Source organism: Diadema antillarum, unplaced genomic scaffold, assembly GCF_040938485.1.
Source record: "Diadema antillarum isolate AM-2024a unplaced genomic scaffold, OU_Dant_1.0 seq00000053_RagTag, whole genome shotgun sequence".
Lineage (NCBI taxonomy): Eukaryota > Metazoa > Echinodermata > Echinoidea > Diadematoida > Diadematidae > Diadema > Diadema antillarum.
The window spans coordinates 966,212-1,110,390 of NW_027271161.1; the positions used below are offsets into that span (position 1 = coordinate 966,212).

Consider the following 144,179-nt stretch of genomic DNA (forward strand, 5'->3'; position numbering starts at 1 on the left):
TTTAATCGACCCTTTCCTCCCTCAGTCCCCCCATCAGTTTTGTGTGTGTGTGTGTGTGTGTGTGTGTGTGATTTTCCAAATGTTGATTCCATCAAATGCGCGTAGACGAGATATCTCAATTACAACCTTAAAAAGGCAAAAGCTCAATCGGAAGGGAAGGGTGGGGATAACACTCGCCCACGCCTTCTCCCTGCTCGCCCGCCCCTCCCCCCCCCCCCCTTCCGCCATGCATAGAAGTAGACTGTGGCTATACCCAGATCGCTTTATTTCAATTCTAAAAACGCAAAAGCTCCGCGAGCGGGAGGAGGAATCTCCCTTCCCCTAAGCTCTATACCTCACTAGACTTTATACATACAGTGTACACACAGATGGTGCACATTCGGAATAAGAGCTAAATTCCGTGATTTTATCACTTCGATGGAAAGGTATTGCACCAAAAATTTGCAACAGATCGCTGAATTTCAGGTCTGAAAATGCAAAATCACCTTCGTGTGGGAGGGGATATTCCCCTATCTACACCCTCGTGTGCATGCTTTTTCTGTTTGACTGCTGAACAGACAGTGTTCATGATATTCAGGGTAAGAATTAATACAAGAAGATTATTCAAATGATACCATTTTATAGGCAAATTGTTCAATAATAATCTACACTAAAATATACTGCAACTTTAAACAAGTGGAACTGTTTCAACTCGTTAAAACACGCAAAAACATGCATCAAATTGCACCATTTGCAACATCAAAATGCAAAAAGTTCTCACCGTGGGAGGGGGGACACCCCCTCCCACACCCTCCCCTCCCACACCCTCCCCTCCCCCTTCGCTCTCTCCGCTCTCTCGGGTTCAGTCACGTTCATGATATTCAGTGAAAAGGATTAATACAAGAAGTGTATTTGAATGATAGCATTTTATAGGCAAATTGTTCAATGATAATCTACATCAAAATATACTGCTACCCTAACCAAGTGGGACTGTTTCACGTCGATAAAACGCGCAAAAACATGCATCAAATTGCACCATTTGCAACATCAAAATGCAAAAAGTTCTCACCGTGGGAGGGGGGACACCCCCTCCCCTCCCCCCTCGCTCGCTCCGCTCGCTCGGGTTCAGTCGTGTTCATGATATTCAGTGAAAAGAATTAATACAAGAAGTGTATTTAAATTATACCATTAAATAGGCAAATTGTTCAATGATAATCTACATCAAAATATACTGCAACCTTAAACAAGTGGGACTGTTTCAACTCGTTAAAACACGCAAAAAAAAAATGCCTCAAATTGCACCATTTGCAACATCAAAATGCAAAAAGTTCTCACCGTGGGAGGGGGGACACCCCCTCCCATACCCTCCCCTCCCCCTTCACTCGCTCCGCTCGCTCGGGTTCAGTCGCGTTCATGATATTCAGTGAAAAGAATTTATACAAGAAGTGTATTTAACTTACACCATTTTATAGGCAAATTGTTCAATAATAATCTACACTAAAATATACTGCTACTTTAAACAAGTGGGACTGTTTCACGTCGATAAAACGCGCAAAAACATGCATCTAATTGCACCATTTGCAACATCAAAATGCAAAAAGTTCTTACCATGGGAGGGGGACATCCCCTCCCACACCCTCCCCTCCCCCTTCGCTCTCTCCGCTCTCTCGGGTTCTGAGTCACGTTCATAATATTCAGTGAAAAGGATTAATACAAGAAGTGTATTTGAATGATAGCATTTTATAGGCAAATTGTTCAATGATAATCTACATCAAAATATACTGCTACCTTAACCAAGTGGGACTGTTTCACGTCGATAAAACGCGCAAAAACATGCATCAAATTGCACCATTTGCAACATCAAAATGCAAAAAGTTCTCACCGTGGGAGGGGGGACACCCCCTCCCCTCCCCCCTCGCTCGCTCCGCTCGCTCGGGTTCAGTCGTGTTCATGATATTCAGTGAAAAGAATTAATACAAGAAGTGTATTTAAATTATACCATTAAATAGGCAAATTGTTCAATGATAATCTACATCAAAATATACTGCAACCTTAAACAAGTGAGACTGTTTCAACTCGTTAAAACGCGCAAAAACATGCATCTAATTGCACCATTTGCAACATCAAAATGCAAAAAGTTCTTACCGTGGGAGGGGGACACCCCCTCCCACACCCTCCCCTCCCCCCTCGCTCGCTCCGCTCGATCGGGTTCAGTCGTGTTCATGATATTCAGTGAAAAGAATTAATACAAGAAGTGTACAATGTATTTAAATTATACCATTAAATAGGCAAATTGTTCAATGATAATCTACATCAAAATATACTGCAACCTTAAACAAGTGGGACTGTTTCAACTCGTTAAAACACGCAAAAAAATGCATCAAATTGCACCATTTGCAACATCAAAATGCAAAAAGTTCTTACCGTGGGAGGGGGGACACCCCCTCCCACACCCTCCCCTCCCCCTTCACTCGCTCCGCTCGCTCGGGTTCAGTCGCGTTCATGATATTCAGTGAAAAGAATTTATACAAGAAGTGTATTTAACTTACACCATTTTATAGGCAAATTGTTCAATAATAATCTACACTAAAATATACTGCTACCTTAAACAAGTGGGACTGTTTCACGTCGATAAAACGCGCAAAAACATGCATCTAATTGCACCATTTGCAACATCAAAATGCAAAAAGTTCTTACCATGGGAGGGGGACACCCCCTCCCACACCCTCCCTCCCCCCTCGCTCGCTCCGCTCGCTCGGGTTCAGTCGCGTTCATGATATTCAGTGAAAAGAAGTAATACAAGAAGTGTATCTAAATTATACCGTATTATAGGCAAATTGTTCAATGATAATCTACATCAAAATATACTGCAACCTTAAACAAGTGGGACTGTTTCACGTCGATAAAACGCGCAAAAACATGCATCAAATTGCACCATTTACAACATCAAAATGCAAGAAGTTCTTACCGTGAGAGGGGGGAACCCCCCCCCCACACCCTCCCACCCCCTCCCCCCCCCCCTCGCTCGCTCCGCTCGCTCGGGCTCGGTCGCTTCGCTCCCTCGCAGACTAACCGCCCCCCCCCCCCCCAAGATCAAATCCTGGCTACGCCGGTGCGTATTTTTTGAAGTCCATGTCGGAAATGAATATAAAGTAGCTGTACTTCCCAGATAAGGCCTACTATGTCTCCTTTGCGTTATGCCCTTACTGTGCACGATCTGACAAATACGCAGCTATTTGTCTTCGCTGGAATGATAGTTAAGCGACCAAAGTTCGTGACACGACATTTGCTCCTGTGACAATTGCCCCGGCCTTATTTTCTCCAAAGACTCAGGATTTGGGAAAGGATTGTGGGTAGAGTTTATGTTTGGCTTCTACAGCAAGCAGATATTACACTTTCATGAAAGTAGTTGTCGCAAGAGCAAACGTTACGGAACCACTAAAGTTATGGTTAAAGATACCAACACGTACGCTACCCCGATTATGACCTACAGCCGTGATGATCTCCATTTCAAAACCGTAATCTGAGTTGTGCAAAGACTACCACGTGTTGGCACTTGAGTCCTCCCGCTTTAATAGGAGCAGACACATTTTTTTTTTATAAAGTTCAAGATGTGACCATGCATCACAAAATTAAACAAAAAATCGCACAAATTGATTGTACGTGAGGACTCAAGAAAGGTAAAATGGGTCAAACTAGTCAATTTTGAGTTTTCCATATTTTCTGAAAGAGCTATTCTTCTTCTACATTCGTCTTGAGTTTGGGATCATGAATTGAATGGGAAAGTGGGTTTTCAGTATAGTTTTTTTTAAACAACCCCTTTTCTTGTAGAGTATTGTGATTAGGTTTTTCTTAGAGGCCCCTTTCATTTCTTGAAAATCCTTTCCACCTTCCTCACTTTCAACTCTAATAACTTTAGAAAGGATGATGCTACTGCTGTGGAAGTTTAGATTTATTATGGTCAGAATGTGGTAATAGACCATGCTCAATCTTAGCTTGATGTGATTATCCCTTGATTGTTGATGCTACAGTGATTAACATAATGTTTTTGTCCCATTCATGGCACAGGTATTACGGCTTAGGGAAGATTAAGCACTTGAATAGACCCTATTCTTCAGAGTATCTTTTCTCAGTTCACACTTTCCAGAATGTGTGCTTTCTTTCCAACATTTATATAGGTTAGGGGAATCCATTTGAATTGAGTTATACATCATTTTAAAGCTCAGAGGCTGATCTTTCAAAATCTGCCTTTAAATAAAAATCCATGTCTGGCGACTTTTTGTTTGTTTTGTGGTGCAGGGTCAAAAATTATCAAAATCAAATAACAATGGAGTCAGAATGGTCAAAGAAAATGTCAAGGTGCAATGCTGCAGTCTGTGACAACTATGTGCATCTCCATTCTTACATTTGTAAGAACTACAATTGGGCTATTCATGCGGTCGAGCAAAAATTTAAACTTTGCTCTGGTGGAATTTGGGTACAGCATGGTATATGTTGAGTTTTCATCAAATCTTAATCAAAAGTAACCAAAATTTCAAGATTTTTTTAAAATATGAAATGTGTAATTTCAATTTGCACAGTTTGTTTTTAAAGACCACGATGTAAAACAAAAGCGCAACAGTATTACAGACTGTGATTTACATATTTCGTTCAACAAAAAATGAAAATTCTAAATTTGTTTTTCATAAGGTGTGTGGGGGGGGGGGGACGAGTTGTAGTTGCCCATACGATACCTTCATAAGTCCCATTTCTAAGTAGACTACTGTAGAACAGCCAAGCAATATGAACCATCTGAATCGTCCTTCCAAGGGATTTCCAGCCATGTTCTGGAGAATTATAAAGTAAAAATAATCATGATGGTATGAGAAACGTATTTCGGTTGCATCAATTGTACAATGTAAAGCAATAGCCAGTGACGAGTTATGCGCTGTTAGTCAAACTGGCCAAGTTACCAGCGTTGCAAAGGAAAACCCATTTACACGACATCATGCACGATTCCATCGGCCATCTCAGCACGTAAATGGTGTTTGAGCTCTTTAATCGTTTTAAAACCCTCTGCTTTGTAACTACCCAAACAACCAAAAAATAGAACAGCAAAAACAATGAATAAAGACGATACTTTACCCGATATTGTGTGAGTGAACGTCGACGAGCAGTCTGCGGAGAATGACTTTTTGTTGCTGAACGTGAATGCGAACCCCAGGAAGCACTCATACACTTTCAGGGAAATTTGTCAGAGCTACGTATCGAAAACTTTCATCGGTTGGCGAAAGTTGAATCACAACGCAAAATAAAGTGAGGCTTCGACCAAGTTTCTATGCCTTTGCAAGAAAAAAGTTTTGTTGCCTTGATACAATTTGTCTGGTCCGTCCAATAAGCACGGTTCCATGCAGACACATAGCCCTATTGATGTTCTTCTTCATAGCGTAGACCTGGCATTACCTGGTATTGAATCGCTTCATGGAGTAGAGGAAGGACTTTCAACAAAAAAAACACACTCTCGACACCACAAACAATACACCGAGGACAATCCATCGTTCAGTGTGTCTCCATGGATCTATTTTGTAGTAGATCCATGGTATCATGTGTAGTTGTGCATGAGACATTGCCTCCAGACGCCCTTACAAATTTTCCGAAACGTAACATTTTCATGACAATGCAATGTCCTTAACGGAACGGTTGGGGAGGGGGGGGGGGGGTGGGGCGGCAGCCCCTAACGTCTTTGGCTCGTCGGAAAAAAAAAGAATGTGTATAAGATATCGGGGTAAAAAAGTCACAACACCCATCAGCTCAAAAATTCCTCACCAATAGGTCCTCAGATTCTTCCCGTCTAAGGGGGGTGGGGGGGGGGGGGGGGGGTGAGAGGGGGTATTATAGACTGTACAAAAATTAATACACTGTACAAACGTCAGGAAATGTGCAACCATAGAAAGAGTAGTTCCATGGTACAACATTGCTGTTCAATTTTTCACAGGACTATATACAAACGGAAATCATTTACTTCAACAGTATATCGTACCATATGTATTGATGGAAGTTAAAGGAATTGTATAGTTTTAGTCGAGACCTAATGTCAGGCTTATAAAATATTTTGGTGAGATAATGAGAAACCGCTATGAAATATGAAAGAGCATGTATGCTTTAAAGAAGGATTCAACATCAATTTGATGAAAATTGGTCTTTGAATAAAAAATGTATACAATATTGTCTTTTGATTACAAAAAAAACAAACTAGAACATAAACGTTAATGGACATATATCATATACTTTTAATAAAGGTGGTCGCAAGGAAATAACAGAAATCCGATTGAACCTATAAAAAAGCTAACTTTTTCAACTGTACAGATCCCCAAATTCATAGGTGTGAAATTATACTTAGAACGAATATGTATATCTTGATTATACTTTATATTACACAGTATGTGCATCAACTGAAATTATTCCAATATCAAAATCGATATCATAGAATGAACTAATAGACCACATATTGTTTCGACCAGTCTGTTCAAGTCTGTTACACATTTGGTGATGTCTGAAAAAAAACAACCCACCAATACTACATTTTTTACGTCATAACGTTACTCAGTAATCAGTGCGTATGAACAAAGTAATACAAGTGTATTTTGAAAGGTGTATGATAGAACCATTGAATTATTACAATGTGGAATCAGTCAAGACTTATATGGGAGGCAAACATCAGCTGCCACACCCTCAGAAGGTAGTACACGATAGGAAAGGTTGATAAACATGAAGAATAGAGAATTTTAATCTGAGAGTCAACCATTCATTAGGTAACTTAGCGCTGAGAATAAATGCAAGAGACTGGGAATACCAAAAGAAAGTTGTTGAATGCTTTGCAGCGTATATCCACTATGTAATAGCTGATTTAGTTTTTTTGAAGGTGAATAAGAATAAGGAAGAAGTTATTTCTTAAGGGAGACCAGTCCAGTATCTGGTTCCATTAAACATAATAGTTTTCTTTGCAAAGATGGTACGAGTATGGAAAAGGCGATAAGCGTCACTCAGTCGAGTGGGATAACAATGAATGATTTTGACTTTGAACAGTTTTATTAAAATCATGACTGGCAACCAAAGGCTGAATTGCACATGTTTACAATGAGAACCATAAGAAAAAAAATATTACAGTACTCTGAACAAACAATTATATAAAGAAATGATAACAACAAACTAATCTAACTTCTTGGCTAAGCTAAAAAGAAAAAAAAAACTAAACAGTAAGTACTAGTTCACAACAATGCTTTTCAATTTCATTACAAGCATTATGTTAGTTACAATGTGCCAATCGTAGGTCAAACACTGAGTAAACCATTCCAATCCATGGTAGCACACTGCTTGACGCTTGGGGGGTGGGGGACCGTTACAATTACAAGACATAATTGAAGCTTTAGAAAAGTAAAATTCACACACCCACATAATCACAGCGGTCATAATTATGTGCCAAATTTCAAACGAAATACTTAAAAACTGAATGAGCTGGCTCTAGCCACAGTTTGTATGTTTGTTTTTTTCAATAAAATGTCATCACCACGGCAGCCAATTGGACAGGGACGAAACATATCTTTTGCATATATAAAAACTATATGGATCACAAATACTAAATCTCAAATCAAAAACTAAAATAACCATGGGAGTTAGCTCAATCCGCAGTTTTTTGTATGATTTTTATCATAAAAATGCGGTTACCATGACAACTCAGTGTTCGAAATTTAAAATGATGAAATCTACCCATCTATTCATTTCGGTCATTAATGCCAAATATCCAGTTAATTACTAAAAAACTAATGAGGTCTGCAAAATTCACAGTATTTCTGTGTGCTTTTTATTGGAAATATGCTGTTAACATGGTAATGCATGCATTAATCAACGATAGGAAATAAGTACCTACAAGAAACATGCCCTTGACCTTTGGTGTGTGCGCCCAATATGCAGTTTCTGCCGAACATGTGAAAAAACAAAAACCAAGCAGGTGGTAATTCATTGGTTGATAGTTTATACATGAAAGTTCCAAGATTTCATTTCATTCCATTTTCATTTATCAAGTTTCCACACAAATCATAGTGTTACATTTACAACATCCATCCATGACAATGTAAAGTAACACATAAATCGTAAGCTCAGCATATACAAATAACATTTAAACATGACTCAAAATCAATCGAAATCATTCTCCAGAGCATTACATTCATGACGGATAAATGAAATTGTGTGTGGTGGGAACCTACATAGAAGCAGATGCTTGTGAGAGCAGGTCCCAAGAGAGAAAGTCGAATACAGCTGGGGTGGTATTCTGAACACCGTTTTATCTCTGTTGTAACTTGTGTTGTAACTTGTGTTGTAAGTCTGTGAGTTATAACACCGTTAAAACAGTTGTAAATCGGTATTCTGAAAACTGTTTTAACGGTGTTGTAAGTCATGATAACCACGCCCATCGCAATAATCATATCCAATAAGAAATATTGTTAGAAGTAGCATCTAAGACATTTCAACCAATAAGATTGCTCCCTTGGGCAAATACCACCCCAGGCTGTTACACTCACGACACACACTCTGCACACACACAAGTACACCCGGACAAGCATGCGTGCACACACACTCACACGCAACATTGTAATAAACATATGAAAAATTGTAATAAACATAAAAATATTAAACGTACAGAAATTTGTAAAACATTAAAATAAAAAAAAATATGAACGTTATCTTTTCTTTTTTCTTTCATTTCATTTCACTTCATTTCCATCAGACAGTGGCGTAACTACGGGGGGCACGCTGGTAAAAAAAAAAAAAAAAAAGAAAAAGAAAAAGAAAAAAAAAACCCTTACCAAAATGGTAATTCAAAGGTTAGTTATCTGCTTTTGAAATCGACATGAAAGGGTGATCAAGAAATAAGATATATTTCTAAGATTTCTTTTAACCATAAAGAGGTATATAGTGTTAAACATTGTTCAAAAAGCCCGGAGCAGACAAAAGATTGTGATTCAGCGTGATTCCTGGTTGGCATTCTGAATATAAGCAGGATTTAAGCAGTGTACTCAGTACATCCGAACGGCAAAAAAAGTCGCTGCAATGTTGCGCAATGTGATGTAGAATGTACACCTTTGTACCTTACGCTTCGTTATATATATATCAAAGCTAGATCATTGATTTTGCAGTGTTGCTTTACATTCTAGTCTATACTGAAATGCCTAGCATTGCCAATAATAAGACTTGACCCGGGCTATTTCCTAACTTTTCCATGAATATAAAACACACACACACACATACACAAACAATGTAGGGGATGCTCTAAAGTGCAGATTTTGGACATCCTTCCCCCGCTTGATCACTTCGACGACCCCTCACTGGTCATACCTCCCCCAATAATGAACACCCTTGACTAACAGTGGCGGATCGGGGGGGGGGGGGGGCGCACCGGGCGCCCCCCCCTTAATTCCAATGCGAAAAATATAGCTGCAAACTTCAGTTTTTGGACTGTAAAATGTCAAAATTTTCAAGCTCGCTCGTTCCGCTCGCTCGCATTTAATCGCTATGCCATTCCCCTGATATTGCTGCCAGCAATTGCCTGCAGTTGAGCCCGGTGCGCACCCCCTTAATTTCCAAGCGAAAAAGTATAGCTACAAACGGCAGTTTGGGGACTTTAAAATGTCAAAATTTTCAAGCTCGCTCGCATTTAATCGTTATGCTATTCTCCTGATGTTGCTGCCAGTAATTGCCGGCAGTTGCACCCGGTGCGCCCCTCCCCCTTAATTTCCAAAGCGAAAAGAATACAAACAATCTGATATAGCTATAAACGACAGCTTTGGGACTGCAAATGTCAAAATTTTCAAGCTCGCTCGCTCGCGTTTAATCTTTATGCTATTCTCCTGATGTTACTGCCAGTAATTGCCAGCAGTTGCGCCCGGTGCGCCCCCTTAATTTCCAAAGCGAAAAATATAGCTACAAACGGCAGTTTTGGGACCTTAGAATGTCAAAATTTTCAAGCTCGCTCGCATTTAATCGTTATGCCATTCTCCTGATGTTGCTGCCAGTAATTGCCAGCAGTTGCGCCCGGTGCGCCCCCTTAATTTCCAAAGCGAAAAATATAGCTACAAACGGCAGTTTTGGGACCTTAGAATGTCAAAATTTTCAAGCTCGCTCGCATCCCTTACGAAAAAGTCCTGCGGTACCACAGGACAGTACCACAGGAAAGTACCACAGGACAGTACCACAGGAATTGTCCTGTGGTATTTTGGGACGTACCACAGGGCAGTACCACAGGAAAGTACCACAGGACCGGTACCACAGAACAGTACCACAGAACAGTACCACAGGACAGTACCACAGGAATTCCTGTGGTATTTTGGGACGTACCACAGGGCAGTACCACAGGGCAGTACCACAGGAACTGTCCTGTGGTATTTTTGGACAGTACTTTATACCACAGGACAGTACCACAGGTCGATCATTACCACACAGTATGCACAGGGCAGTACCACACAGCATTACCATGGTACCACAGGAGAGTACCACACAGGATAGATCGAAAAAAAAATCTGGGAGAATTTTAGCCACATATCAAGGCATATTCCTGATAGGTGAGTGATGGATTTCAGGACAGACATGACCCTACTTAATAACCTGTCCTACTCCTAAACCTCAAACGAGAGTCTAATGGCCAAGTGCCATTCTAGTCCTATAATAGCTAGATCTATATAGTCATATCCTATTCCTAGGTAGCCACAGAGCTACCAAGTCTCAAGCATTCTGCGTGAGACTTAAGCATTTAGGATCTGTCTCACGATCTCACGCATGGCACCCATTTTTCTCACGCATCTGGTGAAGTCTGCAATTTGGGCTAAAGATAAGGAACATAGCTCAAAGGATTAAAGAGATAGTTGCAATTGAAGGTATATTCCCCTTTTGCCTTTCAAAATTAGTAAAAAATAGTCACTTAAGTATGCACCAGATCGCATCATTAAGAGCTAATAATGTAAAAAAGCGCCCTACCATGGGAGGGGGACATCCCCCTCGTTTGCTTGCGCATGCGCGCGAGCGCCGAGACGCCGAGTCGTAAAAATCTCACTCATAAAAGTTTTTTGAACTTGGCATCTCTGTAGCCATCGATCGTATCAGTACATATATATGGCCGTGTATCCGTAAACCATTAAGGCATGGCTACTAACTAGATTATACTTTATTATCAAGATATGAAATTACACTTTCCTAACAATATCTATGATATTTATTGGGAATAACATAACATAATTAGACAATCTTTCATAAAGTTCAAAGTAAGTCCCATCATTAATACTTTGACTTTTTAAGTCATCTATGTATTTTCTAAAATCTAGAGTGCTTTTTATGAATATTCATGAGCTATGTAAAAATTTGTACCACAGGAGTACCACAGGAGTACCACAGGAGTACCACAGAAGTCCTTATGAAATTTTTCATGCTTTACCTCAGCACTTTCACTAAATAGGTAATACTGTAGGAGTATAGGACAGGTTAAGTAATGGCAAATCAATTGCTATAATTCACAGCAGAACTCATCTATCAATTAATTGAGGAATATTAATATGTGCTCTTTGTTTATATTTTTGTTATTTCAGTTGGCTCTGCCTTACAATTTTCCTGTGTGGTACTCCTGTATGGTACTGCTGTTTGATATTCTCCTGATGTGATAGTCCTCTGGTATAAAAAGAATATCCTTTGGCATTTTTCTGTGGTACTTCCTATTTAGTAGACCAGCCAAACCTCAAAAAAGGCTCTAGATAAGGATTCGACGGCATTTTTTGTTAATGCTCCGTTCTCATACTGAAAGTTTTGCAAAAATACCAAGGAATAGCGTACGGCCGGATGTCAAGCGCATTTTTGCCGAAAAATGTCATTTTTTGCACAAAATTCAGAAGCATGTCAAAAATCACGATTTTTATTTTTTGCTTGCATTCAATTCATATTCAAAAGATCATGAGTTTCGATTGTCCCTTTTAATGAAATTGCAATTCAAATGTGTTTCCTTAGCATTCTAAAAAGTCATTTTGTACAGCCATATATGGGGCTCTCAAATGTTTGGGTGTTGTTTTCTCGAAATAATATTCACAGATTAATTAACATTCTGCAAAGTTTGTTTTTCCAAGCTAATTAGATGATCTTCCAAAAGTAATTTAGTGTTTCATAAAACTACAAATGCTTCTTTAATTGAATGTGTCAATATTATTTCTAGTTTTCTTGAAGAAATTTTTACTTTTAATCAAAACTCTGAACATGACGCAGGAACTCAGAAAATGCATTTTCGAGCATTTTCCAGCAGCCCCGCGCTGCTTGTGTGCGCGCGAATACTTAATACGTGTGCGTACGTCTACGTCTGCATGCGCAATAAGTCATAGAGATATTATTAGTATACATCTCTATGGCAATAAGTAAACTCTCTCGATCTCGCGCGAGAGCTAGAGCTGCATGTTTCGGTCGTTGAGTTGGAAACGTGGTGACTGAAAAAGGGACTATTTCCTTCGAATGTAAGTAGATTAGTAAATGAATACATAGTTCTTTATTGCACTGCATAACAATTAGATATACAACTTTGATCTTAGACTTGGCAAATATCAAGGTTCAAGCGCTAGTAGAATCTAACGTTAGGCCGATGTCTTATGTCTTTCGCACCGATCCCGTGGGCATGCCTACCAAGCCCCGGGCCGCCACCCGACCGTGCCGGCGGTGCTTGTTAGTGGAACACCGATTATTCCGTAAAGCACGTCTTGACACGGTGCGAAAAGAGGCCTACATTAGGTCTACGTCTAGATTTAACTGTTAGCCTGTGTCTTGTTCGTTCGATCTAGATTTCTAATCTATGGCCTCATCACATGCACTTAGACTGAATCCTCGTCTAACGTTAGGTCTAATCTATCTAACGGTTACACTCTCTTTTACTGTTAGACATTCCAGCGAGGGGTTACTGTCCTGTACGAGATGTAGAGTGTTAGATGTACGGCTACGCCTGTTAGTGTTGAATATGCCAAAACAATATTCAATCGGGCTAGGCCCTAATCACAATGAACTTAACACCTAACGTTTGCACATTAGCACAATAGCAGTTGTATAACGTAGACAATACAGGCCCACTACTAGTAACGTTAGATGTATTTGTAGGGCTAGAGCCAGGTCCAGGGCAAGGAGCTGTAGTCTATACAGAAGGTGTAGATGTTATTATACTAACGTTTAGATTCTAATCAAATACTAGACCTATATAAAATCTGGGGGGGGGGGGGGGTCTGAAGTATGATAAGAAATAGCTGCCGTCTAAGTAGAATTAGGATCTATTCTAACCTTAGTCAAGATCTGGGCCACTGATTCTACCTAACGTTAGAGGTTTCTAGTAACCTAGATATCTAGGCAGTTTTGTTGTAAAGACCCAGCTAACAAGGCCTAGCTAGACCTAAGTTTAGACATCTAGAGGTTCCAAAATCTGTCTATAAGATAGGCTAACTTTGATCTAAATGTTCACATTAGATCTAACATTTCTATCTTGATCTAACAGAATCTCCTAACATTAGCTCTAACTTTAGCACTATACTAGTCTCTAGAGTAGAGGTCTAAGGTTGACTCCACTCTTTATGGTACCGTAGACCTACATGGGTTTAGAAAAAGAGTCTAGGATTTAGGCCTAGGTGTTTTTTTATATGTATAAAAGCGAGTCTACAACCAAGTGATCTTGCCATTCGAATATGCCTGAAAGAGAGAGAGAGAGAGGGAGAGAGAGAAAGTGTTCAGTCCTGACTGCCAAACTCTCCTAATCTGTGAATCATTTACATGTACTCTTCTAGTTTACAAATAGATCTAGTCAAAAAGGAACTGTTCAGAAATGTCTTTACTCATAAGTACCAACTTCTTTTCTTAATGTCTCATAGAATATAAAGGTTCATTTGAAAAAATGTAAATATTACATTTTCAATGGATCGTTTATACCGACTCACTAAAACCTAAATATCTTTCTTCTTCTTTTTTTAACTTTTCAAAAAGCTAAAAAAAAAATCACATCTCAATAAAAGAGATTTATAGTTATAATTGATTTGCATGGGGAATAAAGAAAATCATGTCAATGCCAAGATGCCTTTTCAAAACAGTTAGATTTCAAATTGATTTTTTTTTTTTGTTCACTGTTAGCTTATAATGCTCTGCTTTAAAGATGAAAAAAAAAATTATTTGAGTCATGTTGATTTCTGTTTTCAGCTAGATGTACCAACAAGTGGACAGACTGAGTCTTGTCTTCAAACTTCGCCAGAGAGAGACATATCCTGACTTGCCAAAATCTAAAATCTACTTGCAACAAAGTGCAGAACAACCAGAAGGTAAGAAACGGTAAATGTCTGAAATATATTATAACGGTCTAATTTGAAATATCTTTTAAATACTAAGTTACTAAGTGTTTGATTATCAAATGTATCGGTTAAGTGCCCAGTTGAAAATAATGCCAAATCTAAATACAATGAGTATTAAATATTCCTATTCCATTTGAATAAATTGTAACAAGCATGTTTTCACTTTGACAGTTGCATCACAATACAATGTACAAGTACTTTGCAAACAAAGAGAGGAGAAGAATCTTATATCTCCATTTATATACAAAGGGGAGCAAATCTATGATCAAATGTGTATTCTTGTTTTCTTGTAAATTCATTGCATGTTTTTTTTTTTGTAGAGGATCATGTGAAAGAACGGTATTCTATCTACTGAAGAGGAGATAGTGTAAAAATCAACATAAATGTAATCAAGTAAGATATTGTATGTAATGAAATATTTCTCAGCCAAGTCAGTTGGAAATAGTGGTGGCACAAGTGTTTAATGTGTGCACAGATGAAAATACGTCTGTAGTCTCAAATCAATTTTAAACTTTCCATTAAATGGGTACAAATCTTGCGTCGTGAACTCCTCCCACAGTTTTTGATCAGTTTTTATGAAATTAGGTACAGATGTTCGTCTGAATATGTTAATGTGCAAGACACATATTTCCGCAGTGGCAAAAAGTGCGTTGCCATGGTAACGGCATGTTATTGGTAAAATATAGGGCAAAATGCTTCATGGCAAAACTGCTTCATCAGTGTTCTTCCAATTCTCATGGAATTCATATTGAATGTTTGTCTTAGGATATAGGTCAGCATGACACATTTCTTGACAGTGACAAAAAGTATGTTGCCATGGTAACAGCTCACATATTATGAGCCAAAATGATGGAAAATTTTGTGTTGCAAACTACTTCCTCAGTTTTTGCCCAATTTCCATGAAACTTGGTACAGATGTGTGCCTTTGGTTGTAGATGTGCAAGACGCATTTTTTGACAGTACCCGAAAGTACGTTGCCATGGTAATGGCATATTAATGGCAGAAGATCAAGGAAAGATCTTGCGGATTTAATTACTTCCTCAGTTTTTTGACCAAAGCTTATGAAATGTGGCACACACCTTGATCTTGGTGGGAAGATGTGGAAGACATAGTTTTCGGACGTGTCGGAAGCTGCGTTGCCATGGTAACGGCATATAAATGGTAGAAGATCAAGGAAAGATCTTGCGGATTGAACTACTTCCTCTGTATTCGACTGAAGCTCATGAAATGTGGCACACACATTGGTCTTGGTGGGAAGATGTGCAAGACATATTTTTTTGGACGTGTCGGAAGTTGCATTGCCATGGTAACGGCATATTAATGGTGGAAGATCAAGGAAAGATCTTGTGGATTGAACTACTTCCTCAGTTTTTGACAAAAGCTTATGAAATGTGGCACACACAATAGTCTTGGTGGGAAGATGTGCAAGACATATTTTTCGGACGTGTCGGAAGCTGCGTTGCCATGGTAACGGCATTTAAATGGCAGAAGATCAAGGAAAGATCATTCCTTGGGTAAGACTGTCGTCACGGGGCGGGGGTATTAATCACCTTAAGTGATATTTCTAGTTATTATTTTGCTATAAGTATGATGTAAGGGTAATATGCTGTGATGTATTGTTCTTTATTTTTATCAAGGTGTCAGCAACAAATGGACATGCTGAGTTTGAGATCACATCCACTAGAGTGAGGGGGAGATAGAAAGATGTCTTGACTGCGATATAAATGCCCTTTCCAGCTCACAAGTAAGTGTCAACGATTTGAAATTAGAAATATTATCTCATGAATACAAACCGATTTGTGCTAGGAAATCATATCCTAATCCACATACAAATGAGAGCATGATACAATCTAATATTTGTGTACAGGAATTACAGGTGTCAAGATGACTTCCATCCTATATAATTCATTTTCAGTAAGATATGGCTTTAGAGCATCAAAGATGATAATAACAACGACATGATTAATGTGTAACATGTAATACAAATTAGTGTTGACAGTTACCTGAAGATCCAAAATCTCATACTAAGGGATTCATGAGATCGTGATGATTAATTCTAATTCATGATGAATGTGTTTGATTTTTGTTGCAGTATAAGTATCCTGTTTCACTCATAAAAATGATAACTTATTTAAGTTTTTGTTAATTATATTTTCGACCAGAATTAGCACAAAGTGGACAAAATGGACCCTGCAAACCACAGCCAACTACGGACAAGAGAGAAAAAGAAAGAGACAGATGTCCTGACTACCAACTTCTAATCTTTGCATCCTGTACTCTCTTTCGAAAGGAAATACGGGAGGTAAGCAATGATACATGTAAAATGTAAACCCCAAATAGGTTGGAATATTTTGTTAAGCCTTTGACATTTTTACCAAATTTTTGACTGTCGATCGTTCATTGGGCAAAAAATTAACGCATGTTTTGCTAAATGAGTGCAGTACTGCATATGCATGTAGTCAATCACTCTAACAACCAAGATTCACATGAATTATCGCCGATTATTATTATTTTTTTTTTGGAGCCTCTGTCAAAGATGGTTGCAGGAGTCTTTATGTTGTTGCAGTCATCCATTCACCTGCACATCTGTCCCATTCTCATCTCGCAATAACTTAACATTTGCTCAGCAGATCATCTTCAAATTTGGTTTTATACAGAAGAGATGATTACCTGGGCCATGTAGCATTTTAGTTTCTGTTTTGATTTTGCTGCTGATTGTAAATTACATGGAAACCCTGATTTCTATTGACTGTAGAGTATTGCTACCATGGTATTGTATTTACCTTTGGATGGCAAAGTTATCATAACCTCTAAGCAATTTGACTTTGATTAGTTATGAGGGTATTGATGTGAAAGGTCATGGGGTTATTATATGCACGAAAGTGTTGAATGTATCCAGTTGCAGTATAAGGCAAGCACTACCTTGAAATTCTTCTGAATGGAATGAAAAGCTTAATGGAAAGAATTGGATGTTTGGATCATGAAAGTTTCCTACATTTTATATTTCATTGCGTACTCACGGTTAAATTGCTACAATTAGGATCTACTGTATAAAATATACTTTACCGTTTTAAGGAAGCACTACATATAGAGGAAATCAAGTAACCGTATATCTTTAGCGTATATGTCACTGTGTCTTCACCAAAGATTAAAATGCCCATGTCACTTTCCTCATCAAGTAAAGACAGATACTAGTACACCATTCTTTTTTTTCTCTCTCTCTCTCCAGAAACAACCCTGCCAGGCTATCCGGTCCGCATCCAGATTCCGTATGAAGGATGTCATTAGAACCTGAACTTACAAGTATGGAATGCATCTATCTAACATTCTCAAGTGTGATAACAATGTGCTTTCAGGACTATTATAGAAGTTGAATATATATATATATGAAAGACATGTGTATATATTAGGAATTTCTACTAATCCAGATTAAATACTTCTTTTCTAATCTTTTTTTGTTTTGTTTTCTTTAGTGATGAAGTAAAACAAGGTCTGATATCAAAATGTGCACAACACTACTTGGCAAACAGAATTTACAATATGATTTGATATAGATCTACTTCCAATTTTGATTGCAGCATTAAAGGGATGAGGGATGGTCTACTTTTGGTTGAGATGGGGACTGAGATGGAAATTTTGTGAAATAATGAGAACCCTGTTATGAAATATTAAAGAGTAAGCAATACCAAGAGGAATTCCAAATGTATTTGTTAAAAATTGGTTTTGAAAAGGCTGAGATGTACAAAAACAAAGAGGTCCTAAAAAAAGGTGGCACCCACTTTTAATGATTATCATTCTGTGTCACTTTTTAAAAAAATTCTTGGCGTTTCAAAACCAACAACTTTAATCAAACAAACTTAAATTACTCTAAGAATTTGATGCTCTTTCACATTTCATAAGTTGTTTTTAATTTGCTTGCAAAAAGTTAAAGTCTGAAATTCCGTCTCAACCAAAACTATACCATGCCTTTGAGACTCACAGTTATAAGCCGCATACTAGTAGTTCATGGAAATTGATCCTATTATTTCCTTTGACGCCGAAACGCCAACATGTTAATCCTGTCAGATTGGAATGTCTTTTGTTTGTTTTTTTTTTTTTTTGTTTTTTTTGTTTGTTTGTTTTTTTTTTTGGGGGGGGGGGGGGGTCAACAAAAGGGAAGTGAACTTTGCCTTTCTTCATCAGATGGAGGAAAATATATGAGATGTTGGTCAGAAAAAAAAAAGAAAACTACACGTTGATGTGCCTAAAAAGAGAAAACTTCACAAAGGAACAGTTGGTGAATCTGAAGGGAAATAGCACAGAGCATGTTTTTTCTGGTTTAAGTTATAAAAGACATAAGTAAAAGGTTCCAATCCAAACACCAAGTACAAGAAGTAGTGAAAAGAATATGATCTGGTGAAGATGTATGTTTTGCCAGTTTTGTTTTTTTTTCACATGTGCCATAATTGTCATGATGTTGGTAATACTGTAATATATGTTAGCTATTCAGGACCCCAGTAATGTATTCTGGTACTAATTGGAATAAGGGAAAGTATTAGAGGCAAGCCTCACCCACGCATTTTGGAGAGGTGATTTCTTTTTTTCTTCACTGAGAGAGAAATACTCAGTACAGATATCTTATCACACTGGTCTGCAGAACACAAAAATAATATCAGACTAAAAGTACAATTTAAAGAATTTGGCAGTCACCATTCTAATTAAGTTGTACAGTGACGAAAGTTCAATGCAACAGCGTACAGTCATAATTAGCTAGGACATGTAACCACAAACTGTGAAAAGACAGAGATATTGAAATATTGCCTAAAGAGAAAATTTTGATTTTCTAACTGGTGTAACGTTTGTGAAGGTGGACACAAAGTATATGTCACATTAAAAAAAAATGAGTTTATCAATGCACTTAATGAAGTCAGCACAATTTGTATTGTTGATTTTCAAAGTCTTTGGATGTATGTCACAGAGATTTATTCATGATAAAAATTTTCACTGAGGACTCATTTTTTTTTAATGCTTTTAATCATTTAAGAAGATTGCTTTCTGATGGAATTTTTGTTATTGTTTTTAAATGTCCACAAATCGAGACTGAGGTTCTTTACCTTTCAAAACGAAATTATACTGTTGAAGACAAATAATTATTTATATTTTGCAGGATTCAAGCATGTTCTTACTATGTATGGTATTTTTATCAGCATTTTGGTTACCAGCAACATAGATGTCAAGTGCTGCTATTCTCGTAAATGTACGCTAATGGCAAATCATTATTTTAAAAAGAGAAATTGCCTCGTTTACTGTTTACTTTATTTCATTGTGTGTTGATATAGTCCGTGAAAGCTGTTTGAGACGGTGGTTGCGGGCGTGTGCACATTGTGTAGTACGTTTTGTTGGTTGACTGGGAATTTAGAGTGTTGGTGATAACTGAAATTATTATTTTTTTTTTCACAAAGATGTGATGATATAGAACAAGAAAAACAATTTGTTTCATGTCTGCTCCAAGGACATAGAACTTGGCCAAGGATAAATATAATCTGCACTATAGACTCGATGATTTAACCGACTTAATGATGGGAAGGGGAAATGAGGCTGTTATTGCATTGTACGCATTTCAATTCTACTTCCTTTTTACTTTTTGTTTTCTTTTTTGAGGGTGATATTTACCTTACTTTTTCACACAAATATCTGGGATACATATATAATATTCTTATGTCGCCGAATAAGTGTGCGTTCCAAACAACGTTCATGTAAACAATCAATCATCATAAAAGAAACATTTAGTAAGTCTTCTGCGGGAGGACAGATCAAAATAAAATGCAAACACCTCGCCTTAGAACATTGCAAGAGTAAAAGTGATTTTGTGCCTATCCCTAACAGGGCTGCGTTTCAGGGCCTGAGAATGCAAACTATATAGCAGTGTATTGATAACCATGAATTCCCAAGCATTCTCGGGGGAAGGGGTGAGTATGCAGGATGGGAGATTTGGTATCGTAATTTTTCCCAGTAAAACGTGATTTGTTATCACGGTTTCCATGACAACCATTTCCAAACATAGTAAACAATTTATATCTAACTCTTAGGTTTTATTGTTAAACATAAATTAGTTAGATTGATACGTTTTTCACACACACACAAAAAAAAAACATGTTTCAACACTTGTACGTTTTACACTCGTGAATATTTGAAATTTTCAGGGAGTGACCTAATAATGATCAGTTGCCATGGTAACACTACTGACCACCCCTCTTTATATTTTTGTTGTTGTTGCAAATAAGCACATTTCAGTCATATCAAGGTGCCACAAAGGGTTTTTGCAGTCAGCTATCCAACCTGTCCATTGACTTCGCCGATTATGTAAGGTAAATACCTACACGCACTATACCATATACAATATATATGGGCCTACGCTATACATCGGATTTTTCATTCAAAATGCGCGTCCAGTAAAAATACATCGTCCCATTTAGGATAACATAAAAGTGAAACGAGTTATTTTTCGCCTTATCTAATAATTTCTTTGCTGCATAAGATATCAGAACATATATTATATTTCGAAAAAATAAAAACTTTTGAATAGATTGATTTAGGTAGTTTAAAAAAACTTTGAAATATTGGTAGATTTTACAAAGTACAATTTTGAGTAAATAACGGTTCTATGTTTCATTGCGCCATATATGTGCGTGTAATATTCTACATTCAAATGTATATTAGTCAGGTTATAAACTTGAAATGGAAGATAACACATTTCTAGTTTGAAATCAACCATTACTTATTTCGATAAAAAAATCAAAATCGTGATTTTTGACATTCTTTCAAATTGTGTGCTAAAAAAGGCATTTTTCGGCAAAAACGCGCTTGACATCCGGCCGTACGCTAAACTTCAGTATTTTTGCAAGACTTTCGGCTGGGAAACTTAGCATTAACAAATTTTGCCGTCCAAAGTTTAAAAAATCGTCTTGGCTGGCCTACTAATATGTGTGGTATTGTTGTGTGGTATTGCTATGGGGCACGACTGTGTGATATTACGCATTTAATTTGCTGTGTGGTACTTCTGTGTGGAACAGTACCATATGATCTTCCTGTGGGATTTTGGGACACATACCACAGGAATATCACAGGATTAGTTCCTGTGGTACTGTCCTGTGGTAATGTCCCAAAATACCACAGGACAGTTCCTGTGGTAATGTCCTGTGGTACTGTCCTGTGGTACGTCCCAAAATACCACAGGACAGTTCCTGTGGTACTCTCCTGTGGTATACGTCGAAAATTACCACAGAAATTCCTATCGTACTGTCCTGTGGTACGTCCCAAAATACCACCGGACAAGTCGTGTGGTACTGTCCTGTGGTACTATATTGTGGTACTTTCCTGTGGTACTACCCTGTGGTACGTCCCAAAATACCACAGGACAAGTCGTGTGGTACTGTCCTGTGGTACTATCCTGTGGTACTGCCCTGTGGTACTGTCCTGTGGTACGTCCCAAAACACCACAGGACAATTCCTGTGGTACTATCCTGTGGTACTTTCCTGTGGTACTGTCCTGTGGTACGTCCCAAAATACCACAGGACAAGTCGTGTGGTACTGTCCTGTGGTACTTTCCTGTGGTACGGTCCTGTGGTACGTCCCAAAATACCACAGGACAATTCCTGTGGTACAGTCCCGTAGTATGTCCCAAAATACCACAGGACAAGTTGAGTGGTACTGTCCTGTGGTACTATCCTGTGGTACTTTCCTGTGGTACTGTCCTGTGGTACTGCCCTGTGGTACTGTCCTGTGGTACGTCCTAAAATACCACAGAACAAGTCATGTGGTACTGTCCTGTGGTACTTTCCTGTGGTACTTTCCTGTTGTACTCTCCTGTGGTACGTACCAAAATACCACAGGACAATTCATGTGATACTGTCCTGTGGTACACGTCCCAAAATACCGCAGGACAGCTCCTGTGTTACTGTCCTGTGGTACGTCTCAAAATACCACAGGACAATTCGTGTGGTACTGTCTTGTGGTACTGTCCTTTGGTACCTTCCTGTGGTAATGTCCTGTGGCACTGCCCTGTGGTAACATCCCAGAGTACCACACGAGCCTGTGACACAGTACCACACAGTTCCTGTGTTAACATATATTTGTGTGGTACATTGTATGGTACCGACCAGTACCACAGGGAGTACCACATGAGCCCGTAAAACAGTACCACACAGTTCCTGTGGTAACATTTATTTATGTGGTACATTGTGTGGTACTGACAAGTAGTACACGGAGTACCCTACAAGCCTGTGGTACGGTACCACACAGTTCCTGTGGTAACATTACAAGTGTGTGGTACATTGTGTGGTACCGACAAGTACCACAGGGAGTACCACGGGACTTTTTTGTTAGGGATTTAATATTTATGCTATTCTCCTGATGTTGCTGCCAGTAATTGCCAGCAGTTGCACCCGGTGCGCCCCCTTAATTTCCAAAGCGAAAAAATAGAGCTACAAACGGCAGTTTTTGGACTGTAAAATGTCAAAATTTTCTCGCTCGCTCGCATTTAATCTTTATGCTATTCTCCTGATGTTGCTGCCAGTAATTGCCAGCAGTTGCGCCCGGTGCGCCCCCTTAATTTCCAAAGCGAAGAAATACAGCTACAAACGGCAGTTTCTTGGACTGTAAAATGTCAAAATTTTCAAGCTCGCTCGCATTTAATCGTTATATCCATTCTCCTGATGTTACTGCCAGTAATTGCCAGCAATTGCGCCCGATGCGCCCCCCCCCCCCTTCCAAAACGAAAAAAAAAAAAAATATAGCTACGAAATGCAGTTTGGGGACTGTAAAATGTCAAAATTTTGAAGCTTGCTCGCTTCGCTCGCTCGCATTTCATCGTTATGCCATTCTCCTGATGGTGCTGCCAGTAACTGACAGCTGTTGCGCCCGGTGCGTCCCCCCCCCCCTCCTTAATTACCAAAGCGAAAAAAATATAGCTATATATATACAAACGGCAGTTTTGGGACCTTAGAATGTCAAAATTTTCAAGAATGTCAAAATTTTCAAGCTCGCTCGCATTTAATCGTTATATCCATTTTCCTGATGTTGCTGCCAGTAATTGCCAGCAGTTGCGCCCTGTGTGCCCCCCCCCCTCAATTTCCAATTTGGGGACCTTAGAATGTCAAGATTTTCAAGCTCGCTCGCATTTAATCTTTATACTATTCTCCTGATGTTGCTGCCAATAATTGCCAGCAGTTGCACCCGGTGCGCCCCCCTTAATTTCCAAAGCGAAAAAATATAGCTACAAACGGCACTTTTTGGACTGTAAAATGTCAAAATTTTGAAGCTCGTTCGCATCTAAGCTTTATGCTATTCTCCTGATGTTGCTGCCAGTAATTGCCAGCAGTTGCGCCCGATGCGCCCCCTTAAATTCCAAAGCGAAGAAATGCAGCTACAAACGGCAGTTTTTTGGACTGTAAAATGTCAAAATTTTCAAGCTCACTCGCTTCGGTCGCTCGCATTTAATCGTTATGCCATTCTCCTGATGTTGCTGCCAGTAATTGCCAGCAGTTGCGCCCGATGCGCCCCCCTTAATTTCCAAAACGAAAAAAAAAAAATATATAGCTACGAAATGCAGTTTGGGGACTGTAAAATGTCAAAATTTTGAAGCTCGCTCGCTTCGCTCGCTCGCTCGCATTTCATCGTTATGCCATTTTCCTGATGGTGCTGCCAGTAACTGACAGCTGTTGCGCTTGGTGCGTCCCCCCTTAATTACCAAAGCGAAAAAATATAGCTATATAATATATACAAACGGCAGTTTGGGGACTTTAAAATGTCAAAATTTTCAAGCTCGCTCGTTCGCATTTAATGGTTATGCCATTCTCCTGATGTTGCTGCTAGTAATTGCCAGCAGTTGCGCCCGGTGCGCCCCCCTCCTCAATTCCCAAAGCGAAAAGATATAGCTACAAACGGCAGTTTGGGGTGTTTGAGATATCAAAATTTTCAAGCTCACTCGCTTCGCTCTCTCGCATCTAATCGTTATGCCATTCTCCTGATGTTGCTGCTAGTAATTGCCAGCAGTTGCGCCCAGTGCGCCCCCCTCCTCAATTTCCAAAGCGAAAAGATATAGTTACAAACGGCAGTTTGGGGTGTTTGAAATGTTAGAATTTTCAAGCTCGCTCGCTTCGCTTACTCACATTTTAATTTAATTGTTATGCAATTCTCCTGATGTAACTGCCAGTAATTTGTCGTTTCACACCGTCATTCCATAATCCATGTAATAAGGAAAACTTACAATAGGCGTTTTCACATCAGCCCGATGTTTCGAAATAGCGCGCTATTTTCTGACGTGGGAAATTAAAAAAATATCTCGAGCTTGGATTTTTATCGGGCTGATGTGAAAACGCCTATTGTTGCTCAATGACTGCGCTGTGGAATGTATCACATTCCGTTATGTAATGTAGTCGCCATTAAGGGTGGGATTTCACGGAGCACGCGAACGATTTGCGAAGGATGCGAATGACAAAATCCAACATTCGGAAAAGTTTTTCTCCAAATGTGTTCCGACAATGAAGCCGGAAACTATTCTTGCGCAATTTGTGCGAAGTTCCCCCACGACGTATGTGAAATTGTCGTGTGTATCATTGCTAAAGTACAGCATGTAACGTACACGAAGAACACGCGACGGAAATGCGAACAACGAAACATTTTCATTAATCATGGGAGAAAATGTAGCAAGGAGAGGTGGAAGCAAGAAAAAAAAAATCAACTCAAAACAGCTTTCTTGAGTTAAATTTTTTTTCTTTCCTGTATTTCTCCTTTCTTTTTCTCTCATTTCTCTATCGTGTGTTTGCCTACATTTTTCCCCCTAGGACGTATCTCCACTAGTAAAGCATTTGATCTTTTTTTTTTTTGCAGTTCCTCCAACACATAATCTCTATAGTTCAAATGAAATTTACATACTTAAGATTGATTTTAAGTGTATTCTGCGATTTTTTTTTGTATATCAAATATTCTTTCTCTTTGCTAGTCTTTAATTTCTTTTGTTACTATAGTTGTTAATAATTGTTTGATGTTTAGATGTATGCTACGATTTTTATTTGTATAAAACGTACAGGGCATACATCCCCCAAACATGCGCTAAACGTTCGCGAGAATGTCTCAAAAGGTACGCGAACAGTTTGCGATTACGTAGTAAAATGATCGGAAAAACTTCGCAGATTTCGCGTAAGGGTGGGATTTCACGGAGCACGCGAACGATTTGCGAAGGACGCGAATGACAAAATCCAACATTCGGAAAAGTTTTTCTCCGAATGTTTTCCGACAGTGAAGCCGAAAACTATTCTTGCGCAATTTGTGCGAAGTTTCCACGACGTATGTGCGAATGTCGTGTGTATCATTGCTAAAGTACAGCATGTTACGTACACGAAGAACACGCGACGGAAATGCGAACAACGAAAATTTTTCAATAATCATGGGAGAAAATGTACCCAAGGAGAGGTGGAAGCTGTCTTGAGTTGAATATTTTTCTTTCCTCTATTTCTCCTTTCTTTTTCTTTCATTTTTTTATTGTGTGCTTGCCTATATTTTTTTCCTAGGACGTATCTCCACAAGTAAAGCATATGATTTTTTTTTTTTTGCAGTTCCTCCAACACATAATCCTATACTTCAAATGAAATTTTACATACTTTAGATTAATTCTAACTGTATTCTGCGATTTTTTTTTTGTAAAACAAACATTTCTTTCTCTTTGCTAGTCTTTAATTTCTTTTGTTACTATAGTTGTTAATAATTGTTTGATGTTTAGGTGTATGCTACGATTTTTATTTGTATAGAAAAGTATAGGTCATACATCCCCCAAACGTGCGCTAAACGTTCGCGAGAATGTCTCAAAAGGTACGCGAACAGTTTGCGATTACGTCGTAAAATGATCGGAAAAACTTCGCAAATTTCGCGTAACATACGCGAGACATTCTCCAAAGTTTCGGAGTCTGTTTGGGGTTTCACGAACATTTTGCGAACATCGCGCGTGTCCTGCGAAGGTCTTGCGCATATGACGAGGCTTTAAAGACACTTTCGAGAACACTTCACGAGCAAATCACGACCAAGTGTGCGGAAAAGGTTCGCAGAAAATTTCAAACTTTTTTGAAATTCTCGCCGAAGTAAAAACGACATTCGCGAACAATTGACGACGCTTCCGAACCCTCACGTTTGTTTTGCGATCTTTTGCAGACTAAAATGCGAATGCTGGATTTTGCCATTCGCGTCATTCGCAAATCGTTCGCGTGCTCCGTGAAATCCCACCCTTAGTTTGCAGACTGACAGCGCGCGCACACACACATACGCACGCACGCACAAGTATACACATCCTCAAAATTACTTTTCCACGAGGTGCCCCCCCCCCCCCCATGTCTTGACCCACGGTACGCCACTGTCGCTGTAGCGTATCACACACAACCAAACACTCATGCAAACCTTTAGAACATAAAGCTTGGTAACTGACCTTTTCACATGCAGAGGAACACAGCAATGGCTTAATATGCAGTCCACACATGCCAACATTATTTACATGCATATTGTTCGCATTGAGTTCTTCAAGAGAACCAGAAATCTTGCTGGTTAATCCTCAAGTTCATGCTTTGTTGAACATGGCTTTTATTAAATCATAATAGCCATGTTCATACGTATATGGGTCTGATCCAAAAATAGTGTTCACTTGGACTAAATTTTCATATTGACACTTGTATTTCATGTTATATATCATATAAAAGCTGAGAATCTGCAGTTTTCAGAAAAATACGTTTCTAATATATTTGACGTTAGACTTTCCCGTAAATTACCGATAAAACATGAAAAGCGCCCTCTTTGCGCGACGGGACGGACTTTACTTTTTCAAAGAATTTGCACAAAATCTACATAAGTAGGGGAAACATCAATTCTTGTCATAGAGTACCCTTCCTAGGAGCAATTCATATCTGGTATTCATTTTTCTCATTATAGTTGAATTTGGGGTCAAAATCTTCATTTTTTTTCTTGAAAAAACATGTTTTTCAGTACTTTGACACAAAATTATTATTTTTTCTGTATGATAGACTTGAGTTTGATCACTCATATTCCATAATGTATCAATGAATTAGTGGGGCTCTATATCCATGACACTAAATTAGATAATTCTCTATTCATAAGAAAATTATAATTGTCCAACATAATGTCCGTCCCGTCGCGCGACGGGACGGACATAATGGTGGGCGCATAATGGTGGGCGCAACGGGACGGACTGCACATGTAAACAATGGTAGGTGCGACGGGACGGAATTTTTATACCATAATAGGCTAAAAAAAGAGTGTCCCTAACTTGAACAGAATAAAAAGACTACAATGTAATTGGCAAACTTTTGAAAAGAGTAACCATTGTATGTGGTCAAGGGGTTTTATGGATCCTTCATCTTCCCTTCAGTTCTTAAATTATTATATGTACACTGTATCTCTACCCCCATCCCATGATCTGATTGACTAGTGAGGTTGACCAATTGAAGTTAAAGAGATGGTATAGTTTTGGTCTGACTTGTATGTCAGAAGTGTCTAAGAATTGAAAGAGGTTTATGTTTCAATTCTTAGACACTTCTGACATACAAGTTTAAAAATACAATTTATACCAAAAAAAAAAAAAAGAAGAAATGTCAACAATATTACAGCAACTCAAAAAAGAGGTGAAGTTTTAAAACTGAAAAACTACAGCATGGTTGTCAAAAACTGTGATCCTAATATATGATGCTCAAGCCCTTGTGGATGGAAATTGAAAAAAAAAAAAACCCAGCATCTGGATACTAAGATTATCACAAAATTACTTCCCCAAAATGATTTGCCACTACTCTGAGTGGTGTTGTTGCTGCTGAAAACTTGTATCTCCATAGACTTTATAGCATAGTCAGTCAAATCGTGGAGGTAGAATCAAAGGTTGTGAAAATGACGTGCAACGTAATGAGTCTCATTTTCACTCATAAAAATATATATATATGTTCCTGGGAAAAGTATAATCGAGGATTACTATACCATAAGTGCAAGGATTTTTGTGTAATGAAAATCTGTAATGAAAAACTATAATAGTGATAACTGCTACTGAAATTTTCCAACATTTCTCCAGTAGTTTAAATCTTGGTACTCTACACTAAAATGTTATAAAACTGTGTTAACCACAGGTTTGAACACATTTTGATGAAAATTAGTCAGTGTTGAAAATTTCCCATTCGTATTGTACATATATTGTAGTGCATATCGTTTCGTCCCGTTGCATTATGGGATGGAATTCAACACCTTTTGAGGAAATTACTGAAAAACTATAATATATTAGATCTGTATGTTAGCTCTTTTGTTGAAGTAATGTAGGGAATGGTAGCAAACAATGCCACATAGCATGACAAGTCTTGCTCATCAACGCTGATACAATCCTCCTTTGAATTTTGTTTTAAAAAAGAACAGTGATTTTTTTAATTCCGTCCCGTCACGGCAGTAAAATTTGTTGTTTCCATGAAAACAAAACAATTGTCTGCCTTGTTTATAGTGCACTTTCATGCTTTCGTGTAAGCTTGATACATATGGCTGCTATCATGCTAACATTATTTTTTTTTTATTTTGTGAGCAAAAAAATTCTCCTAAAATGCGTCTCATCACTGTCCCTTGATTTTTTGGATCAGACTCAGAGGCACATTTTTGTTTTTCTCGCTGGAAATTGGAAAAAAAAATGGAAGAGAATATGAAGAGTATCCACAGTTGCCAAGATTGTCATTAAAGACAGCCTTTGCATTGGTGATCAAATCTTGGTGGAAAGATTCAATCTTTGGGCAAATGAAATGCCATTGCAACATTATCATTCATGAAAAGTAATTTTCCTCGAGAAAGAAAATCAAGGATTACCGTACCAAAAGTGTAAGAATTCTTGTAAAATGAGAATTTTTGGACTTATGAAAATAATTGTTAATCAAATTTTTCAGCACTAATTAGTAGTTTGAATCTTGGTGTGCTTATTCTACACTAAGATGTTATAAAACTGTGTTTTCCAAAGTTTAAATACATTTTTATGAAAATTAGCTGATTCTCTAGAATTTCCCATTCGTTTGTACATGGTTCATTTTTGTCCGTCCCGTCGCGCGACGGGACGGACTTCAACAGCATTTGAGAAAATTACCTAAAAAATAAAATCTAGAATTAGATCTAGATGGTTCTCTATTTGTGCAAATAATGTTTGGAACATTGACAAACAAACACCACATGACATGGTCTGTATTGCTCATTAACTTTGAATTAATTCTCCTTTGAATTTTCTTCACAAAAACAAGTGATTTTTTCAGTCCGTCCCGTCGCGCTAATAAAATTTGTTGTTGCTATGGAAACAAAACAGATGCTGATCTTGTCCATAGTGCAGTGTGATGTCTTCATGTAAGCTTAACACATTTGTAGTAATAAATGACTGCTAACACTTAAACTTTTATTGTTTTAAATAAAAAACCCATTCAAATTCCGTCCCGTCGCGCTCCCTTGATTTTTGGATCAGACCCATTTCTAGTCGGAGTAAGAATTCATGGCTCGGCAATTAAAATTCAAATAAATGCATATCTTGCCACGACCCTTGTGTCCACACGACGGTCGTGGGAAGAAACTCCGACCAATTTATGTGCGAGGGTCGGTGTAACTTCCGGAAGTGGCAGCGCCGCGCTCGTCGACCATGCGATTGTTTTTTACCAGTGGCATTTGTATTCTCCATTCTTGTTGATGGAAATTTTGGTAAGAGCGGCAGCTTCTTCGTCGCGATCGATTAGGTTAGAATTGCACTACACGCGCGCGTGTACTCGCAAAATGTCAACATTGCGATTTTGACCCAGGAAGTTTTACCTAGGTCGTAAGTATGTAAGTTCATAGATACTCCGAGGGCTTGTCCGCACGGGCAATTTACTCCTACCGGCTAGTCGTGGTAGCGAGATACTCCTGAGAAAACTCAGGAGTATCTCGTTCGGAGGAAGAGGTCGTGGTAAGTTTCTCCGATCGGAGGAAGTTACCACGACCTTGTTCAGACAGGCACTACTCCGACCTATCCTCCGAAGTTACTCCGACCAAGCTTCCTCCGACCCTTCCTCCGAAGTTACTCCGACCAAAACTGCCTCCGTCTGAACGCAGCTTTTGTTTTGCGAGCTTATGCATTATGTCGCTTTGCAAACGAGTGCAGTGCCTAATGAGAGAGGGAAGCAAAGAAAAAAAATGTACAGGTGTGCACAGTGCATGAGATATTTCCACACTGACTTAATTCAGAACTGGCTTATCGGCCACACAATAATGATACACAGGTATGCAGCCGGGTGCACGCATGGTCGCCGACAGAAATTCCTTTCCTTACGAGCTAAATTTCACATCTGTAAACAATTTCCCTAGACACACTTGCTAAAATTAAAAAAAAAAACAAAATGAAATATTCTATAAGATACACGAAAGTATTTCATATCTAGGTAAACCAGCTTAGAATTTCACTCCAGTCCTGAAATTTGCAGGGTTAATTTTCTCCTCGAACTGTCGAAATCCGCGTAGAGGCCTTTACAAAATAAAGCACACACACAAATGTAAGTGTTTTTCTGAATCTACGCCTCAGCAAACAATGTCGTCCCCGAAATCAAAAAGAAGAAAAAAAAAAAAGGCGCTGTCAATCCTCATAATTAAGGCGTTTGTTGCAAAAGAATTTCCCACATCAGCCACATTTATAAATAGTTTTAAACTTGCAGTTTTGAACTTCTAAGGTGTGTTTTTTTTTTTTATCCCCCTTCCCCCATTCATCGCAGTGTACTAGTATTCAGCAGGTGAAGAGATGGTTCTGGGGTCATCACACTTTAGTACAGTATAGTTATTAACAGGTGCGAGACCACCTGACAGGAACGCCCTCAGCCGATCAAACCGCGTCATTCAACGACTCTTGCGCTCACACCCATAAATATTTCCCCATAGGGATGTGTGTTAGAAATCAAATTTCAAAAAATTCTGTAAAATAGCTTGGAGAAATGAGGTGTTTCAGCTTCACTAACCTGGATAAGTGAGATACGCCCTTTCATCCGTCAAATTTTCAGGGTGGGTTCTTCAGCTCAAATTCTGTCCAGGGGTCCACAAAGCCAAACTACGAGTTCTTGTCACTCAAAAAATCACTTATTTTCCGTACGCGTACCCAATGAAATATAGTCCCCTCAAATTCCATCAGAAAAACTTTCACCTTCCAACCAAAATGCAGTTTGTAGAGGAATTCATACTCAATATTTACAGCTATTCAGTTTTTTGCCAAAATACATCATTGATTTTTAATCAATTTTTTCTTCATTTATTTTGGTCTATTTGTGAAGGGGTCTGGGACATTCTATTGTATTTACGGGTGTGAGCCCTCTTGCTGTCTTCCCATCACTGACCTCTACTTCAGTGCTTCCCATAGTTTAGCGGGCGACGTATTTTTTAGACTATATCAGTCCTTAATTGCCAGTCAATAGAGGGCGCGACGGTGTGGATGCACAGAACTAGAGTTCTGTGTGTGGATGTCTAGTTAGTCGACTAGACTTCGACACCGTCGCGCCCTCTATTGACTGGCAATCAAGGACTGATTCAGGCTAAAAATACGTCGCCCGCTAGACTATGCCTCCCACTGCATGATATCTTGAGAGCATTTTATTGGTTGCTGCAGGAGCACTCACTCCAGATCTGAAAGCTCCGGACCTCTCTAGCTCACAAGAGTCCTCCAGGAGACAGTGGGTCGGAAATCTGCTCTGAAAGTTGGCTTCGGTCGAACGATTGGCGAACATGAAATTTGACGACATCTTATCGACTGTCGGCGAGTTCGGTCGGTATCAGATCATTATCTTCTTACTCGTGTGTGTGATTACCATACCCAACGCTTTCCACAGCATTGGTATCGTGTTCATAGGCGGAGCAGCCGATCACTGGTGCGCGGTGAGTTCAAGAGGCAACGTGTACTTGACCTAACATTTTACCGACAGGGGTTCTGTTGATTGATTGATTGATTGATTGATTGATTTCACATATTTTGTAAGGGTTGCTTGCTCAGCAAGGTCTGGTTTTCAGCAATTCCCTTTTTAAAACAACACATAAAATGTACGATACAGAACATTAAGAATACGCAAAATTGCATGAATAATATTTCACATTTAGCTGTAAAATGTTACAGAATATATAAATCATTAAACAATAATCAAAACTGAATACAACAATTCAATGGACATTACCAGACATCGTAAATGAACTGTAAGATCATCAATATATATAAATATTTATGTAACTGCAATGAAATAACACAATTTCAATTCAATTAAAAAACAACTGAAATTACAGATCTGCCAATGCTATGGTAGTGTACTGAAGAGTTATGATTATGTAGATGCTTGTATTATATGTTTGTGTATGTGTGTGTGTGTGTGTGTATGTGTGCGTTGCATGTGTGTGTATGTGTGTGTGTGTGTTTGTGTGTGTTTGTGTGTGTATGTGTGTGTGTATGCAGGTTTGTAATTACGATGAATGTTTGAGTATATAGGTGCATTGCGCGGCAAGAGCTTAAAAGAAGGCAACATTACATGACAAGTACAAAATAAATGCAACGTAAAGGACATGGCTGTGGCGAGATGTTACACTGAGCTGGGGTACGCACAGTTTTTAGCTTGACATTACAGTAGAGATGTAACACGACCCAACTCACTCTTAAATATTGAAAGCGAATTTGCATTTCGACATTCATCAGGAAGAGAGTTCCATAGTTCTCCTCCGATATTGATGAAAGTTTTTTTGAGAGAAATTTGTTTTACACATAGGCTTCCTTGATAATTTTCTGTTTGAATTGCGAGTTATCCGCAAAGATACATTGTCGTTAAAGCAAAACCTTTCACACAATATTGATGGAGCATTGCTATTCACACGTACATTTGTACATCATGTAAAGGCCGTGTCACACCAGCCTTGCGTGCGACTTGCAAAGAACAATTTTGACTACCCGGAGGTCCCCGTAGATATCCGCACATGACAGTACCTAGCATGTATCTCAAAAGTAGTCGCCCGGAGGTGCGCACGCATATTTTTTTACCCGCAACCGTGTTTAGGCCCTGTCACACCTTTCCGGGCAAGCTACTCGGGCTTGTTACGTGTAGGGATTTTCTAGCATACCGGACATTCCTGAGGGCGGAAAAGGATTTGTGCGAGTCAGCGCATGTGTCTTACTTGCTGGACGCGTTATACTTGCGAGTACACTGTGTGACCTTTGTACCAGTCGCGTGGGGGCTGACAACTTAGTGAAGGAATTCCTCTAATGGAATGGCTGAAATCTCACAGAATTTCATTATCTTGGCTGCATACGGGACTGCGAAGTACCTGCGTGGGAATTGCCTGGGAAGTACAGCCGCTAAGGGTCTCCTACTGGCGTTCTGCGTGGACCTCTACGGGCATTCCCGCGACCCACCCGGAACAAGTTTTGGTCATGCTCAAAACTTGGCTGCGGTTAAATCGGACTTGCGTGAGCACCTCCGGGCAACTACGCGCTAGATACTGTCAGGTGCGGACCAACTGCGGAGAGCTCCTTGGAGTAAATTTGTTTCCCCGCAAGTCAAGCCGCAGAAGTTCCCCCGTACGGTATGACAAGGCATGAATGAAAATTGCAAACATTCTTGTTCGCCCGCTGAAAATCTTCTACGTGCTGGAAACTACCTCCTCGCCACAAGCCCGCGTTCTGGTGTGACACGGCCTTTAAATAGTGTTTTGAGAGTGCACCACCCGAGGTTTTGTAACACTTGATCAGATGGGGTATCCCATATATGCAAGTATATCCACTAACCATAACCAGCACGTTTTGTGCAATTTGTTTATAGTAGTATGATTAAATTCGGATCTTAAAGACCAAAGAGTTGAGCAGTACATTGCATGAGGTAGAAAAACCCCCCAGTATAATCTGCTTAATTGGTTCGGAGTAAATAAATGTTTTATTCGTCTAATCATGCCGAGCATTTGTTGCACGACTTTTACTGTAGCATTAACGTGGTGTTTAAAGTTTAGCGTTTCGTCAATAACACCAAGACATTTGATGTCGATAGAGCTCCTATAGCTCTAAGCCCAATGCTCCGTGCCGCATAAAAATGCCCTTGTCACAGCCGTGGTGTTGATCAGAATTGTACATTGCTTTGACAAATTTGCGCAAGATGATTAAATGTTAATCGTTTCTATGACTATGAGATACCGCTTTTACCCTTTGACATGTTAAAAACAAGAAAAATCGGCTCCAGCGTATCTCTGCGGATCGCTACGAATAGCTATGAATACAAAGAATGTCAGATATGTCACGAACTACACAATCAAATTTGCCGTAGCGGCCACTTTCCACTACGAGAGAAAAGCCATGTTAACGACTCTATATCTATAGCAGCCACCTGTCTCTGACGACCACTTTTTGGCCGTCTCCCTTGAATGGTCGCTATAAACAGGTTTGACGGTCTCTGATGTGACGTGGCCTTTACTATTAGGGAGAGCGGTTTGGAGCATTGAACCTCAAAACCAGTGAAATGTTAAACATTCAACTGTCATGGGATAGAACCTTCGCATTATGTTTGCTCAAATTGCAAAGAGATGTCACTCCTTATCTAACACCTCCCTGATCTGAATGAAACAGATAGGCCTTACATGTTATAGGACTTCATGGAAAGAGTTCCATGTAGGCCTACGTAGATTAAAATACCATCGCAACCCAAATCCCAACCCTATCCAACTTGGACCAAGCAAGGAGGTTGAAGAGATGGAGTAACAACAGAGTTATTCCCTTTGATCTATGTTCGAAGCCGCCGCTCAAAATATTTGAAGCATGTGCCAAACAGGATCTGCCGCGCCGATACGTAACAATTGACTCGTGTCTCATTGCATAATTACCAGCCACTTTCAAAGGAAAATATGTCTTTGTGATGGTAATTACTTTCCCTTCTTATAAAAGCTATAGGTGGTACAGACACGAGGATGCGCGAACAGAAATAGAGGAAAAAATGCTGAAATGAAGATGAAAATTACTCGACTGGGCATACGCGGGCACTAATCTGATATATCTATCAATAAAGAATTATACTTGAAGATTATTACATGTTATTTTCATTTGGGGAAATTTAGTCGAAAAGTGATAAAACCAGCTTTCCAGGATGGTACAGTTTTAAACATATTCACATAATACAGCTCTGATTTACACTTTCGCGCAAATTTCTGAACGGAATTGACTTTTGTTTTACATGCTTTATTATTAAGTGAAATTTCATTTTTTCAAATAAATAAATAAGCAAAATATGGCCAACATCGATCATCAAAGGCACAAGTGCACCTGTGGAATTCTTTTGTACGTCAATAGAAATTTGACAATTGTTTGAATAATTAGAGCCAGTTGGAATTCCATGTATAAAACTTCCTTGGTCCGTACCTTCGGATTCAGGATGGCCTTTGGTTCCGCCTTAAAGGGGCTTTCCAGACGATTTTGATAATTTCACGTCATGTTGTACACAAATAGACAGCTCCATTGTATAGGCTTGTGGAATTCATTGTGGTCCGTGAGCAGAGAAACAAAATACTTTGACGAATCTTAAACCATGGACCCTACCAGGGTCCATGTTCAACAAAAAATATTTGAGAAATGTAGCACTGTAATTCCATTACAATACAGCTTACTTTACAAGTTCACCTGTTTATAATCAATGCATACCTTCTTCTTTTGTTACGCTTCCTCGAGACCCACCTCATGCATTCTTATGGTGAGGCTGCATGTCATCATCCTTATTCATTGCTGTTTGTAATAAGTTTTGAAACCATTCTTATTTTTCTTCTCAATCACGATAGATTCTGAAACTCTGTAGGCCTACTCAATATAACTAATTGAATGCTTGTTCAAATAAGGATATAAGGAAAGCACCGACCCATGTCAATAATGTTCAGTAATTCCAACAATCTGAGGCTGCGTTTATCAACTCCTTTTCTCGGCAGAAACAGGTTATCCAAACAGCTTTCAAGGAATTTTTACGAGTTGATAAACGCAAAGCTGTTTTGAAAGCCCTTTAGGAAAGCCTTTTACGAAAGGGTGCGTTTATCAACTCTCCTTTCTCAGCAGAAACAGGTTATCCAAATAGCTTTCAAGGAATTTTCACGAGTTGATAAACGCAAAGCTGTTTTGACAGCTCTTTAGGAAAGCCTTTTCGAAAGCCCCAAAGTTGTGACGATCCAAACAGGTTTCCTAAACAGGTTATCAGAAACCTGTTTGTAAAAGCCTTTCGAAGTTGATAAACGCAAAGCTGTTTTGAAAGCCCTTTAGGTCGCCCTACTGCGGTTACGCAACCATGCGTTTCCGGTTTCTGAAAAGACGCGCGCCACGTAAAGTGCACCCGAGTACGTGTACACAGGTGTATACATACAGCTGTGTGTAATGCACGCATATGCTTGGAACAAGGAGGTGTTTCTTTCACCAACAAGGTTTGAGAAATAGAGTAACAACAGTCTCATTCCCTTTGATCCCATGTCTCATGCCGCCACTCAGAAATATTTGAAGTATATGTGCTAGACTGGAGCTACCTCACAGATAGGAAGACAATTTATTGATTCATGTGGCATTGTATCATGACTTGTCACTCTCAAAGGAAGATATGTCTTTATGATGGTAATTGCTTTTCGCCGTCCCTTCTTAGAAAACAAGCGGCACATTAATAGTACAGGCAGTCAGGGCTTTGGAAAGGGCTCTCGAAAAGGCTCTCGAAAGGGCTTTCAAAAGGGCTATCGAAAGGACTATCGAAAGCCGTTTAAACATGGGAAAGTTGATAAATGCAGCCGACGAAAACAAGCGGCATATTAATAGTACAGGGAGTGGACAGGGCTTTCGAAAGGGCGAAAGGGCTATGGAAAGGGCTATGGAAAGGGCTATCGAAAGGACTTTCGAAAGTCGTTTAAAAAGGGGAAAGTTGATAAACGCAGCCGTAGAGAAGTACTAGTAATGTATAACATATGACTTTAAAGGAGACCTCAGGATGATTCTCAGATTTTTACATTTGACCAACTATAAATTAGTTATACTGAGGACAGAGTTTCAGTATATGGGATGAAGAATAAGAATATTTTCAAAATTTAGAACAAATTGGAATGAACAAGGATGATGATATGGCAGAGTCACTATGCGAATGCATGAGTTGGGGCTCAAGGAAGTAAAACAAAAGAAGAAGGCATGCATAGATTATACACAGGTGAACTCATAAACAAGCGGCATTTTAATAGAATCACACTGCTACATTTCTGAAATATGTGAACCTCCTATGTCATCATCCCCGAGAGAAGATCACGTGTTCGCACTCCGATGATCTCATTGGTTGCAAGTTCTAACACCTGAAATTTGTCGCTGCGTGCGCGGTGTCGTCAACGTCTCTGTCATCACGATAGTCAGTTTTTCGATGCTGTCTGGGGCTAAAACGGATATTGAATTTATGATGGTGACTTTGCTAAGTTCGTCAGCAGGGGTAAGTATCTTTTAAGTTAATTATTTCCTGTACCAGTTATTTACTATCATAAACGATGTGCATGATTTTCACGGATTTGATCGCATATTGTACGCAACTTTGTCTTTGCACACATATAATGTAGCGCAGCATAGCCTGTTTGCCATTATATCAGCATAGGCCATAACACTAGCGGTGCATTGAGTCCGAACTTCATTTAGGGTTCCTTTGTCCAATAAATTTAAATAATCTTCATTTTGAGAGAATAATTTCTATCATCAAATTTTAGGTATAAAATGTGCTACCAAATGCTTCCATGGCATTTTCCATTGTTGTTGACGTAGTTGTCTTACCTCTGATGGATCTTTGACTTTGTTTAGCATAAATCATTCGTGTAGGGTCCTACCGGTACGGTAAACTGGCGTGCACGAGGACGAAGTTCGAACCCTGTCTGTAGGTCTAACGTTAATCAATAGACACCAAATTCAACTGCGGAAATTCGACTGCGATCGCGATACGTCAATAAGCTTTCTTCTTTAACACATTCGTAGTCTAACATTTTGTTTTCCATTTAGGTATCTATCAAACCGAATGATTTTGTTACTAGAATCTAAATAGTCAAGACGTCTACTAGAGTACTGGGTCTAACGTTAGTATTGGTCTACGTTAGGTTCCTAGAGCCCAGAGGTATTCTAACGTTAGTGCTACATCCAGAAATTAAGTGGGATCTAACGTAACGTTAGATGTTCAGATTTTGAGAAAATGTGGATTAAATATTGCGTTCTTTACAATGAAGGGGGCCTCACGTTAGATTGACAGGCCTGAAAGATGTGTCGAAGTTTGGTCATCCCATCATTCATACCAATGGCCCTACCTTAGCGTAGATTAATTCTGACGTTAGATATTCTACTACTACTGTACTAGACTAGGTCTAGGCCCTATATATGTATATGGGTGAAAACTTATGAACGATGTACAATCGGCCATTTTCGGGCTTTGCGATATTCAAACCCTTGTATTGTCACCTGGGGGTGTTTTTCATAGTTTTAGGTATCATTTGGTAGGGGAGGGTTATGCCTTTCAGAAAATATATACTTTGTATAGTTGTTACTGCTTTCCTTGAAAAAATAATGCCTTAAAGCTGAAAAGATTGACAAAAATGCATATTTTACGAAAAAATCCCAGAATCACACGTCGTAATTTTTGTTCTAATCCAATTCTACAGCTTTGCTTTTCCTTGTGAGTAAGCCCACACACTTCAACTATTCAATCAAGTACTTCTGCCATGAACGTGTGTATCATTTATCTTATCAGGAACTCTTGAATTCACTTATGACTGAAAAAGAACGTCTCTGAATGAATTGTCTTTCCCTTGACCCCCAAAAATCAGGGTGACTATAAAAACATGTAAGGCCGTATTTATTTAGCGTCTTATTCATACTACCATTCCATCAAAATTTGTGAGTGAGCTGTATGAAATAATCGCGTGGTGGCTCATTAAAGAAAATTATACTGAATAACCATCAGAGATGTTCTATTGGTTAATTGTGTCATTATTGAAAGTGGGTTATGGTTGAGATAAAACCTGGTGATCAGTATATCAGTGTGAGCCAGGCGACTATGATGATTGGCAACTCTAGTAGCACACTGTCCACAAAAATTAGTTCTGGTTGAAAACCCATATTGGTGAATGTCTCTGATCAAAAGGAATGTCCCTGATTGAAAATCTCTGAAGGGATATTCCAATATCTGACACTTACGCACTGCATGATACTTTGTTTCCGTGCTTATTTTATGCACTGACGCGATATCCTGGAATCGAGTCGGCACAGTTCAGAGACGCGAATGCCCATAAATCCAGAAAATGTGAGTAATAACCAAAACTTTCCTGGTGTTTGTGCCGATTTATAAGAGCTATTATTCCGTAGATTTGCCAATCAGTATAATTTGTGAAATTATGTATCTTAATCTTTGAATTAGAGGTAAATCAAAGAAGGATGGCCAATAAATTAATATGTAAGAATCTGCATGAAGATCAAAGACCGCACGTCTCTGAGCAAAATGAAAAACGTCTCTGATAATTACTGTTTCACGAAATAAAGACATCCACTATTTAATACAAATTATGAGAACATTGAATTAAAATTAGCTCTGGATGGGTGCGGTTAGTATAATAGGAACAAGTAGAACAAAGATCTTATCCGTTGATGGATTTGAAATTTGTGCGCATGTGATGTGTTCGCATGCACTGGCTGTAGTATTCAGTGTATGTAGCTCTCCCAAGGTCCTCTCGGCCGAGTCACATTCAGTCATCAATTCGAACAGAAAGGGACTATAGGCAGAACCAAACGTTGCCCGAAGCCTGTTTTCAATACTTCACCTTAATTGGTAAGTCTTCAAATTGAAGAATTTTTGGGATTTTAAGTTGACATTTATCCTGCGATACTAAATCTGTCATGACCCTGAATGCTACAATGCGAAGCCCGATTACGCTATGCGTATGGGACTGCTGGTCGCTATGCGTATGGGGCTGCTGGTCGCAGTTAATTGCATGATTACTAAGACATGCGAGTAAGTCTCACAGTGTTAGTTATATGAAAGGTACTTTAACCTGAAACACAAACTAAGACAAGGAAACTTTTGAGGTACCAAAACTTTTTATTATCTTTAATGTCTCGTTCACCGTACTTTAAGAGACTTTCACACCGGACCTGGCAGACTTGCTCACTCATGCGAAACATTGCAAAACAAAACAAAAACAAAACATGACGGAAGCAAGCTAAGGTACGGCAACAAGGATCGAGGAAAAAGGAGTGTTTGGGTAAATCCTTGGATCCAGCCTTAAAGGACTGCTGTTGTTGTGGTTTTTACAATTCTCTTGCGCCCGTGTGTGTGTGTGTGTGTGTGTGCGCGCGTGCGTGCGTGTAAAGGCAAGTAGTTTTGCAGGTGTACTGCATGCAGCATTCGTATTTACGTATGTTTTGACTTCTTTTCTGGGGACCTACCCCTGCAAGCGTTTGCTTTTCTTAATAGGTTCGCCCGCATAATTATGTTTCCCATTTATAGTCACTTACATTCAATTTTCAATCAATTTTCCGAAATAAACCAGACTGATCCAGATCCATTTTGTGTCACGAAATATGTTTTCCGTTCAGTCTGCACACACTAAATTTTCAATAGGCGTTTTCACATCAGCCCGATGTTTCGAAATAGCGCGCTATTTTCTGACTTGGGAAATCGGAAAATATCTCGAGCTTGGATTTTTATCGGGCTGATGTGAAAGCGCCTAATGTCTTGTCAATGGAAACTCGACAAAAACGAAATGTAATGAAATTCAATAACTAGTGAGAAGAACGCCCTCAGCTGATCAAACCGCGTCAATACACCACCACTGTCCTCCCACTAAGCTTGTTGGTCTGCTAGAAGCACCAACTTCAAATCTGAAACCCAGAACCCAAGTTCTTTTTCGTTAACGAGAGTCCTCGCCAAAACATTAGATAGGAAATCCACTCAAACGTACTTGTCAACATGAAATTCGACGACATCTTATTGACTGTCGGTGAGTTCGGCCGATATCAGATCATTATCTTCTCACTCGTGTGTGTGATGTCCGTACATACTGCTTTCCACAGCATTGGTATCGTGTTCATAGGGGGAGCAGCGGATCACTGGTGCGCGGTGAGTGTACGTAAAAATGGAACTAGCTCTACACAGTGTATGAGTACTATAGTACTCGAAGCAAAAGGCTTATTGTTGACTGGCAAGTGGTTTCTTTGCGAACAAGCTCACTGATTTAGCTCTTCGCCCCAAGGGTGCGGGGACCGGGAATGTTTTTGTTTGTTTGTTCGTTTGTTTTTTAGTCTGCTCGTTGTTGTTTCTGGGCCCCGTCTTATGATGACTTGTGATTGATTCAAATCAATCACAACCTTGCGACTGAATGCAAATCCATCTTATAAAAAAGTTATGATTGAAATTAAGACGGAAAACTGCAATCAATCACTGATTGATTGCAGCTTTCAAGAGAATTGTGATTGAATTCTATCACAAGTTTTATAAGACAGGGCCCTGTTGTTTGCAGGGTTGGTTGTGTGTGTGTGTGTGGGGGGGGGGGTGCGAACGTGGGGGGGGGGGTTCAGCGATTTACAAGGTCAATAGTGAAACCTTCGGAAAGCCATGGCTGTTCACTGTTGTGATTTTCCTTCAACTTTTGTTTTTTCAATTTTAAACCGATCTTTTCCTCCAGACCCCCAAACGTGGGCCTATCCATAGCGGTAGGCTTCAGCCCCCATACACCATGGTTCCGGGGCTCCTGGAGTGCACACAAAAAAAGACAATGTGGTTTGTAAATTGTATGGGATAAGATCAGATAGATGCTGCATGAAACCGTTAAAGCAGAATACTAAAGGAAATGCATATTTTGTTGGATTATTCCCCCATTTCAAGCATAGAGCATGTTAAACACAGCGGCCTTTAATTCATCCATTTAGAAAATTGCGTTTTGGAGAACGGCTGCTGAGAAAAATTGTATCCTGAATCATGCTCAATCGGAAGATCCGTGGTTATTTTGGGGGCTTGTCCAAGACGTCATGGGATGAAAGGCAAACCCGGAAGTATCACACAACAGCCAAAGCTTACCTATGTATGCTCTCGATGAGAGCGTGATGTCGAGGCTCATACCCCAAAATCCCAAGACATTATTTATCAGAATGTCACAAGAAATGAAATAAAATTGTTTTCTACTTCAAGTCTCCTGTGAAATCACACATTTCCTCGTTTAAATAGAGTCTGTTACGTGCCATTTAGGCCACGAATACAGAAGCTGTCAGGCCTAGTGCCTGTACGATGGTGCTTCGTAGTCGATCAGTCACATGCATGCGCCCATCACCGGCCGCGTATGTCGCAGTGCATTAGCCTCCGTGTATCAAAGAGCGGAGAAGCCCGAGCTTCGTACCTCTTTGATACGTACAATATATCGGCAGTTCCTCGGTAGTTCATGTACTACAGCTGTGTACGCCATATACATATTGTACATGTATTTAGCGAGTCTATTTTTTCGCGAATCGGGACTTGCCAATAATTTCGCGAGTGCTTAAATTCGTGGTTGTGGAGTACACCACGGAAGAAGGAAATATATACGGAAAGAACGTTAATATTTTCTCGTGTTTTTAAATTCGCAAAAAGCACCAGGTTCGCGAAATTGGCGAAGATAATCAAAAAAAAAAAAAAAAATTCGCGAAACATTCGGCGTACGTGGATCGCTAATGCTAGATACCACGCAATCAATGCGCGGGCATCGGCTAAGTCGAAGTCTTGACTAGGCCGGCCGGCCTATCTGGTGATAAAATAAACGATACAGAGCACTGCGATTTTCATCGATAGTGATAAAACTTTGATGGACTCGGTGAAGTAATGAATGGATCGTGCAGTACCTAGCTCTTGCTAGATAGAATGCTGATGAGCTGTGAACGGGAGTACGGAGTGAGTTAGCCCGACCAGACGCTGTAAGTACGCTGTGCGAATACCTGTCGCGACGTACCTACTACGTACAGCGACTGGGCTGTATAGGAGTGAGTGTGATGTGATTGATAATACGTAGCCCGACCAGACGCTGCGCTACTTACAGCGACTGCACTGGGCTGTGTTCAGTAGGCCTAACGTTACTGCTGCTCTGAAGTACGAGATCAAGTCAGCACTAAGCTCGGTTCATTTTCAGTTCAGAATAAAAAAAAAACAAAACAAAACAAAACAAAACACTCTTACCCATCTAAATTTTGAAGTCTACCTGGTATTGGTCCTGCGTCACCAACATTGTCCCCTGGCCTGCCGTGTGGCAAGGGCTCGTACTGCCAATCTCCACTAAGTTCGTCCGCTTCAACGGGACCGCCCTGGGCCTTCCCCACTAGCTCGCCCGTAGCGTTTCCCTCCTGCGCCCGGCCGTGCGGCTCGTCAGCAACATCTATTTCTCCAACTTCACCAGGGTCATCATCACTAGTTTCATCATCGTTATCATCACTAGTGTGTACTGTATCACTCAGTTCATCATCGCTCCCACATTCAAATTCCACCAAGAAATCATCCTGATCATCACTGCATGGCCTTAACGTACGATGTCGTGCATTATCGAAAAACAAACTTTTAAACTTTGTATGCAAATACTATCTACAACAACTTGTATGATACACTGCATGCATTATGCGCGCGGGGGCCTGCGGCGCTCGAGACCTTGCGCAATTCCTTTCATCCCATGACGTCATCGGCAAAGCCTCGAAATTTACGCTGTGACCTAGATTTCAGGGGGGGGGGGGGGGGTGACAGGTGTAAATTTTCAAAATCCTCTAACTCCACTTCAAAAAGGCCATTTTAAACGATGTAAACGACAAATTGTTCTATGTGTCCCACTCTTTCACTTCATATATATCTATTTCTATAGTATTCCCCTTTAAGCCAAAGGAAGTATTTACACGATGTTCTGGAACAATTAACCTCTGGACAATTACCTAGACACTACCCTTAACCCTAATCCTTATCCTAACCCCAACGTCTCACCAAGGAGGTTATATACATGGGAGTTCCAACTGGCTGTAACAGTTATCAGATTTCTATTGATGTACAAAAGAATTCCACAGGTGCACTTGGGCCTTTGATGATCGATGTTCCAAGCCGCCGTCTTGCTGAGCATACTGAAGATTCATTTTGAACGTTATCATAATGTTGGCCATATTTTGCTTATTTATTTATTAAATGAAATGAAATTTCACGTAATGATAAAGCATGTAAAACTTAAGTCAATTCCGTCCAGAAATTTGTGCAAAAGTGTAATTCAGAGCTGTATCATGTGAAAATGTTTCAAACTGTACCATCCTGTACTTTTCCGCTTAATTCCACAAATGAAAGTATAATTCTTTATTGATAGATATATCAGATTAGTGCCCGGGTATGCCCAGTCGAGTAATTTTCATCTTTATTTCAGCATTTTTGCTCAATTTCTATTCGCGCATCCTCGTGTCTATCCCACCTACCTTTCATAAGAAGGGATAGCGAAAAGTAATTACCATCACAAAGACATATATCTTCCTTTGAAAGTGGCTGGTGAGTATGCAATGAGACACGAATCAATTGTCTTCCTATCTGCGCGGCAGATCCTGTTTGGCACATGCTTCAAATATTTTTGAGCGGCGGCTTCGAACATCTAGCAAAGGAAATAAGACGGTTGTGAATCCATTCTCTATAGTCCATGGGCCAGGCCAGATATTGGTACCATCTGAGGTGGCAAAACCTTTTTGGTGTCATTTTGTTTGTCGGGTATAGATATGCTTATCAAGCTATGATAGCATTTCCAAATGAGTAGCTTAGTCATAGTAAATGAATTTTTAACCAATTTGGTCTCGTTGTTATATCCCTATACTTCTGAATCGAAACTAACCGCTACACAAAGAAGAGCACTGTCTTCTGTATGTCCATAGAGCTGTAAAATACAACTCTATGGTATGTTCACAGGTGTTCTATTGTAAACGCGGTGCGCTTAGTCTTTATTCAAGGCAGCGAAGGGAATATCCAAAGGTTATGATGTCCACAGCGCTTAGTCTTTATTCTAGACGGCGAAGGGAATATCCAAAGCGTATGATACAGTGTATATCCTTTTATCTAAAAACAACAACAACAACAAAAGCAATTCTTCGTGAATTGTACCGTATCTTTCAATTATTTATCATTTTCCGGCGAAAACGCAACGGTGAAAACGCTGATACCACGCCAATGTCGCTTTATTTCCCTCCAACAATATAAGATAATGCAAAAACAATGTACCGGTACACTACGATACATTATGATGAATGATATTGTAAATGAACAGAGTGATTTTTGTTTAGAACCGATGTATTTGTTGATAGGGTAGTATAAAAACAGTATAGATAATCCCTTTTATAAGGAACTTTAGATATGATAACGGTACATTGGTCTAGATAAAGACTAATCGCACCGCGTGACAGCTGTGGACATCATAACCCTTTGGATATTCCCTTCGCTGCCTTGAATAAAGACTAAGCGCACCGCGTTTACAACAGAACACCTGTGGACATACAGAAGGCAGTGCTCTTCTTTGTATAGCGGTTTAGTTTCGATTCAGAACTATAGGGATATAAAAACGAGACCAAATTGGTTAAAAATTCATTTATTATGACTAAGCTACTCATTTGGAAATGCTATCATAGCTTGATAAGCATATCTATGCCCGACAAACAAAATGACACCAAAAAGGTTGTGCCACCTCAGATGGTACCAACAACCCATTTTTCGGGTCTTGGCCCATGGACTAATATCCTCCTTGGTCTCACCAGGGAGGTAGAAGCTTCCACCTCCCTGGTCTCACCGTAAACCTTACCCTTATCCCAATCTAATTTGCTCTAACCCTTTCATCCGTAAAGCGGGGTTTCGCCGGGTGGTAGTTGTGGGGGGGGGGGGGGGGTGGGGTAATTGTCCTGAAAAATTTTCCTCATTGTTTTGATAACTGTCTTGTACCTCAATGAGGCGCAGGTGCGTATGTGTATGTGTGCGTGCGTGTGTGTGTGTGTATGTGTGCGTGTAATTTCTTGGAGGAGGGGAGGGGGTAGAAAAATGATGAGCATGGATGCTTGTTTCTGTGTCGTCATTACTGAATAACTTGAGGCTACTACAGTTCATGACGTCAGGATGTATAACACCATAAAAAGAAAGATTTACGTAGAATTGAATATATTTGTATTTCATTACAAAGAGAACGTATATTGACTTATTACTAACATAATCATGTTGATAGTAAGTGTATTCCCCCTACTTTTTGCGCGAAGTTAGGCAAGTGTACTTTCGATTATGTCAGAAAAGTGGAAAAAAAAATTGCGTAAGAACAAAGATAAAGATTTACCCCTTCTGACCATGGACTCCGTGGTCTGACAAATACATGCATTCCTGTACACTGTTTCAGCCCAGGACATTGATTTGTGTTTTTATAAGAGATCTCTCAAAATAAATGTCTTAAAATGTACTTGTAGGCACTGTTGCATAGAGCTAGTATGGTAACTTTGCGATTAATGACAGCTCTGATATCAAAGGTAACTATATCGGTCGTATGCACAGAATGTAATGTAGTTGCTCAAAGCACACCATACACTTATGTGATCAAGCTCAAGGAGCTGCGTACACCTGTATGCACAACCCTTTGTTTTAATCGCTTGCATTCCAACGGGGAACTGACTGCAATTTCAAATGAACAAGCGACGTCACTCTTATAAGCGAACATTATTTATCGGGGTACAAAGGCAGGGCTTTGAAGGATATTTCAAAGGACATGCCTGTGTGTTGGCAAAGCACATTCCTTGCATATAGTAGCAGAAAGTAATCATCAAGAATCTTACAAAAGAAAACTCATGCTCATAAATGCACAAACACACACACATACACATTATCTTGTGTTACATTCCACAGATTCCATAAACGCAGGCTGAACGCCGACTGTCCCGTTTTAAGAGCCCCGTCACACTACAGCGAATGCCCAACGAATGCCAAGCGAAAGCCCAACGAATTCGAAAATGTGAAGACAGTTTGCATGTTTGACGTTCTTTGAATTCATTAGCTATTCATAGGGATTCGCAGAGATACGCTGGAGATTTTGGACATGTTTGAAATAAAAAAAAAATAGGCTCCAGCGCATCTCTGCGAATCCCGCCGAATAGTTAATGAATACAAAGAACGCCAAGCATGTTACGAACTATTCTAGTTTTACCAACGGATGTGAACATATCTTCAAATTTTCAAATTTATTGGACATTCGTTGGGCATTCGCTGTAGTGTGACGGGGCCTTAACAGGCGCAGTGCTCGAAAACCACCGCGGAGAATACGCTGCCCTTAATCATTTCGTTGCTGATGTATTACGCTGGAAATGGAAGCATTTCACATCATTGTCACTGCAGTAGCAAACATGATTGCGTACTATACATGGATAATGTGCTTTACAAACATTGGCTCCGGCGGTTCTCTGTCCGTACTCCGGAGGCTACTCCGCGTCTACCCTGGTTGATGCAGTGAAGCCCTTCTCAACAGGCTACCAGAAAGACAAGGTAGCCTCGGGGTAGCCTCCGGAGAACAGCCGGAGAAGGTGTCCGTTTTATACGTCCGCACGGTGAATCTATCCGGAGACGTCATGTGACGAGCGCTGCGCCACACAAATCCTCGAGAGTCTCCCTATAAATCAGCCCGACTAGACGTCGTGCAAAGCATGGCGAGTTCTGTACTTTTTCTTTCTTGGATATTATACAATTGGGGTGCACGTCACGAGACGGACACCCACGACTCACAGCCCACAAGTCATACAGCCCACTAGTTATACAGCCCACGAGTTCAATACTGAGTAAATAAAGCCCACGAGTTATACAACCCACGAGTTCGACACTACACACAAAAGGCTCACGAGACCGACACTATGCAAAGAAAGCCAACGAGACCGACACTACGCTCAAAAGGCTCACGAGACCGGCATTAGGCAAACAAAGCTCACGAGACCGACACTAGGCAAAAGAAGCTCACGAGACTGACACTAGGCAAGGAAGGCCCACTAGACCGACAGGATGAACATCGCCCCCTATAGACCAATTAATTGTATAGGGTGTCCAGATAATGGCAGAAGGAAAATATGAGAGATGCAAAAGGAGGGTTGCTATGGGATTACCTCGTCAATCCCCCCCCCCCTCACCTCCTGAACTGTTCAAGATTTTTGATTGGATTGCGAGTTTGTCTGTTTGTGAAAAAAAAAATCTTTAAAAGTGCACGAGATATTTCAACATTAATTTTGAAAATGCCAAAACACCCTCGTTTCCCTTTCCGCAAAAATATTATTCCCGTATACACCTGCTTAGAAATAAAATAAAATAAAATGATGTGGTCATTCAGATCAACTAAGTAGAATAATACCCAGGTGTGAAATGAAGTTTGCAAGAAAATATTTCTCAAAATGGTTAGTGTTGCAGTGCATACTTGCTTTGCATGATATGGAAGGGGAGTAGTCTTCTGCAAAGCTGCTGATTTAATATAAATTCGCAGAAATAAAATGTAATCTATAATATCAAGGTATCGTTCAGGATTCGGAAAAAGAACATGCATTCATGAACACAGCCATTTTATTTCATGAAAAATAAACCGTTTTGAGGAGAATGATTTCACAAATACAAGCCACAAAGCGATGTGAATCGCTGCAATATAAAACGTTTTCATCCTTTGAAATGTCACATATACATTATGGTTACAAAAAAAAAATTACAAACTGAACTCTAAGCAGCCGGGTATAGGCAGGACGATAGGTTATCTAATATCTCGCTCGATAGCGTGAAATTGCACCCGCCCGTATGTAATTTTCCACTTAATGGAACACCCTGTACAGGTAATTGACACCTAGATGGCGCTGTTCATCCACTCGGTCTAGTAAGCTTTCTTTGCCTAGTGTCGGTCTCGTGAGCCTTTATTGCGTGGTGTCGGTCTCGTGGGCTTTCTTTGCCAAGTGTCGGTCTCGTGAGCCTCTTTTGCGTACTGTCGGTCTCGTGAGCCTTTATTGTGTAGTGCCGGTCTCGTGGGCTTTCTTTGCTTAGTGTCGGTCTCGTGAGCCTTTTGTGCATAGTGTCGAACTCATGGGCTGTATGACTCGTGAACCTTATAACTCATGGGCTGTATGACTCATGGACCTATTTTTGATGTCGGTCTCGTGGACCGTATGACTCGTGGGTGTCGGGCTCGTGGAATGACCCCTACAATTGTATGTGGCCCTGAAAAGGAGTAGGGTTAATACATTTTAACTCACAGCTCTAATCTACTCACGACCTAATGCTTTATTCTTACTACTACACTGTTAGGGTAAGGGCTGTTCATGAGGACACTTACGGCAACTTGTATTGCGCAGAGGAGGGCTATCAATGAACCATATATGCCCGTCTTAACATGGTCAGTGAAAAAAGAGAATCAGACGAGAAGTTTTAAACTTACAGCGACTTCCGAGAAACCTCTTGTTTTTGTAATTGTCACAAGTTTTTTTTTTTTTTTCAAAAACAAATCTTTCACCCTTTTTCGCTTTCCTCAAACGAAATGCTGGTTCTCATGTATTTTGGCTCGATGTTTGAGAACCATTGTACCAACGGTGTAGCCAGGATTTCATCTTAGGGGGGGGGGGGCGGTTAATCTGCGAGGGAGCGAAGCGACCGAGCCCGAGCGAGCGGAGCGAGCGAGGGGGGGCGGGGAGGGTGTGGGAGGGGGGTGTCCCGCCTCCCACGGTAAGAACTTTTTGCATTTTGATGTTGTAAATGGTGCAATTTGATGCATGTTTTTGCGCGTTTTATCGACGTGAAACAGTCCCACTTGTTTATGGTAGCTGTTTATATTGATGTAGATTATTATTGAACAATTGCCTATAAAATGGTATGATTTAGATACACTTCTTGTATTAATTCTTTTCACTGAATATCATGAACGCGACTGCACCCGAGCGAGCGGAGCGAGCGAGGGGGGAGGGGAGGGTGTGGGAGGGGGGTGTCCCCTCTCCCACAGTAAGAACTTTTTGCATTTTGATGTTGCAAATGGTGCAATTTGATGCATGTTTTTGGCGCGTTTTATCGACGTGAAACAGTCCCACTTGTTTAAGGTAGCAGTATATTTCAGTGTAGATTATTATTGAACAATTTGCCTATAAAATGGTATAATTTAGATACACTTGTTGTATTAATTCTTTTCACTGAATATCATGAACGCGACTGAACCCGAGCGAGCGGAGCGAGCGAGGGGGGAGGGGAGGGTGTGGGAGGGGGGTGTCCCCCCTCCCACAGTAAGAACTTTTTGCATTTTGATGTTGTAAATGGTGCAATTTGATGCATGTTTTTGCGCGTTTTATCGACGTGAAACAGTCCCACTTGTTTAAGGTAGCAGTATATTTTAGTGTAGATTATTATTGAACAATTTGCCTATAAAATGGTATAATTTAGATACACTTGTTGTATTAATTCTTTTCACTGAATATCATGAACCCGACTGAACCCGAGCGAGCGGAGCGAGCGAGGGGGGAGGGGAGGGTGTGGGAGGGGGGTGTCCCCCCTCCCACAGTAAGAACTTTTTGCATTTTGATGTTGCAAATGGTGCAATTTGATGCATGTTTTTGCGCGTTTTATCGACGTGAAACAGTCCCACTTGTTTAAGGTAGCAGTATATTTCAGTGTAGATTATTATTGAACAATTTGCCTATAAAATGGTATAATTTAGATACACTTGTTGTATTAAAGGACAAGTTCACCTTCATAAACATAAGGATTGAGAGAATGTAGCAATATTAGTAGAACACATTATTGAAAGTTTGAGGAAAATCAGACAATCCGTTCAAAAGTTATGAATTTTTGAAGTTTTTGTGCAGTACCCGCTGGATGAGAAGACTACTGCTGTGTATGAATAACTTAGATGTCACATGCGTACAACAACATAAGGAAAATATAAAGAGAATTTCACAAAATTCCATCTTTTGAAAAAAGTACACATTCCCCTGACTCCTTACCGACACATGTTATGGGTAATATTATTCCCCCTGCCTTCAGAAAGAGGCAAGTCAAGTGCTCTTTTATTATGCGAAAAAAGTGAAAATATGTTGAATTTTCTTTTACATTTTCTTTATACTGTTGTACGCATATGATTCACAAGCTGTCGTAGTCTCCTCATCCAGCGGTTCCAACACAAAAATTTAAAAAATTCATAACTATTGCATCGATTGTCCAATTTTCCTCAAACTTTCACTGATGTGTTCTACTAATATTGTTGCATTTTCTCAATCCTTATGTTTATGAAGGTGAACTTGTCCTTTAATTCTTTTCACTGAATATCATGAACGCGACTGAACCCGAGCGAGCGGAGCGAGCGAGGGGGGAGGGGAGGGTGTGGGAGGGGGTGTCCCCCCTCCCACAGTAAGAACTTTTTGCATTTTGATGTTGTAAATGGTGCAATTTGATGCATGTTTTTGCGCGTTTTATCGACGTGAAACAGTCCCACTTGTTTAAGGTAGCAGTATATTTTAGTGTAGATTATTATTGAACAATTTGCCTATAAAATGGTATAATTTAGATACACTTGTTGTATTAATTCTTTTCACTGAATATCATGAACCCGACTGAACCCGAGCGAGCGGAGCGAGCGAGGGGGGAGGGGAGGGTGTGGGAGGGGGGTGTCCCCCCTCCCACAGTAAGAACTTTTTGCATTTTGATGTTGCAAATGGTGCAATTTGATGCATGTTTTTGCGCGTTTTATCGACGTGAAACAGTCCCACTTGTTTAAGGTAGCAGTATATTTTAGTGTAGATTATCATTGAACAATTTGCCTATAAAATGGTATAATTCAAATACACTTCTTGTATTAATTCTTTTCACTGAATATTATGAACGCGACTGAACCCGAGCGAGCGGAGCGAGCGAGGGGGGTGTCCCCCCTCCCACGGCGAGAACTTTTTGCATTTTGATGTTGCAAATGGTGCAATTTGATGCATGTTTTTGCGTGTTTCATCGACGTGAAACAGTCCCACTTGTTTAAGGTAGCAGTATATTTTAGTGTAGATTATTATTGAACAATTTGCCTATAAAATGGTATAATTTAAATACACTAGTCTTCTTGTATTAATTCTTACACTGAATATCATGAACGCTGTCTGTTCAGCAATCAAACAGAAAAAACATGCACACGAGGGTGTAGATATAGGGGCATATCCCCTCCCACACGAAGGTGATTTTGCGTTTTCAGACCTGAAATTCAGCGATCTGGTGCAAATTTTTGGTGCAATACTTTTTCATCGAAGTGTTAAAATCACGGAATTTAGCTCTTATTCCGAATGTGCACCATCTGTGCGTATGTATAAAGTCTAGTGAGGTATAGAGCTTAGGGGAAGGGGGATTCCCCTTCCCGCTCGCGGAGCTTTTGCGTTTTTAGAATTGAAATAAAGCGATCTGGGTATAGCCACAGTCTACTTCTTTGCATGGCGGGGGGGGGGGGGGGGCGAGCAGGGAGAAGGCGTGGGCGAGTGTTATCTCCATCCTTCCCTTCCGATGGAGCTTTTATCTTTTTAAGCTTGAAATTGAGATATCTTGTATACGCATATTTGATGGAATCAACATTTGATAAATCACCAAAAAAAAAAAAAACTGATTTTTTTTTTTTTTGGGGGGGGGGGGGCTGAGGGAGGAAAGGGTCGATTAAAAGGGGAAATTCCCCTTAAGATACATGAGGGAACCTTCAGTTTTCGGAATATAAGTGATAAGTCTTGTGCACTCAGAATTATTCAGAATTTTTTAAAATCTAAAAAGTGTACTTGGCTAGGGAAAGAGGCACAGAGGGGGAGGGCGAGAGATTTTGCATATTTTGAATTGAAATTCAACGATCTGGTGCACACTTTGAGTGAAATATTTAAAAAAAAATATCTTATTTGATGAAAGGTTGCAAAGGAGACCCGCTTCATGTGCATGCATACAGTATACACGCATTTTTTTTCCGCCTCCCAAATCCCCGGTCCAAATCTTAGGGGGGGGGGGGGGGGGGCGACCGCCCCCATCGCCCCCCCCCCCCCCCCCCCCCTGGCTACGCCAGTGCATTGTACAGAATTCCAACCCCTGTTTTTGTTTATGGACAGTCGTGTTATGGGTACAGGCATAGGTGTTGGGAGATTGAAGTCCGAGGGTTAATAACAGAAACAGACGAAGTCATGTCGCATAGTCGGTCAGTTTCCCTCAGATATTGCGGAGGTCAATGACCATGGAGGTCATTTATATAATTAGGGTGGAAATGTACGCAGGTTGAGGTAAGGATGGGGTGAAACACTTAGGCGGATAAGATGAGGAGGGGAATGCTTAGCAAGGCAACCTGTGGTGTATCCCATGGTCATCCTGATCACAGGAAATTGTTGATGATTATTCAATGAAAGACCAAGTCAAGAATCGAGTAGGGCCTACGTTGTGTAAATCCTCGGTAAGCCAAATCAATTCAAAGTTGTAAGTCATCAAGGATTATAATGGTGAAGTGTGTACCGTCTATCTACATTTTCAAATTGATCAAACGTGCATTACAACGACAAATTCAGACGATTTATAGCGAGCATAACGAGCGATATTTTTTCTACAGAAATTCCAGGCTAGACTGCTAATTAGATGTGTAAAATTGAGTAAGATATTTTGATTTTAGAGAAGATGAACATGTTATCAAAAGGTCAAAAAATGTCGGCAATGACTTTACCATTTAATGCTCGCTAATATCATTGGCATAATAAAAAGTGGAATACTGAAAGAAATATGTTAAGGGGACGATGAAGTGGAAATTTTATCAAGTAACGAAAATGAATCTTTTTTGTCAGATGCTTTAACACCTCCCTACCAACGAGAGGCTTATAACCTTTTTGTCTACTTCAAAAAAAAAGAATGCTCGGAAACCTGTATCAGGTAAAGGACTTGAAACTTCTCAGTGTTCAGCAATGGATGAATTAGTCGTGATTTCCACAAAACGTGTTGATCTTTGTGCGCTCTCTGACTGACCCCTTCAATGTTCAATAACTGAGAGCAGAGCCTGGGCATGCTATACAGCAGTGTAAGATACCCCTCCTGTTTTCGCCTCTGAATAAGCTTTGCACTATGATTTGGGGTCAAAGGGTATTCTTTCAAGTACGTTTTCAACTGCCTCAAAAATATATCTTCCTCATCCAATTCGCTATTCAGTCTAGGAGTTAATGGAGCAAAGATTGTCCCTGGCATTTTCATATTTTTTTTTCCCTTCAAAACTTTATTCGAAGCGTTCTTTCAGTAGATTGGCATTGAAATGCCTTTTCTTTCTCACCATTCATAATAGTTATCTTCCCAGCTGTATTGTACTACGCTACGTCTATTGAAGCATGAAAGAAATTCGTGCAGAGATGCTTTGATTTTGTATTGAAAACAGAGTGCAACGATAAACTGAACCGAAGTGAACTTATCTAGCCACTGCCACACTGCAGATTCCGGTACAGTTATGGCTTGCCGACGTAAAACCAGCAAGAATGAGCAAAGTTGTTGAGTTAGGCATTTTGAGAAACGTTGATTTGCTTTCTTTAGCATGTGTATAGTCAAGCAATTTGCTATATACATGATGTTTGTCTTTTCCGTTTAGGAAAGTAATCATGGTGGTAGCTATAGTAAGCTGTGGTTGAGAAGGGTAGAGTTCCTGCAGAAAATTAATTCCATTTGAGAGCTGGTAAATATTTCACCCACCGAGGGATCACTTCATATCGGTATTATCGGTATAAAAGGACAGAAGTGAGACAGATCACCTCAATTGGGCAGGAAATACTTTCGAGACTAGAACCTATCTTTTATATGATCAATAAGTAGTAATAATTCACAGGGATAATGTATTTTGACATTGCCAGTGAGTGTTTTTTTTTTCAGTGTTTCATGTATCACTCGGTAAGTCCATCGCCCAGTTCAGAGTTACAATCTGCACAATCTGAGCAGATGAATGTCATCTAAAAGAAAAAAAAAAAGAAAGAAAACGCATGAGACACAACAAAGTGGCAAATGTTTAAGGGAGCTTGTTCACTTTAAAAAGCAACTTTGATTACTTTTTTTGTGGATGATATATGGCTTTGCAAATGTTTTATTTTTTGTTGCAATTCGGGTTCCTTAAAAGAGGATAGCTGTGAATTAGCGCGTTAAAGTCGTTTCAGGACAAACCCCACGGACAGATAACCATCGATTATTGATACTTATGGTAAGTGACAATGTCAGAGTTAAGATTACAGGGTTAACGATAGGGCTCAGATTAGGTTCGGGATTAAGATTATAAGGAAAATGGCCGGGTATTGTCCAGGGGATAATTGTGTTAGATACCGTGAAGTATAGTCAGAGATGCAATTTTGTACGCCACGCAATGTTCCACATAATTATTGTGACCTGAAATAGACTGTGTATATTCTAGACTATGGTGTAATAATGCATGAATTCGAGATCGTGTTAACTATCCATCAACACTGATACGTTACACTTTCAGATGATCAAACTTGCTAACACACGGTAGCTTGTTTACAGGCCATAAATTTATAAGGGGAGTTTGATGAATGAAACTTTACCTGAATGCTATCAACCAGCCTATTTAATTCACGATGGAATTGTTGAAGGACAAAGGTCATCAAGCTGTCACCGCTTTGTTTTTCTTTCGTCTATCAGTATTACAAGTACATGTACAACCTCTTTCTTCGCGTCGATCGCTTTGTGCGAATGAAAAAAGGCAACCGGAATACGAAATAAAGCAACAACATTATACACATAATTACGCACTTTCTATATAATGCACACACCCACTCACACACGCGCGCGCACACACACATGCAAACACACATCTTATACACGATCCCATAACCATCTCAGTTAATACATTAGTTTATTGCCAAAACCAAAGTTGCCGTCAGGAGCATGTGATGGCAAGCATAATCATAAACATTGCATGAATGATAATTGTATTTCAGGTGCTTATCTCAATATCAATTTACAAAGCAACATGTATGCTGGTACACTACCTTGATCTTTATCTGCTCTTCATGTGCAACAATGAGAACTGCGAACTGGCTTATTGAATTGAAGTGCTGTAAGTTAAGTATTTTGATGAATAGTCACTGTAAAATCTATAACCACAACGCGGATGCCTATAACAGTTTTACGCTCACAATATGGCACCCTGTTCAGTCCTTTCTTCCCTGTAGAAAGATAATTGCATTATCTCACCGATCATTTCATGTATGTTCAAGGTGCAGCAAGACTGTTTGCATAGATTCTATTCTTCTTTCATCATTTGGGGGGGGGGGGGGGGACTCAGTTTATGTTGTGTTTTATCCGCATGGACCTGCGGAAGAACCAAGGAGGTTCGAGAGATGGAGTTACAACTGACTATAATTATTCAATCAGCTGTCAGTTTTTATGGATGGACAAAAGAATTCCACAGGTGCATTTGTGCCTTTGATGTTTGATGCTTGAAGCCGCCATCTTTCTGAGCAATCTGACGATTCATTTTTAAAACTAACATAATATCGGGTATATGCTGCTCGTTTATATATCAAATGCAATGAAATTTCACCAAATGATATAGCACATAGAACAAAAGTCAATTCCGTTCGAATATAATATGTGCAAAAGTGTAAATCTGACCTGTATTTTGTGAAAATGTTTGAAATTTTACCCTCATGGAAAGCCGGTTTTATCACTTTTCTCCTTATTTCTGCCAAATGAAACTAATATGGTATCATCTTCAAATATAGTTCGTTATAAATCAATATGTCAGATTAGCGTACAGACACGTACAGTCGAGTAATTTTGATATCTATTTCAGCAATATTTGAGCAATTTCTATTCGCGCGCCCCGTGCCTTTACCATTGTCTACCGCCCATCGTTTGTATTAAGTAGGGATAGCGAAAAGTAATTACCATCACAAAGACATATCTTCCTTGGAAAGTGGCCGGTGATATGCAATGAGACACGAGTCAATGGTCTTCACATCTGAGCGGCAGATCCAGTTTGACACATACTTCAAATATTTTTGAGTGGCGGCTTCGAGCATGGGATCAAAGCGAATAAGTCTGTTGTGACTCCATTTCTCGAACATCCTTGGGAGAACTGTCTCTGGACTGAAGTCTGTGCTGTGCTTAAATAAAGAAAAGAAAAAAGAAAAGAAGAGAAGAGAAGAGAAGAGAAGAGAAGACAAGACAAGAGTAGAGAAGAGGAAAGAAGAGAAGAGAAGAGAAACCTGAAAATGTCGGTCACGTTCAACAAGAAAAAAAGGTCAAAATAATGACAGTGATAATGAAAGTTATAGGCCTTTACCTGGTAAGCACTGTGCACATTATTTTGGTGTACTCTCAACAATTTTCCAGAATTTCGAGCTATGACCCAAATAAAAAAAGGACATCTCTGGTACATCACTTAAAGATGGTCAAGTGGTCAAGTTCGAATTTTGATTTAATGGATAATGTCAAAGGTCAAAATGTCAATTAATTTTTACCTGATGAGAATTACTTTCTACAGCAAGGAGCTGTAACCACAAAGCTCACACCACCGGTTCATCACCGAAGTTTTCTGTCAAGGTCGAATATTGATGAAGTCGGACAAGTTTGTCAAGTTATAATCTTGGAATTTTCATGTATAAACTAACAACTAATGAATTACCATCCGTTTTTATTCACATGTTCAAAAGAAATCGCTCTATTCATTGCTACCCCCACTCGTCAGAGTGACGCTTATCACCTTCCCCGTACTCGCACTATTTTTGCAAAGAAAACAATTATGTTTACTGGACCCAGATACTGGAATGACCTCCCTCAAGATATTACTTCTTCCTTATCCTTATCACCTTCAAACGCAAACTAAAACGGCTATTACTTAGTGGATACACACTACCCAGCTCTTAGCAACATTTTTTTTTAATACCCCCAGTCTTTTGTCTTTGTCTGCAGCTCCAAGTTATTTGACGATACCGTTATAGCACTTTGTGTGTGTGTGTGTGTGTGTGTAAACACGGCGAAATATGTACAGTCTCGTTTAAGCGATACTAAAGTATTCATGTGGTTCGATAGTTCGTTTTTAATACTGATTTTGCACTGGTACAATTTAAGTTGGTCGAGATAAACATGTCCGTTCTCCGTATAATTTCACGCCTATAAATTCGGGAACCTACAGTTTTTACAAGCATCATTGCTTTTATGTAGGCCCCATCATATTTCTGACATTTATTTGTGATATCCTCAGATGAAAATGACCATTTATATTTGTGTGTAATGTTTGTTTTTTTTTTCTTCAAACATAAGATATGGTTGTATATGTTTTGTACTTTTGTTTTATTGTCAATCATTTTGTAATCCCATCACTGAGAAATGGAAATATGAAATAAAACTTGAAACTTGAACTTGAACTTGAAACTTGTTTGACGAACCCTCCGACTTAAAATCACTGTAATCACATTATTGATTTGCATAATTGCTTGACGTTTGCCTTATGTGTTTTGAAAATGGAGTAAGTTTTAATCTTCTTTACGCCATAGTATTTGTTTTGTATGTATCTCAAAGGCAACCGATATATCTTTTTGTGAGGTCAGTTGTACGAAGGAGATATGATGCGCCATAGTTTTGCTTTGTTAACGTGCATTTATTTCTGCAAAATCACGATAGCCACAATAGTCAAGAAATTGTGCGTAAAGCTCAATCAGTGTATTCACAGCTCAATTCCCACCACGGTGCTGTGAACCGCCCTTCTTTTTCGTATCTGCATATTCCTTATAGTAAACCAATTCTTTTTGTGAAAGAGTCGTTCAATACAGCAAAAACTGTGGAAAAATGCACGGTCTGTTCATTGAAGGATGTGAAATAAGGCGGTTCTAAATGAGTACACTTGCGGTTGGCGGTTTGAGTAACTAATAACTTAACAATGGCACAACCAATCTTGGGACAAAAAAAACTGAAAATTTGTTCAAAGTTGCCCTTGAAAACCTCGGCGTTGATGAAGGCATTACAACAATGGAGTGCTACTATAATCTTCACAGTTTTATGCGTTTCAATTCGTTTGGTTTTATGCCTCCACCACGAAGTGAGGCATTATGTTTTTCGTCCGTAATCGATTTTGTGGAGAAAAAGACCGTTTGAGGTATCCTAATGAAACTTGGCATGTAGGCCCTATTCATAGAATGAATTTATATGGATATTATATATATATATATATATATATATATATATATATATATATATAATGATAATAATAATAATGATAATAATAATAATAATAATAATAATATGTTTATCGTATCCGGGCAATTACCCCCAGATGGCAAATACCCACCGGCTAAATTCTGGTTGGTGGTAAGGTTTAATAGAGAAAAGATTAAGGTTAGGGTTAGGTTAAGGGTTAGGAGTTTGGGTTAGGGTTAAGATTAGGTTCAAGATAAGGATTAGGATTAGGGCCAGGGGAAGGGTCCGGGGTAATTGCCCAGGGGGTAATTGCCCTAGACCCATATTTATGTATGTTTATATATATATATATATATATATATATATATATATATATGTAATGACACAACGAAGAGATGACTTACTGTTGGTTCGGAAACTTTTATGGACTTTTTTTTTTGAAGGATTTTTTATCTTTTTGCAGATAGACAGGGTCGATGAAATTGGAAGTTCAAGCTGCGCGTATTTGAGGTGTGCATACACGGTCTGTGAAAGCGCGTGCTCTGCTCGGGCGAGTTGGAAACTTGACGTAAACAACAACGACAACAACAACAAAAACACGTCTATAGGCCTACGATAGTATTGGGTTAGGAAACTGGACAATTTTCATCATGCGTGTAGGCCCTGTATGGGTGGAAATGAGCTACTTGACGGAGGTCCACGCTCTACAAGTGCTTTGATGGATATCATCGTCATCATAATTACTCCTATAATTACTGGAATCATAATTATTTTCACATGAAAACCCCTCTCTTGTACCCAAGGTTCCAGAATGGAAGGGGGAGAACTGCAGCTCATGGGGTCTCGACCCCGCAGAGTGTGCGGCGGCCAAGCGGGCTGCCAGCATACCTTCCGAGTCGAATACCACGAATTCAAGCAAGCTGAGCCAGTGCGAGATGTACAACGTATCAGCATCTCCTTTCATGCTGACGCCCCTGCCGGAGCATGGCAACTCCACGTACTCGTCTCTCTCCACGGAGGTGCCCTTTTCCTTTGACGATTTTCATTCACGTGACGTCATACCATGTTCCTCAGGTTGGGAGCACGATCGCAGTACCTACGCGTCGACCATCAACATGGACGTAAGGGAGAAGAAATTCTATGATAACTGTTGTGTCATATGTCTCACTCTTTCGGTTTTTATTTTCCTTTGAAGGGGGGGGGGGAGATGAAAAAGCAAACGCATATAAACCCCAAAACTTTTACTCCTGTGGTGTGCAATACTTTCATGTATTTATAAACTACACTTCATGTTATCTTTATTTTCATGTTCGACGTCAAAGATTTCTTATCTAGGCTTGTAGTCACTCAGTTACATATATACCTTAACCTGTCCATCTGTTTCAGCAGGAGGGAACCTGTTTAACAAACTTGTCATTTTTCAATGTGCCTTGATGAAATGTGCTATATAAACGACAGAGATTTTACATGAATTAATGCTTGCCCTTTGATATCACGCGCTGTGAATACACTGTCATGAATTTCAATTATTCCCGTAAAAAAGAATAGAATTAAAGCCATTGATCGAATCAACTGTAAGAGGGGGCCAACTTCGGTTTTTTTTTCCATCACCCCCTAGCCAGTCATACTTATGAAAACAAAAAAGAGTTGAAAATTTAGACAAAAAGGATGAGTTCCTGTTTTCTTTCTTTTTCAAAGTTATAAGAGTTAGAAGAATCGAAACGAAGAGGGAATAGTGACAACTATCAATAGGGCAATCCATCTTGTATTTATCTACATCTTAAAGGTTCCCTGAAATAGAAATGCATGTCGATTCGTGTTGATTGATGATACCCTCAACATCACTTTTGCGGTGAAACGAATATCTAGAAACCTCACCATGTCTTTTGTTAATCACATTAATATCATAGAAACATGCGAGTTATGCTGAGTTGAGGGGAAGGTGCATACCAGTGAAATCACAACAGGAATATTGGTTTGGAAGGTTTTTTTTTTGTGGGCATATCCAAGTATTCTAAAGAAAAAATAGAAGAAAAAATAGTTAAAATATACATATATTGGCTGTTTCTCGATATTCGTTTCACTGCAAAAGTGATGTTGAGCAGAAGGTATCAGAAATCAACACAAATCAACATATATTTGTATTTCAGAGAACAGTTTCATCCGTTCGGTATCGGTCAAAGTCCGACTGATGACTCGTATTGAGTGTGGAACCCGTAGCAGCCAAGTTGCTGTTAATGTTGCTGTTAACTTATTGATGTTGCTGTTAACTTATCTTTCAAAATTTGTCCCTCAGTTTAATCTGGTGTGCCAAAATGAAGATCTAACAGATGTTGCCTCCATCCTGTGGTTCGTTGGAGTCCTCCTCGGCAGCATAGCCTGTGGATTCACGAGCGATATGTAAGTTTCGATGAATTTAATCTTTATCATGTAAGAAATAAATGTGCTTACTCCAAGCGTTGTTATACAGATCGATAACTCCTCTCATCACAATACACTTCTCTGAAATGTTTGACACAAGATATTTTATGGCTTATACAAATTTTATGGGTAGGTACATACATGCAGGTATATGAGACTATTAAGCTCCTTTCGCATAATTGGCATGAAGATGAGAAACAGAGAAACCCAGCAATCTTTGTTTTGGGGAATTAGCAACTATCCTTCCTCATATTTAACATTTGCACTAATCAATTTTTTTTGGACAGTTTATGGGCAAATTATGACATCATCTCAGAAGTCTAATATTCAATTACATATAGGTAAAACTGTAATAGTAGTATGTACTGTACTTATTTTTTACCTGTGTCTGGAAGCAACTCTTGTGTGTGCATGTATATGTTTTTATTCATCTATTTTTTTTTTTTTTTTGCACACGACAAAGAAGTCTGAATATGAATATGAAGAAATCATGATTAAACTCTGATCTCAGATTACATTTGCATGTCGTATAATAATTTGCCGACCCTACTTCGTAAAGCCTTTTTCTCACGTCTGGGACTTGAACTCGAAGAGGAAATACCCTACTAGAAAGAACATAGTGTCTCACAGTGTGAAAAACACATGTGAACACTGTGAAATCTCTTCATACTGTTTAATTCTAGCGTTTTAACAGTGTGAACAGAATGTGAGTCTTCAATTCACAATGTGAAACAAAGAATTGCTATGTGAACACTCTGTAAATACCACACCATATAGTTTGAATTCATCTTCACACTGTTAAATTCGAGCGTTTTCACATAGTCGATATGATGAACACATTGTAAACACGCTGTGGGAAACTTTGTTCTTTCCGGTTGGGTTAAGAGCATAATAACCCAGCACAATGAATCAAGCAACCAGTCATACACAATAAATTCGGAAAGAGTGAAAGAAAATGATGTAGTGTATAAGATGAGGACTATATTTTAGAACCCTTCCGTGACGGGAACATGAAGTCATCAATATTAAGGAATGCATTATAAAGTCCCTTCGAACACTTTCTTCCAGAGGAAACTAAAAGAAAATTGTCATTTCCAATTACTCCAATTTATTTTTTCAAAAGCATGGCAATATGACTGCCTCATTAACAAAGGTCATTGCAGATACATAGGCTACAATACCACTTCGTCTGCAAAAATTGTCTATCCTATCATCAAGTTTATCACGTCATCAATAGATGCCGTGACAAATGATGTATCATAATTACCAATATCATCACAATTCAATTCATTTATTTTCATTCTTTTTTTTTCTTTCGGGAAAAACATAACACAAGATAAATCAGGTATTACATCATACACAAAAAAAATAAATAAATGATATCGATAAACATAAGAGCGCATACTGGCAAAAGAAAATGATACAAAGTCATGCTTCAGTTTAAAAAAAAGGAAGAAAGAATAGAGAGGTCCACTAAAAATCAAAGCTTGTAGATTGTGAACCACTCATAAATATTACGAATTACCTATTTACAAATACCTTGTGACAAATTTGATATACGACAGGACTAGACAAAACAGAAGAAACACAACATGACACAACTTGCGAATAGATGGAAAGTATGGAAGGAAAGAAAGAAAAAGAGAGAATGAGAGAATGCCTACACGCTGAACAAGGGAAATGGAACAGGGGATGATAGAGAATGTGCTTCATGGAGTTGGCGCTGCATGCAGCTGTGCAAGGATTGTGATGGCTACTTCTTTACGTAATAATGAATTCAGTGATTGAATGATTGGTGGGTGAATGATAAACCCTGAAGTTGACGAAACCTATAGCTAAGAAAAAAAAAAACATATCAGAGAGGATTTAATAGAAAAGATTTCAACTTGCGCTTAAAAGAATACAAAGATGGGGAATTTTTCATTTCACAGCTCAGTGAGTTCCAAAATCTAGGACCGGTGTAAATAAATGTATTCTGAGCCAATAAAGTTCTCAGGGGGGGGTGGGGGGGGGGGGGGTAAATGAAACTTATTAGATCGTCTAGTGGGATAATCATGAAAAGACTGGTTCCGTGGGAACATTGAATTGAAAATACTGGGAAGTACATTTACATTGTAATTGAACATAAACTGACCAAGTTGAAAAAAAATACAAATCTTTAATTTTCAAAATCTTATGTTTAGTAGATAATGGCTCTGTATGGGAACGTAGCGGGACGCCACAAATAATACGAATAGCTTTTTTTTTTGTAATGACAGTAGTTTATCTAGTAAATTTTGATGGGCACTACCCCACGCTAGGAGTCCGTAATTAAGATAAGGTAAAATTAGAGAAAACTACAACGTCAACAAAGAGGACAGTAGAATATGAAACTTGAGTCTATTAATAATACCAATATTGCGTGAAATTGTTGTACTAATGTTTGTAATATACGGCCTCCAAGAAAGTTGATCGTCCACTGTGATACCAAGGAATTTCATATGAGAAACTCGTTCTAACAAAGTGTCATCAAAAGCAATACCTGTGCCTAAATCTTCTAAAGAATTGCTAAAAAGCATATACTTAGTTTTCTGGAGATTAAGTGATAATTCATTAGCTCTTATCCACTAAGTCACTTTTTTTAAATTCGGAATTAACGATGCGTACAAGAGTATCTGGATTTTAGTGAGAAATGAAATTATTTGAATCGTCAGCAAAAAAGTATAAATGAGAGTATGTCAGATGATCTGCAAAAGTCATTAATAAAAATGATAAAAAGTAAAGGACCTAATAAACTACCCGGCTGGACGCCACATTTAATGAATTCTAAACTCGAGCTGTACTCGTTCAGAGATACATATTGTTTCCGGTTTTGTAAGTAACTCCTGAACCACTCCAAGGCCTTCTCGCATATTCCATAATGAGACAGTTTATAAAGTAATATTTCATAATTAATTGTATCGAAGGCCTTGGAGAAGTCCAGGAAGATACCAGTAAGATGAGAATGATTATCAATAGTATGCGCAGCGTGGTCAATAAACTTTAAAAGAGCATGAATGGTGCTATGTTTCTGACGAAACCCAATTTGAGAATTTGTAAAAAAAATATGCAAATTCAGACAATTAATTGTTCTTGTAAATATCAATTTTTCCAATATTTTAGATAAAGATGAAAGCAAAGAAATGGGTCTATAATTACATATTTCAGAATCATCCCCTTTTTTGAATGAAGGGAAAACCTTAGCTATTTTCATAAAATCAGGAAAAACACCACTTGATAAGAATTTATTGAAGATATAATTGAAGATATAATTCCCTTTAAAATAGAATTAATGATATCGTCATAACCGGCACTTCGCTTATTATTCATTGCGGTAACAATATCTGTTATTTCATATTTTGTTATTGGAACAAAAAAAAAAAATAGAACTGGAATTGGATTGACCTAAGAATTTAAAAATGCATATTTGACTGCGGTTTTTTTTTCTGCCAAATTCCCTCTAATCATTGAAAAATAAGAGTTAAAGATATTGACTATATCATTGGGATCTTCCAAAACTTTATTATCATGTCTTATTTTTGTAATTTCTAATTTCTTTTTTGATATATTCATAGCCTGCTTCAACACCTTCCATGTATTTTCTATATCATGTTTATATTTTTCTAACTGAATCATATACTATTTTCTCTTTTCCAATTATATAATCTTCGTTAAAACATTTTTATACGAACTGTATTTATTTTTTGACTTCTCAGTTTTTTTTCATTTTGAGTTTATAATATAACCTATTTTCCTATTTATTGAACGGAGAAGAGAGTTTGTAATCCATGGTAATAACAATTTGGGGGAAGTTTATAATTAACTGACTTTTCTTTTAATCTGGGAATATATTCATCTAAATATCTATTAATTATCCCTGAGAAATTCCCAAACGATACATTCATATCATCATTATCATAAACACTAGACCAATCAGCCCTATCTAAGTTAACACCAAGGCTAGCCAAATTTTTTGGTGTAGCTCTACGTCAGGATGAAGAAGAATGAAACTTATTAACACAGTGTTTAAAGTCAAAACATGCTATAATGGGGAAATGATCAGTAATATCAGATAAAATTATAGAAGAATTTAAAATCTGCACAGAATTAGAAAAAGCATATTATCAAGGAGGGTGGCGGAATGATTTGTAATACGAGTTGGCTTCGAAATTAATGGCAAAAAGGAAGCTGACAAAAACATTTCAAGAAATTCTTGAGATGTATTATCACCATTCTTAATCAAATCAATGTTAAAAACACCCATTATGAAAATATTTCTATTAATAAAAAAGGGGCTTTTTAATAAGTTTGTTATGCAATCCAGAAAATCTTTAGGACTTGAACTTGGGGATCTATAAACAATACCAATCATAATATTTTTACTTTGCGGAGTGAAAATTTCCACAAACAGGGACTCTAAAATATCATACATGATATTAAATTCATCACAAACACTATTATTCAAATTTTTGAAATTAATAAAACGCAACCCCACCAACCGTCCTGTTTACTCTGTTATTAACAATAAAATAATAACCATTTGATGCATACGGCAAATTATCATCAGATGATAACCATATTTCAGTTAAACCTTTTACTGAAATTTGATGTTTATTTTGGTTATCTAATACTGGTAATATCTGTAATTCGTCAAAATGTTTATTAATAATCCTTATATTTAGATGTAACATAGAAAATGTGCATTGTGAAAAACTCTTTGTAAAAAATTTGAATTGATCAACAGTGACGTATTAAGGAGTTTGAGTTGTTTTAAAGTCATGTTCAAAATCAAAATCATATAAATCTTTTGAAAATGAGTTAACATTGTTGGCAATAAGATTATAAAAAGAAACAACAGACGAATGTAACTTATTCCGACTTAATTCCGAAGGGAAGCGTCTAAACAAATCAAATAGTTCATCATCATCAAGGGAATCAAATGCTGCATTGAGTCGATTAGCCATAAGGAGAGTCATAATTTCTACTTGTAATATGACTCTCCTTATGGCTAATCGACTCAATGCAGCATTTGATTCCCTTGATGAAGGCATGTCAACTGACGAGTTTGTAAAGGAATGAAATATGATGGCACAAGGGAGGCACCAACAACCCCGGGTTCACGGATAGTACAGCGAGTAGGCAAATTCACATAGAGATAGATTTCTGGCAACATAATCAAAAACATAGACTACATAAACAGCATAGGAAAAGAACATAGAATACATAAACAACACAGGGAGAAAGCGTACACACAATAGTCAAAGTCTGTAAAAGAACTTTGACTGGACCATTACAAAGCATGTAAACGGACATAGAGATAGCTCCCGAATTTGGACAGATTTGCTGTTTGTGGGAAATAGTTATGAATATTATCTAAAAAAATATTGATTTATAGAATGAAAAAAAAACACATCTGTAAATACATACTGTATATCCCACCCTCGCTCCCGATTCAACCCTCCCGGTGTTCAACGCACTGATTGCATGTGTATAAAAACTACAGTTTGATTTGTAATGATTGACAAGGTGGGGGGAAAAAACCCAGTGGAATTAAAGGCACTCGCGTGTAAAAAGAGCCAAAAAATCAAGCAAACAGAGTGTTTTGATGAGGAGGGTGAAGAAGGCGAAGGTGTGATAGACAAGTATTTCATAGGCATGTGTTGAAAAAAATCAGCGTGAAAAATGCTAAGGATGACAATTCAGTTTTTACTGGGTGGTTGAATTTTCGTGCAACCAAGGCAGACTGACGACCGTCAAGTTACACCCGGCATTGGCTTACAAAATAAGGGAGAAAACAAAATGTGAGATCAGATCACGCGTCATGTTACATGACAGGCAGAAAAATGAGAAAAAATGTGAAAACAGTTCACGTGCACTGTTACAAAACAAGGAGGAGTATACACAGGGATATACACAGGGGTATACAGGTCGGATCAGAATGTAGATTGAAATTGTAGCTAATCTGAAAGACTGGTAGAGAGTAGCAGGGGTAACTGCCCTCGATTGGCGGGGGGGGGGGGTAAAAAGAACCTACACGTAATGATCCTCTAGTCGTATTATAGCTCGGGTTGAAACAAATATAATGATTTTTCAAAGAATCCATGGACATTGTGAAAAAGAATACCATTGAAAACATTATGAGTATAACAAGTTTAATCCAAATTTGGACACACATGTACCTGGAATATCATTAAATGCGTCTTATATTATGTGAATACCAATGCGTGAGTGGAACAGGTTTAAGTTAATTTGCTGACATTAAGCATGTCGGACAACTGCTGAAATGAGTGAATATGTAGGCCCTACTAATGATAACCCTCGCAGGGGCAGACGGGGCAACAGCTGTATGCGAACTGAATACCATACTTACAAAAGGTGACAAGAAACAAAAACAACAACAGATCATTCCTAAGTCTCTGAGAAAGCGTTATTCGTACATTTGGATGCATGAATAAACCGGTCTATTGTTCGGAAAAAGGATGTACTGATGTATGTCCCACCTCCGCTCCCGATTCAACCGTCATGGGGTTAAAAGTACCGATTGCATGCATCGAATCGAATTATAGGCGCTCACGTATATTAAAAAAGAGATAAAAAAGAGCAAAAAACAAACAGACAAAAACCAAAGTGTTTGATGTGGAGGATGAAGAGGGCGGAGGTGGGATAGACAATTATTTCATACTACATTGTAGCAGCACCCGTGGAAATCCACGGGTCTGAGGGGTTTCATTTTTTTTTTCTCATAATACGATTTTGCACATTTTTATTGAAGAAATAAAAAGAAAAGTCTTCTCATTCTTTCGTTAATTGTGCTGTCTTCTAAATGACCACCCTTCCCAGAAATTCAATAATACATTTTTGTAGTATGTGCCCGGCGATCCGGTCCATTGGTTGGGATCATTCTCGCCACTACTTGCTTTTATTATAGAACTTGAGTTTCGAGGGGTTATTTGCACCCGTTCAAGTTCAACAGTTGTCTTGTTGCCCCTCACCCCTCCCCCCCCCCCCTCACGCACACACACATTTCCACCTCCGCAGGGCAAAAAACAAAAACATTCAGGGAAAATTACCAAAAACGCAAATGAGATTCCCCGAAAGTTCTGCCCACAGATTGTTCCCGTCGAAAAGGGAAGATATTAACACTATGACTTTAATTACCCCCTGCTCTTGCATCCACGCAGGGAATACACGGCTGGTCTCAAGGCCTCGGTTTGTTTTGTTTTTTCATATTTCTTTTCCCCACGTTATGAGAGAAAAATAAAATATTTTCTTCTTCATTTGCTCCCTCCTTTTTGTTTTTAATAACCAAATCTTGGCTTGATATATCATAGAACCATCATCTGCTTCAGACTGTACATTATCATAATTAATATTAGGCCTACAATATTATTGCTCAGTATGATTGTTATTATTATTATTGTTATTATTATTATTATCATTATTATTATTATTGTTATTATTATTATTATCATTGTTATTATTTGGAGAGGGGGAGATCATAGTCATCAGGTTTAATAGGGAGTAGGGTCTCACGACCTCGTTTTTTTCTTTAATATTTTTCCCATGTTATGGAAGAAAGAAGAATAATACATTCGTCTTCATTTACTCCCTCTTTTTTTTTGTTCCCAAAACTTGGTTTGATAGACCATAGAACCACACATTCTATTTCCACTTGTAATCTTAAAAATAGGCGGTCGGCAAAGCGAGGTTTTCCCCTACGTCCGCTCATCTTATGAATATGTATGATTACAGCAGCTCTGCAGTAAACGAATGGACACAGTTGCGCGTGTAATCTGATATGGAAGGGTGACCCAAATATATTTAGCCGTCCTAAACAGTCTGTGTACAATATGACATCGGACTTGAGAGCAAACGGCGAGCAAACTAAATGACGTACCTGAGCTGCATAGTATTCTGCAGTTGTGCAAAATACAATTAAATAACAACGTTCGTTGTTTTCATTTGGGGACGCCAATGACGAACTGTACGTAAATGCCCTTATAGTCCATATCACGCGCACGCAGATATAGTGCTTCGTGTAACCATCGTCAATACATTACATACCCGTAACAGGCGGAGGCAAAGGTACATCACAGAACTATAAACAACAGTGTAGAGTGTGTAGAGTTCTGTGAGGTACATTGTGTGTGTGCGTGCGCGTCCGCCGGAAGATGTCAGAGATTTCGCTGCATCCATCCTCTTTAGTATCCCACTGTCTCTGCAAGCTAAAAGATGAACGGTCGAGAAAGCAAGAGTCCAGCGCAGGTTCGGTGAATATCACAACACTCGGCTCTTTCGTCACGCACAAAAATGCATTATGCATCGATCTAATTAATTTTTCTTTTTCGTCCTCGACGTCGACACGGGGGCGGAGCGGGGATGAAACTCGCGCCATTCGATGCAGGATACTCTCCTGTTTAAACACACTAAATAGTCCATGGGCCAAGACCCGAAAAATGGGTTGTTGGTACCACCCGAGGTGGCAAAACCGTTTTGGTGTCATTTTGTTTGTCGGACATCTCCAGATACGCTTATCAAGCTATGATAGCATTTCCAAATGAGTAGCTTAGTCATAATAAATGAATTTTAAACCAATTTGGTCTCGTGTTTATATCCCTAGGGCTCTATACAGTACTCCAAAATCTTCGAGTGATCCCTGACGTCACTCCAAAATGAGTGAAAATGAGCATTTTCACTCAAAATTCACTCCAATTTCACTCGAAATTCACTCTTTTTTGTATTCACTCTTTTTAGAGTGAAAATTTTCACTCGATTTTTTTTTTAGAGAGTACACAACAAGTATAGAAAAAAATGTGAAAACAGTTCATACGCAAAGCACAATGTTACATAACAGGGAGGGGTATACAGGACGGATCAAAATGGAGATTGAAATTCGCTGATCTGGCTATAAGGTGAGTGGCTGAGATGACTGCCTTCAATGGGGGTGTAAGGGATGAACAAAGAGAGCATACATGTAATGACCGTCTGGTCTTATTCTAGCTAGGGTTGAAACAATGATAAAGAATCAATGGGCATTGTGAAAACGAATGCAAATGAAAACATGAGTGTTTGGAAAACTAAAAGTTGAATCAAATTGGGGTTACACATGTACATATATAAAATAGAAGAGTCTTATAGTGTGTGAATACCCGTGGGGGAGTGGAATAGGTTTCAAAAGACACCTTGGCCTTCAATGGAGGGGTACAGACCCTGAAAAGCTGTACAAAGAATGAATGTTGTTTGGATTCCATAACGTCTTGACAAGAGTATTGTATGTTTAACACATTATGATTAACACATTATGAGCATAGGGCAAACGAAACGATCTAAGGAAAACACACAGGTGGATATCAATGAAGAGTGTATGGACGAGTTCTTTGCACTCTGTATGCAATGGGGGACAAGAAGAAGAAATGCTGTACATCAAATACATGACTTTAGTTTCCGTTTGGGGGGAAAATTCACAACAGGAATAATCATACGAGCCCGAAATTCAACTAGGATAAAATTGTACCTTAAGAGGACGGTTGATATACAGTACATGCATTTTTATATATTCATTTGCTAAACAGTTTGGGTGATAAGCCAGTTGGCAGTTGATTCGAAATGATCACATAAGAGCAAAATACAGGGTTGTTTGAATACTTTTGGTAGCATTATAAAAACAATAAGCAACTACTAGTTGTTCAAGGTAATTGCTATTTAAAGCATTTGAGGTGAAAAAGGTGAAAAAGAAATATACGACTTGTACAAAATTTTTAGTATATCATGTGGAAAAATACTGTAAATCGCCCAAGTGCCTTTAGTATCCTTCTTCAAGGGAGATACACAGCAGAAATACACATACACATAAAAATCGTAAATTTAGCTTGTCACATAACTGACAAGGGTTTTAATAGCATAAGAGTAGGTCGTTAACATAACACAAAATTTAATTACTTATGAGCAGATTAGAAAAAGCAAGCATACACTACTCAGTATTTGTTTGCATAGGGTAATCATAGCTCTGAGCATAAGGATTTCAGACAAAATGCGAAATTGGAGGAATGTGGCGGACATGTTGCGTATCACGTCAGTGGCTTTAGTGACAGTTTTGGAGTGAGGCTTTGAACAGCAATGTATTGAATTCTTAATTCAGTCGATTTCGTAACTGATAGCAATAGCATTTAATGCTAATACGAGATGAGTCAGTGTAAACAAAAGGTGGCCTTTGATTGTAATTTGCCATGTAATTTAAGGGTAATTTGCTAAATGACTTAGGGGTAATTTAAGGGTAAGCCACATGGCAACTGATTTGAAGTGAAGGAATGGGTCATTGAGACAAACATTCAAAGTCACCAACTTCTTCTGCGGGAAACCAAAAGCAACAAGCATAGCATTTATTGTACTGTTTGAAGTAATCATCAATTTCAGCATGAGATAGGAAATTTATAAATGGAGCGAAAATATCAATTCATATTAGAGATAGACTGTAATATCACATCAATGTCTTTTCAAGTAGGGGCCCCACATCATGTTTTTAAGTCTACTACATCATCATGCAGTAAATGTCTTTTCATTTACATTATGAATTTTATCAGGCTATAAACGTCAACAATATATGACTCTGTCGATACATCACACTGAAGCATGGTGGATAAGACTCCTATCTTTAAATCCGGGGAAACGAGTTCAAATCTAGTCGACTACTTTCTACTTTAGACAAGACGTTTTTATCTATTATATCTCTCTTAAGCTAGGTGTATAAATGGGTACCTAGTAACTTTAAACTGATAATGGCAGAACCCAGAGCAGTGGCAACACTGTAGAGGCTATCCTTGATGAACCGAGAATCATCAAGGTGCGTATTAGGACGTCAACAAATGACATCCGGCTTCTGCACCGTGTCCTTACTTTTACACTTCATTGTTCTGTGGTGATTATAGGAAAATCTTCATTAACTTCACTGTGCGGCTTGTGGCACCGAAGGACTGAAATGTGTCATTTGAATCGAGTGATTTACTAAATATAATTGTTATTTCTATCTTTAGAGAGGAGATAGCGGAAGTTCGAGTATAGGAGGCTTGGCGCGCGGTAGACGAACCATGTACGCCATGCCGCAATTAGACTTCACTGGCGGACCAGATCTTGTGTTAAGTCCTTATCAAAACAACAACAACAGCAACAACAACAACAAAAAGAACAAAAATAAAACAAAAGCACCCCAACCCCCAACAAAAACAAAACAAAACAACAGGTTTAAGTGTCACTCATGACAGGAACATGCCTCAGTCAGCGACATTATTTAGTTTTTTTATTGTTATCTTAATAATTATTACCCTTATTTTATGAACACAGCTGTATTTATCATCATTATTTTAGCAGAGCTTAAATGGAAGGGAAAATTCTTTGATTGTGAGTTCGAAGCTCCTTTAAGGGGAAATCTGGGACAAGTAAAACTTAATCTAATTAGAAAGAGTAAAATCTCACAAGCACAGACAGCAATGAAACTTTGAGAAAAAAAAATTGGATGAAAATTAAGGAAATTATAGAATTGTTTCGTTTCGCAAATTTTTATGAAACTGTTCGTGAACGGTCAATGTGAGTATGCAAATTTCTAGCGAATTAATGGTGTCATCTCCTCACAATTTGCTTTGCGGTATAAAATCATGATATTTCCAGCTTTTTTTTTTTTTTTTGATCAAACACAACATTCCTAAGTCTCAAATCCTGATATATCTGACTAATCATTATTTTGATGGCAGTCAGCCAGGAATAACATTATGTTTCTCCCTTTAAGAGCAGAGAGAGTGAATTTGCGTAGTTTCTGTACCTGATCATTGAAAATTTGTGAGATGATAACATTGTCAGCTCTCTCGCATATTCATATCAACCTGTTTTGCAGAAATTAACGAAACTTCACAGTGTCGTAATTTTCCTAAATTTTATCGCTTTTTGAGCAAGCTTTGACTGTTGTGCTTGTAAGATTTTACTCTTTTTTTGTGTGTAAAACTAAAAATTGCATGGTCTGATATACCCCCTCAAACATTCGTCCAGATCACGAAGAATACAAAGCTGTACCTCTGTTGTATAACCAGTCAGCCTAAATTAAGCATGATGAGGAAGTGGAGACTTAATAGCTGACTTGTCTGTCAAAATAATGGTGATTATGAAATGGAGCAGTCGATTCAGGGAAAAACAGTAAAGACGGCTACAAACGAACGCGCCTTGGCTCTATGCCAGGATAGCAGAGTCATAAGCATAAACTAACATGTCTAACATGCTAGATCCTCTAAACATATGTCACATAAAGGCTTAGTTTTGTTTTCAAGTATGGTAGGTTGAATATATGAAAGAAACATTAACATCCCATGTAGTATTGTATGGAGAGCGTGGGGTCGAAGGTTAAATGATACATGCGATGAAGTGGGAAACTATAAAGATTGTGACTCAATGGTATATTGTTGTCAAAATAATGGAAGCAGAAGAGAAGAGAAAGAGAGATAGAGAGAGAGAGGGAGAGAGAGAAGGAGAGAGAGAGAAGGGGGGGGGGGGAGGGAGGTAGAGGAGTAAAAAGTATAACCACGCTAGAAGTGCCATAGGTGCCTACTAAAACATTTAATAGTAGACCTCTTCCACAAATGATTGACAATTTCTGCAGACTCAAGCAAAATTCCTCGGTCGTTTAATTTTGCAGGGAAGAGAGAGACAGGGAGGGAGGGAGGGCAGTGGAAAAGTATAACCATGCCAGAAGTGCTATATAATGAAGCATCAGATAGGAAATCTCTTCCATAAATGAAGCATAATTTCTGCAGACTCAAGCAAAATTCCTCTGTCCTCTGTCTGAGAATGATAGCTATAGCATCTTTCTTATGTTTCTGCAGTTCATGAATATACGTATACGTACATGTGTGTGGAATTGAGACCCGTCCCCCCCCCCCCCCCCCCCCCCCAAAAAAAAGACATGTTCGGAAGACAAATATAGCCCATTTAGCAGGGTCTGGCGCCAAAGTTTTCGACTTGTCTTTTCAGGTGGAAAGCCGACATTCAAGGTCGGAGGGGTTAGGTGAGGGGGGGGGGGGGTGCCTCAGACAATTTATTGAAAAGGAAGCGTCTAACATCCACTCAGGGCCACTATTTATAAATTTACCTGATGAGACTTACCTGATGAGGCCCTGTTATTATCATTATCACTCTTTCTATTATTGCTGTTGTCAGTGCTGTTATTACATGTATCACCATTATTATCTTAATTATTAGCATTGTTATTGTTATTATTAGTATTATTATCATTATTATTATTATTATCTTTATTATTCTTATCGGTAGTAGTGGTATAAATATAGTAGTATTAGTATCGTTATAGAATTGTAACAATCAACATTATCACGATCATTGTTAGAGTACTATTATCAGTGAAAATGAATTAACCAAGGTAACACTCTTCAGCATAGGCAATCTCCTTCCACGGGACCTTTCGACCATAATGAGGCAATCTCTGTGACGTTATACACGTATTTCATCTGTGACTTTGATGACGCAGATTTGGTCGCTGTTTCACTATGTGGGTAAGCAACGCCGTACTGGTTATCGTGGGCATCGCAACGGCGTTTTCTCCAAACTTCTGGACTTTCGTCGTCTTACGAATGATAATTGCTATGGCCAACACCGGCGCCTTTATCTCCTGTTTCGTCCTAGGTAAGATTATATCGATTCTGTAAATCATAGTAGTCTGTTAAGAAAGCTTAAAGCATGTGGTTGCTCAAATAATGCACTGAAATGGTTTGATTCCTATTTATGTAATCGGCGTCAATACACTGTGGTTGAAGGTAAACATTCCAATTCTAGATCGATCTCAGCCGGGGTGCCGCAAGGCTCGGTCTTAGGCCCCCTCCTGTTCACAGTATACATCAATGATTTGCCATCAAGTGTTAAAACCGGTAACATATATATGTTTGCAGATGATGCTACTCTGTTTGTTAGTGGGTCAACTTTTAAATCAATAGAGAACCAATTAAATCAATCAATGGAGGAGGTGAATCAATGGACGACAAAAAACAAGTTAGTATTGAATACGCAAAAAACAAAGGTAATGTTAGTAGGTTCCCGGCAAAGATTAAATACGTTACAAAGGAAGAAATTGAAAGTTAGAATAGATAATATAGAATTGGATTGTGTAGAACAGAGCAAATGTCTTGGTGTTGTTATTGACGAAACGTTGAGCTTTAAACACCACGTTAATGCTACAGTGAAAGTTATGCAACAAAAGCTCGGCATGATTAGACGAATAAAGCATTCATTTACCCCGAACCAATTAAGCAGATTATACTGGGGGTTTGTTCTACCCCATGCAATGTACTGCTCAACTCTTTGGTCTTTAAGATCCGAATCTAACCATACTACTATAAACAAATTGCATAAACGTGCTGGTTATATGGTTAGTGGATATACTTGGGATACCCCATCTGATCAAGTCTTACAAAACCTCGGGTGGTGTACTCTCAAAACACTATTTGAGAAAAATATCGCCATTATGATGTACAAATGTGTGAATAGCATTGCTCCATCAATATTGTGTGAAAGGTTCTGCTTTAACGACAATGTATCTCTGCGGATAACCCGCAATTCAAACAGAAAGTTATTAAGGAAGCCACTGTGTAAAACAAATTTTTATCAAAAAACCTTCATTAATATCGGAGGAGAACTATGGAACTCTCTTCCTGATGAATGTCGAAATGCAAATTCGCTTACCATATTTAAGAGTGAGTTGGGTCGTGTTACATCTCTACTGTAATGTCAAACTAAAAAAAACAAAACAAAACTATATGTACCCCAGCTCAGTGTAACAATCTCGTCAGTCATGTCCTTTACGTTGCATTTATTTTGTACTTGTATAATGTTGCCTTTTTTAAGCTCTTGCCGCGCAATGCACCTACATACTCAAACACTCATCGTACTTACAAACCTACATACACATACACGCATACACACACAAACACACACACACACACACACATACAACGCACACATATACACATACACACACATACACAAACAACATCTACATGATCGTAACTCTTCAGTACATTACCATAGGATTCGCAGATTTGTAATTTCACTTGTCTTTTTAATTGAATTGAAATTGTGTTATTTCATTGCAGTTACATATGTATATATATATTGATGATTTTACAGTTCATCTATGATGTCTAATAATGTCCATTGAATTGTTGTATTTAGTTTTAATTGTTGTTTAATGATTTATATATTCTGTAACATTTTACAGCTAAATGTGTATATTATTCATGCAATTTTAATTTTCTGTATCGTACATTTTATGTGTTGTTTTTAAAAAGGGCCTTGCTGAAAACCAGACATTGCTGAGCAAGCAACCCTTTCAAAATATGTGAAATAAATAAATAAATAAATATCTCTTGTAATAACAATGATGATGATGATGATGATGTTGATGATGATGATGATGATGATAATAATAATAATAATGATAATAATAATAATAATAATAATAATGATAATAATAATAATGATACCAATAGTAATAATAATAATAACAATAGTAGTAATTATAACAACAATTATAACAATAATGATAATGGTAATATTGATAATTACAATAACAGTTATGATTACCTTACTAAGAGTAGTAAAGAATAAATACATCACAGGAGTACGATAGTCATAATAACTGTTTCTTATTAAACGTTTTTACAGAAATCGTATAAGAGCGCTGTGACAATACAAGACATCACATGCAGTAGACCATACACATAATTCCCAAATTGCTCAATACATGTTCATGTACATGAACTGGAAACTGTAGGGGTGGGCATAAAACGCACAAATGAAACCGGTGAATTATAGCACGGTGAAAGTCGATCTGATAATATATTCCATGCAAATCGTTGCACACCTCTCTTACAAAAGATTCACGCGCTGTCTTGAATCTTGTTCGAGATTTAAGCGGGAAAGAAACAAATTAACGATATAAAACTGTATTTAAGTGTTTGCCAATTTTACATATAAAAAAAGAAACTCAATTGCGAAACATGATAATCTTGCCAAATTTCGATTGCTGCTTTCTGATTAAAATGTCGCCTGTTTTTTTTTTAAGGTTCTTGTTAGGCACAGGCGCACAAACCCCGCCAAAAGATTAAAAACGAATAAACGAACATCATATCCATCCAAGTCCTAAACCTCCCGAAACGAACCAAAAATGTGAAAAAACAAAACAAATGAGGAGTTGTCGGAAATTGCGACATCGTAAACGAGGTATACAGTCAAGGTCATCAACCGACATTCTGTTGAGAAAAATCAAACAAACGAATGAACGAACATTGTATGTTGAAGAGACAACCAAACCCTTTTCCTTAGTGATCTAAACGTTGTGATTTCATGAAAACCCCGTATTTCTAACCAGAAATTCCGGCTAACCAAAATGGGAGCCTCACATCCTACATGATAAGCCTAACGTCTGTCAATGTCTGTGCACTCGGCGAACCTAATGGCTAAACAAGGTTCGTCCTGTTCGAAGCTTCTTCATTTTATTACACGAGAACCCAGGGGTGACAATGGTTCTTGAAATATTGTTTGTATATTATATAGGACCTATTGGAGGCATACGGAGACATAATAAATGAAGAAATGAACATTCAAATCTCATTAAATCAAATTACCGAATTTCTCAGCTTAGTAATATTTATCCTCTAACTTATCATCGGTTTGAATATACCACTATATACCGGTATAATTCTATCCAACATTACGTCACTATGTCTCCTTGTCTGCATGAATACAAGGGAGAGAGAATGAGAGGTGGGTGGAGTGAGAGAAAAAGAGAGATAGCGACAAGGAAGGTGAGGAAATATGAATAAAAGTCCATGGAAAGAAAAATGTATAATGAATACGCAGGTTCTCTGTTCAAGACTGCTCAAATTTGTAGTTGACGTATTGCAACTTAGGAGGAAGCGTCAGTAAGTGGATTTGACATTGCTCTGTCTGTCAGGCCATGCTTATTTCCTTAAATCTCGGCTGCCTCTGCAGCTACCGACGTCCAGAGAAATTGGTAGTTAGAGTTATTGGAGTATGTTCATGTGTTTCATAATACCCTATCACTGCCTCTTTTGATACTTAAAAGTCTTGGTACTTTTGTGATGATTTCTCAAATCATGTCCGCAGACGGCGTTCAAAATCCTAACTTGTTAATCCATCGGACACGTAATCTTAGTATTTAGAAGTAAACCAATGATGAATCACCTTGGCTAGAAGACAAGGAATAAAGACATTTCAGAACTAGAAGCAAACAAACAAACAAACAAACAAGCCCACTTCTACGCATCTCGTTTACAGCGAGGAAATACGGTATGATTTTGTCTTTATTAGCAGCTGACATAATGACTGGCTATACTCAACTGCACTAGTATAATCGTGTGACCGTGCTAGTGGGTCATAATAATGGGGGGGGGGGGGGGGGTGGTACTTCGATATGTTTCAAAGAGGTTAAGAAGTACAAGTTGTACTAGTATAATCTCTCGCAACAACAACAACAACAACAACAAGAAGAAGTGAGTGAGTGAGCGCCTAGACAGCTCATCATACTGCTCCATCTCTTTTTGCTTCAATGTACTGTGCAGTGGATTTTTGTGGTAGGATACCGAGATATTATGTTCATGACCAAATTGTTGTGTGTTGGGTCAGGATCCACCAAGACCGCCCTGAAGCTGCTAAATGGTCAAATGTATGACGTAGTTGACCACATATTTATTGCCATGATATGGCTCTACACACTTGACTGGGGTGCCATGTCTAACAGACCTACTTGACTGAGCAACCTATGGGTCTTTTGAGAAACCACAAAGTCTATTCAACTACCAAGTACAGTGCTCTTCAATGCGTTGTCCGGGATAATAGTTCCAAGCCTCAGCAATGGAATTCCCTAATGCCTGCACAATTGCCCTGACACTGCTACTATTCTTTGGATCAACCCAAGCTTGCAGGGAGCCATGCATGCTGTGTACAAGAAGTACCTGCATGTACAGAAGCTATAGGAAATCTACAGATGGATGGAAATATGCATCTACAAGGACCCCATACTGTGCAAACTCTGAGTCTACTTTCCAGCTTTTACTAAAAGCAGGAGATGTGGATCCCAACCCTGGACCGGAAGGAGATAAACCACCTATGAGACCGAAAAATCTCATCCAAAAGGATGGTATACCACCCTTCGTATCACATCTGCCTAGCTCGAGGATTATTCGTTTACAATGACATAACGTTTCTTCATAGTCTGAACTCCCCTCAATATGTGTCACAGTCCCAGAGGCTGCCGTTGGATGTTTGGGAAACAATATCTCCCCTCGGAATTGAAAAACAACAACAACAACAAAAAACAACCAACAAAAAACAAAAACAAAAACGAGACGAAGCAAAGAGAAAACCGGACAGTTATCTACATCACCCATGAATTTGACTCATGAGTATAAATCAGCCAGGTGAGCTTTACACATCGATGGGAAAGGATTAAAAGTGTCACATTTGAACATCTGCAGCCTACCAGCAAAGTTAGACTATCTGAAAGATTTACTCAAGAATTATGAACTTGATATATTTGCAATGTCTGAAACCCATCTGGATAATACAATACTGGATTCTGAGTTAAATATAGATGGGTACAAGATAGAAAGACTTGACAGAAATCGAAGAGGAGGTGGGGTGGGAATGAACATTGCCGACAGTGTCACATATGTGCGTAGATGTGATTTACAATCATATGAGTTAGAGGCTTTGTGGATAGAAGTCTAATGCACCAATACCAAGCCCATTTTAATAGGAACGTTCTATCGTCCTCCAAGAGCCAATGTTGATTATCAAAATCATATTGATGAATGTGTATTCAGAGTAACAGAACTGAACTGTGCAGTCATCGTGCTTGGCGATTTCAATTACAATATGTATTGTAAAAATGAGTCAAGGTTTGTTGACAAATTGTGCAGGGAGAATTATTTGAAGCAAATTGTTAATGATAAAAGATCCAACCCGTGTTACTGAGACCAGCAGAACTTTGATTGATATTGTAATGACAAACTTCCCAAACAATATTTTTGTCAGAACAGAGTGGTGAATCTTGGTGTCAAGGACCACAACCTGATTTATGTTGTACGGAAATTGTATAGACCTATGTAAGTTACCGCCCAGATTAATTACGTACAGATCAATGAAAAGGTTTGACCCTAATTCTTTTGTAACAAACTTGAGTGCAAAGGATTGGGGCAGCTGTCTCGTCCCAAGTGATCCTGATCAAGCGTGGTCAATGTGGAAACATTGTTTTTGGATGTATGTGACAAACATGCCCCTCTCGTAACACACAGAGTCAAAGGTAATCAAACAAAGTGGGTCACTGAGGAATATGTATCTCTATCTTATTTGAGGGATAGGCTGAAGAAGAAAGCAGAAAACCCAAGACCAAAAGCAAAACTCATGTGTAATTTGGAGACAATACCGCAAAGTACGGAATCATCTGAATAATCTGCGTAACACACTGAAACGTGATTATTATCGAATGAGTGTCTCGGAAAACTGAAGAAATCACTGACAACTGTGGAATGTTTTAAGAGAGCTAACTCCAAGTAGAAAGTCTGCTGCTGAAAAGAGCACAGAGTTGCAGATAAATGATACTCTTGATCATGACATTGGGAATATTGTAAATGAATTAAACAGTCATTTTGTGTCAATTGGTACAAATGTTTGCTGTAATGAAAGATCCTTATGTACCCATGTCACATATAGCCGTGTACCCTGTGTTGATTTCAAATTTGTTGAAATTACGGAACATTTTGTGTTAAGTGCGCTACAGAAATTACAGATAAACAAAGCAACTGGTCTGGATATGATAGGAGCACAGTTGCTGAAAAGTGCAGCCCCAGCCATTTACACACAGCTTACTCACTTATTTAATATGACACTAAGATCTGGTAAAGTACCTTGTGAGTGGAAAGAAGGTAAAGTCTCCCCTATCTACGAAGGTGAAGATAGAACAGACACAAATAATTACAGATCGATTTCTGCAATACCAATTGTCATGAAAATTCTGGAGCGTGCAGTACACGATCAACTGCAATCTTACCTGCTAGAGCATGACTTACTTGCACCACAGCAGTCTGGTTTCCGGAAGGGCCACAGCAATCATACAGTACTCACATATTTTTCTGATTATTTGTTGAAACAGATGGATCAAGGGAAGCTAACGGGAGTAGTGTTTTTGGATTTTCGTAAGGCCTTCGATACCGTAAACCACAGCCTTCTTTTAGAAAGGTTATGTATGGTGTGCAAGGTATGGAATTGGCCTGGTTTACTAACTATTTAGAGAACAGAAGACAGAAAGCAGTGATTGGTAAAGTAGAATCCAGCTGGGGTGAACTTGACTCGGGAGTTTCCCAGGGTTCCATATTGGGACCCCTCCTTTTCTCTATTATGATAAATGATTTACCCAAGGTTACAACAAAGTGTCAAATTATGCTGTATGCCGATGATGCTGTTCTCTTCTACAGTAGCTCAAATCCACAAGAAATAGAAAAGACTCTGAACTCAGCACTGCGATCTGTACATGACTGGGTGACTGTAATTAAGCTGGCCCTGAACTTTCAAAAAAACCAGTACATGATATTTGGTTTGCCACATAATTTGTCAAAAGTGTCTCACTGTATCTGCATCAGTGTAAATGAACATCAGCTTTCCCAGGTTGACACTTTCAAATATCTCGGAGTCTGGTTAGACCCATTGCTCACATGGAAGGAACACATTCAAAATACCAGCAAGAAGATTGGCGCAAGAATTGCTCGACTGTGCCGTATTAAAAATACCTACCACGAAGTAGTTTAAAACTTCTTGCGAATTCACTCATTATGCCCCTCTTTGAATACTGCTGCAATGCCTGGTCAAATTGTACACAAAATACAAAAGATGTAATAATCAAACAGCATAAAAAGATGGCCGGAGTTATTACAGGGGCTAATGTTCGAACTCCAACTCAGGCAGTATTAGATGAATTGAGATGGGTACACATTGAAGAAAGGTGGAAGTTTCACAAATGCAAAATGGTATACCATGCTCTAAGTACTGAATCACGTCCGTGCTATCTGTCAAACATGTTTGTCCAGTGCCAATCATTACATAGTCACAGAACTATAGAAGTGCAATAAATATGGGTCTGATCTTGCCAAAAACCCGGACACAGATGGGAAAACGGAGATTTTCCCATGAAGTAGCATTAATCTGGAACCAACTCCCAAATCATTATGAAACAGGCATCCTCAAAACAAGCTTTTACTAATCTGTACTGGAGGAGATAGTGAGAAACTTGAGAATAAGCAAAATATTTGGGTTGTTAAGTTTATCTGATATCAAATTGTTTATTATCTGATTTTGTTTCTTTCTATCTCATTCTTTCATGTGTGATTAGTTTGTGTGCAAAATGTTTTGTAGTGAAACATATTTTTTGATTTGAAAGACAAGAGTAACAGGAATATAGTTTTATTTCATATTATGATGTATGTTTCATGACGCATGGAAAGTGTATCAAGTGATATCCAGTAATGCAAAGTTAATGATAATTATATGATTTTTTTTTGTTAAGAATAATGTTTATATGAAATGTTTTTTTTTTCAATTTGTTTGACGATATAAGTAAATTTTCTCCTTCTTTTATAGGGACCGAGTTTGTAGGGCCGTCGAAGCGGGTTCTGGTGGGCAACGGGCCCATGGTGTCGTTCTCCATCGGCTACGTTGTGCTGTCCCTACTGGCCTACCTCATCAGGGACTGGAGACACTTGCAGCTTGCCATTTCCATTCCACTCGTGGGCCTTTTCCTCCTAGTTCCGTACGTCACTATCATTCGATTTACTAATGCAGGCCTATAATTCAAATTTATCACATACATGGTTCGTGCACACATACATGTATAATTTCCTTTTCTCTCCGTCGGTCCTTCTAGGGAACCAAGTCTTTCTACAGGACGAAGTCCTTTTAGCCTTTGTTAAAACTGTTTTCATGCTGTGCATTACCCCGGAAAGAGGTATCCACGTGAAAATGCTTCGGACACAATTTCGGGATTGCTGGTAGACCAAACTCGGTTTCCAGCAATTAAATGAAAGTAATTGAGATGTGAGTGTGATTATTGTTTTACGAGAGATAACTTTAAAGGACCGAGGTCTATTTCTGAAAGACCTATAAACGGAGATCTATGAAAGGCCACAGAAGATCTTTGGAAGACCAACAGACATAACTATCTGAAAGACGAACAGAAATTGCTGAAACACCAGCTGCAATCGACGGACTTTGCTGATGTCGTTTGCTGACATCCTTTAATAAGCTGTAGAAGTCCGGATGCTCCTTTAGCCACGCCAAAGTGTTCTCTTATGTTTCAGAGAGGCTTGCAATGATTCCCGTTGTTTCCCTTTCGAGATATTGCTGACAAACCGCCTGATTCCTCTGAGTCACTGGACTCCTTTGAGGCAGTGTTAGCACGATGGACATTATAGGATCAAAGGCAAGGGCAAAGGTATAGTGCTGGGCCCGGTACTAAAAGAACCAGGACCAGGACCAGAACCCGGACCCGGACCACGGCAGCGCCATGGACGCTTTCAAGACCATGATCAGGAACATGCACAGGAGGGGAAGCATTCTGACGTTCTCTTTTTTTTCATTTGTCAAGCTGCATGTATTTGAAGAGATTGTTTAATCCAATAATGACTTTCCAAGAGTACGTGCAGCAGTCACTACTACCGAAGGGAGTGTATATCTGAGACTGCAAATTTAAGCAATGCTAATTTTTTTAAGAGATTGATGACGAAAGATCAGGGAAAGGAGCGTTGAGAGATGTTAAGATTCCGCTGAGCAATCACCAGTCCCTCTGAGACCGCTAAGAGACTGTTTTGAATACATACGCTGTAGTTCAATACTTGACAGTTACTTGATGGTATTCATGCGACGACCTTGTTAAGATCGCTGAAGGACCACGGCGATGGTCGAAAGACTATCAAGAAAGACCTTTGGGGGATCTGTCCACGAATGAGGTCCATTAGCTGCCTAACAGCCGTCTCCGTCTCTGAAGAAAGGTGGTTTAATTCAGACTACCGATAATCCTATTGAATATCATGTCAATGTTATCAATGCTGTGAATTGGAAGTGAGTTTGAAGCCGTATGGAACTGGTCTTAAGCGGCAATGTATTTGCGGTTGCCAGGGATAACGTTTGTAATAGCGTGTGCATGAACGTTGAGATACACTGGAATCACCTTATTGGTCTATCATTGAATGCTGAATTTGCAATATAAGAGCCAGAAAAAACCTGCCAAAACACCAGTAAATATTGGAAGAAAATTGTGTTGTCAATGAATCATCAAAGGCTTAGAAATACTTTAGTTCATGTTGTAAATCTGCATTTAGAAAAAAAAAATACACTTTATGCTTTATTTCTTGTTTGCAGATTCTTTCCCGAGTCGGCAAGATGGCTGATGAGCCGGGGTAAAATAGAACGGGCCTCATCCATCATCAAAAAGGTGGCCAAGACGAACAAAGTCAAATTGCCAGATCCGATCTTTTCGGAGAGTGACATTGAAGAAATGGTAACTATGCAGCCTATCTGTTAACTCTATGTAGGACAAGGAATCTTGATTTAAAACGAGATGCCACTTACACGGAAAAAGCGAGGAGAACCTCCTTGGTCACACAATCAGATATAAATGTCAATGAATTTGAGAGTCAAAGGCCTCTCTGTACTTTGTTTAGTGGTGAAAGAATTACCGAAAGGAATGGCAGAAGTTTCTTTGCAATCCGGTATGATATTCAAAACAAAATTGAAGTTCAATCTTTTTTCCTTTATGAGACAATGATAGTGGTTATAGTCACATAGGCAAATTCGATGAGATGACTGATGTTGTTATGGCTTCTCATGTCTCCCGTTGACTTTCGCTTCATTTCGTTCTTTTAGCAATTTAGTGAAAGAAGGAAAAGTGGAACCTATACCTTATATCTGTCCATATATCATTCGTTATTCGCATCTATCGTTCATCTTTCGCATCGAGTCATTTACAGTTATCTTATAATCATGGACCTACTACACATGGACTAGAAACGAAGGTGTTTCTTTGATCCCATTATCACCGCCGCCACCTGATTATGTACATCTTAATGAGTACATTCAGATGTTTGGACAGTAACGATTGTGCAATCATGCATCGCACTGACAAAGAACCGTTTCCCTCATTGCAGTCTTATTTTGCTGAGGTGCCTTTTCAGACTCAACCGCCTTTGTATAAAAACTGATGAAAGGGAGCAGCAAACCTGAAACATGACAGTTTTCCTGCTACAAAATTGAAAATTACTGAAGTGGAAACTTGCGGACAAGCATGTAAAAGGGCTTAATGATAGGACACACATGTCATCTACGGTTACTGTCCATGTTTACTGTGGAACAATGTGCGAAAAATTGGAAAAATTAGATTACAAATCACAACCAACCTTCCATTGCTTTCTATTGTAAAGTACGCGCATTTCGCAAATGAAATTACTTGAGCGATAATTTCCCAATATACACTACAACTGCACATGTATTTTTCTTGATTTAAGAGAATAACTATCTTCTGGGCATATTGTTTTTAGATTTCTCAAAGTGTCGTCATGTTTTTATCCAGGTTGGCTGTCGGCGGTATTTAAAATGCTTTTGTGCCACTTTTGACAGAAACAGGTGCATGAATTAATCAACGAGTGCACGAAAGTCCATGTGTAGTAGGTGCATGTTATAGTCAAGTTTCCAGGAGGGATTCGAGTTGCCAATTCAGTGTGCAAAATCACCCATCCTTTTTGAATTGCGTAAACCAATGTAGATGTGTTGCGAGGCGATTATACTATTGCCTCCTCTATTTAATGTGTAAAATCTATTTAGGGTGGCGACTGATGCAACTAATCGACGATTTCTCGTGTGATGAAATTTTTACTCTTCTGCTTGGTTCTGTGGTACTACACTGACGTCAACTTGTAAAGTCTTGTGGAGCTTGCTCCAAGTTTGTCACTCCGAAGAAAGATATTGTAGAAATTGGTCTAGAAAGGGTTAAGCTGTCTGATAATCTGATAATCGACTATGGTAAATGTAAATGTGCAAATTGTCAACATGATGACCATTTGTACGCAACTGTGACAGGTGCAAATGGTCGCCATGGTGATCATACTCGACTGTCACAGGTGCAAAATGGTCGTCGCGGTGACCATACTCGACTATTAGGACGGGTGCAAATTGTCACCGTGGTGGCGATTTAGCCGTTAAACTGGAGTTTGGACAATTTAGAATTTGCAGTCCGCAACAGTACCCATTGTTATTATCATTATTATCGTTATTATTATTATCTTATTATTATTATTTTGATCAAAATTGATAAATCACGGCTAATATTAAACGATCATAGAGAACTTAGAGAACTTGCGGAAAAATATCATAATTAAATAGCAGAATAATTGTTTGTAGCCAATGGAGAACGACACCACGGACCTGCTTTCCCACCATTTTTACCCAATATCAAGGTATAACACCGTCAGAACTATTAAAGGGATCGTACAGTTTTGGTTGAGACTTAATTTCGGGTTTCTAACAATTTTTGGTGAGATAATGAGAAACCTCTTATGAAATGTGAAAGAGCATGTAATTCTATGAGGAATTCAACGTTTATTTGATGAAAATTGGTTTTGAAATGGCTGAGATATCCAACAAAGAGCGATTCTAATAAAGTGTGGGACCCACACTTTATTACGATCGCTTTGTTTTACTTTGTTTTTGGATGTTTCAGTCATTCCAAACCCGATTTTCATCAAATAAACTTTGAATTCCACTTGCAAATGGTATGCTCTGTACTATTATTATAAGTGTTTTCTTGGTATCTCGCAAAGAGTTAAAAGCCCAGTTCTCATCTCCACCAATACTGTACCATCCCTTTAATATTTAGGGGGAAAAGCTTTAAATACATCTTGCACTTTGTACTTTCAATTAGGAATATCATCATCGTTCGTCGTTTCTATTTTCTTTTACCCTTTATGCCGTCGTTTCACTTGTAGAAGAAAGGCGAGAAGAAGGGCAATGTTACCGACCTCTTTCGGACCCCAAATCTATGCAAAGAATCGTTTAATCTCATGTTCAACTGGTAAGATAATGGATATGTGCTTGTGTGTGCAAAGTGTGTTTGTGTCTTTGACTTTATGCTTTTTGTCATGTAATACGCTCAGTGCGTTCATGCATTGTTTGCCGTGGAGTGTTGATGTGTTTATAAATCAAAAATATCTTGACTCTTTAATACGCGCGCCTGTTTTTATTTGTTTGTTTTTCTGGGTTTACATTGCGTGGTTAGTTTTTGCACATGTGACAGCCATTTCCGTTGAAACATGGCGAAGCAAGGTTATAAACAGATAAATCAAACGAAATGAGAGTCATTAAACTCCTTCCTCGTAACAGTCATGGTTTTACGAATCTCAAAGTTCACAAACTTGGTCACGAGAGGTATTGCTATAGTGAAAACTCCAATTGAGAACCTAATTAGGGAACAATCAACCATTGTCTGCTAAGATTCAAGACTCGCTGCTTCTCTTACCATGTCACTCAGTTTCCTTAAATCTTCCCATGAAACGGGTAGACGTAAAGAATTAATTATTAGAGGTATTATGTATTCTAGCGAAGGTTATTACTTGGTAAGTTTTTTTTTTTTCCAAATCAATGTGCCCAACATTCAGTGAAAATACAACACCAAATGATTTCAATGCTCGAACAGTCAAAAGGCTTTACAAAAATAGACTGATGTAGGGCAACTCATCAGCTTTCACAAAGACACGTTGATTTTTATTTTTACCACGTTATAGGCACCAATAAAATTATCAGGTTTTCGAAAAATATTTCCGGCAAAAAAAAAAATGAGAGAGCATCAAAATTTCATGTCCAGTTATATTGATGTTCCTACAATAGACAAAAATAGCATCTTTCTGCTCTACACTCGGGCATTGTGGGTTGAGAAAAACGGAAGTGAAATTCACTGTCTGAACCTAAACGAGCGTTACTGATCCTCAACGTAGGGTACATTATATTTACAAGTCACACTAACTCTCAAAATAAGCATAATTTCGTGAATGAAAGGGATTATTCATAATGATTGTCTTGCACGTACCAAATAATCATTCATGTTTAACTGGTTGCATGTTAGAACAGCGACGTTTCATGTTTCATCCAAAATGTAAAAGAATTTTATATGACCACAACTTAGATGTAACACCCCCGCCCCCTTCCCCCCCCCCCCCAAAAAAAAAAAAAAAAAAAAGAAGAAGAAGAAGAAGAAGAAGAAGAAGAAGAAGAACAAGAAAAAAGGAAGCTTGTTGGCACTTGATATTGGACCCGATGTATATGGCATTTTGTCCTGATTCATCTCGTTAGACTTATACTGCATAAGGCTCTTTTTTTTTAATTCTGGCGACGGTGCATTTGACCATTTCCGGCTGAGTCTCTCTTCACATTTATCACTCTGCCCTTCCCCTCCCTGTTAGGTCGGTAGAGAGCCTGGTGTACTACGGTCTCTCCTTGAGCTCGGGCGATTTCGGTGTCAACGCGTACGTGTCGGCCTTTGTGTCAGGAGCAGTGGAGATTCCCGCCTACATTAGCTCCGTCTTCGCCCTGGAGTACTTCGGGCGGCGCCGCTCGACTTGCGGCTACCTCCTGCTGGCTGGCATTGCTTGCATCATCGCCATATTCTGTCGTGAGTCACTCGAGGAATCAATTCTGTTTTGTCCCAACTAAAATTTAGTAAATATTATTGTTGTTGTTGTCATTTCAGGATTGGCAAATAACGAACTCAACTTAAGTTAAATCCGCTCCAGTATATCACACTGCTAGTGACTGCAGAGCGATCTACCGCGTACCGCACCATAATAGTAATTTATTACAGCGAATGATATTATTGATAGAGTTACATTCATCAAACAATAAAAGTCACTGTTTTCGTATGATGGAAAGATTGGTGATATTATATTTGATCAAGAAAATATTGATTTTGCGTTTGGCTGTATCGTAAAGTCCACAGAAAATAATGATTCAAGCAGCATTGTTCTTTGCAACTGATTGACAAATTGCCCTACATCGACGTAAATAAGCACTGAATTCATCAGTGTTTTAGCAGTAGCCATGATAAAAATCATGGGCGTACATACACGAGCAGGATTCGAACCTACGACCTCCTGATCACCGGACAGGCTTCATCTCCACAAGACCACCGAGCTTCCGCCCGAAAGCAAGTGTTGGTTCTAATCCTTATAGCATGCAGCGGGTATACTGCTTTGTTATTCAAATTCATGAATTTTTTTCGTCGAGATGTTTTCATTGCAACTGATTGACAAATTGCCCTACATCGACGTATTTGAATAAGCATTGTTCTTGTTGTTTTGTTTTCTTGTTTTTTACAATGAAATAAAATGATATGTTTCAACGTAGGGCCTAATGTCAAATGTTTGCTACATGGCTCAGTGTAAAGTGTGACAAATGGGGTAATATCAAAGGCTTCAGAGAATATTATGTTGATGAAACATCTCTGAGTTTTCTCACAACTCCAATTATTGCCAATTGATTTGATACTGCACTCCGCATTCCATGAATAAAGATTATTGTGTTAGCAATCTTAGCATGCTTACAACTACAAACTTTGTTGTCTTCACGTTATGAAATTATGAAAAATTTATTCGTCCATATCCTTCTTTTTTGAATATCTGTTTAAGACCCTATGAAGCACTACTTCTGAATGGCATAAATCAACCATTATGAAAAAACATATGCTTTGTGTTATCGACATAAATTTGAGCCTGAATTCAATTCCAAAAACATTTCAGCCATTCTGCAGCCCTATACCAACACATATACATTTTTATTTCATTAGATTTGTTTGAATTAACCTTGATAATTATACTGGGAATTCATTATGTATTTTGTTCATCAAACTAGGAAATACATTTACCGTTGATTTATTGTGATTTTTATGGAAAATGCAAAAATTTATTCGAACTGAAACTAAAAATGAAAATGCTGCAGCTCAAATTCAAGCCATACACTGTGAGCACTCTGGCGCCGTTTATACACCACATTAGGGCGATCATAATATCTGCTGAGGCAACTTCCATCTCTAATCTACCTTAAATAGTTGTGTGTGGCCTCGATGGGGTGACGTGCACCTTGTCAATCCAATAAAAGACTATGATATTTGTATGTGCCGCGCTTGCACACACAGTATGACGTTTAAACGGCATCAAAGTGCAGTCTGTCGATAGGGCCTACTATATACAGAAAGCCTTTTCTCGAACGGCAAGTGCCTCCAAGTCACATCCCGTAGACTATTAACACTGAGCGCGAGACCGTTTGGAGATTTCTTAAGGCAGAGTATGAATTTGGTTTTGTCCAGAGTTTATGCGAGGTCAATTCGTTTATCCCCATACACGACAAAGAAGCCTTGTATTCCTGGTTCTCGGATATTTCTGAAAGAAACGTCGATGAAGGAGGCATTTTTTTTTCTGCTGAATCAAATTCGGCAATTCAGGATCCCCTCGTCTTTTGGGTTTGTGACGACTGAATTCATGGATCGATTTTTTTTTTCTGCCTCAGTATTTTGAGGTGGTAAATATCACTTTCTGTCCAAATCCGATCATTCCTTTCTTAAAATTATTTGGTATTACTTTGATTGTGTAACGCCATACGAGGATTTGTAGAGTTAAGCCCTGTTTTAACAGATCTTACTCCGACAATGTCGAGACAAAGTCCAAAGAACAAAAATCCCTCGTTTCGTGCAATAAAACCACAGGAAAGAGCGAGGGGTACCGCTTTGATACACACACCGAAAACCTTCTCCAGGTAGGTTTCCCTAGCAACCAACCCGTTCACGCGCGAAGGGGGTGTGAAGACAATCCATGCACGATTATGATCGGCGAACGGTGTGTCATTCTGTTTGGACTATTGGTCATGCGTGTTGAGTGTATCAAAGGAATGTTACGGCGAGAGAGTTTTAACAGAAGTGTTGTAGGGATAATTTTGATTTATAATTACCCTATCTGGCTTGGGTAGAATTTGGCAAAGATTACTGCCACAAAGTCCGAGCGACATTGTGCCCTGACCGTTTTGACAGGTCGGGTAAAAAAAAAAAATAAGAAAGAAAGAATGAATGAAAGAAAGAGAGAGAGAGAGAGAGAGAGAGATTATCCGCGTTGTCTCAGTAATTCTGGTTTTGAAAGGATCTGATAATATGTATTAAATGAGACTAAAGAGTATTTAAAGCGATGCTAATGTGCTTGTGTTTCCCCCTGTTAATCTTTAGCAATTGGGCCGTTGAGGGCGACGTTTGCCATGGTCGGAAAGTTCGGGGTGTCGGCTTCTTTCAGTATCATCTACATGTACACGGCTGAGTTGTATCCAACGCCAGTCAGGTAATTATGATATCATGCATGGGTCAAGCCGTCCCCACACCTTAAAGAATGAATATGAGTCATTGAAATAGATTTGCAGTAACCCCACTGAATTCCAGGATTTTGAGGGTGGGGCAGCGGGCCGGACCAACCACAGGGGACTTATCACAATTATTATAACTGTCATGTGCCATGACCTCTGATAGGGAGCTTTGACAGCTATAACAGTTCAGTCGACCCAGATTACCTCAGCTTCGCAGGTATAACGTTATCTTTTAATGAATATTTAAGATTACAATCTTAATTACTTTGCTTTGATGAAAAGAACAATAATGGATGATGATAACAGTACTGATAAAATGCTAGTGATGTTAGTCATAATTATGACAATAATAACATAATAGTATGATAACATGCAAAATACCTGGAGTATGCTCCTTACAATCATTGCACACGATGCACTACCTCACTGTGCCTCAACTTTATTAAGACAGGTCAATTTTGTTGTTTGATCTCTTAAAAACTCTAGGTAGGTATTTAACATGTTAATAAAACATACATATTACAAACTTGAACAAACAAAACAACCCAACAAAGTCAAACCAAACCAACCAAAGCGCGCACATGAAGGAGTCGTTTAAGATGGTAACCAGACTGATTAGCTAGTATGATGTGGTATCAATGTAATACTCATATGAGTACATCAAATAACATTAATGATGCAGTGAATGTGTGCCTGAACAAATAACGTGGAAGTATAGCAGTATCGACAGCCAAGCACTCTTACATAATAACAATAATGTCTACCAACTTGTCTTAGACCCGCAAATGCACCCACAGGGATATTATTTACTAATGTATTTCGTTCTAATTCTGCCTATGCACAAGTCATTCCCAACGCCAATCCTATTCTATTTATTCACAGTGTCAGTCAACGCCATATCAATTTGGTGGTTCTGATAAGAGTTAATTGTAAACACGAATATTGTGTCTGGTTATGCTTAGGACCGTTGGTCTTGGGGTTTGCTCCATGGCGTCTCGGATCGGTGGTATCCTCGCTCCGACCATTCGCATCCTGGGTCGCACCTGGAAGCCACTTCCGTCAATCATCTTCGGCCTGTCAAGCATTTCAGCTGGCCTCTTGGCTCTGCTCCTGCCTGAGACTCGAGGACGCAAACTTCCAGAGACCATCGAGGAAGGGGAAAACTTAAGGTATACAAACGTCACATTAGAATTATCGATTTTCGTCACAGCCGCGTAAGGCGGAAGGAAGACATAGGTGACACTTTTACGTCGTTGTCGTCGTCTTTGGCGGCGTCGTCGTTGGCATTATCAACTATATTATGTAAAATATACTCTCTCTGATTTTCCACACCTTTGAGTTGATCACAAAACCAACACCACATGTTAATAACCTACAATTCCGGTCAAATTCGAATATCGGTGCAGTCCGACAAGGTCAAACGTCAGTGAATTTGTCCGTATAAGCTCTGTACCCAGTATTGCTGTGTGCTCTCAATCATAATTATTCCACAGATTTGAGCTATGGTCACCAAACTCACACTCCTTGTACCTAATCGTTATATGCCGTTCAAGCTTGAGTATGGGTGCAGTCCGACAAAGTTAAAGGTGAAAATATCAATGGAGTTTCCCTCAAGAAACACTGTAATATCAGTATTGTGGTGTACTCTCAATAACTTTCCACACATTTGAGCTTTTACCATCAAACGCACGACACAGGTACATGACGGAACAATGTCAGCCAAGTTCGAATATTGATGAATTCTGACAAGGTTAAAGGTCATAATGTAAAATGAACTTACCCTGATTTAAGGGCGATATGCCTAGAGTGTGTGTTCTCAATTAACTTTCTACCGCTTTGAGCTATGACCACAAAAGTCACACGCAAGTACATCGCCTAAAATGCCAGTCAAGTTCGAATGGTTAAACAGGCCAGCGGGCTTTTTTTGCTATGCTAAACCGGGGGGGGGGGGGGGGGGGGGGACTCCCCCTCCCCCAGATTTCGGCCATCAGTCTCGCGATTGCGACGAAATTTGGTAGGCTCGACACCCACATCGTATTCTACAAGATTGTATCTTGAAATGTTTTTAGATTATCAATTTCAAATTTTAATCAACTCATTATGCAAATTTTGCCCAACATCTTAATTTAATCTGTTAAAAACATCAAACTGATGAATAGCAAAAATACGTTTTTATGAGTTTCATAACAGAGCACTGTTTTCCTGAGGAAATGTACACAAAATCACAAGTTGGCATTAATCATGGGCAGAATGTGTTGATAAAGCAACCTTAATTTCAGCTTAATCTGATAATCTCGTCATTGTCGTTGCTCCGGTGGTTTACATCAAGTTTTTGTCCTATTCATCGCACACCTAGCTACCACGGCTTGGTAAAGATTAGGTGCTTGAATAGACCCTGTAATTCAGGGTCTCTTTGATCACTTCGCACTCTTCCAGAGTATGTACTTTTTCCCAATATTTACATGTAGATAGGTTAGGAGAGTCCATTTGAATTGAGTTATACATCATTTCAAGGTTCTTTCAGAATCTGCTCTTAACTAAAAATCCATGTCTGGTGACTTTTTGTTGGTTTTGTGATGCAGGGTCACAAATACTGAGACTGTTTTGGGGTGACGTAGCGTTATGAAACTGGGCGTGGCTTCATTTTTTTTAAGTTGAGCTTTCAGTCCACATTTTGTCCCTCCCCCGCCCTCCCCCCCCCCCCCAAAAAAAAGGGGGGGGGGATACAGAAACAAGATTCATTTACAGGATGTAAACATTTAAATTAAACCAAAAGTGGGATGGGTTTCTTCGTCGTAACGAAATTTGTCACCTCCTGCTTTTGGAAAAGTAATTTTAATAGCCTACGCATCTATCGGATGGAGTAACGAAAAGTAAATTTTGGGAGGTTGTTCGACCATTTATATTCTCAAAGTGGATATTGAACCTACTAGAGACTGGTCAAAAGATTACAAGTAGCCAGCGCAGCTGCAGTGATTGTTTGCATTATTTGCAGCTATCAATGTGTGGTCCAATATTATGAAAGGACATGTGTGTCCTCCCTGCCCTCGTTTTAGTACTTTCTATACAGTGATTATAGTCTTAGGTCAGAGGATAGACCTAAGCCTTTTTGACAATGCTTTGAATTGCCCGATACGATATCCCCACTTGAATTGGAGGCATTGCTAAAGTATCGGATTGTGCAGTACGCTTCCCAAAGGTTTGCTGTGATGAAGTCGTTTAGCATCATCTTGATATATTGATACAGAACCCTTTTGTTTAGTTCAGGCACGTCAAGGATTTATCAAACTCCCTCTACTCTTTTTTTTTTGGGGGGGGGGGGGGAATTAAGAAGATCTCTGCAATAAATCACCTTTTTTAATGAATGGCGGCACTTCTTGTTTCCCTTCCAAATCTTGGCTCTTTCTTCATGCAGCACTGATGCACTGAAATGAATGTAGCGGTTTTTCTCTTTACGAGGGGCTCTAGGTTTAGCAGTTCATTTCAATGACGTGACATTGACCACCCCTCAAAATTAGTGGAACTTGAGATATTTTTCCTAACTCCTCTTTGATACTCTCATACCTTAATTATGGAATTTCAGCTTGGGGCAATACTCATCAGACGCTACTGAATAGAGTGTTATTACTGCAAAAGAAAGCCCTCCGTATCATTTCCAATTCTTCCACACATTCCCATACAAATGCATTGTTTGACTGTTATGAGCTATTGAAAATCAATGAATTATTTTTATTTAGCTTAGGTCAATCTATGTATATGTATGATAACAGTTTACTCTCACCTATCTTTGGTTCTATGTTCAAAAAAAAAAGTCAATAATTCCATAATTACCCCATCCGACGCTCTAAACGAGTTTCATTTACCACTTCTTCGAACGATTCTAGCAAAGCATACATTTATTTACACTGGACCAAATTATTGGAATTCCCTGAATCATGATTTAAAATCTGCTCCTTCTATATACTCATTCAAAAGGAGATTGAAGTTTTTTCTCTTACAATCCTACAATGACGACTCCCAGAATCAGATTAGTTTATAGGCTTACTTTGTTACCCGTCCGCAATATCTGCATTGCCGTTCTTTTTATTGTTACTATTACTTAAGCCTTGACTATAAGATCTTTTTTAACCTATACTTCGCAGTTGAAGGGTTTGTTCTATATTCTTTTTTTCTTCTTTTTCATCTTCTCTTTCTTCCTCAAACCTCCGAGGATCGTTGTCTTTGTCTTTGTCTTTGTTGCATATTCCTGTCCATTCTGTTACCTCTTTATCAGGCTATAGTCTTGTTTCCTCTTGTGGCGTCTAGTCAGTTTTTTTTCCTATCATAGTCTTGTTGCTGTCTCAGTCCTGTTTTATGCTCATTACTCTGTTTCTCGTTGTTTTTTGTATAACTGTTTGTCCGTCTGTCTCTTAGTGGGCTGCCAAACTTTTTAGTGACAAACTTTTTGTGCCGATTTGTAGTTGTCTTCAATTCAATCTTTGCATCGGGCTTCTAATACAAGAGGGACCCACACTCTACAAACTTTGTCTTTTTAGTGGGTCCCTCCGTTTTTTTCACACAGTGCATATATTGACAACTATTTCATTTTCGTTACCTCAGCAACTATTGTAATGTATCGCTACTGTTAGTTTTTTTCTATTATTGTTGTTTTCTCTGTACAATTGTATGCATTGTTTCTTTCACTCAAGAAAGTGAGATTTATGTTTGTATATTGTGGAAAAAACGAATAAATTTGAACTTGAACTTGAAATTTGAACTTGAACTTGAAAAAAAAAATTGACTCCTAGCAACCTGCGACAACAGCTTGCACTGAACCTATGGCTTCATGTAAAAACACCAAAAAAAAAACAAAAAAAAAAAAAAAACACCAACACTTGAACGTAAGAGTTCAAATCAAGCCTGATTTGAACTCCTACTTAAACGTAGGAGTTCAAATCAGGCTTTGATTACTGTTACTGACAAGAGGTAATATCTATCCCTGCCTTATGAAAGTTTTAAGCCAAGTGTCCTTTCATTGTGGTAGGAAAGTAAAAAAGTGTTGAATTTTCTTTTATTTTCTTTATTTTGTTGTGCTACTGTATACAACACCAAGATTTTTTTGTAGTCTTTATCTAGCAATGGCTGTATCGAAACTTGAAAAAAAAAAAACATTAAACGGATTGTCCAATTTTCTTAAAACTTCATGATGTGTTTACTTATTAATTGCTTTGTACTCAATCCATAGTGATATGTGGGTTTCACCTCCCTTCAGGTTACAGCTTTCTCTCAAGAACATGACTTTATCGTTGGTGCAAACGGGCACTGAATGCCTGTTTATCACAAACAGGACAAAACAAAGAACAAAGAGAAAAAAAATCTGATTCTACAGAATGTAACCGGGTAATGATAAGGGCACATTTTCGGAGGCGTAAAACCTTCCACATATCTAACTGCCCTCACGAGGGCTTCATTCGTCTCCCATAATGGCATAGGCAATATACTTCTAGTTTAGGCAGTTAATGTCGTATCCAGTCCATATTTACATGTATGCTATATTGTACTGTATCCTGTGAGTCTGACGGTATAAGCGATGAATCTCCTGAATTGACAGTTTGACAGTCCATTATCAAATGTGTATTTTTCCCCCCTTTAGGAACTCTCCTCTGGACACTTATGTCGAAGTTCCTACCAAGGATATCCAGAATATGAACGGCACAAAAGTGGAAGCCAAGGCAGAAAATGGCGTAGCCTAAACGATCTCTGGAGTGTGGATTAAAAATATTGTAAACACTTTTTAACATGGGTAACAGCACTAATGGATATCATGATCAGGTAAAGGTTTGATAATTTGGGATTAGGCATAGGAGCTGGGATTACTGGTAAGCATAATGCATATTTTGTGAAATATGAAATTAACAACAGAGTCAGTTTTTCGTGACTATAAGTTGCTTAGATACTTCTGTATTAACCTTCCTTGATTAAGCGGTAGAATGTAGGTATAAATTCATATAGTAATTTTGTTTTGCCTATCGATGCTCTGACAATTAATGTCGTATATTATGGGACTATGGAATTTCACCAATGGCGACTTCTGACAATCTGACTGGTGATATTTTCTGTCTGTTAATGTGTCTTATTTCTTTCACACGCTTTAATAAGGGACCGCGGAACATAAGAATGTATAGACTGAACCATTAGAAATCCATGGATGTCTTCTGCGATTTTTGTTTCTATTCTTTTTTTTAATATTTTGCTGCATATCATTGAGCGAAAAAAGGGGAAGGGGTGCAGCCCTCCCCCCGTTCCGCGGCCTCTGTTAAATTGCATGAGATGTTCTGACAGTGCTGCATAAACACTTAATTTTAAAACTTACATTACATCCATTGATTTGAATAGATTCGAATCCTTATAAGCAGGACGAAAGGTCTTGAGTCTGTCCGTAGGGTGAGATTTCACGGAGCACGCGAACGATTTGCGAAGGACGCGAATGACAAAATCCAACATTCGGAAAAGTTTTTCTCCGAATGTGGTCCGATAATGAAGCTGAAAACTATTCTTGCGCAATTTGTGCAAAGTTTCCAAGACGTATGTGCGAATGTCGTGTGTATCATTGCTAAAATACAGTATGTTACGTACACGGAGAACACGTGACGGAAATGCGAACAACGAAAATTTTTCAATAATCATGGTAGAAAATGTACCCAAGGAGAGGTGGAAGCTGTCTTGAGTTGATTTTTTTTCTTTCCTCTATTTCTCCTTTCTTTTTCTCTCTTTTCTCTATCGTGTGCTTGCCTACATTTTTTTTCCCCTAGGACCTATCTCCACTAGTAAAGCATTTGATTTTTTTTTTTGCAGTTCCTCCAATATTTATAATCTCTATAGTCCAAATGAAATTTTACATACTTTAGATTAATTTTGAGTGTATTCTGCGATTTTTCTTTTTTGTATATCAAACATTAAATAATCATTTCTCTTTGCTAGTCTTTAATTTCTTTTGTTACTATAGTTGTTAATAATTGTTTGATGTTTAGATGTATGCTACGATTTTTATTTGTAGAAAACGTATAGGTCATACATCCCCCAAACGTGCGCTAAACGTTCGCGAGAATGTCTCAAAAGGTACGCGAACAGTTTGCGATTACGTCGTAAAATGATCGGAAAAACTTCTCAGATTTCGCGTAACATACGCGAGACATTCTCCAAAGTTTCGGAGTCTGTTTGGGGTTTCACGAACATTTTGCGAACATCGTGCGTGTCTTGCGAAGGTCTTGCGCATATGACGAGGCTTTAAAGACACTTTCGAGAACAATTCACGAGCAAATCACGACTAAGCGTGCGGAAAAGGTGCGCAAAAAATTTGAAACTTTTTTGAAATTCTCGCCGAAGTAAGAACGGCATTCGCGAACAATTGACGACGCTTCCGAACCCTCACGTTGGTTTGGCGATCTTTCGCAGACTAAAATACGAATGCTGGATTTTGCCATTCGCGTCCTTCGCAAATCGTTCGCGTGCTCCGTGAACTCACACCCTTAAGGACAATCCTGTGAGGATAAAGCGTTTGTAAAGCGATGTAGAGTGCAAGATAGGTTGAACCGTGAACATCGCGATTGATAGCCCGTGGTCTTGTCCACTAAGACACAATTACAGCTCCTCAGTGGATAATTGATTCCGCAAGAGTGGATAGAATTCGGCTCTTTGAACAGACTTTGTTAAGCCCTTCCATAGAAGGTGTTCAGGTAGCGAAAGTGGAATTGTACATGTATGGAGGGTAGGGCGTGATTACAGAGACTTACGCCCTAAATATATACTAAAGAAGCCGTTGCTTTTCGGTATTGTTGTTTTCTTAAGTACCGACGCTACCCCATGGCATTCATGCGTAATTTCTATAGAAGTGGTTTTGTTGTAAAAGTGGATCAATTGTTGCATTGATCAGTGTGAAGTACTTTCAAACTATCTCACTCATTCCAACGGAAGCAACAATAACAACAACAGAAACACATCACCAAGGAGGTCTTAAGTATATCCGTCCTATCAAGCATTCTATACTGCACCTGAACTGTATCTGATTGGATGCACTGTTACAACGTTTACTCTTGGATTTTTATTAAACCTTTACAGATAGCTTGCCTCTCGTATATGTGACTATACCCAACTCAAAACCCTTTTAAAAATAATGTAATTAGGATTCTCTGTCAATTGACCAAATATGTGATTGGGCTTGACAGACTCCATTTTTTTTTTCCTTCTGAACCTATACTGTCAAAATTATTGCGGCTTAAAACAAAACTGAAAAATTAAGGCGAAATTTCGTTTGTACACAACCAACCAAAGAAAACTATAGCTTGCGTGAGCTTTCGCCTACTGTCTGTAGGCTTCATCAGACTGGCGTTGACTCGCCGTAGATGGGGTGTAGGCAGTCCTACGGTCCGAGAGAATGGGAATGTACACTATACTCAGTACGCTGAAGATACCTTTGTATTGCCCCTCGTCACGATTCATCATACAATGGTATTGTGTTCGCGCCCCCGCTGTATGTGGATAGCCTCTCTTATCCAACGTATGAATTTATTGATGTCTTTGGACACAATCTTGCTCTTTTTCCAGTCAATGATGTGGTTTTCCTGCACCACGTGATCACTTATGGTTGACTTTTTATGAGATCTGCCTCCTTCTTTTTAGCCCTTGTGATTATATGTCTTCTCCAGTGACTCTGCCTCTTTTTGGTGTTCTGACTTCCTGACTCCAAATTTTCTGCACGTCTCCCCGATGTAAACCTTGGTTCTTCCCATTCTCTCGGACTGTAAGACTGCCTACACCCCATCTACGGCGAGTCAAGGCCAGTCTGATGAAGCCTGCAGACAGTAGGCAAAAGCTCACGCAAGGTATATAGTTTTCTTTGGTTGTGTAAAAACGAAATTTCACCTTAATTAGAGAATTACCAATCAGATGAACCTCTTCCAAAAACTGACAATTATTGTGCATAGCACGCCCTTTCTTTGTTCTTTGATTTTGCACCTCCTAACTCTGTCTGTATTTGAATCTCTTTTTGAGTAGGTAGAAAGATGGTCCAATTAACAAGTTATACGTGTATACATTGTATATCATTTTAAAGTTTAGAGCTTTCTCTTTCAAACGAAGAAATGTATAAAGTTCAATTATAGGGCGCTAAGATAGTTGGCTTTTACATGGCATCTTCCCGACGTGACCCCCCCCCCCCCTCCCCGTACTAATGGACACAAGTGTGATTTCGCTAACGTAAAAAGGGAAGAATTAAAAACAAAATGATAATAATTTTGAAAAATGCATGGAATTTATCATTTTCAACCACTGGAACAAAATGACCAGAAAAAAGCGCTTGCTGATCATCGAAAGATGTAAATATTTACAAGATAGCATGGAATTATTATTTTTGGTTTCTAGCCAGGGTTGACTTTTAATATCAAAAGTTCTGGAGTATGTGACATCAAGCCGCGGTCTGCCTCATGCTGTGATTGCAACTCAGTCTTGTTGGCCAAACTTTTAGTGTTCTCCGTAATGGAGACAGAACGAGAATACCGGACATGTACAAACATGTATTACTATACTTGCTTTATAATTTGTTTTTGAATATGTTTTGCATTGATTTCTATATATTTGTATGTATATTACAATAAACATGGTGCAAAGAGGACGAGACATGTGCATTTTATGTGTTTATTGTAGGAAGTGATCTCATGGAGACGTACCTTTCGCAAAGACTGATTTGAGTTCGTTTTATTTCTGCATTCCATCAACAGGAAAAAATATAACAGGAATGATTCATCTACGTATTAAAAAATATGAATACAATACGCATACAAATCACACACTGTGCATTCAGTGTAGTTATAAACACGGACAATTCACACAGAAAGTACCGGTAATGCAGTAGACAGCATTACAGAACAGATGCTCTTGGTGGTGGACTATAAGAGGAATGTATAATCGGCAGCTGGTTGAAGACACCATTGCCACCCCACCACTTGCTGGAATGAGCGGCTGCTGCCTAACATGTATATATATATATATATATATATATATATATATATATATATATATATATGTATCTCTCTCTCTCTCTCTCTCTCTCTCTATATATATATATATATATATATATATATATATTATATATACATATATACATATATATATATATATATATATATATATATATATATATATAGAGAGAGAGAGAGAGAGAGAGAGAGAGAGAGAGAAGGGGTCCCGAACGTGTACAGCTTGAACCAGTGTAGCTCCTTCTTTTTTTCAGTGCGAGAAGATTTTAAAGGGCATTCACGGACGGAGCTAGTTAAACGTAAAACATGTAGTTTATTTCCAAACATGTAGTTTATTTCCAAACATGTAGTTTATTTCCAAGCTTTCGGTCTTTCATCGAAAGCATAATTATGATCACCATATATACATATATATATATACAGGGCTCGACACTAACGGTGGCCCGGTGGCCTGGGGCCACCAAAAATGAAAGTCGGGCCACCAAATTTCAAAAAAAAAAAAAAGAGGCAAATTTGGTGGCCACCAACATTTTTTTGAAAACTATGTCAATAAATTCGTAACTTTTTGCGCAGGAAATTAGCCGTTAAATTTGTTCAAAGGATGGATGAAAAGGACTGAATGAATGCCTGAGAGTGAGTGTTGCAAGTTTGTTGAAGTTTATTTATGAGTAGATATGTCCAACTTCTACTAGTAATTCTTACTATAATAAATCTTAAATATTTGACTCATTAAAAAAAAAAAGACTTTAATGTTTTTATTGGGGTTTTTTCGGACACCAAATTTTTCTCTCGGGCTACCAAAAATTTGAAATTTAGGATTTTGGTGGCCCCATCGGGCCACCAAACAAAAAAGTTAGTGTCGAGCCATGATATATTATATATATATATATATATATATATATATATATATATATATATACATATATATACAATATAATTATTATTGTCTAATAATGTGTGTGTGTGTGTTTTGTGTCTTTGTACACAGTCATTTATGTGTGTATATGTTTGTTTATGTATGTACTAGTGATTTCAATTATCATGTGCCCATATGCATGTGGTGTGCCATTGTGCCGTCTTTATGTTATCTAGAAAAAACAAAACAAAACAACCCTGATATACTACTAGTACATTTTCGACGGTACCTTAATTCAGGAAGAAAGAGAGGCAAGAACACGGAAAAGGGTCATTAAGTAACATTGTAGTAATAATTACGATGGGAATGCATAGCATTCAATCCAAGAGTTGATTATTAATGACACACAAAGTCTTCGTAAATGTATATGCAATGGTTATCTGGACAAGATTATGGAGTCTGACTTTTAATAGCTGAAAGTTCGATTTGCAGATTCACTTTGTTGTTGTTGTTGCTGTTGTTGTTGTTGAAATAAAAATAATAACAGACACATTTTTAAAGTAACAGTGGTATGCGATGATAGCATAGACATTAATAGTATAATAGTGCTCCACGATTCTGTGATTTCGAGACTTCCCCGGAATCTTTTAGTATGACAGGTCCCGACTTCAACGCTGGAAACGCGTTGACGAAACGTTCTACCAACCTTTGATATTCCCTCTTAAAATGCTCGGATGTTCCAGTGGGCAAATGACGATTCCTATTTTAGATGACTTAAAATGGCAGTGCTCGAAGATGTGGTATTATGTTGCCGCATAGTGACGAACCTGAGAGAAATGCGGTGAGAAGCATGCCGAAGAAAACACAAATTCGTTTGGCACAAAATATCAGGAATTGTGCTCTTCGAGTTCCATAATTTGGGTACTCACTTTCCCGGAATCTTGTAGCTCGACAGGTCCTGATTTTGATGCCGGGAACGCGATGACGAAACGTTTTAGCAACTTCATTCCCTCTTAAATACCCGGATGTTTCAATGGGCATGTAGTGATGCCGAAAGATGACAATAACGACAATACTCGAGGATAGGGGTAACACGTTGCCGTATGTAGTGACGAATCTGAGAGAAATGCATGCATTTCTCAGGGCGACAATTCAGAGTTCGGCTAGGAGCATGACGATGGAAATACGAGTACATGTGGAACAAATTAACCCAGTGCGATACTGGTGAGGTGACGGACCCAAACGACACATGATGCTACCGGTCCAACCAGGGGCGCAGGACTTACAGACATTTAATAATTCCTGCTTACAAACAGGGTCAAGATGTTAAAAGCTTGATGACAATTGAAATGTTATTTTCTTTTCCCCCAACACAGATATTCAGACGTTATTTAATTGGTGTGATGTTACATACAGTACTGTAGCACTGTTGATAATGTGTGAATGACTATCCAGCATCTCCTGTAGGAAATGATTCAAGTGGCTCTTTAGTGGGTAAGATGTTTCAGGTTTGATCACAGGTGCAGGTATAATATTGTAGGCCCATACTCGCCAATGAAACATCGACACCATGACGCTGATGAAACCAATGTACGCCTGGGCGGACAGTGTGTGATTGATTCCACAGGGGTACAGTCCCTTCCCCCTCAGCCTGCCCTCCTTCCTCCCACCCCCTTCAGTTACCCTTACACCCAAGACCTAAACTCTCCATCCCAAACTGTTAAACAAAACAAAATAAAACAAAACAAAAACAAAAACAAAAACAAAAACATGGACTTTCTATTCCAAAGCTAAATGGGCATTATGTGTTGTTTTGTTCATGAATCAGTCCAGCCATAGATGGCTGTAAATGCTACCGTCGATGCCTGAAAGCATGTCAGATAAGAGATAAGCAATGCAAACTCGTTGAGCATTTTCTCTTGATTTCCAATCCACAGTGCGTGCTCTTGTGTTACTGTTGTGTTTTTTCGTCTTTGTACGTAACGCACAACCATGTCATGGTACATTTTGAAGAAAATGTCCTTTATTGAATATCGATATTGATGGCTCACTGCATATAATGTAGGAAGAGGCGGCAAAGTAGCCCTCGTATAGCAGTGGTAAGGAAGTATAGTCGTTCAGATTAACGATGTTACGGCACAGCTAGCTCAAGTGGATAGTGTTGAGAAGCAAGCACTGGTCTACTTACAAACTTCGGTCGCAATGACTACAGTAATGATCTCATTCGCCTGCTGATACATATTATTTTCATAACTGATTTTTTTTTCCGTCATAAATCATTGACGATTTTTACCCTTTTTAAGACCTTCGTTTACCGTTTTCATCATCATCAGTCAATGTCAATAAATTGTTATCACTAATTATCATGGTAAGCCATTTTATTAGCTACAGCCATGCCAATTTACAATGCACCGAGTGCTACCATCAAAAATATGATAATCGACATAAATTTCCTCCTTATAACGTCATCTGACCATTTCGATTTTAGAGACTATTGACCGATGAGCGAAAGGAAGCTAAGTATGTGTATAATTCCTTGTGGTCTTGGAACTGGGGGTTTGAACAATTTACGTTGACTGACTTTTTTTTTGTTCTTTCTACAAGCTAATTTATAGCTATAGTTGACATTAAGGCCTAATCATGAAGTATCATTTGATCAACAATCAAATGCTTGTGATTATTCTTGGTAAAACAAAGATTGGTTTGATAAGTCGTCTATGTGAAACTGCCTGTTTACAACGCGATGAATATTGTATCTTTCTCCTTTAGTGTCTCACTTTGAAATTGATACTTTCCATTGGACTTGAAGCGTATCATGATAATGGGTTGCCAGCATGGAGGAATTATAGACATACGCAATCTTATATAGGATTAGAATATGATAGCATCAAAATGGGCGCTCAGGTGACTCGGCACTTCCAGAAGATCTTCATTCAGTTTACGCATGTGAGCAATAGAGGGAGCCCTAAATGTTAGTGTTACTGTAAATGTGCGACGCGCACGGGTTGGACAATGGAAACTGCTGTTTCGAGTATGTGCAGAACACGGGTTTTTAAAGTTATTATTTATTCATTTATCTATCTATTTGTTTATTTATTTATTTATTCATATATATACATATATACATATATATACATAAATATATTTATTTATTTATTTATTCCATTTATCTAATTTCCTAATAGCCTCTTCTTAGCGTTGACGTCATCCTCGGATAAAGTTTGGTGAAATTTGCTCGATCCAGTCTTGAGTTATCGCGTAAACGGATACAATTTCATGATTTGACCTTACCCTTTGACCTCTGGCCTTAGGTTGATTTCGCCCAAAATCTAATTAGTAATTGCCCTATCATACTTTATACTTGAACCAAGTTTGGTAAAATTCCAGTCAACATTACTCAAGTTATCGCGTAAACGAATGCGGACGGACGTACCTACGGACGTACGGACGGACGGACAACCCGAAAACATAATGCCTCCAACACCACTTCGTGGCGGAGGCATATATATATATATATATATATATATATATATATATAGCCCTATATCATATAATACATAGTCGCTGTGTGCATCATGATACTCAGAAGCTCGCTGCGTCTACGTCAGTATTTTTTTCTCATTCCTATATATTTTCTATCAGCTGCTTGTTCAGTGCTAACAATGGACAGCCACTGTCTATGGCCATCCCACGAGACCGACATTGAAAATAGGTCCACGAGTCATACAGCCCATGAGTTTGACACTATACGCAAAAAAAAATAAAATAAAATAAAAACTCTCACGTATGCAAAAGAGGCTTACGAGACCGACAGCAGGCAGAGTGGGCCCAGGAGACAAACACAAGTGGCACTGGACCGTTACAGTGCCGTTTATATACGGCACTGGACCGTTAGGATGAACAACGCCATCTATGTCAACTACAAGTATGTATTAATCTGTACAGGGTGTCGCATCATTCACATACAGGGGGAAAATAACATACTGCTCTACTGCCGGGTGCACTTTCGTCACAGTATATCGAGATCGAGATTGTAAATAGTTGCATTTGTATAGGTAAAGTAAGGTACTATAAGTATGTTGCTCATTCGTATACGGTATTTGGCTGCGACATGAATATGATTGAGTTAAAAAAAATATTAGTAACTTCCAATCTACTACAGATGTTCATTATAGTCCCTATATGACACAGTTTTAAAAGCTTTAGACAAAATAATGTACGCAAAGTAGGCAACATGATCACACATCGACTCCATAATAATGTTCATGAGATAGCGTAATTTCTTAATCATTATTGGCTGCCATTATATTTCGTGAGTTTTGTTTTGTTTTTGTTTTTTACTTACTAATTCGTGGACTTCATGCATGACAACTCATAATTTCGCGTACTGTATTTTGCCTATTGGATGTCAATGAATGTTGTGGGATGATAATGTATTAAATACGTGCCTGCAGGTCTGTGGGGGAGCGAAAATACCTAAAAAGGTCGAGGAGTTGATACGCATACGAAGGCATGCCTTTGCATTACAGGAAAGATCTATTTTACGAGAGTTTTATCATTTCTTGCATGCACATTGACACTCACACGATCATACTTTAATAAAATAAACGGACTGCACAATGTCCGAAAATCCTACAGGGTGAAGGAGGTAACACACTAGCCACTCCCTTTTCCCATCGCTAATTTCTTGCTGTTGGCAATATCGGGACACCTATACAATCACTGTATAAGCTGCTACTATTGCGAATTTTAACAACACGCGAAAATGTCGCCATGCGCTGTAGGGTAGTACACTTACGATAGCCTCGAATTCACATCGCGAAAACAACAAACATCTCGCGAAAATGTCTGAGACCTCCTCATTCTCGAAAATGTCTAGCAAAATGATGATAATGATGATAATAATAATAATAATAAAAATTATAATAATAATAATAACAATAATAGTAATAAAAATGATCTCGTATATTTTATTTCTTTAATATATATATATATAATAATGATAATAATAATCTTTTATTTCTTTCTCTTGCTCTTTTTGCTCTCTTTTCTTTTATACGTCCCTTCCCTTCCTTTCATAGTTTTCGTTACTTCAAACCCTAACCAGGCCGGGCTTTTTTGGGTGTTCTGTGGCCGGGAAGGGGTTGATTCAACCCCCCCCCCCCCCCCCCGAGATCTCGGCCGTCGATCGCGCAATCGCCATGAAATTTGGCATGTGCATTACCTGTGGCGTAATCTACCAAGCTATACAAAAAGAAATGGAAATTTTCGTCATAATAATTAATTATGCTAATATATGCATGAAATCATACATTTTGCTCTAAATCAGAAATTAAAGCTCCTAGAATCCTAATTTTTGGTGAAGACATTCTTTGTAGCATTCCTGACAATGTACTTGAAAAAAAATGTGGTATCAAAATCAATTTCTTATGTATTTTATTGTTTTATGAATTTCTTATGTATTTCTTTGTTTTTTCGACCTTTTGTTTTATCATTTATTTCCGCAAAATTTATGACAGAACCTATATCAAGCATAATTATGCTGAAATTAAACAGTTTCAGCCTATAAAAGTTACAATAATCATATCTTTATGAATAAGTAGAGAAAACTCCATTTGCATAGACTTTATACACAAAATCACGTTTTTGAGCCATTTTCGGTCTGACAGGCATGTATAAAACGTTATGCAGCGTCATAGCGGTATGCACGATTTTCGCAAAAATGGTGTCAAAAGATGCGCGAGACTTGAAAGTAAAAAGTCAGCGAACGACGCGGTCAAAAAGTTTCGCGCGGCGGAGTAGTGGCGAAAAATGTCGGGGGGGGGGGGATTCAACCCCCCGGCCTTTTTAGGGTTAAGAAGACCAACATTTTCATCTATGCAGGGACCTATACATTACAAGCTTTGCTTTTTAGTAGGTCCCCACATTTCATGTTTGTCAAATTGTCTTCTCTTGTATTCTTTGTAATGACGACGCTATGTTCAGTCTTATGTCAAATCGATTGTGCCATGTTATTTGTGTTTTGAGATGTGGAACAATGAATCAAATCAAATCAAATCAAATCACAATGATAAAGCTTATACAGTAGGTATACCAAATGGCGCTGCTCATCCTGTTGGTCTCGTGGGCCTCTTTGCCCAGTGTCGGTCTCGTGAGCCTATTTTGCATGGTCGACTCGTGGCCTTCTTTTTTTTGCGTATATATAGTGTCGGTCTCGTGAGCCTTTTTTTTTTTTTTTTTTTGCGTAGGCCTATAGTGTCGAACTCATGGGCTTTATTTGCCAAGTGTAGAAATCATGCTCATGGGCTGTACTCTTGGGAATATTTTACTGGAATAATGTCGAACTCGTGCAAGGGCTGCATAACTAGTGGGCTGTGTGAATTGTTGGCTGTATGGCTCGTGGGTGTCGGTCTCGTGACAAGCATCAATCATCTCTGCTCAAGTTAAAAAGAAAAACACCTTAGATCGTAAAAGAGCTGTAGGCCCTATCAATGTTATTTATATTTCAATATGTGCAAAATGCTGCACTATACGGGTGTACATTTCAATGTAAATGTTTTATAGTGAGTAACATCTTTGGTGTACCTCGACATCAGGGCCGGCGGAATGGGGGGCTCCCCCCCCCCCCCCACACACACACTTTTCGCACCATATAGGAATACATGGTGCCATCACTTTTGCTCCCCCACACTTTTTTTAACCCCGGGGCCCCATTTCATAAAAAAAAATGTTAGGATGGCAACTCTTGCTGGAATGGCAACTTCCAATAGCAACAGCCAATCAGGAAGCTGGATTTTTGTCATTATCATGACAATTGCCATTCCAGCAAGAGTTGCTATCATACCAGCTTTTTATGAAATGGGGCCCAGAAGTGGCAATCTATAGAGATAGAATGAAACTTTGAATTGTGAGCGTAGCAAGGTCTTTTTTTTCCGCTAAAGACCTTTTTTTTTTTCTTGTCAGCTAAAGAAACAGAGAAGTGCACCATAAATTGCGCTGAATGCGTTTTTGCTATGTTTTGTTTTGTTTTGTTTTTTTGTTTTGTTTCTTGTTTTTAGCTGATGAAACCTGTTATGGAAGTGGCCCCCACTTTTGAAAACATGGCGCTGGCGGTGGACATAGTTTTCAAATACAGTACACTACCACTACAGTATCACATTCCGATTCGTGTGTGTTTTTTTTTTAATGCGTTGTACATGTACCATTATACGCCGTCGCAAGTCGCTTGAAACGTGACGAGACGCAGCTTACAATCCACTGCACACAACGTTGTTGTTTATCGATATCACCAGTGATACTACTATTAGTATGACATCACGACATGACGGGGGGGGGGGTCATACATGGATGGCAGAACCGTGGGGGCTGTGGGGGCTCGGGCCCCCACACTTTTTGTGCATCATACAAAGGAATACATAAGGTGTCATCACTTTGGGCCCCCACACTTTTTTTCTAACCCGGAAGTACGAAAGTGGCACTAAATAGAGATAGATGGAAATCTTGAAGTGTGAGCACGGTAAGGTTATGTTTTTCCACTGATTACCTTTTTTTTTCTTTTCTGAAGAGATGAGCTGACGACCGTTATTATTTTTTATTTATTTATTTATTTATTTATTTTTTGCTTGTTAGCCCATGAAACCCGGGAGTGGGTCCCCACACTTTTGAAAACGCTCCACCGGCCCTGTCATAATTGGGGTCAAGGAACTGTAAATATGGTCCTTATGCAAAATAAAGATCGCCGATATTACGTACATATTATGCCATGCATGCCCAGCTGCACTGTGCATGCGCGCGCGTATTGGCGCGCATCCAATGCGTGATCCCTTGCTTCGTATATACAGTATACAGTACTCCCCGTACGTAGCGCTAGCGTAGCCGGCCACGTACGTACGTACGTCTTGTTATCCGATCCATGTATGTTATGTCTGTCTAACAGTTTAGTTTAATACAAGTATACAGTGTAGCCATCTGTATGTACGGTAGTTGTCTCATAGGCGCTAGCGATAGCGCTAAGCATGCAGCAGGCGCTAGGCACATGCACATCAGAGATAGGTAGGCGGCGCTAGATCTAACGTTGGAGGCCGGCCGGCGGCGCGGCTCGATCCAATGGCGATGCTCCTAACTAGTGCCAGGCTAGGCAGGACCTACAACTAAATTAAGGGATCTCTATTATTACGTAGTATTAAACGTCACTCACTGCTAAGTAAAAACATGAGGAGGAAACTTTCAAGATCGCGATGTCGTTTGGATTCTTTTCCAATATGTGCATCAACATCGTTCGCAGAACCCGAAAGTTTGATCAATTCAGAGTGTGGATATGTATATCTCGTCCGATTTTACACTGCCTGGTCTACGAAAAGGATGGGACTGTTCTATCGCCACTTAATCGGGTGCATGTCGACCGCTATACAATGTGTAACGTTAGAGTGTAAACACCGTTGTTTGACGTCTACTGAATGCTAACGCCTCTTTGTAACGATGCTAGGGATACCTGCCCGCTTCAGTACCTCGTGTCCGGAACTTTATCCTCCCAGCGGATGCGAAGGAGGTTGCGGAGGCATCGCATATCGAAGTGGTTGATTTGCCTCTCATGTCTCCGGTACAAAGTCAAAGTTTCGCAGCCATAGAGAAGCGTGGTGAGAACAACTGCACAGTAGATTTTCAGCTTTATTGAAAGGCTGATCCCTCTCCTCTCCCAAACATTTTTTCTGAGTCTCCCAAAAGCACTGCTGGTTTTAGAGATCCTGTTGTTGAGCTCAGCATCAATTGTGACACAGTTGGAGAGGGTGCTGCCCAGATAGGTGAAGGTCTGGTCCGCAAGGCCCAGGTGAGATGGGCAGGCCACGTCACCCGCATGTCTGATGACCGCATCCCAAAAAGCTTTTCTATGGAGAACTCGCTGATGGGAATAAGCGTAAGGTGGGAGGACAAAGTTCTACCTAACAGACTTCTCCATCAACACCGAGTCCTGGGAGACACTTGCCGCAGATCGCCCTTCCTGGCGCCATGCTATTGCTGTAGGGGGCCGTAGAGCAGAGGAGCAGCGCGTCAAGCAGGCAGAGCACAAACGCCAGATGCGAAAAGCTAGAGCAGCCACCCCCAGCAGTGTAGCTCCTACCCACTTCTGCCCTACCTGTCGGAGAGGCTTTCTTGCCCAGATTGGCCTCATCAGCCACCTCCGAACCCATCGAGCCAATTGATGTCATTGGTCATCCTCGAGAACGAGGGACGAACACACACACACACACACACACAACGCCTATTTGTGCTACACTTGACTTGAGCATGAGCGTAGGCCTGACGTTACACGGCAAGAGAATCTAGTATTTACAGCAATAAATCAATGTACCCACCTATTTTGCTAGTCACTGACTATGCACGCCAAACGAGCAAGTTTTAACACAGAACCAAGTAGAGTGCACACCCCACCCCCACCCCTGACTCCCCACCCTGACTCCCCCACTTGCGCCGTCCGCGGGCGCCATCTTCCTCTTTTTTGCTCGTAGCCTAGACGAAGCAGCTAAGTTCTTTGGACGGGGAATTCATCCCCTTCCATCGTAACTTCAGAGTATTACTATCTTCATTTTCTCTAGTGTTACAAATTTTATGGTGTTCTATATAATTTTGTAACCTTTTTTTATCTGAGAACCTAAATATTTCGAGGGATTTTAGACGATTTTATTGTACTATCGTAACCTCCTCGTTCAGTACCGACACGGTAGTCCCGCGTACGTGTTTCACTGCGGGACTTTTGCATATCGCGCGCCGTGCATGCGCCGGCTCCTGATCCTTTCTGCGTGACTGCAGACGTTCGTGTCGGGACGTGAGTGCATATCCTGTGGCCTAGCATCAGGGTAAGTCCTGTAAGTTTCTCATATCCTTGTTTCGAGATTACTTGACTTTAGATATATAAACCCAACCGCCTTTTTCAAGGCGTATGTTTTCTAGGTCACAAATTTTGGAAACAATATGAGCCCCTCTTTGGAGACAGTTTCATATGGTTCGGGTCGTCCATGGCGCCCATCGGCCGGGCCTTCGCCCGAGTCGACTTCCCGAAGCCCTGTGGCTGTTCCGCCAGCCAACGACCAGGGTGCCCAGGCCGTCCCAGGCGGGTTTCGCCCCGTCAGTGGCTCCGGCCAGGGCGAGGGGATGACGCCGCGCTCCCAACCAGCGGGGGTTTTTACGCCTCAAATTGGGGAGCCGGCGGGGCATGCACAGCCAGCGGCCGGGCGGGCTTCTGCGCCCGTTACGGGCTGGAGCGCATCCCAGGCGGCAGGGGTTCGAGCTCGGCGTGCAGCGCCGGGGGCCGGGCAATCTTTCGTGGTTGCCACGGACCGAAGCGTGGCTCAGGACCCTGGGGATTTGTCCCCCCTCTCGCTTCTGACCCACAACCTCTACCTACCACCAGCCCAGCCTTCCTCCCGCGACTTAAAGCGGGTAGCAGAAGCCTCTCCTTCCTACGAGAGAGAGGATAAGAAAGCTAAGAAAAGGAAGAAGAATAAGGACAAAAAGTCCGGCAAAGATCGCCCGACAGCTGTCCCTTCGGAAGGCAAACTTATGGGCATGCTTCAGGCATTTACCGCCCAACAGGGCTGGTCTTTAACGCCACCCACTGGGGCGAACAGCAACCCGCCTAGCACGGGAAGCCCTGCCACTGGGCCCGCGGCTATTATATCGCCGCCAGCACCACCGCACAGGCCATCTCATCCTCCGGCGGCGCTGGGTGCGCCCCCCGGGGAGGAGACGTACCAGGATAGTACCACTCCCTTGTATGTGGACCCGCCTTTTGAGGTCAAAGCCTCTCCCGACCGAGCATGGGACGACACCGATTCGGTGTCCCGCCTTTCAACCAGCTCGAGGGCCCCGTCCCCCACACCCACGGAGGCCCAGGACCCCCCTACTCTTCAGCGGATGGGCACTGAAGCCCATACCTTGCTGCACAAATACCTGCCCGATACTTACAAACAGGCAGGGCAGGAGGAATCGCGGGCTTCACTGCTCTTTAGGCAACAAGCCCCGCCCACTGGCATTCCCCTGACTGCCGATTTCAAAGGAGAGTTTGACCGCATTGCCGGGCAACCCCCGCAAAAATCCGGCACAGCCCTGGGCAAGGCCTTCACCTCCCAGGCGGAGGATTTTCAATCCTTCTTCTTAGCGGAGAAACTTTCCCCTGACACGCTAGCGGTATAGGGGAACGTGTAGCCTCCCGCAACCCCTTGCGCTCCTGCTCATTCATGGAGGAGGATGCCCGCTGGGCGGCCATGTCCACTATGGTACGCTCAGGCATGCGGCTTACGGCCTATATGGGTGCCCTCATTGTGCTCAACGCCCGTGCACAGGAACTTGGGGTATCCGAAGGGGACAGAGCAGTCATAGATGACTTACTCCTCTCCCTCACAGGACTGCAATGGTCCCAGTTAACTCAGGCCGCGGTATTTACTACCCATCGCCGCCGCGAGATGACTCTGCAAAGTTTGGGTGTAAAGCAGGGGGATGTCCCCACCCTCACCCAGGGCCTCTCTTGCCGTGGCCCCCTCCTCTTTGCCGGACAATTTGCTCAGGTAATCGAGAGGGAGGTAGCCAGCCGCAAACAAGCGGCTGAGATAGCACAACAATTAAAGCAGCCCAGACAGGGGCATACCCCCCGACCTCTGAAGGAGACCTTTCGTCCCCCGACTGCGGGAGGGCATACCGCGCAATCCCAGCGCCGTGTCACGGTGACGGTACCGGCACCCAGCCCCGCCCAATCAGCCCGACAAGATCGGTCACGTGGCGGACGAGCTGCTGGTGACAAACGCCGGGGTGATACCCGCAAGTCCGCCAAAGGCGGACACCGTTTTTGACGGGTTTCCCCGAGCGCTTGTCCCCCCTGTGGGGGTGGGGGCGTCTTCATTTCTTCCTATCAGCATGGAGAACCCTCACATCAGACGCCTACGTGCTCTCCATCGTGCTCGACGGCTTCTCCATTGCTCTAACCGGTCCGCTCCCGGGCGGAGCTATCAGAAGACGCACCACCTACAGGGGCCCCTACCCGCCAGCTGCTTGCGACAGAGATCACAGCCCTGCTGGTAAAAGGGGCCATAGAAAGGGTGAGAGATCATACCCATCTCTGCCACTCCCCTGTATTCATAATTCCCAAGCGCTCGGGAAATTTCAGAATGATCCTCAATTTAAAGAGGATAAATACCTTCATTCCATCGGCATCCTTCCGCATGGAAACATTATCCATGATCCTTCCCCTACTCAGACCCAACGATCTTGCGGTCTCATTGGATCTGAGAGATGCCTACCTCCATGTTCCCATTCATCCCAACTCTCGGGACCTCCTGGGATTTTCGGTAAACGGCAAGACTTACCGTTATCGGGCCCTGCCCTTCGGCCTGAAACCAGCCCCACGGGTGTTCACTCGACTAGTGTCGGAGGTAGCAGCATACCTGAGGGGACGCGGGCTCCGCCTATTTTGCTACCTGGACGATTGGCTCCTCGTAGCAGACTCAGAGCAACTCCTTGCAGCCCAGGTCCTAATCCTGGTCCAGACTGTGCAGGCACTGGGCTTCATAATAAACTGGGACAAGTCAGAACTATCTCCGACTCATACCCCCATTTTTCTGAGAGCGGAGATAGACATGCGAAACCAGCTCGCCCGCCCCAGCCCAGACAGGATTCAGAAAATCCGCTGGGCAGCAGCAACTTTGCGGAGGACTCGCAGGACCTCAGCCAGGAAGACCTCAGCGGGCATCAGGCTACTTTTAGCCAGATGGACGGACTTCAGTTTTCTCAGCTAGGGAAAACCCCTGCGGGTACCACAGCCGTCTGTCACTGTCACCACGGATGCATGCAGGACTGATAAACAACACCTGTCTAATCATTTATTCATTAGTTTAACGTTAGATTGGGTCTTTAAATATTCAACTATGTCTAGGCCCTACTACAGTACTAGAAGTAAACCTACGTGACTGAGAAAATCCAGCACTATCAAATGCTGTTGACGTTGTTCCCTTTTCAATTCAAAGTTTCTGCAAAAATATCGCTGTCGAACTTGGGTGGCCTCTTTTCACTTCAGCCCTCCGCGGTGCCGCTGTTTTTGCATTGACAATGCACACAGACCGAGTTGTAACTTGGATTGAACATCGTGTTGTACGAAACAGTTTAGGAAATGCAGTGACATTACATTACGATCAAAGAGATTATACCACAAGAGGGCGTAGTCCAGTGGGGAGGCAGCCGCGCGAGGAAGCTGTCATTTCGCGTTGTGGGAGCCGCCATTGCACGGATCCTGTACAGTTATTAATCAGTAGATGGCAGCGCACTGTTTAATGCGCTCGACTTGAATATTCGGCGCAGTGACCTTGCGTTGTTTTATTGTGACGTCACAATGGTCATGTTTAAGCGTCATAATGGTGCTGATGTTGTTTGATTTTATGATGTGAGTGGGAATGTACGCGAAACAAACGTCATAATGCTCAAGTACCGTCTAGTCTACACCCAAGTTCCCACTGTTTATTTTGCGAACAACAAAAAGGTCTGGACTCTACCAAATGGTTCAAATGATATGATATCATCGTAAAAACTAATATTTAAACAATTAACCACATTGTGATTCTGAAAATGAAAATGTGTAATGAAGAATAACATATCATTCCATATATGATATGAGAAGATATGACTTGAACGTAGACTTAGATCCAGTGCCAGGAGCTGAGTGTGCGCTCCCTCTTCAATTTTGGACGCACTATTTGTACGCACGCGTATGGCGACTACTTACTCTTCTTCTTCTTCTGATTAAGTCTGCCTCCTTCAATAGACTGAAGATTCTTGCAGACTGGTGCTATTTACATTATAATACAATTTATTTACAGATATTTACAAGCACATAGAAAATTTGACGAAAATACTAGCCACTGTGATCAACCGTTAGACGGTTTCGAAATGATCCCACAGATGGCGCTGAAACAATTTCTGACGACAGGGAATTCCAGTTCCTTACAGTTCTTGGGAAGAACGAATGGCGATGCGATTCAGTTCTCGAATATGGTGCCTGATAGGAGTGTGGTTGCGAGGCTCTCGTTAACTGAGTAGCCTGTTTGATGATATAGTCCTGTGCTGAAAGAGGAGTGAGATTATTGTGTATTTTGTACATCATAATTAGCCTGTCATTTTCTCTGCGCTGTTCCAGAGTGGTCCAATTAAGTTCTTGTAGCATTTTGGTGACACTCGAGGTGTTATGGTAGCGATTTAAAGTGAATCGCGCAGCTCTTCTCTGGACCATTTCCACTTGGTGGATTAGGTTCTTGGTAGATGGGTCCCAAACTGTGGAAGCATACTCAACAATTGGTCGAACCAATGTTTTGTAAGCTGTGGCTTTAACATCAGACGATTTTATGCGAAGATTGCGTTTTAGAAATGCAAGCACGTTATTGGCTTTGACAGTATTGTTGATGTGTTGGGTCCATTTCAAATCAGAAGTGATGGTTACACCCAAGTACTTCACGGATTCAACAGATTCAAGAGGGGCGTTATTTAGATGATACACGTGTTGCACCTTACTTCTTTTCCTGGATATCGTCAAAACCTTACATTTATCTGTGTTCAAATCCATCATCCATTTTTTTCGCCCAATCACCAATTTTGTTTAGGTCCTCTTGAAGATTTTGCGTATGATGTTGATTGTCGATAGTCATGTAAGAAATTGCATCATCAGCAAAAAGGCGAACCTTTGACGCGAGACCATCAAGCAAGTCATTGATGTAAAGTAGAAAGAGGCAAGGCCCAAGAACCGACCCCTGAGGCACTCCAGATCCTACCGCTACTGAAGAAGATTTAATACCATCCAAAACGACCCTCTGACTTCTTCCATTGAGAAAACTTTGAATCCATTTCAGATTTTTCCCCCTGATACCGTAGTAGTCCAGTTTACGTAAAAGCCGCTCATGCCCAACCTTGTCAAAAGCTTTTGAAAAATCCATGACTATAACATCCGTTTGACGTCCTGCTTCCAAGTTCCTATGTAAATCGCTTGTGAAACCAAGTAATTGTTGTTCACATGACATGTTCTTACGATACTCTATAGGTATAATCTCTTTGATTACGATTCGGTTGAATTATTCATTACAAATTCTGTCCTTGATTAAAACCATTGATGAACAGTGAATTTTCGCGTTTACCCACACATCCTCATCAACGTCAAACGGTCAAAGCCAATCAATACATTTGTATGTGCTCTGCGCGCGCGCAGTGCAGTGCGTAGGCCTACTGAGCGTTCTGTGCTCCAAAACTACGCGGTCGGTTTCAAAATTAGAGAAAGGGTGGTCGATGTGTAGTAGACTCTTCAGAGCTACCATAACTGCTTCGAACGCGTGGGTTTAGAAAATATTTTGACGCGCTCATATCAGTGAGGCCGTATTTTGAAACCAACCATATTAAACACCCCTAACGTTAGGCGTATAGTAAGGGGATTAGATCTCGCGCAGGGACTTAATGGTCGCGCATAGCGAAACTGCGTATAGCAAGCAATATTACGCGTGGGACTAAGCGCAAAATTTGCCGATACGCCCATGGAATAAACATATGATGGGGGGTTGTGTTTCCGGACACTTAAGTTCGCGGGTGAAAACTTAAACGTTTACCCATTTTACATAGAATATGCACCCTTCTTTACCTCAAAGACTTGATATAGACTCCTCATATACTAGTAGACAACATACTCTGAGAGTCATTTTCATTACAGACGCACTTACAATACGCGTCCGGTCCCACAACCTGTCCGGTCCGCGAAATTATTTTTCCCACATAAGTTCCGGACCCCAAGTCTACATTATATGAATATTCATGACTTACGTCTTCGGAATAAGAGTACGCATGCGCGTGGACTTTTTTTTTAATTGCGGCGAGGAAAAGAGAAATAAGAGTATCGCATGAGTACAAGCAAAGATGCATACTGTGAGGAAAATGCTGTTATTCCCCCCCCCCCAAAAAAAGACAAACAAACAAACAATACAATACAATACATGTAGTACATAATGAGAACAGCAATGTTGATATTGTCTTTGGATACAGGCAATGTGATGATAATTATTTTTAAATTGCTGACGGTGAACACTGGAATGTGAATAAAATTCTGAGAAATACAAAACAACAAAATTGAGGCAATTTACACAAAATGAATATCATAGTAAAGAAGATTTTATTGAAAAATATGTGTAATAAACAGTGAACAGTGATAATAGAAGACTAGCAGGATGCACACGTAAATGACAATGTGTAGACGCTAGCTAGGCTACATAGACAATTGCACAGCGTATGTCGTAGATACCATATCACAGAATGTCAACGGACGAATTCAGAATTTATGACATAGATTTTGGCTCTTGTAGATCTTTTTGGTATACAAGATCGAATTTTGGAAGAAACTTAAGTTATATGAATGTTTTTATAAGTATAAAATGAGACTATGTGGTTTTACTGGCATGTCTAAAATTAATCGGCAACGGCGAATCCTGTGTGCTAATTATAGCTCAGTCAGAAAACATAGAATAGTACATGTGGGACTGGGGTAAGATCGAGTGTATTCACGTACGAGAAATGGTGTTAAGAAATGTGTCATCTCATTGCTTACCTTTTATGCTGAAGATAAATAAGTTGGTGAATAGCCAGAATTTGATCTGGAAGTGTAATGTCCAAAGATGAGAGTGTAATTTTTGTTGTATCCAGGTTAATTCCCCGGCGAACAATGGTCGCTGCAGTGTACTTCCCAATCGAATTTACCGCTGTGCGTGACGTAAAAACTTTTAGCCAATCAGCGTTCAGAGGCGTATTGTCTGCACTTTAGGGCTCAGGGTCAAGGGGTATAAAAGGGGCCCGGGAAGCTTGAAATTTTACCCTGGCTGAGAAATCTTATGAAGATCTTGACTCCGTACATCCTTGATGCTTTGTTGATGCTACAAGTACAATTGTGATCTGATACAGTTTTGAGGCTAAGTTAGAGCAATTGTAAGTCTAAAATTCTTTAAGTCTTTAAATTGTTGTTAGCATTGTTAGAATTTGTAAACTGAGATATGAGGATATAAACAAATACTTAGAAAATATTTGTGATGGTCTTCCTAGTTAGGGAAATTGGAAACAATTCTATTGACAAGATGGATAGTGAATTTAGGGTTTCTTTCCCATTGACTTAGGCAAAAATAAACTCTGCTTCTCAATAGAGTAGGGATAAGTATGGTGTACCAATTGTTTGAGAATATTTTCTTACATGCTCACAGTCTCTTAGGCAAATTTATTAAGAGAGGTTGTCATTTTCCTTGGCTAAACAGAGAGATGGCGATGATGGAAAGCAGGGTCTGGGACCCTGGGATAGGGGGTCATGAACGATGTCTCCTAGGATAGACTCACTCTAATTATTGTTGTTACCCAAGTTCTTATTCAGTTAGTTGTTAGAATGTTACCCAGATTGGTAACTGGTGTTTGGAATTTAAACTGCATTAGGATTCTAGTTAGTGTTGTCTAGAATCTAACTGTTAGTTCTGCTCTTGTATGAGACGCTCGTTGAGACTTAGACATTTTGCAGAGAAGTGTGAACTTAGAAGATTTTGTGGTGTCACTAGTCAGCACTTAGAAATTCTCGGAGAAGTGTGACTTAGAAATATTTGACAGTTGCAGCACTTAGAAATTTCTCAGGGAAGTGTGAACTTAGAATATTTTTATGGTGTCAGCACTTAGTCATTCTCGGAGAAGTGTGACTTAGAAATATTTGACAGTGTCAGCACTTAGATATTATTCATTTTTCAGAGAAGTGAGAACTTAGAATATTTCATGAGGAAGGAACTTTGACATTTTCAGAGTGTTAACTCAGAATATTTTGAGGTGATAGCACTTTGACATTTTCAGGAAAGTGTGAACTCAGGCTATTCTATGACAATGGCACTTAGGCATTTTCAGAAGTGTGGCAACTTAGAATATTCTATGGTGATAGCACTTAGACATTTTTGCAGCAGTGTGAATATTTTTATGATCATAATGTGATGTGCAGTGGATTGTAGTTCAACATCTTATGAAGACATGAAGTGGTACCATAGTAGTGCTTTTTGCATTTGAAGACTGAATAGGTTATAGATATAGGTTTAGTTTGTGATGAGTGTTGGGCAGATTCCCTTCCCCTTCCCCTTCCCCCCCCCCCCCCTTTCCCTTTCATTCCCTGATGAGGTGAAAGACTGACGGCAGATCAGGGGTGTATCCAGGATTTTTTCTGGGGGCGACCGAGGGGGGGGGGGGGGGAGGGTGTGGGAGGGGGGTGTCCCCCCTCCAACGATAGGGAGTTTTTGAATTTTATATCTTAAAATGGGGCCATTTTGTGTATACAAAAGTGACTTTTTCGGCATACTTAGAAAAGAACCCATTTATGTTAAAACTGGTGATAAAACCTGAGTTGGTCCAGGGGTGTTATAGCCAGGATTTTTTCTTGGGGGTCGTAATCACAATTTTTTAACCTTTACCTTTGCGAGGGAGCGGAGCGACCAAGCGTGGGAGGGGGGTGTCCCCCCTCCCACGGTGGGGAGTTTTGAATTTTATATCTTAAAATGGGGCCATTTGGTGCATACAAAAGTGACTTTTTCGGCATAGGGCCTACTTAGAAAAACTCATTTATGTTAAAACTGGTGATAAAACCTGAGTTGGTCACTTACAAGTTTGTCAATCGGTAAGTTGAAAACTGCATTTAAAAAAAAGTTGCTGACTAGCTACACCTTCCTATTAAATCCTAGAGTATATAGTAAAAAGTTTTGCGGACCATTTAATACAAGTATTCCAGAGTTGACGATATTCCCAGAGCTAGTCAATCCTGCCTAACTTTGCCTCCAAACGTACTAAGAAAGTAGAATATGCACTTCAATCTCAATCCAAAAGGACAGGAGTTGAAAACATGAGTATGAATTATAACATTCTCCTTACAGGACAATATAGGTTAGGCCATAATTCAAACGGCCGCGGTTGTCATAGGGTAAGGCGCAAGTAATAAGGCCGGCTGTAAGTGTGTAGTCTAGGCAACTAGTTCGATGAGTTGCTGATGGGAGACAGGAAAATCAAACATGGCAGCGCGGCTTAAGCCTAAGAAATAAGTTATGGCAGATTAAAACTAAGTTACGAAATTTACGACGTTTTTGACAATTTGCTAGAACACCACCTGGTCACTTTTTTCCCCTGTTGTATACAGGGTAAGAAGCCCTCGAAAAACATAAATGTCTGTCACAAAAAGTGGACCTTTTGAAAATTTGGGGGGGGGGGGGGGGGGGGGGGGGGGGGTCGTACGACCCTCCCGACCCCCCCTTGCATACACCCATGCAGATTCAACAGCTTGATGAGTGACGTGTTACCATGCCGAGCCAGCAGTTGTGATGTTTTCAGTGTCAGAGACTGGGTTCGAGACGAAAGACAAGTTTGATGCTTTAGCTGAAGGTTGAGTCTCAATGATGTTGAAACTACAAGGGCTTAGCTGCAATCTGGCGATTGATGTCCTAGTATGATGTGGTCATGGCAAGCTGCTGTTCTTTCCTCTTTCTTCCCCCCCCCCCCCTTTTCCTCCTTGTGTTTCTGTCCGTTCACTCATTACTTGTAGTAAATTTAACAAGTGTCAAAATCGAGTGTGCCTAGGGCAGGCCTGACTAGTGCACAGTAACGGTCGAAGTGCTGAATTTAGTGTCAGAAGGTGGTTATTTGACAGCGGTGTTTGTGTCCCACCAGTGATAGGTAGGAGTGTGACCCACTTGATGTCTATGCTATCACCGAGTACCGGGTAGTGAGATACCTAGGTTGCAGGGTCTGACACCGACAGAGTGAGTGCAGAACTTGCAAGGAACTGTTGACAGGGCCTAGAAATGTATCTGTGGAGTGTGTGCTGGTTAAAATCCCGGCGGGGTGAGATCCGGATAGTGTCGTGAGACTAGCAGAAAGATGCGTGTTATTTATTCTTGTTGTTTGCGTAATTTATTGAGCCGTGCTTTATAAAGGAGAAAAACAAGGAAGACTGCTTGCAGTCTAGATTTGGAGACAAATGCCAGGAACTGAGCTTAGTAACATCTAGAATGGAGGACCGGTAATTCAATTTAAGTTAAAGACACTATAACCCAAACTTGATAAAATCTAAGTTCACACTGTGCTGAGTGTAGCGTTAGTAATATTTAAGGTGGTTTAATAAAGTCAGTATGTAAGTAAAGAAATGCACTCATACTTCTCCAATGGGTAATATCAAACATAAGAATTGGGGCACAGAGTATAAGTATCAATGTCAGATTTTCTAAAATGGAAAGCATCTGTGTGTAAATGTTTGAACTGTACAATATTGTAAAGTGTACAGATCATTCAGAATCAGAGTGTACATAATATGTAACCACACTTACGACAATGTACTGAAGTTTGGAATTAAATGTTCAGTGTTGTTGTGAATTCAATCCCTGCTTGTACAGACTAAGTTTAGAAGAAAGTCAAGCGTTGTGTGATGATTGACTGAAAGTCTGCTTAGTGATCTGTGGATGCAGTTGTGATGTGTGAAATAATCTAAGTAAGAGTAGTTTAGCAGTGTAGAACAAGACCATCATCCCACGACCGCGTCCATATACTGTGGACAAACGAACCCGTCATCGACGCTCGAGCCAGTTGAAGTAATTAGTTTGATAAGAACTTTGTTACTGAGAGAGAAGGGATTACTAGAAGTTAGGTTACACTGTAGGAATGCCAGAATGTGTGTGCCGCAATTTATAAGTGAAATGTGCATGACAGTTAGGCCTGCTGAACTTGATGCTCGAGAGTGGTTGAGAATGCTTAGCGTGCCAGTCTGACTGAGCGTGTGTTCGAAACACGTGTGGGGTATTTGTCGCTGTTTGGAGTGTTGGGTGCAATGACTGAAACGTGCACAGCTGACTCGTGGTATTTAAATATCTACACTAGGCACTAGCTACTCTAACAGTCACGATTATGCACAAAGACACTAAATATCGAATTATCAACTCACCTATATTATGCTGAATGCTTGAATGATGAGATTGTTAGAAACTTGACATAGAAGTCTGGTTGAAACAGGAGATTTTAGTGCAAAAATCACGAGGCTCACTGTATTGAAGTGCCAGTAGTAAATGGCTTAGTAGGACTGTTTGGCGGTCAAGTCAGTTATCTCATTTGCATGTACGCACTTTCAACCAATAGCACATACAGTGTGATAGTGGCATTCAAGGTCGTTTAGGCACTTATAAAAGGAACATTCCGATTGGTCAGTGTTTGTTATGAATAGAATCTAGTTATTCTCCCTCTCTCTCTGTAGTTCTGCTGACAATAAGAAAGTTATGTTGTTGGCAAGGCGTGGTTTACCTAAACAAACCTGGTGGCAGCATTACCTTCGAATGAGTGATAGTTGATGAGATTTGATTGATTGAGCTACCGTTACGGAGATCTAGCCTTGTTACTGTTTGGTGGCAGATAGGACAAATCTTTTAAGATCGCCACCCCAAATTGGTACATGGTCACGATCAAATACCGTTACATATTTTTGGTGGCAGCGGTTGGTCACGTTGCATTAGTTGAGAAATAAATTTTTGTAAGCGGTGGGATGGTCACGCTGCATTAGTTGAGAAATAAAATTTTTGTAAGCAGTGGGATATATAGTCACGCTGCACTAGTAGAGACTGAAATTTCTGGTAAGCGGAGTGATGGTTAAGTTTTTACTTCAGAAATTATATTTCTGTGAGCGGTCTGATGGTCTATTGCAAAGGTCTAAGTCAGAATATTTAATTTAGTGAATTTTGTATCAGGACAGTAGAAAAAAAAAATTGTCAGTGTGGTTACAAACAGGTTGTTAGTTTTGGAAATAGTACTTTGGTTTATAACACTGAGAAGCACTTAGTGGTTAAAAATGAAGTACAGAATTTGCTAGGTGATTGCGCTATCTTGAACACTGGTATTACATGACAAATCTATGGAGTTTTGGAGAACTTATGCCGTTGTGGAGATATGGCAATGTAGTGACGTTGAAGTTGTGAGTTAGTAGTAGGTGAACAGCAGGGAGCTGTGAGACCTAGGATAGTGATGTGAAGAAGTTACGGTGACATTGGTGGTGAAGTTTGAGGTTAGGACAGCTGGTCTGTCAAGAGGCTCATGTAGTACCTGTGCTCTGAAATAGACTGAAAATTCTGAGTGTTAAGAAAAGTACTAAAGTACTGTTTTTAAAATTGGTTGGAGTATAGGAGAGTATGAGTGCATAAAACAAAGTATTAATACACGTAAGATGATTAAGTAGTGGTAAAAATGCACATTTCGCACCTTAGTGTAAGTTATAGCTCTATTCACGAACTGGTTGGTTAGAGTTAAGGTGAAAGAGTAGTACATAGGTGAATAGTTGCATAGGGGAGCTTGCTCCTGATTGTTTGTAAGAGACACGTTCACAAACCCCATTTCTACGCTAAAACTAAAAAGGCGGTCATGACTGATGCTAGTCCAGTGAGTCCTGTGACGATGACAGAGGGTACTGGTGGGGGCGATGATGTAGTCACTAGAAGTTGGGCTGTTGATGGTACGGATCCAGAGATAGCTGTAAGAATGAATGAGTATGGTGATAGCATCCCGCCAAGAAGACGACGCGAATATACCGCTAGTCAGTTTGATGCCAACCCCCGCTATGTTGCAAGTGATGTCCCAACCGAGACGATGATGCGAACTGGAGATGTACATCGCAAGGATGTAATTCCTGACAAATTCAGTGGCAAGATGCCATGGGCTGATTATCGCCGTCATTTTGAGGTTTGCAAAGAGTTGAATGCGTGGACTGATTGTGAGGCTGGGCAGTATTTGGCGACTCGTTTGCAGGGACCTGCTTTGAAGGTGTTGTCAAATTTGCCTCCTGGTGCACCCATTTCTTACAAGGACTTAGTGAAGCACTTGGAACATAGATTTGGTCCAGGGGAGCATGCTGAAAATTTCTTGATGGAACTTAGAATGAGGCGTCGTGGGAAAGATGAGAGTCTGCAAGAACTCGGCCAAGCCATCCGTGATTTGACTGCCTTAGCTTACCCTGAACTGAGTAATGATGCACGTGAGAGACTGGCGCGTGGACATTTCTCAGAAGCAATTGATGACTCAGAGATTCGTAGTGGCATATTCCGTGCGCATGCAATGACTTTAGATGAGGCAATCCGTGCAGGGCTCGCGACAGAATCCTTTTTGAAGGTAGAGAAAGCTCGCGAGAGATGTAGGCCAACTCGATACGTCAGGACAGTGGAGAACCAGGCCCAGGCTGCACCTGTGAATGACAAAATGAGACATGAAATTGATGAGCTGAAATCTACTCTCAGACAGTTGACTGAAGTGTTGAGACAGAGTGATGTGAGACCAAAGATTGATAGATCTACTGTCACATGTTTTGCTTGCCAGCAGATTGGACACTTTAGTAGGGAGTGCCCAAATCGTGGAGCTCAGCAGGGAAACGACAGGAGGTCTTCCCTGTTGGCCAGGGGACGGCCCAACTACCTGCGATCAGGCCCACACAACTAGATGATGAACAGCAGAGTAACAGAACTAGGATTTGCACTATCAGTGATGTCAGTTACACTATGTTCATTCCCGTGATGATTGATGACAGACAGTTGCATTTCTTAATTGACACTGGAGCAACAATTTCATTAATTTCTCATGATGTAGTCAGCACAATGCATCAGGCAAATATGTGTCATTCTGCAGTACAGCTTTCTCAAGCAAACGGATCTGCAATTACAGTGTATGGAGAGATTGAAGTAGAGATGAAGATTGGAAGTAGAGTACATGAAGTTGAGTTAGTGGTAGCAGATATTGAGCAAGATGGAATTTTGGGGATGGATTTTCTCCAATGCACCAATGCGAGAATAAACTGTGAAGAGGAGTTAGTTGTGATAGACAATGAGGTCATTTCCTGTGCCAGTATGAGTGATGAACGAAGCTGCATTCAGAGAGTTGAAGTTAGTGCTGATGAACTGATTGATGATGTACCCAAACACCTGAGAGACTTGTATATCGAGGCAACAGCCAACATTGATGAGCGACAGCATGCCAAAATAGCCGAGATGTTAGCTGAGTATGGAGACGTATTTGCAAGAGGAGACAATGACATAGGTCGAACTACGATGATGTATCACTCCATTCACACGACATGTAATGCACCACTGCGACAAGGGCCAAGACGTCCGCCTATGGGTCTGAAAGATGAAATCGACCAACAAGTGAAAGAGATGCTGGAACGAGGCATAATCAAGCCATCAAGCAGCCCGTGGTCTTCCCCTGTTGTACTCGTAGATAAGAAAGATGGTACCAAGAGGTTTTGTGTAGATTATCGCTTACTCAACAAACACACTGTGAAAGACTCGTTTCCCCTTCCGAGAATAGATGAGTCGATTGATGCTCTTGATGGTGCAAAGTATTTCTGCACACTAGACTTAGCCTCTGGTTACTGGCAGGTTCCCCTTGATGATGATGCCAAGTTGAAGTCGGCTTTTGTTGTGCCTGGAGGTCTGTACCAATTTGAAGTGATGCCTTTTGGGTTATCAAATGCACCGTCTACTTTTGAGAGATTGATGGAAACTGTGCTGGCAGGACTTCATTGGAAGATACTACTCATTTACTTGGATGATGTTATCGTATTCGGCTCATCAGTGGAGGAGGTGATCGACAGACTCAAACTCGTTCTAGATCGTCTGAGAAGTGCTAACTTGAAGTTGAAACCCAAGAAATGTCACCTGTTCAAGACAGAAGTTCTCTACCTGGGTCACATTGTGTCAGATAACGGAGTACGCACAGATCCTGAGAAGATAGAATCAATCAAATCGTGGCCTACACCTGCCAACACAACTGATGTCAGAAGTTTTCTCGGCCTGGCGTCATATTATCGCAGGTACATTAAGGACTTTGCTGAAATTGCAAGACCACTTCATGTCCTCACTCAGAAAGAGAAGAAATTTGACTGGAGCTCAGAGTGTGAGACGGCATTCCAGACTTTGAAGGAGAAGTTAACAACCTCCCCAATTCTAACCTACCCAAGAGAAGGAGTACCATTTCTTATGGACACTGATGCAAGCAAGTACGCTATCGGGGCTGTGTTATCACAAGCACAAGATGGGCATGAGAGAGTCATAGCCTATGCAAGTCGAACTTTGAATCGAGCAGAACAAAACTACTGCGTGACAAGACGAGAGCTGTTAGCGATTGTTCACTTTCTGAAGCACTTTCGACATTATCTCTACGGTCAAGAGGTCCAAGTTCGAACAGATCATGGCGCACTGACATGGTTACTTAATTTCAAGAATCCTGAAGGTCAGCTAGCTAGATGGTTAGAGATTGTTACTCAGTATCGCCTTACCTTGGTTCATCGCGCTGGAAGAGTTCATATGAATGCTGACGGACTGTCAAGACGCCCTTGTTCCCAGTGCGGCCGCCTAAATGATGCCTGTGTAGGAAACAGAGACATTGAATTAGATACTGATGACTAAGCGTGTCGAGTAGTTAATTGAAATGGTGGAGTAAACTACGAAGTTATTGAAGTTGCAGACGTTTGAATTTTAGTGTTGTTGTTGTTGTTTCTTACTTAGATACAAGTTATTCATGGATGATGGCTGAGAATACAGCTTTTGATGTAGATGAGTTGACAGAGAGAGTTGCTGCAATTACTTTGCTTCCCTCTGTGACGTTTGAGAGAATTAGACGAGCACAACAGCAAGATGCTGACATCAAACATGTGTTGAGATGGAAAGAAACGAATGATGTGAAGCCAGAATGGAAAGAAGTGTCTGCCTTTTCCTCTGCAGTGAAAACCTATTGGGTGAACTGGGATTTACTGGCAGTGCGAGATGGAGTATTGATGAGGAAATGGGAGTCTGTTGATGGTAGTGATGTGACTTGGAAACTTGTTCTCCCTCGTACATTACGACCAGAGATTTTGATGGAATTGCATAATTCTCCAACAGCTGGACACTTAGGGGTACACAAGTTGCTTCATAAGGTACAGCAGAGGTATTATTGGGTAGGACTTGCAAGTGATGTGAGGTCGTGGGTGAGAAAATGCAACACTTGTGCCATGATGAAGAATCCGCCAAAGCGACTTCTTGCCCCTTTTGCAGCAATATGGAGTTGGAGCCCCATTAGAGCGTGTTGCAATGGATATCATGGGACCCCTACCTAAGACTGATAGAGGGAATGTCTATGTGCTTGTCATCGGAGATTACTTTACTAAATGGATTGAAGCCTTTGCCATTCCTAACCAAGAAGCTGTGACGGTTGCTAAGGTCTTTGTTTGAAGAATTCATTTGCCGATTTGGGATACCCAAAGAGTTACACACTGACCAGGGACGCAACTTTGAGTCCATACTGATGAAGGAAGTATGTAAGTTGTTAGGAGTGAAGAAAACTCGAACTTGTCCTTACCACCCTAAGGGAGATGGCTTCGTTGAGTGATTCAACCGCACTTTGACGACTACACTAGCTGCATCACTTGACCCTGATCGTCATCAGAGAGACTGGGATGAGAGGATACCATTCGCTATGATGGCCTATCGAACGTCAATCCAATCGTCGACTGGTGAAACTCCCTCTATGATGATGTTGGGAAGGGAAACCACTCTTCCGGTAGATTTGACGATAGAATCACCAACACCTGATGATGAAAATGACAAAGATGATTATGCATACAGGTTAAGATGTTCACTACAAGATGCACACGAGAATGCGAGATCAAAACTGAAGTTAGCAGCTTCTAAGCAGAAACAGATGTATGATAGAAACACTGTGATGCGTACATTCAAGAAGGGTGACTGGGTTTGGTTTGCAAAGTATCCAGAGGAGAAGAGGTCTATCACCTAAGTTGATGATGAAGTGGCTGGGTCCCTACCTTGTAACCAGTAAACTGTCTGAAGTAGTGTATCGTATCCAACGGTCACAGAGGACCGCACCAAAAGTGGTACACGTTAATAGACTTAAGATCTATGATGGTTCCCCCCGCAAGAATTGGCTTGATGAGACTGTGAGACGCAATCCCCATAGAGTTAGACTGCCTCCACTTAGATATGGGAAGGATGATGAGTAAATGACTAACCAGATCATATTTGTTTTGTTTCTACCCACCTGATTGCTTCACAGATGAAGTGCCGTTTCTGTTCATCGTATTACAACACGTGGGAGGTGTATCGGCAACATCTAAATAATCATCATGAGACAACAATAACGGGGAGATGTAGGATCTGTGGGAGGGAGGTCGAGAATCAGCGAGCGCTCGATCTCCACCATGGAACACACCATCCCCATCGAAGGCTGCCCACCATCCAGTATGGTGTCGCTAGTGAGACGTATCGCAAAAACTGGATGAAGAATAGGTCCCAAATCGAGTTGAGGGGGGAGCGGATAACGAAGAAGGAAAGGAGAGACAAGGAAGAGAAGAAGAAGGAAAGGAGAGACAAGGAAGAGAAGAAGGAGGAAAGGAGAGACAAGGAAGAGAAGAAGGAGGAAAAGAGAGGCAAGGAAAAGAAGGAGGAAAGGAGAGACAAGGAAGAGAAGGAGGGCAAGGAGACACAAGACGAGCAGGAGGAGCCAAGCAAGGAAAGTAAAGACAAAGTTACAACGGTTGAAGTGGAAGACGAAGGCGAGTGGGAGGAGATCTTCAGTGATGGTGACTCCAGTGATGATGAGGGCAGCAGCCACGACTCCGACGGCAACTCTAGTGATGACGATGGCAGCGCTAAGAATGATGACGGCGCTGACAGCAATTCTAGTGATGACGAAGGCAGTGCTAAGAATGATGACGGCGCTGACAGCAACTCTGGTGATGACGATGACAGCGTTAAGAATGATGACGACGCTGGCGGCAATTCTAGTGATGACGATGGCAACACGAAGAGTGTGAGCACCCCGAGCGCGTCTACTTCAGAGACAACTACAAGTTGTAGGAAGCGAACGATCGACCTGCGGGACGAGAGTGACGATGAACTGACCATTCTCCTGAAAAAGCCGTGCGTGGGGATCCGGGTCATCACTCATATTGAAATCAGGAGCAAGGTTTATGTGACAGCACATGGACAGACGCGGCTCCTGAGAGAGACAGTGGACATTGTTCACCCGGAGTCAGACCTGTGCGAAGTGAAAGAAGAGTAGAGTATCATGTGAACTGTATATAGTTACTGTTGTTTTGTAAATAAGTGTAGATATATGAGATGTAACATATGTCATATAGTTGCAGTTGTAGGATATGAGTAGGAACTTTATTAATTCGGCTCATTCAGGAAGACATTAAAAGTTATAATTGGGATTTGTAAGTTTAAAGGTGGTGGTAATAATCACTGGGACAGTGATTGTCGAGGAGGGGGATAGTGTGAGGAAAATGCTGTTATTCCCCCCCCCCCCCAAAAAAAAAACAAACAAACAAACAAACAATACAATACAATACATGTAGTACATAATGAGAACAGCAATGTTGATATTGTCTTTGGATACAGGCAATGTGATGATAATTATTTTTAAATTGCTGACGGTGAACACTGGAATGTGAATAAAATTCTGAGAAATACAAAACAACAAAATTGAGGCAATTTACACAAAATGAATATCATAGTAAAGAAGATTTTATTGAAAAATATGTGTAATAAACAGTGAACAGTGATAATAGAAGACTAGCAGGATGCACACGTAAATGACAATGTGTAGACGCTAGCTAGGCTACATAGACAATTGCACAGCGTATGTCGTAGATACCATATCACAGAATGTCAACGGACGAATTCAGAATTTATGACATAGATTTTGGCTCTTGTAGATCTTTTTGGTATACAAGATCGAATTTTGGAAGAAACTTAAGTTATATGAATGTTTGGGGTTATAAGTATAAAATGAGACTATGTGGTTCTACTGGCATGTCTAAAATTAATCGGCAACGGCGAATCCTGTGTGCTAATTATAGCTCAGTCAGAAAACATAGAATAGTACATGTGGGACTGGGGTAAGATCGAGTGTATTCACGTACGAGAAATGGTGTTAAGAAATGTGTCATCTCATTGCTTACCTTTTATGCTGAAGATAAATAAGTTGGTGAATAGCCAGAATTTGATCTGGAAGTGTAATGTCCAAAGATGAGAGTGTAATTTTTGTTGTATCCAGGTTAATTCCCCGGCGAACAATGGTCGCTGCAGTGTACTTCCCAATCGAATTTACCGCTGTGCGTGACGTAAAAACTTTTAGCCAATCAGCGTTCAGAGGCGTATTGTCTGCACTTTAGGGCTCAGGGTCAAGGGGTATAAAAGGGGCCCGGGAAGCTTGAAATTTTACCCTGGCTGAGAAATCTTATGAAGATCTTGACTCCGTACATCCTTGATGCTTTGTTGATGCTACAAGTACAATTGTGATCTGATACAGTTTTGAGGCTAAGTTAGAGCAATTGTAAGTCTAAAATTCTTTAAGTCTTTAGATTGTTGTTAGCATTGTTAGAATTTGTAAATTGAGATATGAGGATATTATTAGTTACCCCCTGCTTGTTCACGAAATACGGGCAAATATCTACGGTCTGGTGCCATATTCCATGAGGCCGAAGGCCGAATGGAATATGGCACCAGACCGTAGATATTTCCCGTATTTCGTAAGAACAAGCAGGGGGTAACGATTTTATCTTTTAGTGTATTGAGTGCTAACCTTCTTCTCGCTGATTTCCCCTCGTGAATGATGTTGAAATCGCCGGCTGTCAGCCATGACCATGTTGACTTAGGCCTACGTCTCGCGAGCTGATTACTGTATGCGCGCATACAATGTACAAATACGTACAAGCCATAAGATACTGCAGTAGCCAGATACGTAAGTTGCTGTTGTCGTTTATCAAGCGTCTAGTGGTCTCAGGTTATGTGCGTAATACGCTTGAGGACCACGCGCTGTCCATTTGTGTTGTACAGGATTAGCGCGCACTTTCCTATAAGCGTCTTTGGTACACGCGCAGCTAGCTGTGTAATATGACGTCATATCACGGAATACGGAATACAGCTGTATATTCAGTGGTGGATTTAGCGCATGCGCACAATATGACCTTATCACGGAATACGGGATATATTCAGTGGTTGATTGACCAATGAGATTACAGAATTCACGATCACTAAAAGATAAAAACAAATACTTAGAAAATATTTGTGATGGTCTTCCTAGTTAGGGAAATTGGAAACAATTCTATTGACAAGATGGATAGTGAATTTAGGGTTTCTTTCCCATTGACCTAGGCAAAAATAAACTCTGCTTCTCAATAGAGTAGGGATAAGTATGGTGTACCAATTGTTTGAGAATATTTTCTTACATGCTCACAGTCTCATAGGCAAATTTATTAAGAGAGGTTGTCATTTTCCTTGGCTAAACAGAGAGATGGCGATGATGGAAAGCAGGGTCTGGGACCCTGGGATAGGGGGTCATGAACGATGTCTCCTAGGATAGACTCACTCTAATTATTGTTGTTACCCAAGTTCTTATTCAGTTAGTTGTTAGAATGTTACCCAGATTGGTAACTGGTGTTTGGAATTTAAACTGCATTAGGATTCTAGTTAGTGTTGTCTAGAATCTAACTGTTAGTTCTGCTCTTGTATGAGACGCTCGTTGAGACTTAGACATTTTGCAGAGAAGTGTGAACTTAGAAGATTTTGTGGTGTCACTAGTCAGCACTTAGAAATTCCCGGAGAAGTGTGACTTAGAAATATTTGACAGTTGCAGCACTTAGAAATTTCTCAGGGAAGTGTGAACTTAGAATATTTTTATGGTGTCAGCACTTAGTCATTCTCGGAGAAGTGTGACTTAGAAATATTTGACAGTGTCAGCACTTAGATATTATTCAAGAGAAGTGAGAACTTAGAATATTTCATGAGGAAGGAACTTTGACATTTTCAGAGTGTTAACTCAGAATATTTTGAGGTGATAGCACTTTGACATTTTCAGGAAAGTGTGAACTCAGGCTATTCTATGACAATGGCACTTAGGCATTTTCAGAAGTGTGGCAACTTAGAATATTCTATGGTGATAGCACTTAGACATTTTTGCAGCAGTGTGAATATTCTTATGATCATAATGTGATGTGCAGTGGATTGTAGTTCAACATCTTATGAAGACATGAGGTGGTACCATAGTAGTGCTTTTTGCATTTGAAGACTGAATAGGTTATAGATATAGGTTTAGTTTGTGATGAGTGTTGGGCAGATTCCCTTCCCCTCCCCCCCCCCCCTTTCCCTTTCATTCCCTGATGAGGTGAAAGACTGACGGCAGATTCAACAGCTTGATGAGTGACGTGTTACCATGCCGAGCCAGCAGTTGTGATGTTTTCAGTGTCAGAGACCTGGGTTCGAGACGAAAGACAAGTTTGATGCTTTAGCTGAAGGTTGAGTCTCAATGATGTTGAAACTACAAGGGCTTAGCTGCAATCTGGCGATTGATGTCCTAGTATGATGTGGTCATGGCAAGCTGCTGTTCTTTCCTCTTTCTTCCCCCCCCCCCCTTTTTCCTCCTTGTGTTTCTGTCCGTTCACTCATTACTTGTAGTAAATTTAACAAGTGTCAAAATCGAGTGTGCCTAGGGCAGGCCTGACTAGTGCACAGTAACAGTCGAGGTGCTGAATTTAGTGTCAGAAGGTGGTTATTTGACAGCGGTGTTTGTGTCCCACCAGTGATAGGTAGGAGTGTGACCCACTTGATGTCTATGCTATCACCGAGTACCGGGTAGTGAGATACCTAGGTTGCAGGGTCTGACACCGACAGAGTGAGTGCAGAACTTGCAAGGAACTGTTGACAGGGCCTAGAAATGTATCTGTGGAGTGTGTGCTGGTTAAAATCCCGGCGGGGTGAGATCCGGATAGTGTCGTGAGACTAGCAGAAAGATGCGTGTTATTTATTCTTGTTGTTTGCGTAATTTATTGAGCCGTGCTTTATAAAGGAGAAAAACAAGGAAGACTGCTTGCAGTCTAGATTTGGAGACAAATGCCAGGAACTGAGCTTAGTAACATCTAGAATGGAGGACCGGTAATTCAATTTAAGTTAAAGACACTATAACCCAAACTTGATAAAATCTAAGTTCACACTGTGTTGAGTGTAGCGTTAGTAATACTTAAGGTGGTTTAATAAAGTCAGTATGTAAGTAAAGAAATGCACTCATACTTCTCCAATGGGTAATATCAAACATAAGAATTGGGGCACAGAGTATAAGTATCAATGTCAGATTTTCTAAAATGGAAAGCATCTGTGTGTAAATGTTTGAACTGTACAATATTGTAAAGTGTACAGATCATTCAGAATCAGAGTGTACATAATATGTAACCACACTTACGACAATGTACTGAAGTTTGGAATTAAATGTTCAGTGTTGTTGTGAATTCAATCCCTGCTTGTACAGACTAAGTTTAGAAGAAAGTCAAGCGTTGTGTGATGATTGACTGAAAGTCTGCTTAGTGATCTGTGGATGCAGTTGTGATGTGTGAAATAATCTAAGTAAGAGTAGTTTAGCAGTGTAGAACAAGACCATCATCCCACGACCGCGTCCATATACTGTGGACAAACGAACCCGTCATCGACGCTCGAGCCAGTTGAAGTAATTAGTTTGATAAGAACTTTGTTACTGAGAGAGAAGGGATTACTAGAAGTTAGGTTACACTGTAGGAATGCCAGAATGTGTGTGCCGCAATTTATAAGTGAAATGTGCATGACAGTTAGGCCTGCTGAACTTGATGCTCGAGAGTGGTTGAGAATGCTTAGCGTGCCAGTCTGACTGAGCGTGTGTTCGAAACACGTGTGGGGTATTTGTCGCTGTTTGGAGTGTTGGGTGCAATGACTGAAACGTGCACAGCTGACTCGTGGTATTTAAATATCTACACTAGGCACTAGCTACTCTAACAGTCACGATTATGCACAAAGACACTAAATATCGAATTATTAACTCACCTATATTATGCTGAATGCTTGAATTATGAGATTGTTAGAAACTTGGCATAGAAGTCTTGTTGAAACAGGAGATTTTAGTGCAAAATCACGAGACTCACCGCATTCAGGTGCTAGTAGCAATGGCTTAGTAGGACTGTTTGGCGGTCAAGTCAGTTATCTCATTTGCATGTACGCACTTTCAACCAATAGCACGTACAGTGTGATAGTGGCATTCAGAGTTGATTAGGCACTTATAAAAGAAGCTTTCCGATTGGTCAGTGTTTGTTATGAATAGAATCTAGTTATTCTCCCTCTCTCTCTGTAGTTCTGCTGACAATAAGAAAGTTATGTTGTTGGCAAGGCGTGGTTTACCTGAACAAACCTGGTGGCAGCATTACCTTCGAATGAGTGATAGTTGATGAGATTTGATTGATTGAGCTACCGTTACGGAGATCTAGCCTTGTTACTGTTTGGTGGCAGATAGGACAAATCTTTCAAGATCGCCACCCCAAATTGGTACATGGTCACGATCAAATACCGTTACAATACCATCAATCAGAGGTCATCTTGTCGCTCGCTATCAAACTAATTTTAGTAAAGGGTAATTAAAATTGTATTTAGACACTATTGACATAAAAATAGTTATTTTTAATTCAAAGATTTGTTTGATTCAGGAGTGATTTTTACTAAGTTTTTAAAGATTGTTAGGTTTAATCAGTATGCCATTTTTGGTGGTAGCAGTGATGATGTGCATGACATTGATATTAAAGGCATTGGTTAATATTGTGCTCATTTAAAAAAATCTGAGCTACATGGTCCTCAATGCTATCAGAAGATTGGATAGGGTGCTAAAATTGAGCTGTAAAAATATTATGCTTCAAATTTATTATTTAGTGCTTCAAAAAAGCGAAAACTTGAAACATAACCTCCATAGACTACTGTGCTGGAATTATTATATAGGCGATAATAAATGAAATTGTCATAAATGTTTAGATAATCAATGAGTTACTTTCATTATTTTTGCATTCTTGGTTGTTTTTTAAGCCATTTGAACATAATCAAATAGGTCAGGCAGCTCAGTTTTAGAATTTTTTTAAATCGATCATCCACAATGTTAACCAGTGGCTTTAAGTTGATTTGGACGATTGTTATAGGTGGTAATAGATTGTGATTACGAAGATGATGACTGATAATTCATCAGACAAGATGCCAAACAATATCATCATAAAGATCATTAAAATCATGTATCATAGTCATCATCATTATAATCCACATCATTCATCAAAGTCATGAAGCACCAGCATCATTGCTATCATAATTGGCATCATCATCATCAACACGACCATCGACGTAAAAACCATCAAAATCAACATTAACATAGAACACAAATATTAACACAGAACATCAACATTAACATAGAACAGCATCACGATCATCATAATAATCGTCAACATCAATGTGATCAGCATTATCATCACCACTACCATCACCACCGTCATCATCATGAAAAAGAAAATAAGCATAAATTGTACAATGTATGCAATTTATCATTTGCAAACAGTAATCAGCTGACTGACAGTGTGCATCCTTGCATTTAATGTAGGCTACATTTGACACATTTGAGAAACAAAGACTTTCATTGTATACAAGTTATCCTCTCGTGAGGACGCGTGGGATTAAGTGCCAGTAGCTATAAAAACAATAAAAACGAAGAAACGAAGTTCAAACTCATAAACAAACTAACAAACCAAACTAAACACGTTTCAATTACACATCCGCTCAGTAACGACGCATGACTGAAATTCACGTGTATTACCTATGGAGGGTAGGGGTGCCGATCGTGAGGTACCCTTTCAAGCCGCGCGAAGAAAATGCATCGCATGCACTGAAATTGCGTTATTTCACTACGGAGATTCAGAATCTAGAAGACGGTCACGACATTCGAAACTGCAGTATTTATGGCATATTTAAGGTAAAAATTAGGCGAATTTGTTTTACACTTTGAGAATAAACAAGCTGCAGATCCTTAGGGTGATGATAGGTGGTATGGTTGGGTGTTCATAATACCGGCCACCTAACGTTTTTCTATCAATAGAAACGTGAAAAATCACACAATTTGCCTGAAATTTTACTCACGTGTGGAGACATTACTCCGGATTCACAAGCGCGCACTGAAAATGCGATCTGAGGTACGCGCTCTAGATGGCGGCTTCGAACGCGTGGGGTGTCATTTTTCTCAGTTGCCCTGTTCATTTCAACCGACCACCCTGACAATACGTATAAAGGGCACTTAAATGCGTTTTTTTTTTCGACAGGCCGCTGTTTTTTTCTAGCTGTCATTTTTTCCCCAATAATATTTGAATATATTTTGAATCCTTCGATATTACTTTTGAAGGACTGTTTGATGAATTTGAATTGATTTTCATTAGGAAACTTTTCATCGTAATTGAAATAAATTAGATGAGTCGGTTTGTTTTTTCACATTCTATTTCTCGTTTCTGCTTCAACTCGTACGGTCGTAGCGGGCGACAAAATAATTATGTCATGTGTATGTGTAACGTGTGTGCACGATCGTACAAGCGGCGGTGACAATTTTGCGGTCAAAATCGTCAAATTTATTACGGAAGGATACTCTACATCTAACAACGAGTCAGCAAAGGTAGGCCTAGCTATATGTAGTTACACGATAAATCTTATTCGATTTTGCTAAATTTCGTTAATTTAGAGGGAATACTTATTTGTTTTCGCCTCATTTTACTCGGTAGCGTAGCCCAGTGAAGAATCGAACACCGTTGTGCGTAGTCCCATGCATACATTTTCTTTCTGTACGCGCAATGCCATTATAGTGCGCGGTCGGTTGATATGGACCCGGTCAGTGTGTTGAACACCTACCATACTTTTTGTACCCTTAATCATTAAATGCACGCGTTCTGCAGACTCAATACGCACTACCACTGCCACACGTACGCATAGGTTGTTATGTGTATGTATATTAGAGTCAACATGGTGGGCTGTCAAACGCACCCAGACAGTGCGTAAGCTCTAATCTAAGCTAGCACCAGCAATTAGATAAGTGATTGTTTTCTATAAATCTCACCTAAATTTCTATCGATTTCTAGGATACGGACTATCCTCAATTCCTAGAAACGTGAGTATACATCGTAAATTCGGGTAGGTATAAATTCTAACGGCTAGTCTAGACGAGCATCGTCATGATCTAGAACTACATTTTTATCGCTATCGGGGGACACCCCCCCCCCCGAAACCCCCTAAAAACACGCAGGAATACCACACTCTCACCGCACAGACCAAAGAAAAGACACGTAAACAAAAGCAACTGTCGTCAGCCGAATCACGGACCGTCTCGCAGATCGGATTAATATTTTTGATGGTTGCTTTAGTCCACGCGCATGCGTACTCTTTTTTTGGAGACACAAGTCATATTATGAATATTCATATAATGTAGACTTGGGGTCCTTGGGGTCCTGGGGCCCTGTTTCATAATTGTACTTGATGCCCCCAGGGGACATCAGCGTTTTTACCTTAGGAATAGCATCCCTGTCGTCGCAATCTATTCATTCACAAACCTGAAATATCCATCCGCGTGTGATTCGGCAGATCGTGGAAGAAAAAAAGTTATGGGGGCACCAAGTGCAAGTAAATATAGAGAGACGAGCTCTAGCTATCAAGCTTACTGATAGAGATCCCTTGGGTTTTGCTTCCCTTGCGATCTCTCGCAACCCTCTCGCATGCTACAGCATGCACGAACTTGAGATATCTATCCGCGCGTGATACCGTATATCGCGGAAGAAAAAAAGTTATGGGGGCACCAAGTGCAAGTAAATATAGAGAGACGAGCTCTAGCTATCAAGCTTACTGTAGAGATCGCTTGGGTTTTGCTTCCCGTGCGATCTCTCGCAACCCTCTCGCATGCTACAGCATGCACGAACTTGAGATATCTATCCGCGCGTGATACCGTATATCGCGGATCAAAAAAAAGTTATGGGGGCACCAAGTGCAAGTAAATATAGAGAGACGAGCTCTAGCTATCAAGGTTAATTCGCTATCGATGTAAATGAAGGCTTGCGCGGCTAGAACTAGAAAAAGAGGGGAAAACGGGGTTAGTGGAATACAAACTTCTGAATAAACGTTCTGAAATATGGGGATTGTTTGGGGGCACCAAGTGCAAGTAAATATAGAGAGACGAGCTTTAGCTATCAAGGTTAAATTAGGTATCGATGTGAATGAAGGGCCGCTAGAAATGTTTTTTTACTTCACCGGAACTGCTTTCACGCGTTTTTGGGGGCACCAAGTGCAAGTAAATATAGAGAGACGAGCTCTAGCTATCAAGGTTAATTCGCTATCGATGTAAATGAAGGCTTGCGCGGCTAGAACTAGAAAAAGAGGGGAAAACGGGGTTAGTGGAATACAAACTTCTGAATAATGGGGATTGTTTGGGGGCACCAAGTGCAAGTAAATATAGAGAGACGAGCTTTTAGCTATCAAGGTTAAATTAAGTGTCGGTATCGATGTGAATGAAGGGCGGCTAGAAATGCTTTTTTACTTCACCGGAACTGCTTTCACGCGTTTTTGGGGGCACCAAGTGCAAGTAATTATAGAGAGACGAGCTTTAGCTCTCAAGCTTTGATAGCGAACGATGTGAGATTAGATACGGGGGACACCCCCGAACCCCCGTTCAACTGGAACTACTTTCACGGTCACACTAAACTACAAAAGAGTATCGAGCGCTACCGCTAGCAATCTCTCTCCCAACGACAGTGCAGTAGCCGCTCCATGATCGTACGTATTTCTAAACGTAAAAACGTTGATGTACCCTGGGGACATCAAGTACAATAATGCCCAGCTGTTCGTATTTAAAAGTTACGAACAACTTACGAGCGACTGGTGATCAGTTCTGGGCCCCGTTTCATAAAAGATGTTAGGATGGCAACTCTTGCTGGAATGGCAACTTCCCGTATCAACAGCCAATCAGGAAGCTGGATTCGCGTCGTTACCATGACAATTGTCATTCCAGCAAGACTTGCTATCATGGGAACGTTTTTTGAAATGGGAGCCTGATGTGCTATATGGTAGCCCTACTGCATATCGACCACCGTCTTTTAAACCGACCGCGTATAATTCGCGCACTGAACACTTAGTATGCACTTCTCTGCGCGCAAAGCACATAAAAATGGATTGGCTTTGAATGTAAGAAGAGGATGGTGTTAGTAGGCTTGCTAAGGGCGAAAAAAGGGGTGATCGCTGCATTTTATAGTACAAATGTCCTATTTGGCACATATGTTCCTCTTTACAATTGGAATTTTTTCATCTAAAGAGACAATCTGTATCTATGCAAATAAGCCTTAATTTGCATAATTTATGCAAAAATACATATAAAAATTATTAAAAAATATATGTGCATCCAGCGGAAATACCTAATTTGGGGAAAATATTCTACAGAGTATGTGGAAACAATTCCTGCAAAAATTGATTTCATACCTATGTAAATTAACATAAAAATTTGCATAATTATGCAAGCTATTGTGCAAAAATCTGCATTTTTCCAAGAATTTCTCAACTATTAAGCACTGGATCTTGTAGTACAAAGTTTGATCCTGGGATGGATGTTCCTTGGGTCAAGAGTAAATGATTCATCTGAAGAGACAAACTGTCTCTATGCAAACAACCTGCTATTTGCATAATATGCATATCAATACCTACACATCAACAGATAATTAGAACAAACAAAAGGCTTAATGCAGCTTTAAAGAAACTCCACTTAAATCTCATTCTAGATAGATCTAACCCGTTAGAAACACTTTATGAAACAAAATGAGAAAAGAAATTGAATTTATTGAACCATCATCACCAGCTAATTTACATAACTACTAAAGAAAGTAAAGTAAAAACATTATTTTGAAAGTTTTCTTACAGTCAAAGAACTGCATTTTATAATCGAAACTACGGAAGTAGTATGCATTTCCTTTAGTCAAAAGGAAATGGTTTGTAATATCAAAAGACTATTTGTCTACGCAAATACCACCTAATTAGCATCTTATGCATATTAATACCCGAATGTACCCGAAGTCAATGGTCAAGGTCGACTTAAGAAATTGTATCAGTTTACGCGATAACTCGAGACTAGACTATGCAAATTTCACCAAACCTGGTCCAAAGATGACGTATGATGGGGCAAGTGATTAAGCAGTTTTTGAGTAAAATCAGCAAGGGGTCAAAGGTCAAAAATTTCAAGGTCAATGCTAAAATTTAATTGTTTTCCCCATATCTATGCTACGTCTGAAGGTACTTTCTTCAAACTTACTAACTGCATACAATGAACTATCAAAATAAGATTCTCCAGAGAGTTTCAGGTCAAGAGGTCAAAGGTCAAATTACAGGTGAAAGTGCTTAAATTTCACCTTTTTTCTATATATCTCGCAAATGGTTCAAGGTGTCTTCATGGAACTTGGTACTGGCGGGGATTTTCTAGGTAATTAAGGGGTCATTTGTCAAAGGTCAGGGGTCAAAGATCAAGGTCAATTGAGCCTCAAAATTTCACTATTTCCCTCATGTTTTTGCAATGTTTGTAGGATTTCTCTTGAAACTTCATACATGTATTATGTAATGGATATTCTCTTGGAAATTTCCTGCCAAAATGTCAAAGCTCTTATAAAAGTGCTATATTTCACTTTTTCTTTCATATCTTGAATGTGAATCATGGTGAGATCATGAAACTTAGTACATATTTGTGCATGTTCTACCTGACAGTGATACCTTTGTTTTATTATTAAAAAAAAAACGTTAAGCCCTCCCCTCTCAAGTGTTTTTGTTTCCTCTTGATAAGTAGGAAAGGACATGAAATTCAGTGACATGTGATGGCATAGTCATTACCGTCATTACATTTAATGTATGGGTCGCATGGAAGTTAATTTTGATGCACACATGTATAACCTCTGACATTCTTTATACCTTTTACATTTTTACCTGCATTTCTTTTAATTTAACCTCTGACATCTTTACATTAAACCAGTTAACATAATTATTTTTTTTGGAAAAAGCTTCAAGATCATGTAGGTCATGATCATCTATGCAGGTATATGTATTAGCTGATATGTGGTGCAATATAACATTCTTTGGACCGCCAGGGAGTTACATTTTCCCAAGGGAAAACAATCACAACCAGGGAGAATATGACATTTACGATTCGCGTAAACAGTAGCCTGTGACGATTTGTTGACAAATCACATCCTAGTAATTGTAAAAGCCATCGAATTAACTCTTTTATGGCTATGGACATAGTATTTCTGCTTTGATTTATGGGTGAAACTGACTGATTCTAAGTCAGAGACTGAGATTATTTGACTTAAAGTACGGTACATGTATAACATCTTCTTTATTGTTCACATGACAAGTTTTGCATACTATTGCCATATCAAAATGTTATCGTGTATAAATTTCCTAGCATAGCTCCCATGCAATAGTAGCTCATAGTATACTGAGTTAACATTTTTTTTTCCAGAAACAGACTTTGTTTCTAACTCAAGCTTGTAAGTTCTTAATGTGTGCAGCTACCCTTGCGTCCACATAATTTGCACAATCAGTTTGATGTAAAAAGCCTCTTATTCGCTTGATTGCCTAGAAAATACAATGAAAATTATAGAATTCACACTTTCACTATGGTAGTATTTTTTGTAATGATTTTCTAACCATGACCTCAGTTGTGTACTGTTTGCAAGGGAAACACAGTCCTCTTGTAAGCAATATTGTTCCAATTTGCATCTGTTCATATGTAGGCTCAACTGTTAGATTTGCATAATCATATTTAAAGAGTGTCACTATCGATTGTTATTGTTTTCCACCCTGCAAAGCATTTATGCAATGAGGGAAAGTTGCTAGCAAAAATCATTTA

The 144,179-nt window shown here is 39.8% G+C and overlaps 1 protein-coding gene across 1 annotated transcript; it reads left to right on the plus strand.

Annotated features, from left to right (window-relative positions):
• Positions 1-32,130: 32,130 nt before the first annotated feature.
• LOC139725661 (organic cation transporter protein-like) lies at positions 32,131-98,224 on the plus strand. Its single transcript, XM_071636752.1, has 11 exons — positions 32,131-32,280; positions 60,356-60,673; positions 61,849-61,952; positions 75,514-75,668; positions 83,694-83,862; positions 85,470-85,608; positions 88,088-88,173; positions 89,558-89,766; positions 92,362-92,470; positions 93,455-93,661; positions 98,125-98,224. The coding sequence occupies exons 1-11, from the start codon at positions 32,131-32,133 to the stop codon at positions 98,222-98,224; spliced, it is 1,746 nt and encodes a 581-aa protein (XP_071492853.1).
• Positions 98,225-144,179: the final 45,955 nt, after the last annotated feature.

Excerpts from the sequence above, each read along its gene's own strand:
- LOC139725661 (XM_071636752.1), top strand. The coding sequence starts at position 32,131 with ATGAAATTTGACGACATCTTATCGACTGTCGGCGAGTTCGGTCGGTAT. Across the intron at positions 32,281-60,355 it reads CAGCCGATCACTGGTGCGCG|GTTCCAGAATGGAAGGGGGA; the intron begins GTGAGTTCAAGA and ends CTTGTACCCAAG. Across the intron at positions 88,174-89,557 it reads TTTAATCTCATGTTCAACTG|GTCGGTAGAGAGCCTGGTGT; the intron begins GTAAGATAATGG and ends CCTCCCTGTTAG.